The 124,755-nt window shown below is 43.3% G+C and overlaps 2 protein-coding genes, 1 long non-coding RNA gene, 3 other non-coding genes and 4 pseudogenes across 9 annotated transcripts; 6 read left to right on the top strand and 4 right to left on the bottom strand.

Annotated features, from left to right (window-relative positions):
* The first annotated feature begins 17,931 nt into the window (after positions 1 to 17,931).
* Positions 17,932 to 51,473, top strand: LOC109866858 (lissencephaly-1 homolog B). Of its 2 annotated transcripts, XM_020455733.2 has the most exons (12): positions 17,932 to 18,499; positions 33,088 to 33,149; positions 34,592 to 34,709; positions 38,110 to 38,194; positions 38,322 to 38,396; positions 40,258 to 40,464; positions 41,981 to 42,149; positions 42,405 to 42,507; positions 43,426 to 43,654; positions 43,767 to 43,868; positions 44,128 to 44,284; positions 50,221 to 51,465. In XM_020455733.2, exons 3-12 carry the CDS (start codon positions 34,678 to 34,680, stop codon positions 50,292 to 50,294), a joined length of 1,233 nt encoding a protein of 410 aa, XP_020311322.1. In that variant the 5' UTR covers positions 17,932 to 18,499; positions 33,088 to 33,149; positions 34,592 to 34,677; the 3' UTR covers positions 50,295 to 51,465. The 2 variants fall into 2 exon arrangements, with proteins under 2 accessions (XP_020311322.1, XP_020311321.1); XM_020455732.2 differs by lacking the exon at positions 33,088 to 33,149 and having other exon boundaries at positions 18,305 to 18,499; positions 50,221 to 51,473.
* Positions 51,474 to 51,698: 225 nt separating this feature from the next.
* LOC116356378 (uncharacterized) lies at positions 51,699 to 54,258 on the top strand. Its single transcript, XR_004204896.1, has 2 exons — positions 51,699 to 52,150; positions 54,010 to 54,258. It is a non-coding gene; the product is annotated as an uncharacterized LOC116356378 (long non-coding RNA).
* Positions 54,259 to 62,143: 7,885 nt separating this feature from the next.
* On the top strand, positions 62,144 to 68,387 carry LOC109867246 (60S ribosomal protein L28). 3 transcript variants are annotated; one of them, XM_020456302.2, is made up of 5 exons: positions 63,405 to 63,580; positions 64,424 to 64,514; positions 65,123 to 65,246; positions 65,486 to 65,604; positions 68,196 to 68,347. In XM_020456302.2, the coding sequence occupies exons 2-5, from the start codon at positions 64,434 to 64,436 to the stop codon at positions 68,283 to 68,285; spliced, it is 414 nt and encodes a 137-aa protein (XP_020311891.1). In that variant the 5' UTR covers positions 63,405 to 63,580; positions 64,424 to 64,433; the 3' UTR covers positions 68,286 to 68,347. The 3 variants fall into 3 exon arrangements, with proteins under 3 accessions (XP_020311890.2, XP_020311891.1, XP_020311892.1); XM_020456301.2 differs by having other exon boundaries at positions 62,144 to 64,514; XM_020456303.2 differs by lacking the exon at positions 63,405 to 63,580 and having other exon boundaries at positions 64,383 to 64,514; positions 68,216 to 68,387.
* A 3,914-nt stretch (positions 68,388 to 72,301) lies between these two features.
* LOC116356406 (uncharacterized) lies at positions 72,302 to 72,479 on the top strand (annotated as a pseudogene).
* A 2,401-nt stretch (positions 72,480 to 74,880) lies between these two features.
* LOC116356416 (U5 spliceosomal RNA) lies at positions 74,881 to 74,998 on the bottom strand. Its single transcript, XR_004204912.1, has one exon. It is a non-coding gene; the product is annotated as a U5 spliceosomal RNA (small nuclear RNA).
* A 344-nt stretch (positions 74,999 to 75,342) lies between these two features.
* On the bottom strand, positions 75,343 to 75,493 carry LOC116356407 (uncharacterized; annotated as a pseudogene).
* An 8,392-nt stretch (positions 75,494 to 83,885) lies between these two features.
* On the bottom strand, positions 83,886 to 84,002 carry LOC116356414 (U5 spliceosomal RNA). The gene has a single exon (XR_004204910.1). It is a non-coding gene; the product is annotated as a U5 spliceosomal RNA (small nuclear RNA).
* Positions 84,003 to 84,336: 334 nt separating this feature from the next.
* LOC116356410 (uncharacterized) lies at positions 84,337 to 84,477 on the bottom strand (annotated as a pseudogene).
* An 8,757-nt stretch (positions 84,478 to 93,234) lies between these two features.
* On the top strand, positions 93,235 to 93,409 carry LOC116356405 (uncharacterized; annotated as a pseudogene).
* A 326-nt stretch (positions 93,410 to 93,735) lies between these two features.
* On the top strand, positions 93,736 to 93,852 carry LOC116356415 (U5 spliceosomal RNA). The gene has a single exon (XR_004204911.1). It is a non-coding gene; the product is annotated as a U5 spliceosomal RNA (small nuclear RNA).
* The last annotated feature ends 30,903 nt before the right edge of the window (positions 93,853 to 124,755 follow it).

Genomic DNA, 124,755 nt, shown 5'->3' with positions numbered 1-124,755 from the left:
CTGGAAGGAGGAGAGATGCCTAGAAACGATTCGGTTGACCGTTTTGTGTGGATTAGTAGTCCCCAAATTGTATTTTTTTATTTCACCTTTATTTAAATTAACCAGGTAAGCTAATTGAACAAGTTCTCATTTACAACTGCGACCTGGCCAAGATAAAACAAAGCAGTGCAACACAACAGTTACACATGGAATAAACAAGTGTACAGTCAACACAATACAAGAAAATAGTCTATATACAGGGTGTGCAAATGGTGTGAGGAGGTAGGCAATAAATAAATAGGCCATAGTAGCGAAGTAATTACAATTTAGCAGATTAACACTGGAGGGATAGATGTGCAGAAAAGTAAATAAAAACAATATGAGGTAAGTAGATTGGGCGGGCTATGTGCAGCTGCAGCGATTGGTTAGCTGCTCAGATAGCTGATGTTTAAAGTTAGTGAGGGAAATGTAAGGCTTCAGATATTTAAATGTTTCATTGAATTGATTTTTTTTCTGATGACTAGTTCATTGCTTCTGCTGTGGAGCCCAGTTTCATAACCATATTTCCCAGCTGCTTGCCGTTATTGTGGAAAAACAGGCCTTATTTTAATGCCTTTTTCACCCTGCCAGCTCACATTAGTTCTACTGCCGACCAACTCGCCTTCCGAACGTTCTATTCCCAGCTTATTGTTCAACGTTACAATGCTTGCTTCACTATTAGAAAGAAGAGGAAGGGAAGCGCTGCTAAAGTACACAATAGTACATTTTGTTAGACAGAAGGTGCTCTTGGGTAAAATGGCTATATTGGTCCTCAAAAAGAAAGGAGGACCAAGGCACTCTTCATATAATTAATTAAAATGCCTTTATTTGTATGGCATGTTCAATAGAAACAAAGCGTTGGATTTTTAAACTTTCTATTGTACATGCCATACAAATAAAGGCATTTAAATTAATTATATGAAGAGTGCCTTGGTCCTCCCTTTTTTTGATGGCCTGCTTCACTATTGTTTGCAAAAAAAACTCACGTTGTGTTATATTTCAAATGTAAACAACAAATAATATTGCACTCTGGTCCTATGTTTCCTATGGTGGAAATCTAAGCATTTGTCTTTTGCCAAATATCTCACAATGTGTAGTTTCTTTATTTTATTTTTAAGTCTGGTGTGAAATGGCTGGCTAGTTGGTGGGGTGCCTCTAATTGCGTTTCAATTGGTGACGTCATTTACTCAAACCTTGATGTTTTGTTCCCCTTGCTCTGCAAGGGCTGCTGCTTTTGTGGAGTGATGGGTAATGCTTCATGGGTGACTGTCTGTGGGCAGAGGGTCCCTAGTTCGAACCCAGGTAGGGGCAAGGAGAGGGACAGAAGCTTAACTGTTATACGGGCACCATTTTAACCAGGAGAATCTCCTCTTTGTAATTATGTAAGTCTTGGCAGCGACCCCATTTGTCATCGATAGCTAGACCAGAAAGTGTCTTATTTTTTCATTACGCAGACATAAGCACAGTTGACACCATCGAGGTGCTGATGCCTACTTTGTACACAGATTGTACTGGTAAAATAAAGGGATACATTTTTAACCTCTTACAGCTACCCCCCCCTACTTTTTTCAATTTCAGCCTGAAGACATACCCAAATCTAACAGCCTGTATGTAATGGTTTTCTAGGTGTGAAGGAGAGTCGGACCAAAATGCAGCGTGTAGATTGCGATCCATGTTTAATGAACAAACGTAACACGAATCTAAATACAAAACCTACAAAACGTAACGAAAACCGAAACAGCCTAATACTGGTGCACATACACACAGAACAAGGAACAAAGACACTAAGGACAATCACCCACAAAACCCAACACAAAACAGGCTACCTAAATATGGTTCCCAATCAGAGACAATGACTAACACCTGCCTCTGATTGAGAACCATATCAGGCCAAACATAGAAAAAGACAAACCAGACACACAACATAGAATGCGCACCCAGCTCACGTCCTGACCAACACTAAAACAAGGAAAACACATACAAACGATGGTCAGACCGTGACCCTGTAGCTCAGGTACAGAACCAAGGATATGCATATTCTTGGTACCATTTGAAAGAAAACACTCTGAAGTTTGTGTACATGTGAATTGAATGTAGGAGAATAACACAATTGATCTGGTTTAGATAAAACAATGAAAAAAACATTATTTTTAGATTTTAGATTTTTGTATCATCATATTTAAAATGAACAAGATAAAACAAACATTCAGATAGGATGATGGGGATAATTTCAGGGAAAAATATATGAGGGCAACAGTAAAGTTTCAGAATGATAACTTCCAAAATGAGTGTGCTACATGACATTTATCATAAAGTCACCCAGGTGTCCCACACAAGTAGCCCAAATGTAACCAAGTGGCCAAATTGGTGAAGTTATACATTTTGAATGGAATAACTATATACAAAATACCAAAACAGTATTCTAAAGAAATACATGAGAAAAAAATTAATAAATAATAATAATACATTTACAAAATAACACTTTCAATATTTGGAAGACCCTCAGTCCTCTACACAATATTGTGCTGCTGATGCCAGGTGCCATAGCAGTCTCTTTCTGCTGCTGGGCAGAGGGTCACCAAGCATGTGGTGCAGGTGATGGTGGACTTCATTTAGCAAAGAACACAGCGACGCCTACATGCTGTGCCCTTTTGGCCCTGAGACACATCCATGCCTGCAGAAATACATTTGGGCAGATGAACACCACTTGTGGCAGGAGCAGAAGGGACAGAGGTAGAGGGGCCAGAACGTGGTGCTGTAGCAGGCAAGCTCCTTGATGAGCAGCTCTCTGAAGGCTCGCTGTGAGATAGGGGGCTTTCCACAGCTCTTAGTGTAGGATTGTGTAGGATGAACGCATTCACCACAGCAATGTCGATGAAATGATAGAAGGTCTTGTACCATTTCATCATTATGGGGAACATTGTAATAGCCTATCAGCGGATCTGACAGGCCCACACCTCCCATGCTCTTGTTGTAGTCCTTTATTGCAGTTGGAATGGGAATTTTTTTTGCGGTCCATGCCCCAGTAGCGCTGAGACAACAGGTGTCTGGCTGGATGAACCAGCTTCAGTGGGGGATGAACACCTTGGCACTGGAGGCTCCCATTCAGAGTCAGTGTCACTATGAAAGAAAATGTTCAGTTAGAATAGTTTCACATATGAGCCCTATATCAACAGGTATAATAAACATATACACTGCTCAAAAAAATAAAGGGAACACTTAAACAACACAATGTAACTCCAAGTAAATCACACTTCTGTGAAATCAAACTGTCCACTTAGGAAGCAACACTGATTGACAAATGTCACAAGCTGTTGTGCAAATGGAATAGACAACAGGTCGAAATTATAGGCAATTAGCAAGACACCCCCAATAAAGAAGTGGTTCTGCAGGTGGGGACCACAGACCACTTCTCTGTTCCTATGCTTCCTGGCTGATATTTTGGTCACTTTTGAATGCTGGTGGTGCTTTCACTCTAGTGGTAGCATAAGAGTCTACAACCCACACAAGTGGCTCAGGTAGTGCAGCTCATCCAGGATGGAACATCAATGCGAGCTATAGCAAGAAGGTTTGCTGTGTCTGTCAGCGTAGTGTCCAGAGCATGGAGGCGCTACCAGGAGACAGGCCAGTACATCAGGAGACGTGGAAAAGGCTGTAGGAGGGCAACAACCCAGCAGCAGGACCGCTACCTCCGCCTTTGTGCAAGGAGGAGCACTGCCAGAGCCCTGCAAAATGATCTCCAGCAGGCCACAAATGTGCATGTGTATGCTCAAACGGTCAGAAACAGACTCCATGAGGGTGGTATGAGGGCCCGACGTCCACAGGTGGGGGTTGTGCTTACAGCCCAACACCGTGCAGGACGTTTGGCATTTGCCGGAGAACACCAAGATTGGCAAATTCGCCACTGGCGCCCTGTGCTCTTCACAGATGAAAGCAGGTTCACACTGAGCACGTGACAGAGTCTGGAGACGCTGTGGAGAACGTTCTGCTGCCTGCAATATGACCGGTTTGGCGGTGGGTCAGTCATGGCGGTGGCATTTCTTTGGGGGGCCGCACAGCCCTCCATGTGCTCGCCAGAGGTAGCCTGACTGCCATTAGGTACCGAGATGAGATCCTCAGACCCCTTGTGAGACCATATGCTGATGCGGTTGGCCCTGGGTTCCTCCTAATGCAAGACAATGCTAGACCTCATGTGGCTGAGGTCCCTCAGGAGACCATCCGCCACCTCATCAGGAGCATGCCCAGGCGCTGTAGGGAGGTCATACAGGCACGTGGAGGCCACACACACTACTGAGCCTAATTTTGACTTGTTTTAAGGACATTACATCAAAGTTGGATCAGCCTGTAGTGTGGTTTTCCACTTGCTAGATCTACTGTCTCATTTGTATTATGACATTTCAGCTAGATCTACTGTCTATTATATTATGACAGACCAGCTAGATCTACTGTCTTTATTATATTACAACAGACCAGCTGTATCTACTGTCTCCATTTCACTTTGGCCATTGTTGTGGGCCTGCCCTCCCCTCAACAGCCTCAAATAGGCTATTTCATGTGGGGGTGGAGCGGCAGACACGCATCTCGGCCATGCTCCCTCTAATCCACAATATGTGTATATTTACACATAGTCTATGGGTCATACACATACATACAAACACCCCCACCCACAATGTATAGCCAACGTGTACTTTACACGTTTCATTACATTTTTATATATTGCTACTAAAATTTTCTAAAATCACACATTTTATATTAATTTCTAACAACGGCATTAGCATGAGAAGAACTTACCAGTCCAAACGATGTCCTCTCTGTAATACCTACATGGTTCAAGCAGACCACCATAGTCCCTGTGCCCAAATATTCCTCCATTTTGTAATCAAAGCTTAGCTAGCTAAATGAATCGTCCAACAATTTCTGTCTCACTTTCCCGATCAATTTATTCTAACATTTTGTGTACATCTGTATATCTAGACTTAGATTTAGCTTTCCCTGACTTAGTCGCCATACTGATTGACATATAAACAGCTGAAGATGCGCTTTACCAAATAGTGCTGTGCGTAACATGCGCTCCTTCCAGTATGAATCTTCAATGGCGAATGACCTTCTTTACGCTGGAGTTTACTTCTTGGGTTGGTCTTCCAACACAACCATTACATATTGCCATTTACCTCAGCTCATTGGCTATCTACCCAGCTAGATTTCAAGATGATCAGTGGTCATTGGGTTAAAATACTGTCAATCAACGAAACAGCGGGCAAATCGGTGCACAATGTTTTATTTTTATTTTTTAAAATGTATTTTACCTTTATTTAACCAGGTAGGCAAGTTGAGAACAAGTTCTTATTTACAATTGCGACCTGGCCAAGATAAAGCAAAGCAGTTCGACAGATACAACGACAGAGAGTTACACATGGAGTAAAACAAACATACAGTCAATAATACAGTATAAACAAGTCTATATACAATGTGAGCAAATGAGGTGAGAAGGGAGGTAAAGGCAAAAAAGGCCATGGTGGCAAAGTAAATACAATATAGCAAGTAAAACACTGGAATGGTAGTTTTGCAATGGAAGAATGTGCAAAGTAGAAATAAAAATAATGGTGCAGTAATCTGTGAGCTGCTCTGACAGTTGGTGCTTAAAGCTAGTGAGGGAGATAAGTGTTTCCAGTTTCAGAGATTTTTGTAGTTCGTTCCAGTCATTGGCAGCAGAGAACTGGAAGGAGAGGCGGCCAAAGAAATAATTGGTTTTGGGGGTGACTAGAGAGATATACCTGCTGGAGCGTGTGCTACAGGTGGGAGATGCTATGGTGACCAGCGAGCTGAGATAAGGGGGGACTTTACCTAGCAGGGTCTTGTAGATGACATTGAGCCAGTGGGTTTGGCGACGAGTATGAAGCGAGGGCCAGCCAACGAGAGCGTACAGGTCGCAATGGTGGGTAGTATATGGGGCTTTGGTGACAAAACGGATTGCACTGTGATAGACTGCATCCAATTTGTTGAGTAGGGTATTGGAGGCTATTTTGTAAATGACATCGCCAAAGTCGAGGATTGGTAGGATGGTCAGTTTTACAAGGGTATGTTTGGCAGCATGAGTGAAGGATGCTTTGTTGCGAAATAGGAAGCCAATTCTAGATTTAACTTTCGATTGGAGATGTTTGATATGGGTCTGGAAGGAGAGTTTACAGTCTAACCAGACACCTAAGTATTTGTAGTTGTCCACGTATTCTAAGTCAGAGCCGTCCAGAGTAGTGATGTTGGACAGGCGGATAGGTGCAGGTAGCGATCGGTTGAAGAGCATGCATTTAGTTTTACTTGTATTTAAGAGCAATTGGAGGCCACGGAAGGAGAGTTGAATGGCATTGAAGCTTGCCTGGAGGGTTGTTAACACAGTGTCCAAAGAAGGGCCGGAAGTATACAGAATGGTGTCGTCTGCGTAGAGGTGGATCAGAGACTCACCAGCAGCAAGAGCGACCTCATTGATGTATACAGAGAAGAGAGTCGGTCCAAGAATTGAACCCTGTGGCACCCCCATAGAGACTGCCAGAGGTCCGGACAGCAGACCCTCCGATTTGACACACTGAACCCTATCAGAGAAGTAGTTGGTGAACCAGGCGAGGCAATCATTTGAGAAACCAAGGCTGTCGAGTCTGCCGATGAGGATGTGGTGATTGACAGAGTCGAAAGCCTTGGCCAGATCAATGAATACGGCTGCGCAGTAATGTTTCTTATCGATGGCGGTTAAGATATCGTTTAGGACCTTGAGCGTGGCTGAGGTGCACCCATGACCAGCTCTGAAACCAGATTGCATAGCAGAGAAGGTATGGTGAGATTCGAAATGGTCGGTAATCTGTTTGTTGACTTGGCTTTCGAAGACCTTAGAAAGGCATGGTAGGATAGATATAGGTCTGTAGCTGTTTGGGTCAAGAGTGTCCCCCCCTTTGAAGAGGGGGATGACCGCAGCTGCTTTCCAATCTTTGGGAATCTCAGATGACACGAAAGAGAGGTTGAACAGGCTAGTAATAGGGGTGGCAACAATTTCGGCAGATAATTTTAGAAAGAAAGGGTCCAGATTGTCTAGCCCGGCTGATTTGTAGGGGGTCCAGATTTTGCAGCTCTTTCAGAACATCAGCTGAATGGATTTGGGAGAAGGAGAAATGGGGAAGGCTTGGGCGAGTTGCTGTTGACCGGGGTAGGAGTAGCCAGGTGGAAAGCATGGCCAGCCGTAGAAAAATGCTTATTGAAATTCTCAATTATGGTGGATTTATCAGTGGTGACAGTGTTTCCTATCTTCAGTGCAGTGGGCAGCTGGGAGGAGGTGTTCTTGTTCTCCATGGACTTTACAGTGTCCCAGAACTTTTTTGAGTTAGTGTTGCAGGAAGCAAATTTCTGCTTGAAAAAGCTAGCCTTGGCTTTTCTAACTGCCTGTGTATAATGGTTTCTAGCTTCCCTGAACAGCTGCATATCACGGGGGCTGTTCGATGCTAATGCAGAACGCCATAGGATGTTTTTGTGTTGGTTAAGGGCAGTCAGGTCTGGGGAGAACCAGGGGCTATATCTGTTCCTGGTTCTAAATTTCTTGAATGGGGCATGTTTATTTAAGATGGTTAGGAAGGCATTTAAAAAAAATATCCAGGCATCCTCTACTGACGGGATGAGATCGATATCCTTCCAGGATACCCCGGCCAGGTCGATTAGAAAGGCCTGCTCGCTGAAGTGTTTCAGGGAGCGTTTGACAGTGATGAGTGGAGGTCGTTTGACCGCTGACCCATTACGGATGCAGGCAATGAGGCAGTGATCACTGAGATCTTGGTTGAAGACAGCAGAGGTGTATTTAGAGGGGAAGTTGGTTAGGATGATATCTATGAGGGTGCCCGTGTTTAAGGCTTTGGGGAGGTACCTGGTAGGTTCATTGATCATTTGTGTGAGATTGAGGGCATCAAGTTTAGATTGTAGGATGGCTGGGGTGTTAAGCATGTTCCAGTTTAGGTCGCCTAGCAGCACGAGCTCTGAAGATAGATGGGGGGCAATCAGTTCACATATGGTGTCCAGAGCACAGCTGGGGGCAGAGGGTGGTCAATAGCAGGCGGCAACGGTGAGAGACTTGTTTTTAGAGAGGTGGTTTTTTAAAAGTAGAAGTTCAAATTGTTTGGGTACAGACCTGGATAGTAGGACAGAACTCTGCAGGCTATCTTTGCAGTAGATTGCAACACCGCCCCCTTTGGCAGTTCTATCTTGTCTGAAAATGTTGTAGTTTGGAATTAAAATTTAAGAATTTTTGGTGGTCTTCCTAAGCCAGGATTCAGACACAGCTAGAACATCTGGGTTGGCAGAGTGTGCTAAAGCAGTGAATAGAACAAACTTAGGGAGGAGGCTTCTAATGTTAACATGCATGAAACCAAGGCTATTACGGTTACAGAAGTCGTCAAAAGTTGTTGACAATGTCATTACTTGTTGTATTCAAATCAGTTTCTTTCAGTCAATACGTCCCGCGAAATGACCCATCATGTTTGGTTGTGTTACAAACAAACCAGTTGATTGCAATGAAACCAAACATGACTGAAAAAGTCACGTTTAGTGTGTTTTTACATCGAATGTGTAGTCAAATTGAATGAGACGGAATTCACGACAAGCGGTTCACAAAATGTTTCGTGTTAGGCTATAAAAATGTATTTTATCAAACAAAAGACCATTCATTGTGTAACAATGAGCATTGGGATTGCAAACAGAGGAAGATTGTCAAAGGTAAACGCTTTATTTTATTGCAATTTGATTTTGTTACGCCTGTGCTGGTTGAAATAGTTTTTTTATGGGGCTCTATCCTCAGATAATCGCATTGTATTTCGCAGTAAATCCTTAAAAAAATCTGACAACGCAGTTGGATTAGCAAGATTCTAGGCTTTCGAATCATGTGAGACACTTGTATTTTCATGAATGTTTAATATGACTATGTAGCGATCACCGTATGTAGTCAATTTTAATCCTGCTAACGGGTTCGGTGTGCAGAGGTTAATGTAATTCTAAGCGTCACTCCAGTCAAAACAGGCTCTGCGAACGTTCAATTCCATTAATTTGCTATGGGCTCACGCTATTGTTCCAGTGTAGCCAATGTTAAGCTGTTTTTCAGCCTTGGGTGACTCGTTCTATTTTCCAGCCTATAGATAGCTAGAGCGAATTTACGAAACCACCCAAATGTTCATTGAGAAAGCACAATGACTATACCATTTAGCTAACCTAAGAATGACGAGAATAATCAAGTCAATAAACATTGGGTAGTTTGATAGCCTATAGTTAATATACTGGCAAGTTTGATGTATAACTACTAACGTTAGGTAGCTAGCTAACATACCGGTACATACTGCTGTAATGATATGCTATGTGGTTCATAAGGACAGAGTAGCTAACATTGTCAGCCAACATAACGTAAGGTAACTTATTTGAAAAGTCATTACTTTATTACATAGAGTAGCAAGCTAACCCTTGGTCGTTAGGGCAAATCTGGTCTAATCGGTGTGAGAAAAAAAAACACCTAACGTTAGCACGGCTATTAGACTATTCTTTCGTAAAGGTTGAATAGTCTATTGTTCAGCTGTTGCCATCTCATTATTTTCCCTTTTCCACGCATCATTCTGCTCCTGAGTGGCTCACTTGTGGGCGTGCTGGCAGGATATGGCAGCATCTTCAGTTGTCAAGAATTCTGCATACAGTAGCACATTTGTATGAAGGTGTGGTTATTTACAAGTAAATTGTTATATGCTATGGAGCTACATTTGTGTATTTGTCACAAGCAACTTTTTTTTATTTCCAATCAAAAATGATTGTTCTGAAACCAACTTTTTTCCAACCCAAAGGAATTCAAAGCGGACACATACGAAGATGGCATCTCAGGTAAGCAGCACTGGGCTGTATTGACGTATCCTGAAAATGACTTCTGCTGCTTCACATTTACTTTTGCGTACGGTCATATCTTGGTTATCTTCATATCTATAAAAAAAGCTGTTCTCTTTCAGAGAGCGAGCTGATCAAGGGGTCAAATGTAGATATTGCCAGATGTTCACTGTCCAAGGAACAGGCCGTGGAAGCTTTATTACTGGCAAGTGTCCATAACAGGGGTAATTAAACTGTTCTGTTTTTCTCCATCTCTGCCGGTCTTGTTGTACATGGAACCTGTCTCCCATGCATTCATTAAAAAAACCTGAATGTCAGCTGCTAATTTTCAGACTTGCACCACACAAACACAGTCCAGTCCAGTGAAAATGGCTATCTGTTGCTGCCAAGTTATGACTTCCCTGCGGGTTAGCCTTGCAATAACCAAGTGGTGAGACACATAGCCCTCTATATTTAAATGTTTCAGGTACACTCCAATAGGTGTCTGCGTCACATAGTATCTTCTGTTGTTTGTCCTCGTGTCTGTTTTTCAGTATAAAGTACTCTGTAGCCACTTAGTGTAGATACCAGGTGAGACCACACACAATAACAGCCTCTCTTCATAGGTGAGATGTCACTTGGTTGGGTCAACAGGAAGAATTATTAAAGATACTTTACATTGAAATACAGACAGATGTAGTAGTCCCAGAGTTAATGATCCAAGGTCAGTTTTGCATTTCACCTCCTGATTTAAGATGACTGGCCGTGTTAGAATAAAACAAACCGGGTTTAATCATGCCCTCTCTCTCTATCCATCTGTCTCTCTTCTGCAGGTATGTTTTGATGTGAGGAAGCCAGTCCCGTCATTGTCACCTCACCCGCTCTTAAGATAACCTTGGGCCCCTAGTTGGCCCGACGGTTGGTTAGGAGACACCGCAATTGTGATGAACTGAGAGAATATTAGGGTAGCACTGTAATTCATTAAACATATGCTGTCTGCCGCTGTTCTTACCTCTCCCCACCGCGTCTTCCTCGGTTTATAACGCACACCATATGTGCATTGAAGTACATATTGAACTTGCAAAATAATTGTAATATTATAAATACATGTATTTAGTAACACCTGGATAATGACCTTTCAATAAAGTGTTTCACATTCTCCACTGGTTGAAATTAAGTGTCTCATTGAAATACTATCCTGTGTCCTCAGATTAATGCAGATGAACGGAGTTAGATATGAATTACAAATCAAACTATACATATATACAGAAAACGATAATGTTTCTAGTCTATTGCATAGTTACAATATGTAATCATTGTCCCAGGAGCAGCAAACACTGAAGTGTATAATTGTAATGCAGACACAGTATCATTCAAATAATGGAATTTGATATGACTGAAAAAATGTCTCAGATTCATACCTGAATAACTTTTATTTGCCAAGGAAGAGTACACGAGCAGTGAATATATTCAATGTACAGGCTACGATGTGGGAATCTCATGCGTGGTAATAACTACAGTACATGTATATAGGACTTGCATCCTTGGCACAAAGTTATTATATTATACTCTAGGCCTATCCATAGGCCTCAATGCCATTCATACTTGAAGTTGATACAACTATGATAGCTGAGGTTTAGGTTCTGAACTAATAGTCATACCAATCTAATGTTTTTACAGTCCATACACAGATCAGCTACTGTAGCTAGCTACACATCCATAGGCAGTTATTTTTTATCCTCCACTACACAATAAGCAAGTAAATAGTTGACTACCTTACTTCAGCTGCATTGCAAGGCAAGCTTATAAATTGTACATTCAATGCTTTAGCTAGCTAGATTTTTTACATCCACTGTTTCACAAGACAGCCTGGTTTGCTGGTTTTTGTGTCCCTAAAACTAACACGAATTACAAATCAATTCTAACACTAGCTAGTCAGGTAACTTGCTAAATGGAGGTTTTCATGAACTATGACAATATGCACAAACATCTCTACATTAAACATTCCTCTCAATTGTACTTTTTTTGCTTGACTCGACTTCATAAAAATGTACATTTAGTTCCACCGTAATGTTTTGTCAGCCATCTTTGAACGCCGCAAGGGTGGCTCGCATCAAAATTCGTCATTGGAACCACTGTTCATAAAAAACCTTAACACTTGTGCATTTGGGTCCCAACTCCCCCTTGTGGTGGTCTGGAGCAATGAAGCTGGGTACCTCAAGTCCCGCGGTGCATGCTCGCAACTTTTAAAGGAGGATCACTAAGTGCTGTTAATGTGAAGTAGAAACGTCTAGGCGTAACAATGGCTCAACTGCGAAGTGATAGGCCACACAAGCTCACAGAACGGGAGTGCTGAAGCGCATAAAAATCATCTGTCCTCTGTTGCAACATTCACTACCTAGTTCCAAACTGCCTCTGGACGCAACATCAGCACAAGAACTATTCGTCGGGAACCGAGCAGCCGCACAAGCCTAAGATCACCATGCGCAATGCCAAGTGTTGGCTGCAGTGGTGTTAAGCTCGCAGCCATTGGACTCTGGAGCAGTGCAAACGGGTTTGGCAGATGCCAGGAGAATGCTACCTACCCGAATGCATAGTGCCAACTCTATAGTTTGGTGGAGGAAAAATGGTCTGGGGCTGTTTTTCATGGTCCGAGCTAGGCCCCTTAGTTCCAGTGAAGGGAAACCTTAACACTGCAGCATACGCAATTTTGTGCTTCCAACTTTGTGGCAACAATTTGAGGAAGGCCCTTTCCTGTTTCAGCATGACAATGCCCCCATGCATAAAGCGAGGTCCATACAAAAATGTGTAGAGATAGGTGTGGAAGAACTTGACTGGCCTGTACAAAGCCCTGACAACTCCATTGAAGCAAAGGGGGACCAACTCCATATAAATGCCCATGATTTTGGAATGAGGTGTTCAACGAGCAGGTGTCCACATACTCTTAGTCATGTAGCGTAGCTAGACACACACACCTCTCCAGCAAAACCAGAATACTGGACACCAGAACGTGTCAGTCTGTGTACACGTACGAACAATGCTACAGCATACAATGACATTCTAGACATTTCTGTGCTCCCAATTTTATGGCAACAGTTTGGGAAAGTCCCTTTCCTGTTTCAGCATGACAATGCCCCTGTGCACAAAGCAAGGTCCATACAGAAATGGTTTGTTGAGATGAGTGTGGAAGAACTGGCCTGCACAGAACCCTGACCTCAACCCCATCGAACACCTTTGGGATGAATTAGAACTCCGACTGCGAGCCAGGCCTAATCGCCCAACCTCATTAATGCTCTTGTGCCTGAATGGAAGCAAGTCCCCGCAGCAATGTTCCAACATCCTAGTGGAAGGCCTTCCCAGAAGAGTGGAGGCTGTTATAGCAGCAATGTTCCAACATCCTAGTGGAAGGCCTTCCCAGAAGAGTGGAGGCTGTTATAGCAGCAATGTTCCAACATCCTAGTGGAAGGCCTTCCCAGAAGAGTGGAGGCTGTTATAGCAGCAATGTTCCAACATCCTAGTGGAAGGCCTTCCCAGAAGAGTGGAGGCTGTTATAGCAGCAATGTTTCAACATCCTAGTGGAAGGCCTTCCCAGAAGAGTGGAGGCTGTTATTACAGCAAAGGGGGGACCAACTCCATAATAATGCCCATGATTTTGAAATGTGATGTTTGATGAGCAGGTGTCCATATACAGTGCCTTGTGAAAGTATTCGGCCCCCTTGAACTTTGCGACCTTTTGCCACATTTCAGGCTTCAAACATAAAGATATAAAACTGTATTTTTTGTGAAGAATCAACAACAAGTGGGACACAATCATTAAGTGGAACGACATTTATTGGATATTTCAAACTTTTTTAACAAATCAAAAACTGAAAAATTGGGCGTGCAAAATTATTCAGCCCCCTTAAGTTAATACTTTGTAGCGCCACCTTTTGCTGCGATTACAGCTGTAAGTCGCTTGGGGTATGTCTCTATCAGTTTTGCACATCGAGAGACTGAAATGTTTTCCCATTCCTCCTTGCAAAACAGCTCGAGCTCAGTGAGGTTGGATGGAGAGCATTTGTGAACAGCAGTTTTCAGTTCTTTCCACAGATTCTCGATTGGATTCAGGTCTGGACTTTGACTTGGCCATTCTAACACCTGGATATGTTTATTTTTGAACCATTCCATTGTAGATTTTGCTTTATGTTTTGGATCATTGTCTTGTTGGAAGACAAATCTCCATCCCAGTCTCAGGTCTTTTGCAGACTCCATCAGGTTTTCTTCCAGAATGGTCCTGTATTTGGCTCCATCCATCTTCCCATCAATTTTAACCATCTTCCCTGTCCCTGCTGAAGAAAAGCAGGTCCAAACCATGATGCTGCCACCACCATGTTTGACAGTGGGGATAGTGTGTTCAGGGTGATGAGCTGTGTTGCTTTTACGCCAAACAGAACGTTTTCCATTGTTGCCAAAAAGTTTAATTTTGGTTTCATCTGACCAGAGCACCTTCTTCCACATGTTTGGTGTGTCTCCCAGGTGGCTTGTGGCAAACTTTAAACGACACTTTTTATGGATATCTTTAAGAAATGGCTTTCTTCTTGCCACTCTTCCATAAAGGCCAGATTTGTGCAATATACGACTGATTGTTGTCCTATGGACAGAGTCTCCCACCTCAGCTGTAGATCTCTGCAGTTCATCCAGAGTGATCATGGGCCTCTTGGCTGCATCTCTGATCAGTCTTCTCCTTGTATGAGCTGAAAGTTTAGAGGGACGGCCAGGTCTTGGTAGATTTTCAGTGGTCTGATACTCCTTCCATTTCAATATTATCGCTTGCACAGTGCTCCTTGGGATGTTTAAAGCTTGGGAAATCTTTTTGTATCCAAATCCGGCTTTAAACTTCTTCACAACAGTATCTCGGACCTGCCTGGTGTGTTCCTTGTTCTTCATGATGCTCTCTGCGCTTTTAACGGACCTCTGAGACTATCACAGTGCAGGTGCATTTATACGGAGACATGATTACACACAGGTGGATTGTATTTATCATCATTAGTCATTTAGGTCAACATTGGATCATTCAGAGATCCTCACTGAACTTCTGGAGAGAGTTTGCTGCACTGAAAGTAAAGGGGCTGAATAATTTTGCACGCCCAATTTTTCAGTTTTTGATTTGTTAAAAAAGTTTGAAATATCCAATAAATGTCGTTCCACTTCATGATTGTGTCCCACTTGTTGTTGATTCTTCACAAAAAAATACAGTTTTACATCTTTATGTTTGAAGCCTGAAATGTGGCAAAAGGTCGCAAAGTTCAAGGGGGCCGAATACTTTCGCAAGGCACTGTACATTTAGTCGTGTAGTGTATGTTATGAATTGCAATTCATACAATATGTTACGAGTTCGCAAACCTTATTTGACTAATTCCAATTTGTTTTGGCTAACGTTAGCTAGGTATAGTCTAAAACGAAAATGCCCGATGGGATTGTGCAAAGGTAATTCTCTTTGCACACCCAACAGCATCCAGGTCTTCACCGAATATGGATGGGAGTCACAGCTGTTGACTGAGGTAAACAATGCAATTGTATAAACCATTGTTGCATATACTGTAGTCTTTCAAATTTGTGATTGACTTGGAGTTGTTTGTCTTACTATTTTAGTATAACGTACTTTCAGATCACTGAAACCCCACCTGATGTGGGAATTGTTGAACTACACTACCAGTCAAAAGTTTGGACACCTACTAATTCCAGGGTTTTTCTTTAATTTTACTATTTTCTACATTGTAGAATAATAGTGAGACTTCAAAACAATGAAATAACACACATTGACACATGTAGTAACCAAAAAGTGTTAAACAAATCAAAATATATTTGAGACTCAAATATAGATTTGTTTAACACTATTTTTGGTTACTACATGTGTCAATGTGTGTTTTTGTCTTCACTATAATTCTACAATGTAGAAAATAGTACAAATAAAGAAAAACTCTGGAATTAGTAGGTGTCCAAACTTTTGACTGGTAGTGTATATATGTATGGGGGATACAACCATCCCAGCTCTGCAGATTTTAATGCGAAGAGACAGAATCATTAGATCATTTGTTTTGCTACAGTCCATACAGTAAGTAGCTTGTTTTTGGTCGCAGGTTTAGGAATGGCTGAAGAATTGCAAAATTTACCTGGAGCTAACTCTGCAAATAGCACTGCTGGTGATTTGAAAAGTCAGTCAATCGATCAATAATATACTAATACTTTTAGCAAAAATATGTATCTTTTAATTTACAATCTGTAAAAACTGAGAATAGAAAAGTTTAGAAACTTATTTTTAAACAGCACAGTTGAAATATACATGGCAAATAGAAATCAATTGGAAATGACGCAGACAATTACATTGATGAAAGCCACAATCTACATGCAATATTAAAGCAGATTTTTCTTCACTGCCTCAGCATACGACATCTTCTGCACAACTCTGACCTTGGACACCTCCGATCCCCAGCAACATGGACACCCCTATAGTTGACACACACCATTTTCCCCCACAGAAACTACACATTCCTCTGTCCCATGTCCTCCTGCACACACTTCCCTCATCTTGGATTCTTTTACCTTTGTCAGATAAAAACTCTTAATCAAAGCAACAAAAAAAAATATTCTGTCACCACTCTCCCCACCGGGTCTGCGTCGCACCAAATGGCAGGCATCACCAACACCAGTAATATTCAACTTAAATTGCTCCACCTCCACACTTAACGCTACCCCAGAAATGACTCCCTTCAATGGTGCCTTAAGCGCAAAGCAAGATACAGGTCTATCCTTAAATTGCATCACACAGAGCGCTTGATCCCTCTGATCTGAAGAAACACAAAAGTCCACTTCGGGTTACCTTTCACTGACTCAACAGCACCCACCAACTTTTCCAACAAACCTGAAACCACCCATGGATCAGCCAAAAGCAGTGGTGGAAAAAGTACAAAAATCTCATACTTGAGTAAAAGTAAAAAATACTGTCATAGAAAATGAGTCAAGTGAAAGTCACCCAGTAAAATAGTACTTCAGTAAAAGTCTAAAAGTAGTTTGTTTTAAATATGCTTGAATATTAAAAGTAAATGTAGCTGCTGAAATATACTTAAGTATTAAAAGTATGAAAAATAAAAATTATATTATAATGCAAACAAGACGGCACACTTTTTCTTTTTTTTCTTCTTCTCGTATTTACGGAGAGCCAGGGTCAACACTCAGAGATAATTTAAAAACAAAGCATTTGTGTTTAGTGAGTCCGCCAGATCAGATGTAGTAGGGATGACCAGGGATGTTCTCTTGATACGTGTACGAATTGGACTATTTTCTGTCCTGCTAAGCATTCAAAAATGTAACAAGTACTTTTGGGTGTCAAGGAAAATGTATAGAGTAAAAAGTACATCATTTTCTTTAGGAATGTAGTGAAGTAGTGAAATGTAGTGAAGTAGTGAAATGTAGTGAAATATAAATAGTAAAGTACAGATACCACAAACTACTTAAGTAGTACTTTACACCACTGGCCAAAAGGCCTGGTTCCACCCTCTTCAAAAATATCACTCACACTGGACCAAACGTATCTATCATAACCATGTCCTTAAACCAAATACCCGACTCAATATTAAACTTCTCCAAGCAAAAATATCATTTTAGCCCCCTCCAGGGACATGCTAAACCCAGTAGTCCCTCCACCTCAAACACCCATTAGTTCAACACTCAAAGACTCCAGTGCTGTGGTCACTAGTTACCACAGAATTGGCCTTATCGTAAAAATGTATGATTTAAAAAAAGAGGTCTTAATTTAAGGTTTGGCATACGATTAGCAGTGTGCTCACGGTTAGGTTTAAAATCAGATTTTAAGATCAATTGTAGAAATCGGCATGGTTTATTCCTTTGTGGCTGCGGTAACTAAATTACGACCCTGTGCTGTGGGAAGGAACGGCCTGATATTTGATTGATGGAAAAATTCAGCCAATGGTTGCAGCAATAGGCGGCTGTGTCAGGGAATTTATTGGTCAGGAGTAAAACGTCCTGCACCCAGAGCCATCGTGTATTTGCTAATGCAGACAGATTACAAGCAAAAGCATGCGTTACAGCTGTGCAAACCCCGGATTTACAACTACAAACCATTTTGAAACAAATTAGACGTTAAATTTGTCAACTCCGAGTTTCCAGATTCGGCATGTGCAAATATGTTTTATTCACAGAAGATTCACAATTCGAAGTTTTCTAAATGAGTTGAATGCTTTGCAAATGTGAAATTACATATTTCACACATGATACAAGGTTGCGAAATTATATTACACATTTGCGAATTATGATACAAACTTGCAAAATGAACTAACACATTTGTTTATCGGATCTCAATGTGCGACCAGGAAATTCAACATGTGCGTACTTTTAGTATCCGGTGTCCCAAACCTTCCTCGAGGACAGTTGGACTGCGCGTGCGCGCCGTACTGTCAGCCCACGCGCGGTCCGGAGGCGGTAGTGACGCCTGACTGAAATACAGCAGCAGAAAACAAGATGTCACCCAGCAGGGTCTGAGCAAAAACAAAACATTTGATCGCCTTTTTTTAATTATCGCAGAACAAGGACTATGAGACAGATCATTCATAGAAGGGTGAGTTGATCTTGTTTTGCCATAAAACGAAGCGGCAATGATGACGATGTGGCTGCAGATTTATTTGTGTGCGCCTCCCGTCTGTTTCAAAATGGCGAAGAGGCTGTTACAGTAACATAAGGTTGGGAAACTGATTCTTGTAGCTAGATAATGTCATGATCTTGCTCTGATACATTTCTTATGTTGCCTCACAGTGAATGTTTTGGCATTTGCATCGAGTTTGTTTACATGGCACGTTAGCTGGATGGATTTTAAACATGGCAAATTTATATAGCAATTAACCACGGTTCAATTGGTTCACTTTAATGGTCGGGAGGTGATTGATTAACTAACGTTATATATTTATGTACGTTAAGTTGAGACGACAATGTCATGTTTGACAAGAGGACTTTGGTAGTAAAATGGTAACGAATCAGCTGCATTTCTTTAGCCATCCCGTTAGGTGGCTAGTTAGTTGGCTGGAAGGGCGTGTTAATTGTCCATCGCTGCAACCTTGTCCCAGCTGGCTAGCTAACGTTAGCTGTTAACATTCCTTCGATGTTAGCTATATCATACACTGGTAAATTGGCTAAACCACATATTTTAGTCTCACCTTTGCAGTAATGCAAATGTTTAATATTGCTAAGGAGTTGCCGACGTATGTAACGTTAACCACTAACGTTAGCTACCTAGCTGGCCTTTTGGAAAGTTAGCTAGTCAGCAAACTGTTCATTTCAGAAGGTTCGCTAGCTATCTAAATGGTTTCCTTTTAACGTTAACTAAATTAGTAACACTTTCTTGCTTTGGCGGTGGTTCATCATAAATAAGTTACACAGAACGTGGTCCTGTGGTTGGCTGGCGGCCACCTTCCAGAGGAAGAGAGGTTCTGCCGAGATGGACCGATCTCCCTCCAGCAGGTGGCGTTTCGCCCACCAAGCAAGGCGTTTTGGTATGGAGGGCAATGGGTGTCAAATTTGGTAAACAACAAAAAATGTATGGCTTGTTTGCTATGGGATTTTTATTTGCTCAAATAGACATTTCCTAATGTTTAAGTTGTTAGCAGTGTACTGATATAAGTAGGACGCAACATGGCGTCAACTGTGGGAAAAAAACACTATCAGAGTTGTCTTGAGATTCAAGGAATGAGGCTTGATTTGATTTATTAGGATCCCGATTAGCTGACCCCAATGGCGACAGCTAGTCTTGAAAAAGGGATTACATACAGGACTTTACAATTTACATACATTTTAAAATCATTTAGTGTGTGTGTGCATCTATCAGTTACACATACATGTCAGTATATAAACAGAAGTATGTCACATGGGGGAGAGGCGTTGTGCCGTGAGGTGTTGCTTTATTTCTTTCTTGAAACCAGGTTTGCTGTTCACTTGTACTATATAAGATGGGAGTTCCATGCACTCATGGCTCTGTATAGTACCGTACATTTCCTTGAATTTGTTCTGGACCCGGGGACGGTGAAAAGACCCCTTGTGGCATGTCTGGTGAGGTAAGTGTAAGTTGAATATTCAATCAATTTTGGAATTTGTAACATTAATGTTTCTTATAAAAACAAGAAGTGTCACAAGACATGCAGTTCTGTTCTCTGCCAGCTGCAGCACTTGCCCATATGACTGGACAATAATCAAGATGAGCTAAAACTAGAGCCGGCAGGACTTGCTTTTTGGAGTGTGGTGTCAAAAAAACATAGCATCTCTATATTATGGACAGACCTCCCCATCTTTACAGCCATTGAATCAATATGTTCTGACCATGACAGTTTTACAATCTGTCTAATGTCATATCTAGGGTGTTCCTAATTTGTGGTGTGTTGCTTAGGGCACTATCCCAAGTTGATAACTACATAAGTCTACAGCTGAAAGGCACCAGCTGAAACCCAGTCTACAGGGATGACCTATTGACCTCGGAGTAAATTTTCAACTTTACTAAGGCTGGTATTTTGTTCGTACCCTTAAGTGATCCGAGCATAAATCCTCAGTAAATATTCCATTGTACGTGTGCGTTTATGTTTACATAAGCGCACATGCCAAGGGAAAGAACCAAGTATCCTGATGGACTCATTCTGAACAGGTTGCAACCTGACTTCATCAGATCATTTCCATGTCAATGGAGGTCAGTAAGAGTTTACGTCAACCTCAACACATATGTTAAGGTGTCCGGTAGTAGATTTACTGCACGTTAATGTGTCTTACACCATTATAGACTCCTTCATACCTATCACCACTATCTCATAGCTATTTTATCCACTGAGGAGCTAACCTCATGACGGAAGTACTCTATAAGCACTGAACCAGTCGTACGCGTTGTGATCATGGTTCATGACTCCTGAATGGAGGGTTCTATTAGATTCTATTCCACGTGTTGCAATCTGAGTGACTAACTCATCTGTCGCTATTATCAATAGCAATTTGACTTGTGCGGTCTCTAATCCTCTTACTGGTTGTTGCTGGACTGACTGGTAGCATTTTTTATTTATTTTTTCACTTTTATTTAACCAGGTAAGCTAGTTGAGAACAAGTTCTCATTTACAACTGCGACCTGGCCAAGATAAAGCAAAGCGACAGAAACAACAACACAGAGTTACACATGGAATAAACAAGCGTACAGTCAACACAATAGAAAAAAAAGAAAGTCTATATACAGTGTGTGCAAATGGCATGAGGAGGTAAGGCAATAAATAGGCCATAGTAGCAACGTAATTACAATTTAGCAGACTAACATTGGAGTGATAGATGAGCAGAGGATGGTGTGTAAGTAGTGATACCGGTGTGCAAAAGAGCAGAAAAGTCCATAAAAACTGTGGATGAGGTATGTAGATTGGTTGGGCTATTTACAGATGGACTATGTACATCTGCAGCGATCGGTTAGCTGCTCAGATAGCTGATGTTTAAAGTTAGTGAGGGAAATATAAGTCTCCAGCTTCAGTGATTTTTGCAGTTCGTTCCAGGAAGGAAGGAAAGGCAGCCAAAGAAGGTGTTGGCTTTGGTGATGACCAGTGAGATATACCTGCTGGAGCGCGTGCTACGGGTGGTTGTTATCGTGACCAGTGCGCTGAGATAAGGCGGGGCTTTACCTAGCATAGATTTATAGATGACCTGGAGCCAGTGGGTCTAGCGACGAATATGTAGCGAGGGCCAGCCAACTAGAGCATACAGGTCTCAGTGGTGGGTGGCATAAGGTGCTTTGGTAACACAACGGATGGCACTGTGATAGGCTACATCCAATTTGCTGAGTAGAGTGTTGGAAGCTATTTTGTAGATGACATCGCCATGGTCAAGGATCAGTAGGATAGTCAGTTTTACTAGGGTAAGTTTGGCGGCTTGAGTGAAGGAGGCTTTGTTGCGAAATAGAAAGCCAATTCTAGATTTGAATTCATTTTGAATTGGAGATGTTTGATATGAGTCTTGAAGGAGAGTTTACAGTCTAGCCAGACACCTAGGTATTTGTAGTTGTCCACGTACTCTAGATCAGAACCGTCCAGAGTAGTGATGCTAGTCTGGTGGGCAGGTGTGGGCAGCGAACGGTTGAAAAGCATGCATTTGGTTTTGCTGGCGTTTTAAGAGCAGTTGGAAGCCACGGAAGGAGACTTGTATGGAATTGAAGCTCGTTTGGAGGTTGGTTAACACAGTGCCCAAAGAAGGTCCAGATGTATACAGAATGGTGTTGTCTGCGTAGAGGTGGATCAGGGAATCACTCGCAGCAAGAGCAACGTTGTTGATATATACAAAGAAAAGAGTCGTCCCGGGAATTGAACCCTGTGCTACCCCCATAGAATACCAGACGTCCGGACAACAGGCCCTCCGGTTTGACACACTGAACTGTCTGCGAAGTAGTTTGTGAACCAGGCGAGGCAGTTATTTGAGAAACTAAGGCTATTGAGTCTGCCGATAAGAATGTGGTAATTGAAAGCCTTGGCCAGGTCGATGAAGACTGCTGCACAGTATGGTCTTTTATCGATGGCGGTTATGATATCGTTTAGCATTGGTACTCAAGGGGACCAGTTGTCCTACCGATTTTATTCAGAAATGTTATCCTACCGGAACACTTGATATGGAGCATTTTACTCGTTTTATTGTAGTTGAATCTACACATGGCAAGGCATGACTATTTTTGCCATTTGTTTTGGAGGTGGAAGTCCACCGGACTTCTTTTACAGCCAGTGTGGGACACTTCAGTAATATCTTAGATTTGTTCTAAGATTACCCCTGTCTAGGGGCCTGTCTGCTCCTCACTGTTCTCATAGGGGAGTTTACAACTAGATTTGTTTTCTGCTCTGGCGGCCTCGTACGGTGATGCATGTAGTCTCGACCACCACCACCAGCGGTTGGTATCACAACCAAAAAGGTTGGACCCTATGTACAAAATGTCAGCGGCCGCATAATGAGAATGACTGTAACCTTTCAACCAAATCATCTGGTGTTTGTGCTTCAAAATGCTCAGTGGCTGTTTCAGATTTCAAACGCCGTTCCTCTGCAATGTTTTCATTTCCTGCTTTTGTCAATAGTTGCTTGGTTCTCTTCATGTCAGCCATGTCTTGCACGTGCTTCAGCTGTGCACTGCGGTATTGAGATCAATCCTTTTTGGGGTGGAGGTTCACTAATATGGCAACCAGCACATTCATGAGCTTTCAATACGACTTTCCTCAGTACAAAATCCTCGATGACCCACTGTGCTGTCAGACTCGGCATGCTCATGGGGCTGATATCGCTGGTCCAATTGTCAGTCGTGACGCTACTACTGTGTAACTCCGGTAGGACAACATCTGAAAAATAGTTTACTTGGTAGTGTACCGGTGCTTGACCAGTCGGCGAAAGCCAACATCACCCACGACAGAGAACAGTTGATTGTTAAGGAAAGCAAGAGCAAAGAAAGAATTCGGCAGACAGGGTGGGAGGTGTAGCGCAACATTTTACGTGGTGTCATTACGTCATGTACCTATGTTATAGGTATGCATGTCTGCTTTGACATTAGTTTTGCACATTGCCGTTAAACTAGACATCGGGGTCGATGTTGGCAGTTTTGGCTAATATCGGATGATTCCGATATGTTCACCTACTACGCATCCCCAATTATTACTACAAGGTAGGATACAAAGTCTGAAAATTAGGCTTTTCAGTTAACCAGATTTCATAGCTTTTGGCAATGGCTCACAGAACTTGTTTTTGTTCTAACATCTATCCCCCTGTGTTTATGACTAAGTCGGAAGTTTAATGAAACAATATCAAACAATTTTTTTTGTCCATTGAGTGATAAGTGTAGAATTTTACAATCCTATTAAATATAGAATTTAACCTTCTGAACCACCCATACCGGATCCGGTATAACTCATCAGCAATGCTGAATAGCATAGCGCCACAGTCAAATAATATTACTCGAAAATATTCTTGAAATCACAAGTGCAATATTGCAAAACACAGTTTAGCCTTTTGTTAATCCACCTGTCGTCTCAGATTTTGAAATGATGCTTTACAGCGAAAGCAATACAAGCGTTTGTACGTTTATCGATCGTTCGAAAAAACAATAAGTACACTTAGCATCAGGTAACTTGATCACAAATCAGAAAAGCAATCATATTAATCGTTTACCTTTGATCTTCGGATGTTTTCACTTTTGAGACTCCCAGTTAGACAACAGATGTTCCTTTTGTTCCATAAACATTTTTTTTATATCCAAATACCTCCGTTAGTTTGGTGCGTTATGCCCAGGAATCCACCGGAAAGAGCGGTCATGACAACGCAGACAAAAATTCCAAATTATATCCATAATGTCCACAGAAAAATGTCAAATGTTTTTTTATAATCAATCCTCAGGGTGTTTTTCAAATATCTATTTGATAATATATCAACCGGGACAGTTGGCGTTTCACTAGGACCGGGAGTCGCAATGGCCGCTTTTCTCTTTTGTGTTCAACTCACTCTGAGAGCCCCCACCTATCCACCTACGCAATGTGGTCGTTCACGCTCTTTCTTCACAATAAAAGCCTGAAACTATGTCTAAAGGCTGTTGACACCTTAGGGAAGCCATAGAAAAAGGAATCTGGTTGAGATCCCTTTAAATGGGCAATGGGGATGCATAACAAGAGGTTTCAAAAACAGGGGCACTTCCTGATTGGATTTTCCTCAGGTTTTATTTAGCCTGCAATATCAGTTCGGTTTAACTCAGACAAAATTGACAGTTTTGGAAACTTTAGTGTTTTCTATCCTAATCTGTCAATTATATGCATATTTTAGCATCTGGTTCTGAGAAATAGGCTGTTTACTTTGGGAACCTTATTTTTCCAAACATAAAAATAGTGCCCCCTAGCTTCAAGAGGTTTTAACACTGCTATCTGAGTGGCTACTCCTGGCAAACGTCTCTGTCCCGAAACAAGCACCAGTTAGCCTGGACCTAACCTCGTGCTAGGCCCATCTCCCGGCTAGCTGAAGATGTCCATCAGCCACTCCAATTGGCCTGGACCCCTTTCACTGCCGACACGGAGCCTTGCCGATCCATCACGACTGGTATACCGACGTAATCCGCCTGAGGGGAATTCAACAGGCTCCTCTGTCGCAACGTCCCCTGAAGGCCCATCCGCTAGCCTGCTAGCCGCGGCCTGCTAGCTGTATAGAGCTTATCAGACTGTTAGCTGGAGAGGTCCATCAGCAAATTTCTTGGGCTACAATACCTATTTTGCCAAGTGGCCTGGACCCTTTTACTTCCAACACGGAGCCCTTCCAATCCATAACGACTGGTCTGCCGACGTAACTGTCTGAGGGGGCTACATCAGACTCTTCCGTCGCAACGTCCCCCTAAGGCCCTTCTGCTTGCCCTGGCCCGCTAGCTGTCTGAAGCGCCGTGTCTCCAGCTCGCCTAGCTACTCACTGGTCCCTATTATCACTCGGCTACGCATGCCTCTCCCTAATGTCAATATGCCTTGTCCATTGCTGTTTTGTTAGTGATTACTGTCTTATTTCATTGTAGGGCCTCCAGCCCTGCTCGATATGCCTTAGCTAGCCCTTTTGTTCCACCTCCCACACATGCGGTGACCTCATCTGATTTTTAAATGGTCTCTGTAGAGACACAACCTCTCATCGTCACTCAATGCCTAGGTTTACCTCCACTGTATTCACACCCTACCATACCCTTGTCTGTACATTATGCCTTGAATCTATTCTTCCGCGCCCAGAAACCTGCTCTTTTTACTCTCTGTTCCGAACACACTATATGACCAGTTCTTATAGGCTTTAGCTATACCCTTATCCTACTCCTCCTCTGTTCCTCTGGTGATGTTGAGGTTAATCCAGGCCATGCAGCTCCACTCCCATTCCCCAGGCACTCTCATTCGTTGACTTCTGTAACCGTAAAAGCCTTGGGTTCATGCATGTTAAACCTGCTGTGATGGCAAGTCCTGTTGCAGCCTCTGACCACCAGGGTGAGCTTTTTCAGCCACTCGTTGAGTTTGATTCTCAGTCTTCCCACTGTGATTTTTCAGCCTTTATTTCAATGGTGTAGTGTCCCTGGTAGATGGCAACCAAAATGTTTCAATCAAGATCTTAGCGGACACTGGAGCTTTAGATTATTTCTCTAGAGAGTCTAATACTGGCAGTTGTGTAATGGTATGTGGTATGGGTTTAGTTCCATTCTCTTGTCCTTTACATGAAGTTACCCTAAAATGTGGTCTGGTAGAGGGTGATGTAGATGTTGGGGTTATACCCCAGATGCCAGTAGAGAGAGTCCACATGATTTTGGAGAATGACTTGGCAGGTAGTAAGGTGTGGGCAAATGGCAAACTAAACATCTGTAAGAAGCAACCTTCAGTGTCACCTGCAAGGGAATCGCCAGATCAAAACTGTATGTCTCCTGAGGTATTTCCAGTTTGTGCGGTTACCTGCGCAGCCTCTCGTACCTCTCGTAAGGAGATTGAGAGTTAGCCAGAAAGTCTTGAGTTCCCAGTCAAACTCCAGACAGAACAGTTGACTAGTTCTAGAGATTCATTGATGGCTGAGCAAAAGGCCGATACTAACTTGGCTGATCTGTTTGATAAAGTTGTTCTTGATTCAGTGGTGAGGAATAGTGCTCAGTGTTTTCTTCTTGATGGGCTGATGGTCAGGAAATGGGTTCCACACTATGATCAGGGTCTAGGAGAACAATTCTTTCAAATAGTTGTACCTACTACTTTGCAAAATAAAGTGTTGCAAACTTCACATGGTGATGTGGCAGGTCATATGGGTGTTCGTAAAACTTATGATCGCATACTTCGTTATTTTTTTCTGGCCACGTTTAAAGTGGGATGTATCTCAGTTTATTATTAACTTGCGATATGTGTCAGTGCACAAGCAAGTCAAACCAGGTTGTAAAGCCAGCACCTTTGTATCCAATACCAGCCATAGTGCCACCTTTTTGAGCATCTTATTATCGATTGTGTTGGGCCTTTACCAAGTCAGGTCATAGCTACTAATGAACTGTTATGTGTCAAGCAACCAGATATCCGGCAGCTTTTTCCTTGCGTACCATATCAAAATCAGTAGTTAAAGCGTTAACTCAATTTATTGCAACATTTGGGATTCTAAAAATCCTCCAGTCAGATCTGGGGTCTAACTTCCATTTATTTGCTCAGGTTCTCAAACAGCTTAAAGTTAAACACAACAAGTCTACTGCATTCCATGCCCAGAGCCAGGGAGCTTTGGAACGTTTTCATCAAACTTTAGAATCCTTGCTTCATGCATACTGTACAGAACTGTCTGCAGATTGGGAGGAGGGGTTACCTTGGCTGTTACTAGCTGCTCGTGAAGTAGTGCAAGAAAGCACAGGGTTTTAGCCCAAATGACTTAGTGTTTGGTCATAAGGTGCGTGGGCCTTTAGCAGTGTTGCAGGATGGTTGTTTGTCTGAGGAACCACCTCAGAACCTTATTGACTATGTAAATGGTTTTAGGTTGAAGTTGTATAGGGCTGGCGAACTGGCGAAAGAAACAAATCTTCTCAGCGGAAAATGAAACTGAAATATGACGGACAGGCTGCGCTGCGTGAGTTTAGTCCCGGTGATCACGTACTTGCTCTTTTGCCTCTTCAGGCAAAATATTGTGGTCCTTTCAATGTGTTGCGTAAAGTGTCCGATTTTGAATTATCTTATTGAAACCCCTAGTCATAGGAAGTCCTCTAAGTTATGCCACTCCCGTGATCTAAGCAAAGTTGAAGGCACTCCAGTGGTGAGGTCAGCGTTGACTGCTGCTCCAGTCACTATCTTGTGGCTTTAATTTGGTGGCGGGGGGAGAAGAGGAGGACGTTAGGGTTTCAGATGAGGTCTTACAAGGTCGGTTGAGAAAACTCAGACTTTGCAAAACCTTGGTTTTGGTAGATCATTTAACTCGTGAGAAACGTGATGAATTGGTAGCTCTTATTAGCAAGGTTGACTATTAATTTGGTAAAATGTGAGTTTGCCAAAGCTACAGTCACATACCCAGGCAAGGTTGTTGGTCAGGGTTTTGTCTGTCCCGTGGAAAACAAGGTCCAGGCTGTGAAGCAGTTCCCACCGCCCTCCACAAAGAAAGAACTGATGCGCTTCCTGGAAATGGCAGGGTACTACATGTCAGCTGGTCCTTTTGTGGGAGGGCTGAAATGCAGTGGAAATGTTTTTTTGGGATTCAGTTCATTTGCATGACAGAGGGACTTTGCTATTAATTGTAATTCATCTAATCACTCTTAATAACCTCTTCGATATAGGGGGCGCTATTTTAATTTTTGGATGAAAAACGTTCCCATTTTAAACTAGATATTTTGTCATGAAAAGATGCTCGACTATGCATATAATTGACAGCTTTGGAAAGAAAACACTCTGACGTTTCCAAAACTGCAAAGATATGGTCTGTGAGTGCTACAGAACTGATGTTACAGGCGAAACCCAGATAAAAATCCAACCAGGAAGTGCCGCATTTTTTGAAATCATGCCAATGACTCCTTATATGGCTGTGAATGAGCTACGAATGAGCTTACGTTTTCCACGCATTCCCCAAGGTGTCTACAGCATTGTGACGTCTTTTTAAGCATTGCCATTGGAGAATGGCTGTAAGGGACCATATATAGCGAGTGGTCACATGGTGTCTCCCGGAGAAAATCTTGCGTAAAATACTGAGGTAGCCATTTTTCCAATCGTTTCTTTGAGAAACCAACTGCCTCGACGGATATATTATCGAATACACATGTTAAAAACACCTTGAGGATGGATCCTAAACAACGTTTGCCGTGTTACTGTCGATATTATGGAGCAAATTTAGAAAAAGATTCGGCATTATAGTTGAAGTATTTTTCGGTCGATTTCTCAGCCAAGCAGGATGAACAAACGGGAGCTTTTTCGCCTACAAAAATATTCTTTTTGGAAAAAAGGAACATTTGCTATCTAACTGGGAGTCTACTGAGTGAAAGCATCTGAAGTTCTTCAAAGGTAAATTATTTAATTTGGTTGCTTTTCTTATTTTCGTGAAAATGTTGCTTGCTGCCAGCAGAGCCTAGCATAGCATTATGCCATGATAAACTTACACAAATGCTTGTCTAGCGTTGGCTGTAACGCATATTTTGAACATCTGACATGACAGTGTTGTTAACAAAAGGCTAAGCTTGTGTTGGAATATATTTAATTTCATTTGCGATTTTCATGAATATGAAAAGTTGCGTTATGGTAATTCACTTGAGGCTATGATTACGCTCCCGGATACGGGATTGCTAGTCGCAAGAATTAAGATTCTGAAGTTTATGCAAATTGCCATCATACAAACTGAGGCAGCAGACTTCGTGAAAATTTATATTTGTGACTTTCTCAACTTTTGGCCATGATAGCACATTTGCATTGATGTCAGTGATTTTAAAGGCACAAATAGAGTGCTGTGTACCAGGCAGTTAGCAAGTTTGGTAGGTTACTCATGACCAGCAGAAGCATCAGAGTTTGGATAAGCCTTATTACTCTGACTAAACGGTCATGTGGAATTTGACTGCCTTCGTGACTCGTGACTGCCTGTGTGGCGGTAATATGGTCACCACAACAGCCCTATCCCCAACAGCCCTATCCCCAACAGTAAAAGCTATGATAAAATGTACTGTCTTCACAATCCTTAATGGGAACAGGAGCTAGGTGAACTGTTGAAACATGGGAAGATATGTTGTACCTATTTGTGGCGAACATGGTTTGATCGAATGCAAAATCCATAACACAGGACTATACTCAGGCGTTTTAAAATCTATCCTGATGTCGTCCCTGTTTTGCGACAGGTGTCAGCAAGCTCCTGCTTCAATAATACATGTTTTGGTCCAGCTTTTCTCAATGTAACTATTGGTCTGCCATCTTTGATACCATATCTAAAAGTATTACAAATGCCATTTGATCCTACTGCCATAACATTGTTTAGGGTAATACCTGATGCCTTAACTTCTTGCGTCGAGCAATCCCGTATCCGGGAGTGTAATCATAGCCTCAAGCTCATTACCATAATGCAACGTTAACTATTCATGAAAATCGCAAATGAAATGAAAGAAATATATTCACTCACAAGCTTTTGTTAACAGCACTGTCATCCCAGATTTTCAAAATGTGCTTTTCAACCATAGCTACACAAGCATTTGTGTAAGAGTATTGATAGCTAGCATAGCATTAAGCCTAGCATTCAGCAGGCAACATTTTCACAAAAACAAGAAAAGCATTCAAATAAAAAATAATTTACCTTTGAAGAAATTCGGATGTTTTCAATGAGGAGACTCTCAGTTAGATAGCAAATGTTCCGTTTTTCCAAAAAGATGATTTGTGTAGGAGAAATCGCTCCGTTTTGTTCATCACGTTTGGCTAAGAAAAAACCCTGAAAATTCAGTCATTACAACGCCAAACTTTTTCCCAAATTAACTCCATAATATCGACAGAAACATGGCAAACGTTGTTTAGAATCAATCCTCAAGGTGTTTTTCACATATCTATTCGATGATAAATCATTCGTGGCAGTTTGGTTTCTCCTCTGAAGCAAATGGAAAAATACACGCAGCTGGAGATTACGCAATAATTTCTACGGAGGACACCAAGCGAGCACCTGGTAAATGTAGTCTCTTATGGTCAATCTTCCAATGATATGCCTACAAATACGTCACAATGCTGCAGACACCTTGGGGAAATGACAAAGTGTAAGCTCATTCCTGGCACATTCATAGCCATATAAGGAGACATTGGAACACAGCGCCTTCAAAATCTGGGGCATTTCCTGTTTGAAATTTCATCTTGGTTTCGCCTGTAGCATCAGTTCTGTGGCACTCACAGATAATATCTTTGGAGTTTTGGAAACGTCAGTGTTTTCTTTCCAAAGCTGTCAGTTATATGCGTAGTCGAGCATCTTTTCGTGACAAAATATCTTGTTTAAAACGGGAATGTTTTTTTTATCCAAAAATTAAAAGGGCGCCCCCTATATCGAAGAAGTTAACATTACCAAAATACACATCTGACTTTGTAGCCTTTGAGTGTGTTGGCAAGAAGGTTGATTTTACTTCTGTGGCAATCACCCTCCTCGCTCTCATTTTGTGTGGATTAAAGATGTTTTCCACTTTAGTAAATTGGAGAAGATAAAATATACCCTATGGGGATCTTCTGACAAATTCTACCGAAATATGGCCACCTTTCTTTACTTATTTTGATTTAAATAGGCAAGTCCGTGATGAATACATTCTTATTTACAATGATGGCCAACCCCAGCCAAACCCTTATCCGGACGACGCTGGGCCAATTGTGCACCACCCTATGGGACTCCCAATCATGGCTGGTTGAGATTTTATTTATCGGACATTTGAGAAATTTACTGGTCATCCATATGCAATGGGTGCGTTCCCCAACTAGGGGGCCGCGTACCAAATCTGGTTTGCGGTAGATTTTATTTGGCACCAAGTTGTCTGAGCAAAACAAATGTTTTATTATATATTTTATTGGACATAATACTATAAAAGAACCAACAAATAAGCTCCAAGTGATTTTAATTTTGGAAATGTGTTCCAAAGTATTCCCACACGTGGTGTATTAGGTACACCAGTCTAATACCAGGTCGGACCTCCCTTTGCGTCCAGAACAGACTGAATTGTCGGGGCATTGACACGTTGCTCAATTGGTATCAAGGGACCCAATGTGTGGCAGGATAACATTCCCTACACCACATATGTGAACAAAATATGTAGTCAAAAAACAATTGCATTTTGTCATAAGTTAACAAGCAATATGTGAAAACTGTTGTGGAAATCTGCGGAGCTCATGTCGACTACAAAACTCAAAATGCAATGCTCTCTAGAAAGTTTGGCTGGCTAGCTAGCTAGAACACGTAGCTACACACAATACCAAAGTCAATATCAGCATGTGAAGTAGTTAGCGAGTTGTAAAAAAAATGAGGGGTTACAATCTCACCATATATGATCCATCTTCATAATCAACAGTAGCCTAGGTGCCTGTCGCGCGCTCTCTCAGCAGCAGGTGAGGCATGCCTGTAAGGCAGCGTTCAAGGAGTGAGAGTGGTTCTGAATCCCTGAACATTTGTCTGGCTACAATTTTATTTATCGACTTTTCATTTATTTGATTGGCCAAAAGCCGGCAATTACCGGTTAACGGAAACCCTGTGTGTTTTAAAATCAACCAATAACTCTCTGTCCACATATCACTCACTTTATACAAGATGTCACCCTCATTCGCATCTCACATAGTTTCCTAGCTCTCTCAACATGCAGGTGCCGGTCTTTTAACATACACACACAAGATGCAGTGTACACACTGACTAGATCCTATTGTACACTGACTCACCCTAGTTTTGCTATGTCTGGATTCGCCTCATGACCCATTATGGCTTCTCGTAGCTTTTTAACCTGAGAGAAGAGGGATTTGGTTTGGGAAATGTGTGACAAGACAGTGCTGTCTCTGCAGTTTTAAAGGCTGTTACTGTCTGATAGACTACCTGACCGGGGGCTTTAAGTGAATGGAGCCTGGTGGTGGGCCAAACATTCAAATAATCAAATCTTGATGATGAGTTGGCTATTTGAATCAGCTGTGTAGTGCTAGGACAAAAACCTGGCTAGGTACACAGACACAATCAGATGGACAGAAGACAAACAACTGGCCAAGTCCTACTTTGAAATGATATGTCAACTTTTGTTGCACTGAAAGTTTGACTGGAAGGGATTGGACTGCAGTGAAAGTTATTCACACGTGTACACAGATTTACTTCCAGTGTGATAATGGTAGTGCATGGGACCTTGAACTCCATAGTATTTTGATTGACTCAACATTGAAAGAGTGATTTGTTTTATTGAAGGGTATTGATCATGAAAGTCATGCCTGTTTCTCAAAATCATTGCATTTGTTGACGTTATATTTAAACTTTCTTGTCCACAAAATGCGCGTGAGTACACACACACACACACACAGACACCAGTTGGCAGAGCTGAGTTGGCTCTTGCAGGTGTCAGAGCTGGCATAGGCTTGGTGACAATGTCATATGTGAGAGGTCAGGCTAATTTGGTTAGCGGCCTATTTATGAGCTGGACAGTCAGTGCTGCCCGGAGCCTTCCTGCCTGCCTTCTCACCTTTCCCTTGTCCCCTCCTTTCTCCACAGTCCCCTCTTCTAACATGTCCTGTGAGACTGATGATTAACAAGCCAGCCCACGATGGCTTTTGGTAGGTAGCCTATACAGTTTGTTTCACAGAATGAATGACTTGATGGCATAGTTTATTCTCGTTGTTCGGTGTCTCAACATGAGACAACAGACAAACAAACCGAATTCCACCTGTGAATCCTTGTGGCCTTTGCTGGTGTGTTGTGGTCTTTACTTAAACCCTGTCTCATTCTTTTTGTGGATCTGTCAGCTGGGAGAATGGACTGTCATTTCTCTTTGCTTATTTGAGCTGATTTTGCCATAATATGGGCTTAGTCCAATTTGGTAAAATACCATTTTCTGTATACCACCCCTACCCTGTCACAACATAACTGATTGGTTCAAATGGATTAAGAAGGAAATAAATTCCACAAATTCACTTTTAATGAGTCACACCTGTTAATTGAAATGCATTCCAGGTGACTACCTACATGAAGCTGGTTGAGAGAATGCCAAGTGTGTGCAAAGCTGTCAAGACAAAGGCTACTTGAAGAATCTCTAATATTTTGATTTGTTGAACACTTTCTTAGTTACTACATGATTCCATGTGTTTATAGTTTTGATGTCTTCACTATTATTCTACAATTTAGAAAATATAGAACATTTTAAGAACCTTTTTGAATGAGTAGGTGTGTCTGAACTTTTGACTGGTACTGTACATTTATTTACACCTGTCTGGAATTTGCCTTCGTGAGAAAGGTGCCCGTCAGCATTAAACCAACAGAATACAGACAAGTTCACAGACCTCATACAGAATATACAAAATCGGAACAGTAAACTTAAAACATAACTCTGGCATCATTGTTTGGAACATCAAATTGCATTAGAATTGCAGTATCACATTGCAATAGAATTGTGATACATATCGTATTGGCACATACTGTAAGTATTGTGAGGTCTGGCAATTCCCAGCGATACTCCTCAGTCCTGCACTGTCAGCTGTCTGGACGACTAGTCTCTGGCACACACACACACACACACACGGATCCCACACATACAAACATTTCTACAAAGAGGATGGCACCCCCACATAAACACTTGTAAGCATGTGTGTACACACACAGACCGACTCTTTGTGGTCTAGCCAATAAGCAGCTTAAAGCCACTGCCACTGTTACTAGCAGTCTTATGGCTCAGGAAGTACATGCTTTGCTGCAGAACCACAAATGGCTGTGTTGGTTTTGTTTCTGTTTATTCGTAGATTAGGCTACCCTATCAATATGCCGTACTATTAGCCTAAATATGTTCCACACCTGTCAGAGGCCAGAAGGAGAGAAGTGAGCCTTGCCATTAGGCAGAATGGCAGATATCATTGTGTTTGTACCGCGTTGATTAGTAATCAAATTTTTCTGTCAATAACCGTGCACTAATTAAATTTTTCCTTCTTGCTCTCCCTCCACCTCTTTGTTTTGCTCTCTCCCCTTATTCTCGCCCTTGTATCCGCCCCTCTGTTTGGAGTACCAGTTGTAGTCTCTGAGGCCTGAGCAGCTGACCTGAGGACCCCCCCCCCTACACCCTCACCCCTAGTCCAGAGGGCAAGAGCAGCCACCATGGTGCTGTCACAGAGACAACGAGATGAACTGTGAGTACACACACACACACGACAGGGTTTGTACGGTCATAAATCCTGGATAAGTTATGGAAATTGACTTGTTTTCCAGGCCTGTTGGATTCTAAACTTTGAACATTGAGATATTGAAGACATGATAGATCAGACGCATAGTATATAAAGGAGTGAGATCTGTAGAAAGACAGTGTGGCTGTGGAATGTGCTGGGTGGAAGGGAGGAGATCACAGGATTGCTATAGGGGAAACAGATGTAGATCTGTGGATTAGGTGGAGGGGTTGAGGTCAGGTCAGATCCCCTGATGGGAGTAATAAGGGTTTAGTATCCTGTTACCCTCTTCCTGTGGAACCTTAAGATGTAAGGATTGTCCAGAAGTGTCCAAAGTGGGGGATATATATATAAATGTGCAAAATGTGGAACGAGTCAAGGGGTCTGAATACTTTCAGAATGCGCTGTTTTTGACAGTTTCTTAAAACCTCTTGGAACTACTGCTCCCGGATCCGGGAGAATTGTCATCACCTGACAATAATTATCATAACGCGACGGACCAAAAATATTACTCAAATATTCATATTTTTTGTTAATCACCCTGTCATCTCAGATTTTGAAATGATGCTTTACAGCCAAAGCAAGACAAGCATTTGTGTAAGTTTATCGATAGCCCAAAGTATAGTATAGCATTATGCCTAGCTAGCAGCAGGCAGCTTGGTCACAAATCAGAAAAGCAATCAAATTAAATCGTTTACCTTTGAGCTTCGGATGTTTTCACTCACGAGACTCCCAGATAGCAAATGTTCCTTTTTTCCATAAAGATGATTTTTGTAGCCGAAATAGCTCCGTTTTGTTCTTCACGTTTGGCTGTGAAATCAACCGGAAATTGCGGACACGACAACGGCGAAAAATATTCCAAATTAGATCCATAATATCGACAGAAACATGGCAACCGTTTTTTATAATCAATCCTCAAGGTTTTTTTCAAATATCTTTTCGATAATATATCAACCGGGTCAGTTGGCTTCTTAGTAGGAGCGAGAGAAACAATGGCCGCATTTGTCTATTACGCACATACCACTGAGCCACCAGCTGATCACTGACGCAATGTTGTCGCTCGCGCTTCAAAATAAAAGCCTGAAACTATGTCTTGTGACACTAGACACATTAGGGAAGCCATAGAAAAATGAATCTGGTTGATATCCCTTTCATTGCTCAATAGGGACGCATAGGAACGCAGAGGTTTCTAAATAAGATTCACTTCCTGATTGGATTTTACTCAGGCTTTCGCCTGCATAATCAGTTCTGTTATACTCACAGACAATATTTTTTACAGTTTTAGAAACTTTAGTGTTTTCTATCCTAAGCTGTCAATTATATGCGTTTTCTATTATCTGGTCCTGAAAATAAATAGTTATTTTTCCAAAAATGAAAATAGTGCCCTCTAGTTTCAAGAGGGTAAACATGCTCATTCTGATACTATAAAAAAATCAAACTGTTACTTGCATGTGACTCTGATGGAGGATTTTATAAAGTGATGCTCCTTTTCCTGTCTGTCAATTACAAGATGTGCTTACAAGATCTCTTCTTGTCCAATTTGACAATTGAAAGGACTGGCACTCATCAGACAGGCAAGACTAAATTGACAATCGGCTAACTCTTATGTGTGAAATTCGTTTTTGAAGAGTTTAGGTGTAGTATTGCTGGGCTGTGCAGGCTGACTGGCATCGTTTTGTTTCCCCTTGGTCATCAACTTGGATAAAGTCAAGGATATGTTTTGCATTACTCTAAAGGCTTACTGCAACACGTAGCATGTTTTCCTTTCCCTTACAATAAATGTAATTTATTCATAGCATTATAGTAAACAAAACAGCCCCGTATCAACTTATTTTTACAAAGTAAAGCGTAACAGAGAATGCATCAACCCCCAAGTCGGTTGATATTAAGATGAGCACCAACGATGATAAATCCGCATCATTACACGGTTGTTCTAAATTATATCAACCTCTTCACCCTCTACAATTCAGTTAGGCCTCATAAATTAAATTTGATTGTGAAGTAACGTGTACATTTATCGCCCATTCGTCATCCATTTAGTGGGCTGGCATTGTTTGCTTTCCTTTGCTCAGATAGAGTCAAGGATAAGTTTTGCATTATTCTAAAAGCCTACTGAAACACCTATCATGTGTTCGTTTCCCTTTACAACCAATTTGATTAGCAATAACGTTATAGTAAGTAAAAGTCCCGTCAGTTTCATTTTACAAAGTAAAATGTATATTAAAATTATATCAACCCACAAGGCGTACGGTCAAATTATTTGCTATAAACATGAGTGACAAAGCTGATGAATATGTGAATCATTGCAGTATAGTATTTCTGAATTAAGTCAACCTCATATCAGTTAGGCCTAATTTTAAATTAAATTGTAAATTAAGTGCACAATTTCCACCTATTCATCCATGTGTCTATTCAGTGAGGTGAGGGCGAGGGAGACTCATTAGCGCCGGGCTGTGTACCAACGTCCTACAGCACGTTGTCTTGGCGGGTTAAGTTGGCAATAGGTCTGAGGTGAAGAAAAACGGTAAAGTTCTATGTTCTTTTCTGTTTGTGATTTCAAAATTCTGACATGAGCAATGTAAAATATTTTTTTAGATTTTACAAAATCAAATGTCAGTGGCCGTTGGCCTTTGGCGGGTCTAGTGTTAAAGAAAGATTTTTAAGCCTTGAGACAATTGAGACATGGATTGTGTATGTGTGCCATTCAGAGGGTGGATGGGCAATACTACAGATTTAAGTGCCTTTGAACGGGGTATGGTTGTAAGATCCAGGCGCTTCTTGGTTTTAGTCGTGTGTCTCTGTAGTGTAGTACAGTCCAGTAGCTCTGCAGACAGGACACAGCCTGTAGAAACACACTGCTCTCTGATGGCACACTGGGCCAAAGGTTGACCTCATAGACACACACCACATTCTCTCTGAAAGTGTGCCCAGCCGCACACGTACTTGAACACACTCACTCACACAGGTTACACTGATCCAGCAGCCACTTGAGGAGTGCTGATGTCCTGCTGCTCATAAAACATTTAGCCCACATCAGAGAACGGAACCATGCTGCCACTTTATGCTTCTTCTGAGTGTTCCATCCCTCCAGCAGTCGTCATGTTTCCATGACCACCAGAAACACTGGCTGTGATTCATTCTTTGGTTTCCTAGAGGAAACATTTCACTGGACACACACACTTTTCTGATACAGTATTGAAGGAGGTATGGGAGCTACCTGCAGTCAGAACACTGACTGAATGAAACATGCTGGGTTAAAACTGGATTTTGAGATTGTCACATACCCAGCATGATTATGAAGACAACCTTGGAATATAATGTGCATATTGACGGTTGTGTTTTCTGCTCTTTATTCTCTCTTTCTCAGAAACCGAGCGATAGGAGACTACCTCCGCTCCAACGGCTATGAAGAAGCCTATTCCACCTTCAAGAAAGAGGCAGAGTTAGATATGGTAAGCAAACGCACGCACACTAACTTGCCCAAACTGCCACACTAACCTATTCTTTGATTTCCTTGCAAAAATTTGAAACCTAGAAATCACACTCAAATGTTTCAATTTCTGTCTCCTACTCCCACAGAATGAGGAGTTAGATAAGAAGTACGCTGGTCTTTTGGAGAAGAAATGGACCTCTGTCATCAGATTACAGAAGAAGGTGAGTTGACGTCACTTTTATGGTGTTATGGTATTTTGTGTGTGTGTTTTGATTTTCCATCCCATATTGGAATTGCAGATGGTTTTTAAGCTCTGATGCACTTTGCACCATTTTAACAGTTTAAAAGAAAGAAGTTATTTTGTGTCATGTATTTACTATATATACACTGCTCAAAAAAATAAAGGGAACACTTAAACAACACAATGTAACTCCAAGTCAATCACACTTCTGTGAAATCAAACTGTCCACTTAGGAAGCAACACTGATTGACAATACATTTCACATGCTGTTGTGCAAATGGAATAGACAACAGGTTATAGGCAATTAGCAAGACACCCCCAATAAAGGAGTGGTTCTACAGGTGGGGACCACAGACCACTTCTCAGTTCCTATGCTTCCTGGCTGGTGTTTTGGTCACTTTTGAATGCTGGCGGTGCTTTCACTCCAGTGGTATCATGAGACGGAGTCTACAACCCACACAAGTGGCTCAGGTAGTGCAGCTCATCCAAGATTGAACATCAATGCGAGCTGTGGCAAGAAGGTTTGCTGTGTCTGTCAGCGTAGTGTCCAGAGCATGGAGGTGCTTCCAGGAGACAGGCCAGTACATCAGGAGATGTGGAGGAGGCCGTAGGAGGGCAACAACCCAGCAGCAGGACCGCTACCTCCACCTTTGTGCAAGGAGGAGCAGGATGAGCACTGCCAGAGCCCTGCTAAATGACCTCCAGCAGGCCACAAATGTGCATGTGTCTGCTCAAACGGTCAGAAACATACTCCATGAGGGTGGTATGAGGGCCCGACGTCCACAAGTGGGGGTTGTGCTTTACAGCCCAACACCGTGCAGGACGTTTTTCATTTGCCAGAGAACACCAAGATTGGCAAATTCGCCACTGGCGCCCTGTGCTCTTCACAAATGAAAGCAGGTTCACACTGAGCACATGTGACAGTCTGGAGACGCCGTGGAGAACGTTCTGCTGCCTGCAACATCCTCCAGCATGACCGGTTTGGCGCTGGGTAAGTCATGGTGTGGGGTAGCATTTCTTTGCGGGGCCGCAAAGCCCTCCATGTGCTCGCCAGAGGTAGCCTGACTGCCATTAGGTATCGAGATGAGATCCTCAGACCCCTTGTGAGACCGTATGCTGGTGCGGTTGGCCCTGGGTTCCTCCTACTGCTAGACCTCATGTGGCTGGAGTGTGTCAGCAGTTCCTGCAAGAGGAAGGCATTGATGCTAAGGACTGGCCCGCCCGTTCCCCAGACCTGAATCCAATTGAGCACATCTGGGACATCATGTCTCGCTCCATCCACCAACGCTCCATCCACCGATGCTGTAGTCCAGGTCTGGGAGGAGATCCCTCAGGAGACCATCCGCCACCTCATCAGGAGCATGCCCAGGCGTTGTAGGGAGGTCATACAGGCACGTGGAGGCCACACACACTACTGAGCCTCATTTTGACTTGTTTTAAGGACATTACATCAAAGTTGGTTCAGCCTGTAGTGTGGTTTTCTACTTTAATTTTGAGTGTGACTCCAAATCCAGACCTCATGGGTTGATAAATTTGATTTCCATTGATATTCATTGAATTCATTCAGATCTAGGATGTGTTATTTTAGTGTTCCCTTTATTTTTTTTGAGCAGTGTAGGATGCTTTCTTGGTCAGGGCTCACTTGTACAATAGATGTAATTCTCAGTGCGACCTCTGGTTAAATAATCAATAAAAACGTGTGTGGAGTATGAGAGAAATAACTCTGTTGGAGAACCATAAACAACCAACTGAACTGAACTATCTAGTCTACTACTCTCTCGTCATCTTTTCCACACCTTTATCTTCACTCCCCTACCTTCTCCCATCCTTCTCTCCCCCAGGTGATGGAGCTGGAGTCTAAGCTGAACGAGGCCAAGGAGGAGATGACTCTAGGGGGTCCTGTGGCCCAGAAGAGGGATCCTAAGGAGTGGATCCCCCGTCCCCCAGAGAGATACGCCCTAAGCGGCCACCGCTCCCCCGTCACACGGGTCATCTTCCACCCGGTCTTCTCTGTCATGGTCACTGCTTCTGAGGACGCCACCATCAAGGTCTGTATGTGTCAATCATTTTCTAAGAGCTTGGTGTACCAGGGAGCCATAGCTCTATGTAAGATACAAATATTATTTTATCTAGCACATATATATACAGTTGCGGCCAAATATATTGCCACCCTTGCATTTTTCTTCAGTAATTCCCTATTTCTTCTAAAATAAGTTGTAATTTGCTCTCCACACCTTGTTGGGTTTTCAACATTGCAGAACCAAATAGAATGTTGGAAAGGTAAGTTTACAAATTTAATTTAGAAAATAAAGTCGGGCACCCTAAATCTGGGGGAAATGTTCCGTGACCCAATAAAACAACATGTTAGCTCTTAGGTAGTACAGCACTGTGTTTACTGACGACTAAATGAATCATTCAATGAAAAGAACGCCCTCCTACAATCAAACATGGAGGTTTGATAATGCTGTGGGGCTGCTTTTGCCACCTCTCATACTGGAGGCCTTGAACGTGCACAGGGCATCATAAAACGAGGAGATTATCAGATCTTTTGGAGTCCAATATTCAACCCAGTGTCCAAAAACTGGGTCTCTATTGGAGGTTGTGGGTGTTCCAGCAGGACAACGACCCCAAACACACATCAAAAATCACCCAAGAATGGTTTAAGAAGAAACACTGGATTGTTCTGGAGTGGCCAACCAAGAGTCCAGCTCTGAATCACATCCAAAAAACTAATGCGAGATCGGAAAACAGCAGTTGGTGGAGGGCACCCCTCAAACAGTGAAGAATTAGTGCAGTATGCTGCTGAAGAGTGGGCCAAATTGCCAGTAGAATTAGAATTGTGCAGCAAGCTCATTGAAGGCTACAAGAAGTGTTTGCCTGCACTTATCTTGCCCAAAGGCTGTGAAACCAGGTACTAGCTCTGGGGTGCCAATAACCTTGTTCAAGCCATTTGTGTTCATTAAAAAAATTAAATTAGCAAACTTACGTTTTATAAAACATTGATTTGTTCTACAATATTGAAAATCCATAACAAGGTGTGGAGACCATTTAATTTTTTTTCAGTTTCAACTTATTTGTTGAGAATCGTCTAAGGAAAGTGCAAGGGTGGCAATATATTTGTCCGCAACTGTATGTCAGTGACTGTCACATTAGATATCTCTGCAGCTGCTATAGCTGCTATTCCTCCCCTTAATCTTCTTGATATCCTCTCTTCTACTCTTTCTCTCCTCTTCCTCTCTCCTTTTCACTCGCTCCCTTCTTCCCCCCCGCTCTTGTTCTTCTCATGCTCTCTCTCTCCTTATCTTTCCTCTATCACTGTCGAGATGGGGTGATGCTCTGGTAACCGGGACAACGCTGGCAGAGCATGGAGCACTGCACCCTGGGATGCATGTGAATCTCATCCTGCTCTCTCAACTTCTTCCTCTCTTTGCTTTGTGCTCTCTTCTTTCTCTTTTATTTCTCTTGTAACACTCACTCTTATGCATTGACCCAGAAGAAGTTCATTGCCCTGTCATGTTGAAAAATGTTTCAACTGACTATGCGTTTGTGTGTCTCTCGCTCTAGGTGTGGGACTATGAGGCAGGGGACTTTGAGCGGACACTGAAGGGTCATACAGACTCTGTCCAGGACATCTCCTTTGACCAGACGGGCAAGCTGCTGGCCTCCTGCTCTGCAGACATGACCATCAAGCTGTGGGACTTCCAGGGCTTTGAGTGCATCCGCACCATGCACGGTGAGGGTCTGGGTGGGTGTCTGTTGTGTTCCTCCAAGTGGTACAACGGCAAACAAGCACTATTACCCAATGTGCACCTACCGACACTGTTGGTGTACTTACGTGGTTACTTCAACAGTGTACTTATGTGATAGAATGATTCTATCTTTGGTTACTACAATGTAATTACTGTGGTTTACTAGGTATTGTAAAGTCATATTTTTTTGTATTAGCCTTACTGATGTCACTTTCCTGTTTCCTGTCTGTCTGTTTCAGGTCATGACCACAACGTGTCTTCTGTAGCCATCATGCCCAATGGAGACCACATAGTCTCTGCCTCCAGAGACAAGACCATCAAGATGTGGGAGGTGGCCACTGGGTGAGACACACACACTTATCAGGTGCTGAAATACTGTATCTCTTGTTATATTAGTCCAGTGAAGAGATGTTCCAACGCATACACAGACTGACTCATTCTGGTTTCCAGTATTACGGTTTTGCTGGAGAGGTGTGTGTTTGTCTAGCTATGCTACATATCCAAAAGTATGTGGACACTTGTTGAAAATCTCATTCCAAAATAATGGGCATTTAAATGGAGTTGGTCCCCCCCTTTGCTTCAATGATTGTCAGGGCTTTATCCAGGCCAATCAAGTTCTTCCACACTGATCTCTACAAAAATTTCTGTATGGACCTCGCTTTATGCACGGGGGCATTGTCATGCTGAAACAGGAAAGGGTCTTCCTCAAATTGTTGCCACAAAGTTGGAAGCACAGAATTGCGTATGCTGTAAAGGTTTCCCTTCACTGGAACTAAGGGGCCTAGCCCGAACCATGAAAAACAGCCCCAGACCATTATTCCTCCTCCACCAAACTTTACAGTTGGCACTATGCATTGGGCCAGGTAGTGTTTTTCTGGCATCTGCCAAACCCAGATTCGACTGCCAGATGGTGAAGCATGATTCATCACTCCAGAGAACTTGTTCCCAATGCTCCAGAGTCCATTGGCGACGAGCTTTGCACCACTCCAGCCGACACTTGTCATTGCACATGGTGATCTTACAGTAGGTTTGTGTGCGTGCGGCTGCTCGGCCATGGAAACCAATTTCATGATGCTCCGACGTTGCTTTCAGCAGCAGTTTGGAACTCTGTAGTAAGTGTTACAACTGAGGACGGACGATTTTCCTCGATTTACACACCTCTCAGCAACGGGTGTGGCTGAAATAATAGCCGAATCCACTAATTGAAGTATGTCCACATACCTTTGTGTGTAACTTGGTTGAGTCGGTTTCTTTCTCTAGGTATTGTGTGAAGACATTCACAGGCCACAGAGAATGGGTGAGGATGGTCCGGCCCAACCAGGATGGTTCTCTTATCGCCAGCTGTTCCAACGACCAGACGGTGCGTGTGTGGGTGGCCACCTCCAAGGAGTGTAAGGCTGAGCTGCGGGAGCACGAACACGTGGTGGAGTGTATTGCCTGGGCCCCCGATACCGCTCACCCCACTATCCTGGAGGCTACTGGCTCAGAGGTGAGGAGAACCTCTATACTATGTGAGGTATTTTGAAATGATGACACGTGTTTTGGCAATACAACTTGTTTTTTGTTCATGCTTATAAGCATCTTTTCTTTACTCTCTGTAGAGTAAGAAGAGTGGGAAGCCCGGCCCATTCCTTCTCTCTGGCTCTAGAGATAAGACCATCAAGATGTGGGACGTCAGCACTGGCATGTGCCTTATGACTCTGGTGAGTGTGTGTGTGCACCTTTTACTATACGTGAGCACCAGAAGTCCTCAAGAATAGTAAACCAACACAGTTAGAGAAGTGAGGACATTTTGCTGGTCCTAATTTGTAAAAAGGCTATTTTGGGGTTAAAGTTAGGGGAAATAGGATTTTGTTCGTTACCTTCCCCTCAGGCAGCACGATTGGTCATGATAACTGGCTATGTGAGGATGTCCAAAGCGGGTTTTGTTTCTCAGGTTGGTTGTGTGTGTTCTCCCTCTAGGTGGGTCATGATAACTGGGTGCGTGGTGTGTTGGTGCACCCTGGAGGCAGGTTCATAGTGAGCTGTGCTGATGATAAGACTCTGAGGATCTGGGACTACAAGAACAAGCGCTGCATGAAGACCCTGTGTGCCCACGAACACTTTGTTACCTCTCTGGGTAAGACTGTCTGTGTGTGCATTCCCTTAAATATTGTAGTACTAGTCAAAACCACCTGTTTGTGTGTGCGTAATCTCCAACACTTCTGCCAGTTCCACAGTTCTACCTCCACCCAGTCCATCATCAGGGTTCGTACGGTCATAAAAATTCTGGGAAAGTCATGGAATTTTATGGTTTCCAGGCTTAGAAAAGTTGGGGAAAATTATAAAAACTTAAAACGTTTTGGAAAAGTAATTAACATACATAAATACATTTTCACGTCATTTATTTAGACAGTTTAAATCTATATTTTATCAATCAAATAAAAATCAACATATCAGCGAGGATCAGAATGACACTTTACCACATCTGTGTTTGCGCGCGTCACCTGCATGTGTGAGAGACGAGTTGCTCATGTGAATCAAAATAATAATTTGTGAATTGCGAATCATAGTTTCTGGAAAAAACTATTAGTGTCGCCTTCTGGATTCTGTGGCTTCAAAACTTGTTTTGTACATACTTCCAGTTGATTTGGGCATCCAATGAATGGGACATGGCCCCGCTTTACCGTTTGCAGGTTGTTAAAGCCTGAATTCAAAATTCATTACATTGAGATTTTGTCACTGATCTACACCCAATACCCGTAATGTCAAAGTGGAATTTTGTTTGTGGAACATTTTAGAAATTAATAAAAAATGTAAATCTGAAATGTTTTGAGTCAATAAGTATTCAACCCCTTTGTTATGGCAAGCCTAAAGTTCAGGTGTAAAATGTGCCTAACAAATTGCATAATAAGTTGCATGGACTCATTCCGTGTTCAATAATAGTGGTTAACATGATTTTTGAATGACTGCCCCATCTCTGTACCCCATATGTACAATTATCTGTAAGGTCCCTCAATCTAGTAGTGAATTTCAAGCACAGATTCAACCACGAAGACCAGGGAGGTTTTGCAATGCCTTGTGAAGAAGGGCACTGATTTGTAGATGTGTAAAAATACAATAAAGCAGATGCTGAATATCCCTCTGAGCATGGTGAAGTTATTCATTAATTTCACCTTGAGGCCAATGGTGATTTTTAAAACAGTTAAGAGTTTAATGGTTGTGATAGGACAACTGAGGTTGGATCAACAACATTGTAGTTACTCCACAATACTAGACTAAATCAGAGTGACAAGGAAGCCTGTACCGAATAAAAATCAATATTCCTCATGTATGCAACAAGGCACTTTGACGTGTACGATCACATATTTGTGATCATTGTTGAGTAGTCACTGCCATTCTGAAAAGCATCTAAACAATGTTTTGTACTGATTGGAAATAAAGGTCTTTACAGCAAAACACAAATGAGCGAGCTTATAGCTCGACTTGTTTACAATGTAACACATCTCTGGTGAGCACAAGGGAGAAATGTAATATTGTTTAGAAAAGAGATGCGTGTCAGCTAAGCTAACAGCCGATAACATGGCTGCCATCATAAAGAATTTAAGTTTGACAAGCAAAAACTCCATTCACTATAAAATGCAAATAAGTCAAAAATGGCTGTGCCCATTGCCTTAAAAATATGAACTTAGTTTGGCCACTTTTCAGCATATTCCAAATCTTCGATGTACATGTTAGTGTATACAAGAACCGGAACACATGAATTGACGAGTCGTTTACCATTTTTGACAAATCACAAAACAAATCAAATGTTATGGCCTCGCAGATCATCATGCTAAATACAAGCCTACTGCCTAGCCTAACCGTAGCGTGAAAGCTAAACCGGGATAAAACCTTTTGGGGGGTGGGGGGTTCATTTAAATTGTGGGGGGTTTTCAATTCCATGGGGGGTGGAAATGGGGAAGGTATGATTAAGGCAATATATCAATAAATGGTGGACAAACAGGAAGTGTATATGCTAAATTAAAGTAAAACCCCTGGTATGTGGGGTCTGATCTGGCATAGTTAAAATCTCATGCCACATTCAAAGGAACTGGGAAATTTCCGACTTCAGTGCGTCCAAGACAACTGGGAACTCAGAAAAAAACGAGACTGGGAAAATCGTTATGAATGGTCATCCAACTCGGAATTCCACCTTGAGCTCAGAACTTTTTCTACAGCTCCGACTTGAAGTTCACTGACATCATGATTTGACTTTGTTTATTTCCGAATTCCCAGTTGTCTTGAAAGCACCATAAGTCGGTCGCGTGAACAATCCCTTGTTGTAACATCTTTGGTCTGATAGACACTTACGTGACAACCAAAATGTATTGTATGATGTCAACAAACATGACGCCCCACATAGCTGGCAAATAGCTTAGCATTTGCTCATCATAATCAATAGAACCTTCAAAAGTATTTTACATATGTGTCCATTACAATCTATGCAAGAATTGGAATGCATGACTTGTCACCAGTACTTGAAAATGTGAATAAAACTGTAAATCCATTATGCTCCATACATATGGTATGCTACAGTAGAAACAACAAATTGATATACAGAAAATAAGCAACTTCCTTTTTGATAAACGCACACATTTGTAAGGAAAACAACAATGAAGACCATGCGGGCGCCAGCCATAAAATGTGCTGGGGGAAAAGTTTGCACGGCCTGTTTTGACTAGAGATGCGCAATGTCTTCATACATGATCTGGGGAAACACTAGGGAAGTGCTTTGGCTCTCATTGAAGAAAGAAGTTTGTCCGGCTCAGTAAAGCCTCAAACATAAATTGTCCGCAACAGTGAAATGCTACTCATGTGAATTAATGGGGTGGAACACACCTCAATTCAAACTGTTAGAAAATTATTTTAAATTGACAAATTGAACAGCCTAAAGAGAATTAGCAGGCAATGTGCCTTGGTTTGAGGGCAACGCGGGTTATAACTGTCCTGGCACCATCCCTACGGTGAAGCATGGTGGTGGAAGCATCATGTTGTGGGGATGTCTTTCAGCTGCAGGGACTGGGAGACTCGTCAGGATCGAGGGAAAGATGAGTAAAGTACAGAGATCCTTGATGAAAACCTGCTCCAGAGCGTTCAGGACCTCAGACTGAGGCGAAGGTTCACCTTTCAACAGGACAACGATCCTGAGCACATAGCCAATACACTGCAGGAGTGGCTTCGGGACAAGTCTCTGAATGTCCTTGAGTGGCCCAGCCAGAGCACGGACCCGATTGAACATCTCTGGAGAGACCTGAATATAGCTGTGCAGCGACGCTCCCCACCAACCTGACAGAGCTTGAGAGGACTTGCAGAGAAGAATGGGAGAAATTCCCCAAATACAGGTGTGCCAAGCTTGTAGCGTCATACCCAAGAAGACTTGAGGCTGTAATCGCTGCCAAAGGTGCTTCAACAAAGTACTGAGTTAAAAGGTCTGAATACTTATGTAAATGTTATGTTTTATTTAATAGTTTTTTTTGACTAAATGTCTAAATGTTTTCACTTTGTCATTACGGGGTATTGTGTGTAGATAGGTGAAGGAAAAAAAAAATATATATATATATAACTAAAATATGTACGCAACATGGAACAATTTTACCAAGGTACAGTTCATATAAAGAAATCACTCAATTGAAATACACTGCTCAAATAAATAAAGGGAACACTAAAATAACACATCCTAGTTCTGAATGAATGAAATATTTGTATTAACTACTTTTTTCTTTACATAGCTGAATGTGCTGACAACAAAATCACACACAAATTATCAATGGAAATCAAATGTATCAACCCATGGAGGTCTGTATTTGGAGTCACACTCAAAATTAAAGTGGAAAACCACACTACAGGTTGATCCAACTTTGATGTAATGTCCTTAAAACAAGTCAAAAAGAGGCTCAGTAGTGTGTGTGGCCTCCACGTGCCTGTATGACCTCCCTACAATGCCTGGGCATGCTCCTGATGAGGTGGCGGATGGTCTCCTGAGGGATCTCCTTCCAGACCTGGGCTAAAGCATCCGCCAACTCCTGGACAGTGTGGTGCAACGTGGCGTTGGTGGATGGAGCGAGACATGATGTCCCAGATGTGCTCAATTGGATTCAGGTCTGGGGAACGGGCGGGCCAGTCCATAGCATCAATGCCTTCCTCTTGGTATCTGCTGACACACTCCAGCCACATGAGGTCTAGCATTGTCTTGAATTAGGAGGAACCCAGGGCCAACCGCACCAGCATATGGTCTCAAGGGGTCTGAGGATCTCATCTCGATACCTAATGGCAGTCAGGCTACCTCTGGCGAGCACACGGAGGGCTGTGCGGCCCCCCAAAGAAATGCCACCCCATACCGTGACTGACCCAGCGCCAAACCGGTCATGCTGGAGGTTGTTGCAGGCAGCAGAATGTTCTCCACGGCGTCACCAGTCTGTCACGTGCTCAGTGTCAACCTGCTTTCATCTGTGAAGAGCACAGTGGTGAATTTTCCAATCTTGGAATGAAAAACATCCTGCACGGTGATGGGCTGTAAGCACAACCCCCACCTGTGGACGTTGGGCCCTCATACCACCCTCATGGAGTCTGTTTCTGACCGTTTGAGCAGACACATGCACATTTGTGGCCTGCTGGAGGTCATTTTGCAGGGCTCTGGCAGTGCTCCTCCTTGCACAAAGGCGGAGGTAGCGGTCCTGCTGCTGGGTTGTTGCCCTTCTACCGCCTCCTCCACGTCTCCTGATGTACTGGCCTGTCTCCTGGTAGCGCCTCCATGCTCTGGACACTACGCTGACAGACACAGCAAACCTTCTTGCCACAGCTCGCATTGATGTGCCATCCTGGATGAGCTGCACTACCTGAGCCACTTGTGTGGGTTGTAGACTCAGTCTCATGCTACCACTAGAGTGAAAGCACCGCCAGCATTCAAAAGTGACCAAAACATCAGCCAGGAAGCATAGGAACTGAGAAGTGGTCTGTGGTCCCCACCTGCAGAACCACTCCTTTATTGGGGGGTGTCTTGCTAAATGCCTATAATTTCCACCTTTTGTCTATTCCATTTGCACAACAGCATGTGAAATGTATTGTCAATCAGTGTTGCTTCCTAAGTGGACAGTTTGATTTCACAGAAGTGTGATTGACTTGGAGTTACTTTGTGTTTAAGTGTTCCCTTAATTTTTTTGAGCAGTGTACATTCATTAGGCCCTAATTTATGAATTTCACATGACTGGGCCAGGGTGCAGCCATGGTTAGGCCTGGGAGTGGGTAGGCCCACCCACTTGGGAGCCAGGCCCAGCCAATCAGAATGTGTTTTTCCCCACAAAAGGGCTTCATTACAGACCGAAGTACTCCTCAGTTTCATCAGCTGTCTGGTTGACTGGTCTCAGATGATCCACCAGGTGAAGAAGCAGGATGTGGAGGTCCTGGACTGGTGTGGTTGCACGTGGTCTGCAGTTCTGTGGCCAGTTGGACGTACTACCAAATTCTCTAAAACAATGTTGGAGGTGCCTGATGGTAGAGAAATTAACATTAAATGCTCTGGCAACAGTTCTGGTCGATATTCCTGCAGTCAGCATTCCAATTGCACACTCCCTCAAAATTGAGACATCTGTGGTATTGTGACACAACTGCACATTAAAGTGGCCTTTTGTCCCCAGCATAAGGTGCACCTGTGTAATGATCATGCTGTTTAATCAGCTTCTTGATATGCCACACCTGTCAGGTGGATGGATTATCTTGGAAAAGGAGAAATGCTCACTAAGGATGTGCACTAATTTGTTTACAAAATTTGAGAAATAAGCTTTTTGTCTGTGAACATTTCTGGCATCTTTTATTTTAGCTCCGGAAACATGGGACCAGGACTTTACATGTTTATTTTTGTTCAGTATGCTTTATTCATATTTATTTCAGGTTATTCCACATTTTGCTGTGTTACAAGTCTAGGGTTAGGAATATTTTCTGAAGGCACTGTATACATCAAGTCTGGTCAACCATCTTTCTGGAGAGCAAATAGGTGCAAGCTTTTATTCCAGTCTGTATTTGTATTTCTTTCTCTAGATATGCACCGGACTGCTCCCTACGTGGTGACAGGCAGCGTTGATCAGACAGTCAAAGTGTGGGAGTGTCGCTGAGTCTGCCTGCAACCTCCCTCTCATCTTCCTCTCTACCCTCCAACCACAGCCTTATACACCCCCCCCAACCTCCTGCTCTTCTCTTCCAGAAGGAGCATTAGTGCTCCCCTAAATAGCAGCCTCTCCTCCCCTACCCACCACCTCTATCCTCCAACCACAACCCTATACCCCCTCCTACCCACAATCCGACACTTTCTCTCTGACACTCACCTAAGCCCAACCTCTCGCACTCTATACCATTGTTATCCAGGCTTTGCCCCTCATCTCCCGGCCCTGTTTTAAAATAAATATTGATTGTCCTTTTTATGTAAATTATTCTGGATGTAGAGTATGCTTAATAAATATTACACACACACACACACACACACACATTCTCTCGCACACACACACTAAAAGAAAAAATCAGTATTCCTTGGCTGGTGATTTCCCCCAAAAACGTGCATACTGTAAATTTGCCATGACGTGGGGGTCAAAGGGTAAATGGTTCCTGTGTCCTTCCCCAGTGCATGCTGGGTAATTGTGACTGCACATAAACCAATCACATCTGTTCTATAAGGGTTTGGTTTGGGTTTTATTTTGTTTCTTCCTGCCACTTATTCTGACGCTACCTAGGAGAGAGAGAAGAGTGTGAAAGGAAGAGAATTGTGGCAGAGGAGTAGAATAAGAGATGACTGGTAGTGTCTGTGTGTACTTTGTGTAGTCTGTGTGTATGGCGATAGAGAATAGAGGTTGTGTGTGTGGAGTCGAGGCTTTCTGTCCCTCTGTTTATACTCCCTCTCAGTTACTGGTATCTGACTGGGTTCTAGTAGATACTCACAAGGATCTTAAAGATCCCTATGCTGTAAAGAACATACACAAATTAAGACTTTCTCGCTCCGTCATACACACTTCAAGGAAGATGCAGAGATGAGCAGATATTTGTGTTACACACACACACCACATACACAATCTTCTGCTGCCATGTGTCCCAAAAGCACCCCATGCCCACTCATTCTCTGTTGTCTCTGCCTTGTTAACCCTCTTGAGGTCTCCCTCACCAAGGGATTTCCTTCTGCTTTCTGTACTCTTACTGCTCTATTTGTCACATACACTCACACAGATGCACATAAGCACAGTGAACTTGTGTTCCAATATATCTGTATGTGATTGTTTGCAACATAAAAATATCTGTAAATATAACATTGGCCTTGTCATGTGTGCTTTTATTTGTTATTATAAAGAGGTATGCACATTTTGCACAGCCTGGGGACACCAAACTACGCAAGTGGTGAAGGTGGAGTTTGCTGTAATCGAGTACTGTAGAGCTCAGAGGCTGAGCCTGTCTCCACTAACTAAAACAAAAGATAAGGAAAAAGTGTCAGATCAATAATGAAAAATAATTATTTCTCAGACAGCGCCATAAACTTCCATTTGCCTCATGCAAATTGCTGTGGAAATGTTATAATGTAGTTCTCTAAGCACTTTATATCGCAATATCTACTAAGCTAACATGGAGTTATTTCAAGATGGTCATAATGTATCATATAGCCAATAGATGTTTTATTTTAGGACCTCTGAAGGTAATAAAAACAGAATTGAATAGCACAGTTTTACATGGCAAAACAGACTGTCGTAGAGATTTAGTGATGTCAGAGCAAAACCCGACACTCGTGTTCGTGAGTCATCTTTCAATGGCGGTGCTTTATTCGTTTGTAGCTCAAAATATTGTGATTTATTTTTTTTACCGACTTTTGGTGAGTATGTTCGTGTCTGGTTCCTCTTGTGTAGAAAAAGACATTTCACAAGCCACATGTTATGAAATAGGCGCGAGCTTTATATCGTCAGAGTGAATTGAGCTGCAGCCACTACACGAAACGGTAAGTAGCATAAACACGGGGAGCTATTCTTAAAAAAACATTTTTTTAACATTTTTTATAACAAATCAATACATAAAGCACATGAAGGAACACAAGCATACATAGATTACAAACAATAGACAATCGAGCTAGGGGGTACAATATCACATTACAATTACACAAGGACCTTATTAAGGGACATGCGTATACTTACAATTCTATCAGCTTTTTTGTTAGTAGAGCATTTAACTGTCTTAAAATACAGTTCAATTTCATTTTGTAGGGTACGAAAATGTGGTTTTCTGTTTGTAAATTTACATTTGTGTATATGAAATTTGGCCAAAAGAATAATGAAATTAATTACATAAAAATTATTCCGCTTGTATGTAAAGAATCCAAACAGTACATCTCTCCACAATAGTGTAAAATCTTCATAAATGTGTTCAATTATAAACCTACTGATGTCTTGCCACAGTTTTCTTACATGCATACTGTAGTGTCTTAACACTTAGTACTTATTTATGTAATAAGAAAGACTCTGTATACAAGCAATTGAACTGGAGCTTCACATTTACTCAAACTAGTTAGTACCAGAATAACATAGAACAATACAGCGCATGACCAAGGGTGCTCCATCCTTAAAGGGGACATCAGTAATTAACAGAACATAACACATACAATGCCAAAAAAGATGCAAAACTGTTTCTGGGTGGTCATTACAAAAGGAGCCATTTGAGTTGATGTTTTCCTTAAACTTCTTCATATAGTGGTTGGCAGGATAATATTTATGAATAATTTTAAAGGAAACTTCCTTAATTTTGTTAACAAGTAGGTATGTGTGTGGCGACATCCAAACTGTTTTCCAACAGATATTATCAATAAATCCATTCCAATAAGGCATGACATAAAGTATAGATACAACATCCTGCACACGGGGAGCTATTCAAAATGTTACTGTGATGCTAGACAACTTCAATGGCCAGAAGGTAGCTTGTCTCTACCACCATAGTAGAAGTAGGGGTGCTGTAACACCCCCTGAAAAGTCTGAATTGTTTTTTCTTTACAAAAGCAGTGCACTGGGCCCTTACTAGTCCTGTATTAGCGGACCGATTATTGCCAGTCTTGCTCAAGCAAAACAAATATGTAACCCCGATTTTCTGCCTGACTGTGGTGCTCAACCTGTTTTGTTAGAATTTGTGATCACAACAAAACTACATATTTTACTCAAGTAGAGAGAATTAAATTGTGTTTTCTTTGAAAAGATGGGCCTGGCTGAGAATATAACATTAATTTTTTTTGCCTGAGTGTGGCGCTGTTAACCACAATTTTTCGGGATTATCTTGTGACCAGAACAAAACGACAGTTTACTCATAGTTATTCGGCTGTCCCCATAGAATAACCCTTTTTGATTTCAGGTAGAACTATTTTGGGTTCCATGAAGAATCCTCTGTGGAAATTATTCTTCAAAGAGTTCTCCTGTGGGGACAGCAGATAACACCTTTTTCCCCCCTAAGAGTGTAGAGATTTAAATAAATTGTGTTTATTTGATAAGATGGGCCTGGCATAAAAAATACAATAAAGGGAAAGGCTCAAGAAATAGGCTGATTATCTTTTTTGCATATCTCTATTTCCAATGCTGGCTGCCATGGTTAACACAATGCAGGACCATGAATTCTACCTGAACTGACTCAGAAATGTAACATAAGTAGACCTACAGTATCACAGCGAGGTCAAACAGTTGTGTTTTAGTCAGATTTATCCAGTGCACACAGCAGAACTATTGATTATTCTCCACATCCAGTGCATGTGGTGTACTATGCTCTTAGTCATGCTCTCACTAACTCCCAACTTTTTCTGTCTCCCCTTCTCGATGGCCTGAGGCTCTATGACGACAACTGAGGACACCCTGGCCTTACCTGGATGTGCCTGGTCCAATCCCACCTGGCCCCCATCTAACTGCTACCTGCCTGTTGCTGCCTCCGCTGGTTCTTTCTTCCCAACAAGTCACTGAAACCTGAGCCTGATTTAGCTTTGAGCCTCTTTGCAGATGTCTTCAATACATAAAACGTATATATGTTATGGCTTTACATCCCCTGCTATATTGTGGATAAAGAGTTACCTGTCTAACAGAACACAGAGTGCGTTCTTTAATGGAAGCCTCTCCATCATAATCCAGGTAGAATCAGGACATGCCACTGGCTTCGAGTAAAGCCAGAGTGTCTATGTATGCGGATGACTCAACACTATATACGTCAGCTACTACAGCAACTGAAATGACTGCAACGCTTAACAAAGAGCTGCAGTTGGTTTCAGAGTGGGTGGCCAGGAATAAATTAGTGAATTAAATATTTCTAAAACTAAGAGCATTGTATTTGGGACAAATCATTCACTAAACCTCAACTAAGTCTTGTAATAAGTAATGCGGAATTTGAGCAAGTTGAGGTGACTAAACTGCTTGGAGTAACCCTGGATTGTAAACTAATGGTCAAAACATATTGATACAACCTGTGTTGAGCAGCGGTCTAAGGCAGGTGTCACTACAGACCCTGGTTCGATCCTGGGCTGTATCACAACCGGCCGTGATCGGGAGTCCCATAGGGCGGCGCACAATTGGCCCAGCGTCGTCTTGGGTAGGCTGTCATTGTAAATAAGAATTTGTTCTTAACTGACTTGCCTAGTTAAATCAAGGTAAAAAAAAAAAGAACTGGTGTAAAGCTTTAACACATACGTTTTTTCAGCAGCAGACTTATGATCGATAATGTCAAAAGACGCACTGAAGTCTAAAAAAAACTATATTTTTATCACCAATTTTCCTCAGCCAATCATCAGTCATTTAGTAGCTAAGATGGGGAGAAGTCTGTCCATAATAAAGTGCTACTCTACCTTCTTAACAGCATTATCAACAAGGCAGGAACTACAGGCTCTAGTTTTGTCGCACCTGGTCAGTCGTGGGGTCAGGTGCCGCAACAAGGGACTTAGGAAAATTGCAATTGGCTCAGAACAGCACGGCTGGCCCTTGAATGTACACAGAGAGCTAATATTAATCTCTCCCTAGCTCAAAGTGGAGGAGAGATTGACTTCATCACTATGAGAGGTATTGACATGTTGAATGCACCGTGCTGTCTGTTTAAACAACTAGAACACAGCTCGGACACCCATGCATACCCCACAAGACATGCCACCAGAGGTCTCTTCACAGACCCCAAGTTCAGAACAGACTATGGGAGGCGGACAGTACTACATAGAGCTGTGACTACATGGAACTCTATTCCACATCAAGTAACTGATGCAAGCAGTAAAATTATATTTAAAGAACAGATTAAAAAAACACCTTATGGACTGTGAAGCAACACAGACACATACACACATAAACATGGATTTAGAACTGTAGATATGTGGTGTAGTGGGGGCCTGAGGGCACACTGTGTTGTAAAATCTGTGAATGTATTGTAATTTTTTTTTAATTTTATAAACTGCCTACATTTTGCTGGACTCCAGCAATAGTAGCTGTTTCCTTGGAAGATCTTTTCCCATTCGGATGTTTCCCACACAGATTTTTTTCCCAATCGGTCAAACAAATAATGCCTTATTACCATCGCTAAATTGTAAAGACATCAATGCCGGTGTGTGTACTTGTTTGCAGACTCTTTTTTTTAATACAACTTTGACAGTACTGCTGATCATAGCACTTGGCTTGCACTTGCAAATTCAGCACACACAACATTCTATAATAGAATTGTGTTATTTGAAGCATCAAATAGTGTTATTTGTGGTGTATCTTTTTTGACACGCAAAGACCCAAACGGCGATCCGTACGCAAAGATCCAAACGGCATTCCGTACGCAAAGACCCAAACGGCGTTCCGTACGCAAAGACCCAAACGGCGTTCCGTACGCAAAGACCCAAACGGCGTTCCGTACGCAAAGACCCAAACGGCGTTCCGTACGCAAAGACCCAAATGACGTTCCGTACGCAAAGACCCAAACGGCGTTCCGTACGCAAAGACCCAAACGGCGTTCCGTACGCAAAGACCCAAACGACGTTCCGTACGCAAAGACCCAAACAGCGTTCCATACTTTAGTCTCTCCTCTGTGGTTTCCAAGCTGGTCTCCAGAAGAGGAAAGAACTGATCCCAGCCATGAAAGCTACCAGAGCGCGTGGGGACATTGCTTACATCCGCTATGACAGGCTCATTGTTCACCCTCCCTCCTAGAAGCCTGGAAGGGATGAGAGAGCCAAGCCTGGGTTCGTAGCCTCAACCCTGCAGCACACACACACCAAGTGATTAATGGACTGCTGAATTATTTTATTTTATGTTGCTTTGTCTGCTCTTTTCAATAGTATGTCTATCTCTGATAAGCTACCCAGGAAAGGCATGGAAATAAGCCTTAGCCTTAGAAATAAGGTTCATGAAATCAATAACTTGATAACATCAGATAACACTCTTATATTAGCCATTTCTGAGACTCACTTAGATAACTCATTTGATGATACAGCAGTAGCAATACAAGGATATAACATTTATAGAAGAGACAGAAATGCTTATGGGGTGGAGTTGCTGTATATATTCAGAACCATAGCCCTGTAATGCTTAGAGAAGACCTTATGTCAAGTGTTATTAAAGTGTTGTAGTTGCAGGTTCCCTTGGCACATCTAAAGCTTTTTCTTTTGGGGTGTTGCTATAGGCCACCAAGTGCTAACAGTCAGTATCTAAATAATATGTGTGAAATGCTTGATAGTGTATGTGATGTAAACAAAGAGGTCTACTTTCTTGGGGACCTGAATACTTACTGGTTTTCATCAAGCTGTCCGCTCAAGGGGAAGCTTCTTAAAAACACCAGTCTCAAAGTCAACAGTGAAGACGCGACTCCGGGATGCTGGCCTTCTAGGCAGAGTTGCAAAGAAAAAGCCATATCTCTGACCAGTTTCTGTGTTCTTTTGCCCATCTTAATCTTTTATTTTTATTGGCCAGTCTGGGAGATGGCTTTTCTTTGCAACTCTGCCTAGAAGGCCAGCATCCTGGAGTCGCCTCTTCACTGTTGACATGGATACTATTGTTTTGCGGGTACTATTTAATGAAGCTGCAAGTTGAGGAATTGTGAGGCGTCTGTTTCTCAAACTAGACACTCTACTGTACTTGTCCTTTTGCTCAGTTGTGCGCCGGGGCCTCCCACTCCTCTTTCTATTCTGGTTAGAGCCCGTTTGCGCTCTTCTGTGAAGGGAGAAGTACAGTCGTGGCCAAAAGTTTTCAGAATGACACAAATATGAATTTTCATGAAGTCTGCTGCCTCAGTTTGTATGATGGCAATTTGCATATATTCCAGAATCTTATGAAGAGTGATCAGATGAATTGCAATTATTTGCAAAGTCCCTCTTTGCCATTCAAAAGAAATGAATCCCCCAAAAAACATTTCCACTGCATTTCAGCCCTCCCACAAAAGGACCAGCTGACATCATGTCAGTGATTCTCTTGTTAACACAGGTGTGAGTGTTGACAAGGACAAGGCTGGAGATCACTCTGTCATGCTGATTGAGTTCAAATAACAGACTGGAAGCTTCAAAAGGAGGGTGGTGCTTGGAATCATTGTTCTTCCTCTGTCAACCATGGTTACCTGCAAGGAAACACGTGCCGTCATCATTGCTTTGCACAAAAAGGGCTTCACAGGCAAGGAATATTGCTGCCAGTAAGATTGCACCTAAATAAACAATTTATCGGATCATAAATAACTTCAAGGAGAGCGGTTCAATTCTTGTGAAGAAGGCTTCAGGGAGCCCAAGAAAGTCCAGCAAGCGCCAGGACCGTCTCCTAAAGTTGATTCAGCTGCAGGATCAGGGCACCACCAGTACAGAGCTTGCTCAGGAATGGCAGCAGGCAGAGGGCAGGAGGCGTAGACTTTTGGAGGATGGCCTGGTGGGCAGCAAAGAAGCCACTTCTCTCCAGGAAAAACAGGAAAAAGCACCTTGCCATAAGGCAAAAGTGATAACTAAGTGGCTCGGGAAACAAAACATCGATATTTTGGGTCCATGGACAGAAAACTCGCCAGACCTTAATCCCATTGAGAAGTTGTGGTCAATCCTCAAGAGGCGGGTAGACAAACAAAACCCCACAAATTCTGACAAGCTCCAAGCATTGATTATGCAGGAATGGGCTGCCATAAGTCAGGATGTGGCCCAGAAGTTAATTAACAGCATGCCAGGGCAGATTGCAGAGGTCTTGAAAAAGAAGGGTCAACAAATATTGCTTCTTTACATCAACTTAATGTAATTGTCAATAAAAGCCTTTGACACTTATGAAATGCTTGTAATTATACTTCAGTATTCCATAGTAACATCTGACAAAAATATCTAAAGACACTGAAGCAGCAAACTTTGTGGAAATTAATATTTGTGTCATTCTCAACTTTTGGCCACGACTGTACAAAGCGTTGTACAAGATCTTCAGTTTCGTGGCAATTTCACGAATGGAATAGCCTTCATTTCTCAGAACAAGAATAGACTGACGAGTTTCAGAAGAAAGTTCTTTGTTTCTGGCCATTTTGAGCCTGTAATCGAACCCACAAATGATGATGCTCCAGATACTCAACTAATCTTAAGGCCAATTTTATTGCTGCTTTAACCAGAACAGTTTTCAGCTGTCCTAACATAATTAAAAAAGGGTTTTCTAATGATAAATTAGCCTTTTAAAATTATTAACTTGTTTTAGTTTACAATGGAGCCCCTAGTTCCACTCTTCATACCCCTGATACCTCCTTTGTCCCACCTCCCACACATGCGGTGACCTCACCCATTACAACCAGCATGTCCAGTGATACAACCTCTCTCATCATCACCCAGTGCCTGGGCTTACCTCCGCTGTACCCGCACCCCACCATACCCCTGTCTGCGCATTATGCCCTGAATATATTCTACCATGCCCAGAAATCTGCTCCTTTTATTCTCTGTCCCCAACGCTCTAGGCGACCAGTTTTGATAGCCTTTAGCCGCACCCTCATTCTACTCCTCCTCTGTTCCGCGGGTGATGTGGAGGTAAACCCAGGCCCTGCATGTCCCCAGGCACCCTCATTTGTTGACTTCTGTGATCGAAGAAGCCTTGGTTTCATGCATGTCAACATCAGAAGCCTCCTCCCTAACTTTGTTTTACTCACTGCTTTAGCACACTCTGCTAACCCTGATGTCCTTGCCGTGTCTGAATCCTGGCTCAGGAAGGCCACCAAAAATTCTGAGATTTCCATACCCAACTACAACATTTTCCGTCAAGATAGAACTGCGAAAGGGGGAGGAGTTGCAGTCTACTGCAGAGAGAGCCTGCAAAGTAATGTCATACTTTCCAGGTCCATACCTAAACAGTTCGAACTACTAATTTTGAAAATTACTCTTTCCAGAAATAAGTCTCTCACTGTTGCCGCCTGCTACCGACCCCCCTCAGCTCCCAGCTGTGCCCTGGACACCATTTGTGAATTGATTGCCCCCCATCTAGCTTCAGAGTTTGTTCTGTTAGGTGACCTAAAATGGGATATGCTTAACACCCCGGCAGTCCTACAATCTAAGCTAGATGCCCTCAATCTCACACAAATCATCAAGGAACCCACCAGGTACAACCCTAAATCTGTAAACAAGGGCACCCTCATAGACGTCATCCTGACCAACTGGCCCTCCAAATACACCTCCGCTGTCTTCAACCAGGATCTCAGCGATCACTGCCTCATTGCCTGTATCCGCTACGGAGCTACAGTCAAACGACCACCCCTCATCACTGTCAAACGCTCCCTAAAACACTTCTGTGAGCAGGCCTTTCTAATCGACCTGCCCGGGTATCCTGGAAGGACATTGACCTCATCCAGTCAGTTGAGGATGCCTGGTCATTCTTTATAAGTAACTTCCTCACCATTTTAGATAAGCATGCTCCGTTCAAAAAATGCAGAACTAAGAACAGATATAGCCCTTGGTTCACTCCAGACCTGACTGCCCTCGACCAGCACAAAAACATCCTGTGGCGGACTGCAATAGCATCGAATAGTCCCCGCGATATGCAACTGTTCAGGGAAGTCAGGAACCAATACACGCAGTCAGTCAGGAAAGCTAAGGCCAGCTTCTTCAGGCAGAAATTTGCATCCTGTAGCTCCAACTCCAAAAAGTTCTGGGACACTGAAGTCCATGGAGAACAAGAGCACCTCCTCCCAGTTGCCCACTGCACTGAGGCTAGGTAACACGGTCACCACCAATAAATCCATGATTATCGAAAACTTCAACAAGCATTTCTCAACGGCTGGCCATGCCTTCCGCCTGGCTACTCCAACCTCGGCCAACAGCTCCGCCCCCCCGCAACTATTCGCCCAAGCCTCTCCAGGTTGTCCTTTACCCAAATCCAGATAGCAGATGTTCTGAAAGAGCTGCAAAACCTGGACCCGTACAAATCAGCTGGGCTTGACAATCTGGACCCTCTATTTCTGAAACTATCCGCCGCCATTGTCGCAACCCCTATTACCAGCCTGTTCAACCTCTCTTTCATATCGTCTGAGATCCCCAAGGATTGGAAAGCTGCCGCAGTCATCCCCCTCTTCAAAGGGGGAGACACCCTGGACCCAAACTGTTACAGACCTATATCCATCCTGCCCTGCCTATCTAAGGTCTTCGAAAGCCAAGTCAACAAACAGGTCACTGACCATCTCGAGTCCCACCGTACCTTCTCCGCTGTGAAATCTGGTTTCCGAGCCGGTCACGGGTGCACCTCAGCCACGCTCAAGGTACTAAACTATATCATAACCGCCATCGATAAAAGACAGTACTGTGCAGCCGTCTTCATCGACCTTGCCAAGGCTTTCGACTCTGTCAATCACCATATTCCTATCGGCAGACTCAGTAGCCTCGGTTTTTCGGATGACTGCCTTGCCTGGTTCACCAATTACTTTGCAGACAGAGTTCAGTGTGTCAAATCGGAGGGCATGCTGTCCGGTCCTCTGGCAGTCTCTATGGGGATGCCACAGTGTTCAATCCTCGGGCCGACTCTTTTCTCTGTATATATCAATGATGTTGCTCTTGCTGCGGGCGATTCCCTGATCCACCTCTACGCAGACGACACCATTCTATATACTTCCGGCCCGTCCTTGGACACTGTGCTATCTAACCTCCAAACGAGCTTCAATGCCATACAACACTCCTTCCGTGGCCTCCAACTGCTCTTAAACACTAGTAAAACCAAATGCATGCTTTTCAACCGTTCGCTGCCTGCACCCGCATACCTGACCAGCATCACCACCCTGGATGGTTCCGACCTTGAATATGTGGACATCTATAAGTACCTAGGTGTCTGGCTAGACTGTAAACTCTCCTTCCAGACTCATATCAAACATCTCCAATCGAAAATCAAATCTAGAGTCGGCTTTCTATTCCCCAACAAAGCCTCCTTCACTCACACCGCCAAACTTACCCTAGTAAAACTGACTATCCTACTGATCCTCGACTTCGGCGATGTCATCTACAAAATTGCTTCCAACACTCTACTCAGCAAACTGGATGCAGTTTATCACAGTGCCATCCGTTTTGTCACTAAAGCACCTTATACCACCCACCACTGCGACCTGTATGCTCTAGTCGGCTGGCCCTCGCTACATATTCGTCGCCAGACCCACTGGCTCCAGGTCATCTACAAGTCCATGCTAGGTAAAGCTCCGCCTTATCTCAGTTCACTGGTCACGATGGCAACACCCATCCGTAGCACGCGCTCCAGCAGGTCTATCTCACTGATCATCCCTAAAGCCAACACCTCATTTGGCCGCCTTTCGTTCCAGTTCTCTGCTCCCTGTGACTGGAACGAATTGCAAAAATCGCTGAAGTTGGAGACTTTTATCTCCCTCACCAACTTCAAACATCTGCTATCTGAGCAGCTAACCGATCGCTGCAGCTGTACATAGTATATCGGTAAATAACCCACCCATTTTTACCTACCTCATCCCCATACTGTTTTTATTTATTTACTTTTCTGCTCTTTTGCACACCAATATCTCTACCTGTACATGACCATCTGATCATTTATCACTCCAGTGTTAATCTGCAAAATTGTAATTATTCGCCTACCTCCTCAAACTTTTGAACGGTAGTATATGTTATGGTTAGTTTTCCTTATCTTCACTGTGGAATGTCCATATTGATCCTCTTGGTTGTGTTGGTCCTCTTGATCCATCCACCTGTCTTCTTTGTTAGTGAGGCCTGATCCCTTCATCCCATAGTTTTTTTTCTGTAATCTAATTTAATATGACTGAAGATCCAGCATTTTATGCCAGGCCCCTTCCAATAGGGTATTACAGACTCGTTAGAACTTTGACCACACGCTCTCTAGACGGACTACATGCCCTCTATCAAATCAAAACTGGAATTGTTACTCAAAACAAAAGTTTAGACATTTATACAATAAATCATACCTAGTTTGATGTTTCTGTGACAGTGAATTAGTTATTGATTTATACAGTTTACAATGGCATTTGATTATGTATTTCTATAGTCAACTGTAATGTTTACTCAAAACAAAGGTTGTAAAAGTATGCTCGAAATGTATATAATAAATCATACCTAGTTTTGATTTTTCTGTGACAAATGTAACATTAGTTATTGATTTATACAGATTTAAATAGCATTTTAAAGATTGTATTTATTTCCATCAAATCAAAACTGGAATTTTAATTCAAAACAAAGGTAAAAGTATGCTAAGACATTTATAGAATAACTATATATATTATGTTTCTGTGACAATCAATTAATTAGTTATTGATTTTTACCATTTTAATTGGCCTTTGGCTTATGTTGAATGTGTGAATATAAAATCGGTTTAGGGTAGGGGCGTCCAACGGATCCCTGATTTTTTGTCTATTTAACTAGGCGAGTCAGTTAAGAACAAATTCTTATGTACAATGACGGGCTACCAAAAGACAAAAGGCCTCCTGCGGGGACGAGGGCTGGGATAAAAAAATATATCTAAATATAGGACAAAACACACATCACAAGTGAGACAGCACTACATAAAGAGAGACCTGATAGCAACGACTCTGGTTAGAAAGCAAGGTCATGGCTAGAAGGAATCCTGCTTTTATCAGAATGTACTTTTCGTAGCAGATTGGGATAATTAGGCTTAGAAAAGGCTACTACTTTTAATGAAAGCTCGACCCATGTAGACATAGCCGATCAACAGAGGCGCACAGTGATGACGTAAGAGACAAACTACAACGTTCTGTTAGTGTCCCTCCGACATACATTTAAATAAAAAAGTACATTGTAAAATTATTCAAACAAAAATGATTTTATAAGCACATTTTTTGAAAATATTGCCGTTTGTCTGACTTCTTATTCATCTTCTGATTTTCTCTCGGGGAAAAAAAATGATTTCAACGTGCATTGATCTATCAAATACTCAATGTAATGCGGTTTCCGCCCTTTTCTGTCCTCTTTTTCCGCTGGAAGGTAACGTGGTTGTTTGGTGTTCTTGTAGTCGTATTAAAAATGTCGAACAATTTGACCTGTGCTATGTTTAGATTGCTAATTGTTTAATAACAGCATACGTTTTTATTACATAGGTGTGATATTGATTGTAGCGATACTTTTTATAGACATTTCTAATCGAACTGTTTCAAATCGGTCAGCCTGCTGCTAGGCCCTAAATCAGTCTGCCATACTACGAGGTAAAGTTAGCTGGCGTGGTTGTTTGTCCTATACAGAGCACCGGGCTTCGACGTGCGCCCTCATTTGTAATCTGGTGTAGCTAATGCTTGTCAACTATATATATTTTGCATATTTTAAATCCCTTTAATCTGAAACAGTTGAAGGGTTTAACACGCGATATTCACAGTCCCACTCAACTGGACCATATTCATGCGATTTAGGTACCTAACTTCCTATCCTAGCTATTTAGCTAATTTAATTAGTTTGAGGTAGCCAATTACTAGTTGGGTACATTTTTGCCTACTATAGGAAGGTGACAAAACGATCCTGCCAAGTTGCTCTGTTTTATAGCCTGGCTTTTAGCTAACGTTAGCCAAACAAACAATGAACTTGTTCTATTAACGTTCGTTTTCTGCAAAATGTGCCTTTGATTCCCGTGTTACTTGACTACCTTGTATTAAATGATCTCATTGCCAAAATCTATTTATCGACTTCACCAGAGTCCGATAAACTCGTGGGTATCATTTGTCTGTCCAGTATGGAGGAAGTGCGCTAGTTTCGCGAGCCAATTTTAACTAGCCTTGGCGCAATGACTGGAAGTCTATGGGTATCTGCTATCCCTTTAACGCTTATTGTCTGTCCCAGGTTCGTCAACATGTCTTCTCATCTGCAGTGGATGGTCATTAGGAACTGCTCCAGCTTCCTCATCAAGAGGAATGGACAGACTTACAGCACCGTGAGTACAACTAACAGATGGCCAAGAATCAGTGGTCCTAGTAAATGTACCCCACATACCTGGTGGATCATGAACTAGGTCATGCTTGCAGTCAGATGTTCTTTGAGTTTGTTGAAATGTTGAGAATTAGTCTGTGGTCTGTCAATTCTTTATTCACATAACAAAGATGAATGTACACTGAACAAAAGGAGAAATTAACATTCAATTCTTGCAACAGCTCTGGTGGACATTCCTGTAGTCAGCATGCCAATTGCATGCTCCCTCAACTAGAGACATCTGTGGTGTTGACCAAATAGCACATTTTAGTGGCCTTATTGTTCCCAGCACAAAGTGCACTCGTGTAATAATCATGCTGTTTAATCAACTTCTTGATATGCCACATCTGTCAGGTGGATGGATTATCTTGGCAAATGAGAAATGCTCACAGGGATGTAAACAAATGTGTGAATCTATTTCAGGTCATGTTGCGTTAATATTTTTGTTCAGTATTCACATGGATTGACCATGCAGGGTCGTGCTACAGGATTTGTCAATGCTGCAGATTGAGGATTTAAGAAACAAGTTTAATGGGATTTGTTAGTCAAATGTAATTTACTTTTGTTTAACAGGAGCCCAACAACCTGAAGTCCAAGAACTCCTTCCGTTTCAACGGGCTGGTGCACAGGAAGACTGTTGGTGTTCAGCCTGCAGCTGATGGAAAGGGTGTCGTTGTCGTGCTGAAGAAGCGTGCAGGTAAACATGGTTCTCCATAAAACCAATCAGGAAATGAAGTACAGTTCCACCACATACCTGTTTATGTTGATTCTTCAATACTTGTCATAATCCACCTCTTGTGAATCACCTTAATTGTCTTGCTGTAAAGATATTGGTAGCTGTTGTACCTGTGAACCTGACTGACATGTCATTAATTTAGGTCAAAGCGTACTCTAAGAATGTGAATTGAGGGAGTTTCGGCTTGTTTTATTACTCAGGCCAGCGCAAGCCTGCCACTTCATATGAGAAGATCACCATCAACAAGAACTCGCGTGCCACTCTCAGCAGCCTGAGGCACATCATCCGCAAGAGCAACTACAGAAAGGACCTGCGCATGGTGAGCACACTACTAAACCACTTGTTTTTCTACTGGTCTTCAATATTTGTGCAAGGGACCAACCAGGCTTTTGACAAGTCTGTAAACCCTGTTGGATTCAGGACTAGGATTGAAGACTTCTGTAGTCCCACGCAAGTTTGCATCATAGACGATGATGGGCCGATTTTCCCTGACATTGATAAAGGGCGAGATTCTATCAAATGTGTGCTAGCTGACATCCACATAGAGGTTGTTTTTGCAGTGTAGGAAGTGGACCTGTGTTTGTGGTCAAATCCACAAGCGGCTCCTTGCGTTCCCTTATTGCGGACACTGCCACTCTATTTTCCGTGAAACCACACCCAACTTTATCTGACAACCCATGCAGATGTCTTACAAGTTCAAACACTCAAATGTGTGGTGATCAATCGTATACACCTTGATTACACTGATTATACCCCATTCAAATAAACATGCATTAGAATACACTTTCTTTCTTTGTTTTGAACTTCTAACACGTTAGGGATAATACGGTAGTGGTTTGTGACACAAGCAGCTGCTCACACCACAGACACCGCCAAAATATCCCCTATGCGGATTAGAGGTCGACCGATTATGATTTTTCAGCGCCGATACCGATTAATCGGCCAATTTTTTTGTTGTTGTAATAATGGCAATTACAACAATACTGAATGAACACTTATTTTAGCTTAATATAATACATCAATAAAATCAATTTAGCCTCAAGTAAATAATGAAACATGTTCAATTTGGTTTAAATAATGAAAAACAAAGTGTTGGAGAAGAAAGTAAAAGTGCAATATGTGCTTTGTAAGAAAGCTATTATGTCAGTTCCTTGCTCAGAGCATGAGAACATATGAAAGCTGGTGGTTCCTTTTAACATGAGTCTTTAATATTCCCAGGTAAGAAGTTTTAGGTTGTAGTTATTATAGGACTATTTCCCCCTATACCATTTGTATTTCATTAACCTTTGACTATTGGATGTTCTTATAGGCACTTTAGTATTGCCAGTGTAACAGTAGAGCTTCCATCCCTCTAGTTAGCGCACGCTAACTAGCTAGCCATTTCACTTCGGTTACACCAGCCTCATCTCGGGAGTTGATAGGCTTGAAGTCATAAACAGCGCAGTGCTTGACGAAAGTGCTGTTTGAATGACTGTTTACGAGCCTGCTTCTGCCTACCACCGCTCAGTCAGATTATATGCAACGCAGGACAGGCTAGATAATATCTAGTAATATCATCAACCATGTGTAGTTAACTAGTGATTATGATTGATTGTTTTTTATAAGATAAGTTTAATGCTAGCTAGCAACTTACCTTGGCTTACTGCATTCGCGTAACAGGCAGTCTCCTTGTGGAGTGCAACGAGAGAGAGGCAGGTCGTAATTGCGTTGGACTAGTTAACTGTAAGGTTGCAAGATTGGATCCCCCGAGCTGACAAGGTGAAAATCTGTCGTTCTGCCCCTGAACAAGGCAGTTAACCCACTGTACCTATGCCGCAATTGAAAATAAGAATGTATTCTTAACTGACTTGCCTAGTTAAATAAAAATAAAAATGGTGTATAGATATAAAAATGTGGAAAATCGGCGCCCAAAAATACAGATTTCCGATTGTTATGAAATTTTGAAATCGGCCATTTACGATTAATCGGTCGACCTCTAATGCAGATGTCTGCCAACGCGGGTTAAGCTCAATCTGATTTAATTGAGGCCCGAGTCTTTGGAAGTCAATGGAAGTTCTCCATTGAAAGTGTTTTTTTTTTGTCCAGCTCCAGCTTACACGGAACCCAAACTGGTTGCGCGTGTGCCATCGTGGGTAAATGTATTTTGGCCGCCCACACCAAACGCGATCACGACACGCAGGTTAAAATATCAAAATAAACTCTGAACCAATTACATTAATTTGGGGCCAGGTCGAAAAGCATCAAACATATATGGCAATTTAGCTAGCCAACTTGCTAGCTAATTTGTCCCATTTAGCTTGCTGTTGCTAGCAAATTTGTCCTGGGATATAAACATTGAGTTATTAATTTACCTAAAATGCACAAGGTCCTCTACTCCGACAATTAATCCACACATAAAACAGTCAACCCGAATCGTTTCTAGTCACCTCTCCTCCTTCCAGGCGTTTTCTTCTCTGGACTTTATATTGCGATTGGCAACTTTCAGAAATTTAGTGCATTACCGCCACCGACCTCGTTCGTCTTTCAGTCACCCACCTGGGTATAACCAATGAGATGGCACGTAGGTACCTGCTTCTATAAATCAATGAGATGAGAGAGGCAGGACTTGCAGCGCAATCTGCGTCACAAATAGATCTGACTTCCATCTTAGCCCATGGAAATGCAGATCCTCGTTGACGCGCGCGAGCAGTATGGGTGCAATAATTTAATAATATAGATTTCTAAATGTATTTTGCGATGTGAGCCGTGTAGTCAGGGTATTAGTGTACAGAAATCCGACCCTTGCAGTGTACATGAATAAACCCATAGGGCTTAAAGTTGTGTAATGGGTTTATGGTCAGACTTGTAGCAAGTAAAAGATGGATCCAAGTATAATATCTTAAAGTTGAAAGATGTCTTATGTTTTCCCAGGCTGCTCTGCGTCGTGCCAGCGCCATCCTGATGAGCCAGAAGCGTGTGGTGGTGGTGAAGAGGCGTTCCAAGGCTGCCAAGACTGCATAAAGTTGCCGAGTTATGACAAATAAAAATAAAAAATGGGTTTGAGAAACACTACCCTCTAAGTCTTCAATCTTTGGGTCGTAAGAATAAAGAGCAATGCCTCAAGTTGGCGTAAGTGGCTATAACACCACTGTATCATGTGTTTGATGGTTCCTAGGAGCACTTATTTTCCTTTTTGATGGTGTAATTTTGTTTTTGGCAGGCCTAATTTAAATGGTGCTATGCAACATCCCCTGTTTCTGATTCATTCAATCTGGTTATTTAAACCCACAGCCCATTTCCTGGTTTCCCGATAGCGATGGAACTTACGAGTGTTTTAATGATGCATCTTTCCTACAATGGCCGAATGTCACATGCGTTTCCCCAAATGCCATGCATAGAGAATGGTCGCTTAGTGTGTCGATATCAGGGGTTGGAATACATTTCTAGAGAAACTGGAACGAAAGTGAACAGCAGTTATTTTAAAAGCATGGGAATCGGTTGATAACTTTGTTCCGGGCAATAATTTCTTTTGTCCAACAATGCATATGCCAAAGCCCTCACTCTCACAAACTACCAGCTAAAAGTATTTGCCTGTGTGTGCTGGTAGGTAATGTGCCCTTCCCCCTCTGAAGTTTAGACATTAGAGAATGGATTATATTTTCAATGATAGTTATGGATACTATAGTTTCACATAGGATTTATTAACTACAAAAGGAAATATGTGTTTTTAATTCTGGTGCCACTCTCCGCACACATTAAAAGTTCCTCCATAGAAGCTGCTCCTCCGTAGGTATGAACCGCTTAGCCTAATTTGAAGGGTAATTCTCAACCCCATTTTCAGCCTTTGCCCATCCCCTTAAAAAATGCATTCAGCTGAGAAGTTGTGGTTCGAGGGAATTGCTCATAAATGTAGTTCTGAGGCCAGCACTTTTCTCACATCCACTGGCACACTGATAATTGTCGCCTCTATTAGGTTTTGATTGGACAATGTATCTTAAGTAATTTTTTTATTTTTTATTTCTACCCCTCAGTATTCCTGAGTGAAATTTGCCAACTCAGCTGAGAACGCCATTGCCTAAATGGTCACCAGATGGCGTCGCGATCAGTTTCACTAGTTAGCTTGCTAAATGTTTTTTTTTTATATCACATAGGCGCTTATTAAAATGACCAAGAAATTCCACAAAGTTGTCAACACTTGAATCACAGAGAAAGATTCATTATGACCACTTCCTTCCGTTTGTATATCGAGAAAGGTGTTGATTTGATTAAAACAATGAGGGAAAGCTGACAAAATGGGGCTAATATAACATTTCTGTTGGAAGGAGAAAATGGAAGAAAGACAAATAGAACTAAAGATCATACAGTCAAAGTGAAAATGTAGCATGTCATCATTGGGTGTGGTGAGTGATTCTGCCCTAAATGTAGCCTAATGAAGCTACTGATACCTCACCAAGTCACCTTATGTTTTACCAGTTTCATGAATTAACGTGGACTGTCTTTAGGATTTGGTTGGTGGATCGTACTGGTGTGTACCTACTGTACTGGTTACCTACATTCAATTCTTGATACGGTAATAAAAATTGGGAAAAAGGAAAATTGCCCTCTAAAAAACAACACCCCATTGGGCTTGGGCAGTATGATGGCAATTGCGTCATCTGGACCTATTGGGGCGGTAAGCAAATTGGAGTGGGTGGAGGTGATATGGTCCTAGACTTGTCTCTCAAAGCACTTCATGATGAAGAAAGTGAGTGCTTCAGGGCGGTAGACATTTAGCTCCGTTACCTTAGCTCTCTTGGGAACAGGAACGGGGGAGGTGGGGGGCTTAGGGGAGGGGGCAGGCAAGCGAGCGATGGGGGGGGGGAAGACAGATGTGCGCCCCCTGTGTTTGCACGACTCATCTGTCCCTGTGCCCCTAGAGGATATTGACAGTACGATCTCCACTCTGTCTATGGCCCTGGGGGAAGAGGGGCTGCAGCGGTTCTCTTTGAAACCGCAAGCCTGCGTCCCAAACCCAATCCCGCCATCATGGGCAGAGGACCTGGGGGAAGGGGAAAACAGAGAGCCTAGTGGGTGGCGAGCAGGTGGCCTTTTCTGAAGAGGACCTGTATTCGTCGAACGAGGGGAGCATCTTTGCATCCCTGTCGGAGGAGATGGAGCAGGGGAGCATCGGGTGAGCCTCCTGTTTTGTTTTTGGGGAGTTTGGAGAATAATATTTTTGTTTTCCTTATGGATACGATCACTTTTGTTAGTGTAAATGTAAGGGGGTTGAGGGATAGGGTAAAAAGAAGGGCGGTTTTTCGTTATTTAGAGGGTGTGGGGTTTGACTTGTTTTTTTTACAGGAGGTTCACCTAAGGGATAGAGGGAATGTTGTGAGGTTTGAGAGGGAGTGGGATCAGGGGGAATCAGTTTGGGGTATAGGGGGGGTTCACTCTTTTCGGGGGTAGGGATTTTGTGTGGGCATAGGGAGGTTGAGGATACTTTTGTTGTTATGCAAGGGAGGGTTTTGGGGGTGGATATCACTTTTAGGGATAGTAGTTATAGGTTAGTGGTGGTGTATGGGCCACAGGTGGCAAGGGAGATGGTGGACTGTCTGACACCCCTGTGTGCCACAAATAGGCAGTTGGTGATAGGAGGGGATTTTAATATAGATTTAGGGGTAGGAGGGGATAGCAGTGCAGGCTCCATCACCGGGCTAATGGCTTGCCATGGACAATGGCTGGTCCCACTGGGAGTTAAGCAGAGGCTTGACTATATTTCTCTATCTAGGTCTTTGGGTTAGTTGTCTGGTCGGCTGTTGCCTGTCTTCTTTTCAGATCACGACGGGCTGCTCCTGCAGGTGAGTTCTCGAGTCTGCCTCTTCGGTAGGGGGTACTGGAAATTAGATTGGGATGTGCTGGATGAGCAAACTTTCGTTAATGCCTTTATTGGTGTGTTTCGGGGGCTTGAAGGCCTCCGGTCCATGTGCGAGGGGGTGTTAGAGTGGTGGGACTTAGTCAAGGTAAGGATTAGGGTCTTTATTATAGGATATTGTAAGAGGAGAAAAGGGAGGAAAGGAGGGAGGTGGATCATATCCAAAGGTTGCTCTAGCTCGAGTACGAGGCAGGCAACCTCGGCGGGTCGGCCGACTGGGAGAGATCCACTTCCCTGAAGGAGCAACTCAGGGAGCTGCAGGAGCGGAAGGCTCGAGCTTTCCTGGAGCGTGCGCAGAGTGTCTTTTTAGGGCATAACGAGACTTGTTCCGCTATGTTCTTTAAAGATGCATTTGCGACTTTAAAAAAAACCCACCTGCGTGTCGCCGGGGAAACGTTGGGTGGGGAGGAGCCGGCTTTTGCCAACCCGCTGAGGTCTGCCGAGACCCCCGGGTGCAGGGTTCCAATTTGTGGGTTATCGCTTCTCGGCCTTTTGGCTCAGATCAAGCTTGGTACCGTAGTGCCCCAAAGCCCGTTGAGTCAAAAGGTCGAAGGAAGGCAGGAGGGAGGAAGGTTTATTGTTTTGTTTTGTATTCCTTTTCTACCAGAGGCTTCTTTTTTTGAAGAGAGCTTGATGCCTGAGAAAATGAAGTTTCAGGGCCCTTGTGGGCTCCCTCTCTTTCTTCTTTGTTTACACCCCTGACTGAGCTTGATCTCCCAGGCATGGCCCAGGGTTGGGTGATGGAGGGAGGATCAAGCTTCCTCTTTGGGGACGTGGGGTCCCCAGTCCAGAGTCCGGGGGAGGGCAGGGTGGTAGACCTGAGCGTGGAGAACATGACACAGGCACAGTGTGTGTGCCGGGTGGGGGGATGCGGGCTGACGGGGGGGGGGGGTGTCAGGAGGGGAGATGGCGTCCCTGTTAGTCGGGATGGAGATAGGGAAGTTAAGGTGAGATTTTGTTGTTGTTTCTTTTGGTGGGTTTATATGTAGTTGGTAGGTGGGAAGGGGAGGGAAGATGCTCCCATGACTTTTGGTTTTGATTATTGTTTACTAGTTTTGAAATGACATTTTTTGTGTTTGAGATGATTGAATTATGGAAGATTATTGTTTGAGTTTGAAAGTAATAAATATATTTTATAAAAAAAAAAAAACTCTGTTCTTATCAGTTTAATATCTGATATGTCCCCAATCGGGGGACTACATATTAAATAGATTTTTTGAACAGGGAGTCGGAAATGGGGCTTGCTCCGTCCGCTCCATGCATCGACCCAGTATTGCAGTATCTCCGGGAACGGTGCAACACTTATCTCCTGTTGTCAAGGAAAAATACAAAGTCACCAAGCTATGTAAACAGCTAGCTAGCAGAAGAAGAGAAGGAAAGAAAAAAGAAGAAACATCCAAACTGAAAGAAGGGCGGAGCGCCCTTCAATGGGGTCTCCCGTTTCCCTCCTAAACCTATCGACATCCCCTCCACCCCTCAGGTGAACCTCCTGTAAAAAACAAACATCAAAACCCAACCCCTCTAAAAAACTAAAAACCGCCCTCCTCTTAACAAAATCTCTCAAACCCCTTACATTTAAACTAAACAAATTCCAGAAATATTCATTAATAATTAACAACAAAAACCCTCAACAAATAAACCCAAACCAACAAAAAACAGGAGACTCACCCGATGCTCCCCTGCTCCATCTCCACCAGCGGGGACGTCCTCTCCTCTCCTGACGCCTCCCAGTCCTCCTCCATCTCTCTAACCCAGGATGCAGGCAGTGTGTTAGGCCTCTGAGTGCCCTGCATCCTGGGTTCCTCACCACCACCCTCCAACCCTCCCTCCTTGTAGGCCTCGGGACTGAGTGTAGGGGAGCCCATCTCCCCAAACAGGAGTTGAGAACCCCCCCCAGACAAACAGCCCCCCCCAATTGCTCGCTTAGCCCCCACCTCCCCCTCCACACCCCCCTCCCTCTCACTGCCTGTCGAGCTCCCCCTCCTCTTCCCTTTTTTGGTGTAGGGGGGAGACCCCACCCCCCTTCCCCGCTAGCTCCTCCACCATTTCCTTCATTTCTTCCCCGAGGAAGCTCGACAGGCTATCCCCCCACTCCTTCACTCCATCTTCCTTTTCCACTCCTTCTTCTGTTCCCGTCACCGTTCCCTCCTCTACTCCTTCTCGCACCACTGTCCCCTTCCTCTTCTCTGCTCCTTCACCTTCTTCCGCCTCCTTCTCGCCTTCTGTTCTGGCCTTTTCTTCTCCTCGCCTCTCTCTTCTCACATCTTCCTTCTTGCCATGCTTTCTTCTCCCCGTGCCATTAATGTCATCCACACCCTTCCGTTCTCTTCTCCCCCCATCCCCCGCTCTCCCTCCAGCTGCAGACGCGTACGACCTTTGACGAGCCGGGTAATCACGCCACAGGTGTACTGACGAGCCACACCCGTGGCAAACCTTGGGCTCGTCACAATCCTTGGCCTCGTATTCTCCCGACCCACAGAACCTGCACTTTCTGGTGTTGCACGAGGCCAGGATATGGCCGTAGTCCATACAACGCCTACAGAACGGAGGCTGACTGGCATAAAATAATGTCCCCCTGTCAGCCCCCAGGGAGAACATCGCCGGAGGATGGAGGTAGCCATCCAAACCCTTCGGGTCCCCCATTGAGAAGCACCTGGAACCCTCTCCTCCCGTTCCAGAATCCCAGAGAGTCCCTGAGGTGCCTCGCTGAGGAGATGTTGTCCACATATCTCCCCAGAAAGGCCCTCACTTCCTTGTCCTTCACATGCGGATTGTACATACTTTCCCACTTCCCCTATTGTCAAGAGTCCGACCAAAGGTGGCTTTGTTCATTGCCAGGCCGGTCACCTCGTAATGGCACAGGGGTCTCGCTTTCCCAACCTCTTTCACCTTCCTCAATACTTCTGCATGCTTCTCCTCCTTATGCAGCGTCACGTCGTAGGCTCCCTCCATGGGATTCGCTTGGAGGCACAGCACGTCCCTCGCTTCAAGCTTCAGGGTTCCCATGAGAATAGTCCTCCCGAAGGTCTCTCTCCCGAACTGCTCCGTATCCTTATCCCTCCAAGAGAACCGCACCGTGTTGGCTATGCCAATTCCTGGCATCCCCTTGTTGGAAGGTATTTGTGCCATTTCCGTCCAGGACAATGGCACTTCTCTCAAAACAAACCAACAAAAGCTCTCTTCTCAAAGAAGCTCAAAAAAATGAAACCTGGATAATTAAAATACAACTCCCACCAGAACAAAAACATTTCCTCCCTCCTGCCTTCCTACTTCGACCTTCTGACTCAGCGAGCTCTGGGGCACCTCGGTACCAAGCATGATCTGAGCCAAAAGGCAGAGAAGCGATAACCCACAAATGGAACCCTGCACCCGCCGGGCACCCGGGGGTCTCGGCAGACCTCAGCGGTTTGGCAAAAGCTGTCTCCTCCCCACCCAACGTTTCCCTGGCGACAGGCAGGTGTTTTTTTTTTAAAGTCGCCAATGCGTCTTTAAGTCACTAGCTCTTCGCGCCTAGTGCCACTATTTGTTCAAAGCCCTACAAATATGCCAGTTGTCCGTCCGTCCGTCATTGGGCTTGAACTCAATTGCCCGAGCGACTACTTTGAGTGGAAAAATACACCGGTCAGCCGGATTGAAGTCAAAAGTCCGAGCAAAAGTCTCGGCGCCGTCGTCATCTCTGTCAATTTCTCTTGAAACAAGATACCGGGCTCTGCAAGAAGCAAAGCCCCTCCAAAAATATGTTGAACTCGTAAGTGTTCCTCACCACGGAAGTCTTTAATAAAAGGTGAAAGGCTTGTGCGTAAATTAAGAGAAACCAGAGTCGTATGGAAGTCAGAGGTCGGGGCCCGAGACACACTCTGTGCACTCTAGGCCGGGTTCCTGCGGGTGGTCCCGGAACCCACTCTTCCAAGTTTTCGAAGGGCTGTGGGTAAAGAGTCACAGACAGACAGAGACAGAGAGAGAGACACACACACACACACACACACACTCTATCCAGGCCAATTTATTTATTTTTTAAGTAAAATGGAGGGAAACGGGGGACCCCATTGAAGGGCGCTTCGCCCTTCTTTCAGTTTGGATGTTTCTTTTTTCTTTCCTTCTATTCTTCTGCTAGCTAGCTGTTTACATAGCTTTGTGAATTTGTATTTTTCCTTGACAACGGGAGAAAAGTGTTTCACCGTTCCCAGAGGTACTGCAATACCGGGTCGATGCGCGGAGAGGACGGAGCAAGCCCCATTTCCGACTCCCTGTTCGAAAAATCCATTTAATATGTATCAGATATTAAACTGACAAGAACAGATTTAAAAAAAAAATATATATATATATATATATATATATATTTATTACCATCAATAACATTCATTCACACTCAAATAATGTTATTTTAATTTAATAAACAAACAAAAACCCATAAACAAAAACTCAGGGGAGCATCATCCCTCCCCGTCATACCTAACCAATAACTTTCCCTTTCTCCCCGTCCCTAATCTATCCCCTTACAAATCTAAATCACACCCAGCCCTAAACCCCCCTTCCACCTCTCCTGGGCAGCATGCTGCCCCCACTTCCTCTCCTCCCTCTTCATCCTCCCCCTCACGTTTTCTTCCACCCTCCTCACTATCCCTTCCACCCCCCAATCTCTCCCCGTCTTAACCATGTTCTGCCTGGCTTCCCACAGCCCCCGTTTAAAGAGACTCATGAGAAGCCAGAGCAGAAACCTGTCCCTATCCGTCCCTCTCGCTCTCCCTACACCTCTCTCTAACCTGGCCCACGTCAATACAAAATCTCCTCTTACCAAACCTAACAACACCCGTGCCCTAGCCCATACTACTCCGGCAAAGGCACAGTCCCAAAAGGCATGGCACACAGTCTCCTCCCTGCCACAAGAGGATCTTGGTCAGGTGGGGGATCGCGCCAAACTATGCCGGTATGATGGAACGTACCGGCAAGCACTTGTGGAGGCTCAACTAATTCAGGTCCTTGAGCCTGTTGTCCAGGCCCTGCGCCAGCACTCCCTCCCAGACCACTGCCGAGATGCCCACTACAGGCGGCGGACTCCCTACCTGTCTGACCTCCTCGTACAGGTACCTGTGATCTAAACCTACTCGGACAACTTCAACCTCAGGGTGCGCACGCAGCCACTTGGCCGCATGGCCAAAGTGCCATGGCAGCTGTTCAGAACACACCATTACGCTTCTCGCCTGGTACGAGAAGAACACCCGCAGGGGGTAACCGGACGGGTGTATAACCAGATGAGCAAGCTCTGTCGACCGAAAATAAACTTAAATTGCTTCCAGCTTGAGGGGGAGATGTGGTACCCCCTACCTCCCTCCCCGATGGGACAGAGCATGCGTGTCCTGGCGACACACTCGTACGTGGCACCCCACATGAACTGAAACACAAGCCTCACTAGAGGCCTCCACAGACAAGCCGACAATGGGTAGATGTACGCCAAATACAAAAGAGACGGCAATACATCCACCTTGAGAACCAGGACCTTGCCTATAAAAGACAAAGACCTAGCTTTGCAGGTCGCTAGCTTCCTCAGTACCACTGCGATACCCATGTTCCAGTTCAGCGTCGCTGAACCAGAGGTCTCAAAATGGACCCCGGGAATCCTCAGGGCCTCCTCACAGAGAGATAATCCCCCGGGCACATCCGTCCTACCACGCCATCTTCCGAAAAACTTAACGGAAGACTTTGCATGGTTCAGAACAGCTCCCGACGTTCGGGTGAAATCCCCAATGATGGCAAGGGACCTTGTCAGGCACGAGACCTCTGTGCCTCTATCCAGGCCAATTTACTCTAACACCCCCTCGCACATGGACCGGAGGCCGTCAAGCCTCCGAAAGAAACAAAAAAAAGGTGTCAACGAAAGCCTGCTCCTTCAGTACATCCCGATCGAACTTCCAGTACCCCCTACCGAAGAGACAGACTGTTGACCCTACCTGCAGGAACAACCCGTCGTGGTCCGAAAAGAACACAGGCAACAGTCGCCCAGACAACTGACCCAAAGACCTGGATACAAAAATGTAGTCGAGCCTCAACCCCCCTGGAGTTGCGCCATGTAGGACCGGCCATTGTCGGAGTAATGTGCAGGCCACCATCAACCAGACCATGGCTAGCCATTAGTCCGGTGATAGCGCCTGCACTACTATCCCCTCCTACTCCCAAATCTATGTTAAAATCACCTCCTATAACCAAGTGCCTATTTGTAACACAGAGGGGCGTCAGCCAGTCCACCATCTCCCTCCTGTCTGCCGCCACCTGCGGCCCATACGCCACCACTAACCTATACCTACTATCCCTAAATGTGACATCCACCCCAAAAAACCCTCCCCTGCATTACAACAAAAGTGCCCTCTACCTTCACCTCCCTATTCCCAAACAAAATCCCGACTCCTGTCAAGTGCACCCCTCCTATATTCCAAAATGACTCTCCCTTGTCCCACTCCCTCCTAAATCTATTTACATCCCCTCCATCCCTCAGGTGAACCTCCTGTAAAAAACAAACATACAAAACACAACCCCTCTAAAAAACTAAAAACCACCCTCCTCTTAACAAAGTCCCCAAATTTACAGAAATATTCATTAATAAATAAAAACAAACCCTCTACAAATAAACCCAAACCAACAAAAAACAGGAGACTCACCCGGTGCTCCCCTGCTCCATCTCATCCGGCAGGGATGTCCTCTCCTGACGCCCCCCCGTCCTCCTCCATCTCTCTAACCCAGGATGCAGGCAGTGTGTTAGGCCTCTGAGTGCCCTGCATCCTGGGTTCTACGCCAACACTTGGGACTTGCATCCCAAGATGGCGTAGCAGTAGGTCGTCCTGTCCTGTCATGTCCCTGTATATATCGTTTATTTTTAGTTTTTTACATATTTTCTCCACATATCTCTTTGAAAACATTTTGCTAAACCCTAAGCTTCCAAATACTCTCCTGCAACCCGACTCACCCAATGTAGCTATTTTTTCCAAAGTATTTATATTTACTTCGGGACCCCTCAACTGAAGCTAGCCAGCTAACCAGCGGGTATGCTAGCGGTCTCCAGCTAACCGGTCATCAGCTAACCTGTAGTTCGGAAAGCTCTCGCCTGTTCGTACAACGCGACTTTAACCAGAGCACAACGGACCTATTTATTTTTCATCCCCGGATTCCCACCGCAAACGGAACATCTTTCAGCTGGATTTTTCAGCAAATAGCTATCTAGCTAAACCGCAACCTCGGATTACTCCTGGCTAGCGTTTCCACCCACTTAGCTTGAAGCTAGCCCGGCCGTAGCACCTGTGCTACTCCTGAGCTACAATACCCGGGCCCACGACCGGTCTACCGATGTCATCGCATGAAGAGGAATAAACAGACTCACCCCATCGCGACGTCCCCCAAAGGCTAACTCTCTAGCCCTCGCTATCTCCCTGCTTGCTAATTCGGCCTGCTAACTGCTAGCTTGTCCAGCTCCGGCCCGCTAACTGCTACCTTGTCTAGCCCGGGCCTACAAACTGTTAGCTTGTTAGCACAGGCCTGCTAACCGCCTGAATCGCCGCGTCTCAAACGCTCACCGGACCCATATTTACTTTCTATCTCTTTTGACTTTTCATTTGTTTATACCTTCCGGAAACCTGCCTCACCCAATGTGATACGGAATCGCTATTATTTTTTATTTATTTTTAGAACACACTCAAGAACCTCCAGAAGCTAACCAGCTAACTAGCTACAAGCTATTTAGTCATTGTTAGTTTTTTTAAAACCTGGATAACACTCGCCAGGCCAGCTTCCCTGCCCCATCCACCGCTGCCCCCTGGACACTGATCTCTTGGCTACATAGCTGATGCACGCTGGACTGTCCATTAATCACGGTACTCCATTCTGCTTGTTTGTTCTATCTGTTGGCCCCGTTGCCTAGTCTACGCCATTTTACCTGCTGTTGTTGTGCTAGCTGATTAGCTGTTGTCTCACCTACTGTTTTAGCTAGCTTTCCCAATTCAACACCTGTGATTACTGTATGCCTCGCTGTATGTCTCTCTCAAATGTCAATATGCCTTGTATACTGTTGTTCAGGTTAGTTATCATTGTTTTAGTTCACAATGGAGCCCCTAGTTCCACTCTTCACGCCCCTGATAACTCCTTTGTCCCACCTCCCACACATGCGGTGACCTCACCCATTACTACCAGCATGTCCAGAGATACAACCTCTCTCATCATCACCCAGTGCCTGGGCTTACCTCCGCTGTACCCGCACCCCACCATACCCCTGTCTGCGCATTATGCCCTGAATATATTCTACCATGCCCAGAAACCTGCTCCTCTTATTCTCTGTCCCCAACGCTCTAGGCGACCAGTTTTGATAGCCTTTAGCCGCACCCTCATACTACTCCTTCTCTGTTCCGCGGGTGATGTGGAGGTAAACCCAGGCCCTGCATGTCCCCAGGCACCCTCATTTGTTGACTTCTGTGATCGAAAAAGCCTTGGTTTCATGCATGTCAACATCAGAAGCCTCCTCCCTAAGTTTGTTTTACTCACTGCTTTAGCACACTCTGCTAACCCTGATGTCCTTGCTGTGTCTGAATCCTGGCTCAGGAAGGCCACCAAAAATTCAGAGATTTCCATACCCAACTATAACATCTTCCGTCAAGATAGAACTGCCAAAGGGGGCGGAGTTGCAGTTTACTGCAGAGATAGCCTGCAAAGTAATGTCATACTTTCCAGGTCCATACCCAAACAGTTCGAACTACTAATTTTGAAAATTACTCTCTCCAGAAATAAGTCTCTCACGGTTGCCGCCTGCTACCGACCCCCCTCAGCTCCCAGCTGTGCCCTGGACACCATTTGTGAATTGATCGCCCCCCATCTAGCTTCAGAGTTTGTTCTGTTAGGTGACCTAAACTGGGATATGCTTAACACCTCGCCAGTCCTACAATCTAAGCTAGATGCCCTCAATCTCACACAAATCATCAAGGAACCCACCAGGTACAACCCTAACTCTGTAAACAAGGGCACCCTCATAGACGTCATCCTGACCAACTGGCCCTCCAAATACACCTCCGCTGTCTTCAACCAGGATCTCAGCGATCACTGCCTCATTGCCTGTATCCGCTACGGAGCCGCAGTCAAACGACCACCCCTCATCACTGTCAAACGCTCCCTAAAACACTTCTGTGAGCAGGCCTTTCTAATCGACCTGGCCCGGGTATCCTGGAAGGACATCGACCTCATCCCGTCAGTTGAGGATGCCTGGTCATTCTTTAAAAGTAACTTCCTCACCATTTTAGATAAGCATGCTCCGTTCAAAAAATGCAGAACTAAGAACAGATACAGCCCTTGGTTCACCCCAGACCTGACTGCCCTCGACCAGCACAAGAACATCCTGTGGCGGACTGCAATAGCATCGAATAGTCCCCGTGATATGCAACTGTTCAAGGAAGTCCGGAACCAATACACGCAGTCAGTCAGGAAAGCTAAGGCCAGCTTCTTCAGGCAGAAGTTTGCATCCTGTAGCTCCAACTCCAAAAAGTTCTGGGACACCGTGAAGTCCATGGAGAACAAGAGCACCTCCTCCCAGCTGCCCACTGCACTGAGGCTAGGTAACACGGTCACCACTGATAAATCCATGATTATCGAAAACTTCAATAAGCATTTCTCAACGGCTGGCCATGCCTTCCGCCTGGCTACTTCAACCTCGGCCAACAGCTCCGCCCCCCCCCGCAGCTCCTCGCCCAAGCCTCTCCAGGTTCTCCTTTAACCAAATCCAGATAGCAGATGTTCTGAAAGAGCTGCAAAACCTGGACCCGTACAAATCAGCTGGGCTTGACAATCTGGACCCTCTATTTCTGAAACTATCTGCCACCATTGTCGCAACCCCTATTACCAGCCTGTTCAACCTCTCTTTCATATCGTCTGAGATCCCCAAGGATTGGAAAGCTGCCGCAGTCATCCCCCTCTTCAAAGGGGGAGACACCCTGGACCCAAACTGTTACAGACCTATATCCATCCTGCCCTGCCTATCTAAGGTCTTCGAAAGCCAAGTCAACAAACAGGTCACTGACCATCTCGAATCCCACCGCACCTTCTCCGCTGTGCAATCTGGTTTCCGAGCCGGTCATGGGTGCACCTCAGCCACACTCAAGGTACTCAACGATATCATAACCGCCATCGATAAAAGACAGTACTGTGCAGCCGTCTTCATCGACCTTGCCAAGGCTTTCGACTCTGTCAATCACCATATTCTTATCGGCAGACTCAGGAGCCTCGGTTTTTCGGATGACTGCCTTGCCTGGTTCACCAATTACTTTGCAGACAGAGTTCAGTGCGTCAAATCGGAGGGCATGCTGTCTGGTCCTCTGGCAGTCTCTATGGGGGTGCCACAGGGTTCAATTCTCGGGCCGACTCTTTTCTCTGTGTATATCAATGATGTTGCTCTTGCTGCGGGCGATTCCCTGATCCACCTCTACGCAGACGACACCATTCTATATACCTTCGGCCCGTCTTTGGACACTGTGCTATCTAACCTCCAAACAAGCTTCAATGCCATACAACACTCCTTCCGTGGCCTCCAACTGCTCTTAAACGCTAGTAAAACCAAATGCATGCTTTTCAACCGGTCGCTGCCTGCACCCGCATGCCCGACTAGCATCACCACCCTGGATGGTTCCGACCTAGAATATGTGGACGTCTATAAGTACCTAGGTGTCTGGCTAGACTGCAAACTCTCCTTCCAGACTCATATCAAACATCTCCAATCGAAAATCAAATCAAGAGTCGGCTTTCTATTCCGCAACAAAGCCTCCTTCACTCACACCGCCAAGCTTACCCTAGTAAAACTGACTATCCTACCGATCCTCGACTTCGGCGATGTCATCTACAAAATGGCTTCCAACACTCTACTCAGCAAACTGGATGCAGTCTATCACAGTGCCATCCGTTTCGTCACTAAAGCACCTTATACCACCCACCACTGCGACTTGTATGCTCTAGTCGGCTGGCCCTCGCTACATATTCGTCGCCAGACCCACTGGCTCCAGGTCATCTACAAGTCCATGCTAGGTAAAGCTCCGCCTTATCTAAGCTCACTGGTCACGATGGCAACACCCATCCGTAGCACGCGCTCCAGCAGGTGTATCTCACTGATCATCCCTAAAGCCAACACCTCATTTGGCCGCCTTTCGTTCCAGTACTCTGCTGCCTGTGACTGGAACGAATTGCAAAAATCGCTGAAGTTGGAGACTTTTTCTCCCTCACCAACTTCAAACATCAGCTATCTGAGCGGCTAACCGATCGCTGCAGCTGTACATAGTCTATTGGTAAATAGCCCACCCTTTCTCACCTACCTCATCCCCATACTGTTTTTATTTATTTACTTTTCTGCTCTTTTGCACACCAATATCTCTACCTGTACATGACCATCTGATCATTCATCACTCCAGTGTTAATCTGCAAAATTGTAATTATTTGCCTACCTCCTCATGCCTTTTGCACACATTGTATATAGACTCCCCCTTTGGTTTCTACTGTGTTATTGACTTGTTAATTGTTTACTCCATGTGTAACTCTTTGTTGTCTGCTCACACTGCTATGCTTTATCTTGGCCAGGTCGCAGTTGCAAATGAGAACTTGTTCTCAACTAGCCTACCTGGTTAAATAAAGGTAAAATAAAAAAAAATCCTCCCTCCCTGTAGGCCTCTGGGCTGAGAGTAGGAGACCCCAACTCCCCAAACAGGAGTTGAGATCCCCCCAGACAAACAGCCCCCAGCCTCATCCTGCAAGTCACCCTCCACCAAATGATGAGGGGCTGAGGAAAACAGTGAGGTCAAAGACACTCTTCCCTCCCCCATCACTCGCTTGGCCTCCCCCTCATCCCCTTCCCTCCTTCCGTCCATTAAGCTCACCCTCCTCTTCACTCTCCTCTTCGGAAATGGCGGCAAAGGGGTGACATCGTCCCCCATCCCCACCAGCCCCTATGCCATCTCCCTCATCTCTTCCACCAGTGCGCTTGACGTCCTGCTTTTCCCCCACTCGTTCCTTCAGTCTCCCCTCTCTGCTACGTCCTTCGTTCCCTTCACCGTTCCCTCCTCCACCGCCTCTCTCGCCACTGTCCCCGCCTCCTTATCCTCCGATCCTTCCCTCCTCTCTCAGCCTCCTTCCTCCCATCCTCTTCCCGCGCATTCTTTTCCCCTGTGCCGCCATCACCGTCGTCCGCTCCCTTTGAATTGGAAAAAGTAAATAAATCTGATTACTAGTGAAAAAAAACTCTCCCTCCTGCCTTCCTTTGACCTTCTGACTCAGCGGGCTTTGGGGCACCTCGGTACCAAGCTTGATCTGAGCCAAAAGGCCGAGAAGCGATAACCCACAAATGGAGCCCTGCACCCGCCGGGCACCCGGGGGTCTCGGCAGACCTCAGCAGGTTGGCAAAAGCTGGCTCCTCCCTCCCTCCCCACCCAAAGTTTCCCTGGCGATACGCAGGTGTTTTTTTTTAAAGTCGCTAATGCATCTTTAAGTCATTAGCTCTTCACGCCTTGTGCCACTATTTGTTCAAAGCCCTGCAAATACGCCAGCCAGTCGTCCGTCATCGGGCTTGAACTCAATTGCCCGAGCGACGACTTACTTCTAGTGGAAAAATACGCCGGTCAGCCGGCTTGAAGTCACACGCCTGAGCAAAAAGTCTCGGGGGTGGCGTCGTCATCTCTGTCCATTTCTCTTGAAACAAGATACCGGGCTCTGCAAGAAGCAAAGCCCCTCCAAAAATATGTTGAACTCGTAAGTGTTCCTCTCCACGGAAGTCTTTAGTAAAAGGCGAAAGGCTGGTGCGTAATGAAGAGAAACCAGAGTCTTATGGAAGTCAGAGGTCGGGGCCTGAGACACACTCTGTGCACTCTAGGCCGGGTTCCCGCGGGTGGTCCCGGAACCCACTCTTCCAAGTTTGAGGGCTGTGGGTAAAAAGTCAGTCAGAGACACACACACATACTATCCTGGCCAATTGTTTTTTTACATTATTTAATTTTTTATTTTTTAAAAGTAAAATGGAGGGAAACGGGGGACCCCATTGAAGGGCGCTTCGCCCTTCCATCAGTTTGGATGTTTCTTTCCTTCTCTTTTTCTGCAAGCTAGCTAGCTAGCTGTTTACATAGCTTTGTGAATTTGTATTTTTCCTTGACAACGGGAGAAAAGTGTTGCACCGTTCCCGGAGGTACTGCAATACCGGGTCGATGCTGTTCGAAAAATCAATTTAATATGTAGTATCAGATATTAAACTGATAAGAACAGATGATTAAAATTGTTATTCTTTCTTTCATACATCCAAGCTGTGATCAATTCACACATTTATAACAATCCCATACAGAACGTTTTCAAAACGTTGTACCACCCCATCATAACATACACCACAATCTATTTCACAGTTGAAAAATCATCACGTCAATTACATTTTCTAACCGACTGACATTTCCCCCATCTCAATTCATGGTACATGGAAACATAAACACAGGGTATTGGTGTTCAATACACCAATGCGCCTGACCCCTTTTCTTTTGCAGGGGACCGCAGTGAGCAAAAACCACAATACATCAATAAACATAAGACTTCAAATCCCACAACAGTCTACCAAACCTACCTTCTAGGAAATACCTAACTGACCAGCCCTAGCCCCCCTTTCCACCACTCTAGGGCGGCATGGTGGCCCCACTTCCTCTCTTCCCCTCCTCCTCTCATCCCTCTCAAATCTCCCTTCCATCTCCCTGGCACCGTCTCTGCCCCGTATACCCCTATAACCCTTAGTCTATAATCCCCTATTGCTATGTCTACCCCCAAAACCCCCCCTGCATCACTACGTGTGTTCCCTCCACCTTCACCTCCCTTGTGCCAAACAAAATCCCAACCCCTGCTGAGTGGACTCCCCCTACACTCCACACTAACTTCCTTTTAAGACAGGGAGAGATTGGGCAGTGGAATGGATAGTGTTGGATCCTGTATTTTACATTATAGCCATTACCATATATATGATTGAATATTATCTGCTGTTGGCTTGTGTGGATGTATGTATGTGTTATGCAACATAGCTGACTTGAAACATTGTTAAAAGTATCAGGGCCATGGGACTTTCTCATGATGAAAAAATACAGAGAATCTTGAAGACAGGAACTGTTCAAATTATTTGGGAGGGGGGCACATTCAGAGCGGGGTGTTGCGAGAACAAGCGGTCTTTTGTTAGATAACAGGAGCCAGGTGCGAGATAACGGTATGGAGCATGAGAGCCTGGATGTTCTTCACAAGCAACATTTACATCTATCAACAGAAGCGCCAAGAGGCGGGGACCCGCCTGAGCGTCTGCAATAGGCTGCGCAAGTTTAAACCACGCCCAGTCTCTACTGTGATAGGCCAACAGACGGGTTGGAACTGTCTAATCACAGTATAAAGAATACTGTTTTACATACGTCTTATCAGTTCCCTGTTCTGCCCTGCGTGGTATTACAGTGAGCCCGTATATACGAAAGTTGCATTTGCCATTTATTACTTAGCTAATAAAAAATACATAGTATACAATCGGTGACTCATTGTTATATTTATCCTGATACCAGATTTGAATTTACGCAACTCTAACAATTTGGTGACCACCGACGTGATCTGGTAGAAGGACGACGCTGGAAATTGTCCGGCCGATTGGCCAGTACTGTCGTCGGACGGTGTGTCTCACAAATCCTGACGGGTCAACTAAAAGAGGTAAGCAGACACCTGTTGTGAAAAACTAAAGTTCTGCACATTGGAGTTATCCAAATTTAGCTTTGTAAGACACCTGTTTGATGTAAGTTACTAAATTTAAACTATTGTGACATGTGATATTGGAATATAGTTGAGAAAGTAATATCTCCATTGGCAACTGCAATTTTATTATTGATCAACAATACTTAATGGTGCATTGTGTATGGGATGTACTAGTATGCCTGGCTGGTAGCTGGTAACAGAGAACACTTACTACATGTATGAATGGTGGGTAACGGGTGACCACCAAAGCTTGAATGGATAGTCTGGGACTACATGTATGATTCATTCTAGCTGATTAAAAAAGTGTGACTGGATAGTCTGGGACTACATGTATGAGTGGTGGGTAACGAGTGACCACCAAAGTGCGAATGGAAAGCCATATGATGCGAATGTGATGTACTAGGCAGGGCCACGTGTGAATGACGGATATTTAAATTGATTACTCGGACTTGAGACCGATTTAGCCTTTGGGAAAGGGCCTCTCTAAGGTCCTAACAAAGCATAGGTGTGTGTGAAGTACATCGGGGAGTAAAGTCGTCGCACTGACTACCAAGTTTGAATGAGACATTAAGTTGTACTAGAAACGTGATCCGGTTGACACGTTAGTCATATGGAGTGATTGTATTTTTTATTTTGTACATTTGGTATTGAAGTAAAGGTGATAATCCGGGGGACACTAGACTACTTAATACCCTAGGGGACCCACAGTGCATAATTGAGTTCTTACTTTAGACCTAATTGGGGGCCGATTTAGCCATAGGGAAAGGGTACCACTTGGGTTTTAGTAAAGGCATAGGTTGTTGACAGTATTGTAGTGTACATAAAATGTCGTTGAATATAGAAAAGGTGTTAAATGCTGAAGTCCACTCTAGAATTGACTGAAGGCAGAGAGGGTAAGGAGTGGAAGAGACGGGGTGAGAAGCTGTACAGAGAATGGACAGAAGGCGGGGCCATTGCGTCTCCCACTGGTCTGCTTGCTGGGGTGAATGAAGATTTGTGTGTGTGTATGGTGTAGATTGAAGCTTACTGGCGTAAATGAAGATTTGTGAGACTCAAATCGTGTGCATGAAATACGCTTGATATTCAGTCGAGGACTAATATCGGTATGAATGAGGTCGGGGACCAAGCGAGTGTGGTACATTAGGTATTTCAGTTGGAGCTGGTACCGTTGTTGAAAAAGTCGCAGGCTTCCTGATGAGAGTTATATCATAGAATATTGAGGGGGTGTGCATGACTGTTGGAAAAGTGTTAAACTCTATTAACGTAAAATTCTGTGTGTAGATTTATATTATGAGGTTTGAACTATACTAATATTGTAGAATTACATAATCAACATCTGAACATACTTACGTTAAACATTAATTGAGCCACTGAACAATAGATAAGATATACACTAGGTACGGGGCGACGGGTGTGGTCGATGTAAGATGGGAGTGGTGTTCTAACCAAGTGCTGAGAAATAAGGTAGATTTATTTTGTTCTTTTAATTAATTTACATTATTGGTTTTGGTTTGATTGTTCAGATAACACCATTGAAATTAAACAGGAGGTTAAGGTATACTAACATTAGAATCTGTTTTCATTATGGGGAACAATGAAAGGCCCGCAGAGTGGATTGCAGGCTGAGGTTTTTATGTTAAAGGGACAGTACACATTTATCACAGTTGTGTGTCTAATGGCTGGGTATTTAAGAAGTAGTTTGGGGAGACAATTTGGAGAAACACGAATAAGACATGAAACATCGAGACAAATTATTTGAGTTTGAGGGGATTATCATAATTATTAGGTTTTGTTTTTGTAGTAAATGTTTGGGTTAAGGGGATTTCCATGTTCCCAGAGACATGATATTTTAAAGAGGCACGCTCACATATGGAACCTTATGAGTTTTTTATTTTCTGAGTTTTAATTACACAAGTGATTTTATTTTATTTTAAGGATAAAGGGTTCTTTAATATGTCTAATATGGTATGAAACACGAATGTAGGGGGATGGTGTAACCTTTGACCTGCTTTCATGGCTCTCTCGGGTGGTCTGATCAGCCACAAGGGGGTGCCATTTGAATAATGAATTTGTGGTCATGGGTAATACTGTTTTTTTTTTAAATAAGTTTTTTAAATTTAATTTATTTTTTAAGGTAACTTAATTATAGTGGAGTTTAATTAACCTATATAAAGACTTTAGAAATTGCCACCATAGACATGTTTAAAAAAAAAAAAATCCATGAGTTTAGATAAAGCCAAACAGTGAGACATTTAGTTAAAATGTGGAAACATGGGAAAAGGCAGACAGAAGAGCCCTCCCCCGCACTGCAGAGACCTTGAAGGTTGGAGAGCAGAGAGGAGAAGTTTTAGAAGGGAGCCAGGACAAGCAAAGATAACAGAATGTGTAGATAACAGTTACTGAGTGGAGACAAAAGGAAGAATTGGACATGTGGAAAATGAAAGGGGCGCTCCTACATGATAATGTCAGAACAGAAGGATAATATACTAATCTTACCTAAGTCATTATTTAGAGTAGGTAAGGTTGTTACCTGGGCAGAGCCAGGTATCAAAAGGGGGATGGGTAAATTGTGGTCTAGGATAGGATGGGGCCTATTGGATAAGAAACTAATAATTTTTAAAAATATAGCTAACAAATGGGCATAGAAGTTAAAGATATAATCAGACAAAACATATGAGAAACTGTTTGTTAACCAAGCCTGTATGTCCAGGATTTTATGCATTACAGGTGAACTACAGGTGAAGTCACTCAATCCAGTCCCAGAGGCTTGTTGGGGGACCATACCAAGGACTCCTGGTGACAGCTAGCTGAAAGAGCTACCCCGATTCATATCGCACGGCGGGAGGGTAAGACACACTGACACTGTCGAACAATAAACAGTGTTCGAGAGGAGAACTGGAATTAACAGAATTCCGGGGGCCATCTCTCGAATGAAGTAACCCTCCCTGTCCTGTCACCCCTGTTTTTGTTCATAGAAGTGAAGATGTGTCTGGCTCTTGCTAAGTGATGTGTTCTCGGGGAAAGGGTGGGGCTTCACATGGAAGCTGTTCGTCTGAGCTGTCTTATCGTGGGTGACATATTCCTGATACAGCATGTCCTACTTGAGTATGCGGAGAGTGGTAATTTGACCCATGGTTTAGACAATGAGGATTTTGTTCCAAAATAAGCATAGGAGATCCCTAGATCTGGGTAGACAGGAAGTTAGAGTAGAGGTTGGGAAGGATCTCTCAATGGAGTTTTATGTAGACCAAAATGGAGTCTCGCCCAACTACATGGCAGTCTAGGACACAGAGCCATTATGGCATATATCGGTGCAGGTTCCCATATTAATCGTGGACACAGGTCATAGCTCATTTGGAGAGAGAGGGCTATATGAATCCACTCACCCAGTATGGAAGGACAAAGTATACATTGATAACATTGGGGTTCCACGGACGTGGACTGGATTAATTATATTTATTATAATCAACAGCGCTTTAACAATTATACCAGAGATGCTATTAAAGGTTTTGCAGATCAGACTGAAGCAACCAGCCTGATGGCTTGGCAGAATAGAATTGCATTAGATATGTTATTGGCTGAAAAGGGAGAAGTATGCGTGATTATCGGGACCATGTTTGTGCTTACATCCCAAATAACACAGCTCCGGACGAATCAGTGCCCGAAGCCTCAGCTGGTTTGACCACCCTGGCTCACGGTTTGGCAGAAACCTCTGGGGTGGATACTTCTCTGACTAATTGTTTTGATAAGTATGTTCGGGAAAATGGGAAAAAATATTATGATCACTGTATTATGGGCTACATTCACCTTTGTGACTGTTTTAGTTTTATGGGGCTGTTGTCTAATTCCCTGTGTATGAGACCTTATTTCCAGGACTCTAGAGAAATTGATGGAAATAGATGGTGAGGTACCAGCGCATTCCAGGTTCTGACCCGTGGAGTGCTGAATGTATGTCTACAGAACAAGTGGATGAAAATTATAAATTAAATGATATTAAATTGTGAGGGTGTCCGTATGGGGATTACATGATAACCAACTTGGGACAGTTCTAGGATTGGAGAAGAGGTTATCCGTATAGCATAGGGGATCCCACAAAGGTGGATAGGTTTTCCATGACATGGGGAAAACCTGGGAGCACTGTTGAACTTTGTAAAGGTGATGAAATCCTACTAACCATCGAAACTATTAAGCTCTCTGATGCAGGCACTTACACCCTCGGACTACAAAGGACCGGGAAAGACACGATGGGTGTGTTTTCTATTAAGGTGCTGCCAAAACCAGAGGTCCCAGACGAACCAGGGCCAGACACACTCCTCTACCACCCCTGGACCGAACCTGCCACCACTGTGTTAAAAACCCATTCAGGTAATTAATGTTAGACTATTCAGCTATTGATCAATTAGGCACTGAGACTGGTTTTGATGGTAGGGACAATTAGGCACTGAGACTGGTTTTGATGGTAGGGACAATTAGGCACTGAGACTGGTTTTGATGGTAGGGACAATTAGGCACTGAGACTGGTTTTGATGGTAGGGACAATTAGGCACTGATACTGGTTTTGATGGTAGGGACAATTAGGCACTGAGACTGGTTTTGATGGTAGGGACCATTAGGCACTGAGACTGGTTTTGATGGTAGGGACAATTAGGCACTGAGACTGGTTTTGATGGTAGGGACAATTAGGCACTGAGACTGGTTTTGATGGTAGGGACAATTAGGCACTGAGACTGGTTTTGATGGTAGGGACAATTAGGCACTGAGACTGGTTTTGATGGTAGGGACAATTAGGCACTGAGACTGGTTTTGATGGTAGGGACAATTTGTGGCTGTCTTATATGAGGTATACAGCTAAGACCCTGAAAAGAAAGGACTGCATGAGTTACATGAAACATTGGTCATGCTAGACCTGTTCTGGCTACACACCCATTTGCTATAGGAGAGGGGTGGTTGTGTATTCTAAGAGGTTTTTACCAGGTTCAGCCCAATTCAACTCTCTGTTCCTCTTTGAGCCTTGTGTTTCCTACAGTACCTCCTCATCGGGCCCCTTGGGGTGTTAAGGCATATGGGGGCAATTACAGTCGCATCACGGGTACAGGTAATGGCATTGATTATGGGAGATTGCCTGAAGCTGATTGCAGTAGTAACATAACCATTAATTCCACTTGGCCAGTTACAGGCCTAAACCAAACTAGTGGTCTGGCTGATGTGTGGTGGATCTGTGGACCCAAAAGAGTGCTGAGACCCATTCTTAGAGGAGACTGGCATGGTACGTGTGCTCTGACCAGTTTGATAATTCCACTGACCATTGTTGATGTTACTGCTGAGCAGCTGTTGGGTTCTGTATCCAGGGGACCTGAAAACATTCCATCCCATGGGAGACATAGACGTAGTGCTCCATGGACAGAGGATGTAGTTGACATATACACTAACCTGTTGGGGGTGCCAGTGGGGGTTCCTCATGAGTTTCAGGCCCTGGGTAGGAATGATGGACTCTGGCACTTACTACCTATTATAGGTCCAGCCATAGTGGATGCTAGACAGACTGCATGGATTAATTATATCTACTATAATCAACAGCGTTTTGTGAATTACTCCCGTGATTCACTCACTGGTATGTCTGAACAGCTTGAGGCCACATCTAGCGTTGCCAGACAGAGTAGACTTGCTTTGGATATGCTTCTTGCCAGTCAGGGGGGCGTCTGCAAGATGTTTGGTGAACAATGTTGCACGTATATCCCTAATAACACCAGTCCAGATGGTAGTATATCTAAGGCCCTTAGTGGGCTTGATGCACTATCTGCTGAGATGAGGACCATGGCGGGGGTGGAGGAGTCTGGACTGTTCTCTTGGTTGGGAGCCTGGTTTGGTAAGTACACTGGTATGGTGGCTACTGGATTTCTGACCCTAATTCTTGTATTTTTGTTATTGCTTATGTGTTGTGCTGCTTGCATCATACCGTGTTTTAAGGAGTCTGTTACAGATGTGGTGAAGACTTCAGGCATGATGCCTTTGCTTGATGCTCCAGTTGGAGATGCTGATACTGAATCATGCTTTCAGGGGAGGATGGGACTGACTGAGGATGACCCATGGTATGCTGTGGGTGAGGTAGTAGAATACATTTTACACCACCACAGTTCCTTGTTATACATTTTTTATGATAGGTTTTCTTTCCAGTATGTTTGTTCTCCCTGTTGTGAAGGTTTCGAGTCCTGGGTGGCATGGTGCCCACCTGGTACAGGATAGGAGTAGCTGAGAGGAACAGATGGTTTATAATAATGCTTTGCTCTGCTTTACTCTGTTTTCCATGACCAAAGTTTTATCCTACGTCTTACATGTCAATAAACAATAAAGTCTTATCCTGTTTTTGTCAACAGGGGGATTGTTGGATCCTGTATTTTACATTATAGCCATTACCATATATATGATTGAATATTATCTGCTGTTGGCTTGTGTGGATGTATGTATGTGTTATGCAACATAGCTGACTTGAAACATTGTTAAAAGTATCAGGGCCATGGGACTTTCTCATGATGGAAAAATACAGAGAAGCATGAAGACAGGAACTGTTCAAATTATTTGGGAGGGGGGCACATTCAGAGCGGGGTGTTGCGAGAACAAGCGGTCTTTTGTTAGATAACAGGAGCCAGGTGCGAGATAACGGTATGGAGCATGAGAGCCTGGATGTTCTTCACAAGCAACATTTACATCTATCAACAGAAGCGCCAAGAGGCGGGGACCCGCCTGAGCGCCTGCAATAGGCTGAGCAAGTTTAAACCACGCCCAGTCTCTACTGTGATAGGCCAACAGACGGTTTGGAACTGTCTATCACAGTATAAAGAATACTGTTTTACATACGTCTTCTCAGTTCCCTGTTCTGCCCTGCGTGTTATTACAGTGAGCCCGTATATACGAAAGTTGCATTTGCCATTTATTACTTAGCTAATAAAAAATACATAGTATACAATCGGTGACTCATTGTTATATTTATCCTGATACCAGATTTGAATTTACGCAACTCTAACAATAGTGAGGAGGGTGGAAGGAGACTTGAGGGGGAGGATGAAGAGGGAGGAAGTGGGGGCAGCATGCTGCCCGGGAGAGGTGGTAGGGGGGTTTAGGGCTGGGTTTCATTTAGATGGTTTAAGGGGATAGTATGGGGACGGGGAGATAGGGAAAGGTAGTGGTTAGGTATGATGGGGAGGCAAGATGCTCCCCTGAGGGTTTTTGTTTGTTGTGCTCTTTTGTTATTAATTTTAAAATGCCTTGATTTGAGTTTGAATGGGATTATGATTTTGTAAAGAGTGAATGGCATTGAATGTAATAAAAATCTGTTCTTATCAGTTTAATATCTGATACGTCCCCCATTGGGGGACTATATATTAAATTGATTTTTCGAACAGGGAGTCAGAAATGTGGCTTGCTCCATTCGCTCCACGCATCGACCCGGTATTGTAGTACCTCCGGGAACAGTGCAACACTTTTCTCCCGTTGTCAAGGAAAAATACAAATTCACAAAGCTATGTAAACAGCTAGCTAGCAGAAGAGAAGGAAAGAACATCCAAACTGAAAGAAGGGCGAAGCGCCCTTCAATGGGATCCCCCGTTTCCCTCCATTTTACTTAATATTTTTTATTTGTTATAAATCAATTGGCCTGGATAGAGTGTGTGTGTGTCTCTCTGTCTCTCTCTGTTTGTGACTTTTTACCCACAGCCCTCAAACTTGGAAGAGTGGGTTCCGGGACCACCTGCGGGAACCCGGCCTAGAGTGCACAGAGCGTCTCTCGGGCCCCGACCTCTTACTTCCATATGACTCTGGTTTCTCTTCATTACGCACAAGCCTTTCGCCTTTTATTAAAGACTTCTGTGGAGAGGAACACTTACGAGTTCAACATATTTTTGGAGGGGCTTTGCTTCTTGCAGAGCCCGGTATCTTGTTTCAAGAGAAATTGACAGAGATGATGACGCTGCCGAGACTTTTTGCTCAGGTGTTTGACTTCAATCCGGCTGACCGGTGTATTTTTCCACTCAAAGTAGTCGCTCGGGCAATTGAGTTCAAGTCCGACGACGGACGGACTAGGCGTGAAGAGCTAGTGACTTAAAGACGCATTGGTGACTTAAAAAAAAAAACACCTGCCTGTCGCCAGGGAAACGTTGGGTGGGGAGGAGACAGCTTTTGCCAAACCGCTGAGGTCTGCCCTTACCCCCAGGTGCCCGGCGGATGCAGGGTTCCATTTGTGGGTTATCGCTTCTCTGCCTTTTGGCTAAGATCAGGTTGGGTACAGAGGTGCCATAACACTCTTAGTTAAAAGCCGATGGCCGGAGGGCAGGATCGACAGTCAGCCAGAGGGGCTGGACTGTGCAATACGTTGCAATTCGGTTGGAAGAACAAGGGCCAGCAAAATTGGGAACAGAGAATGGTTCATCAGGATGGTGATCATTGAAGGGTTAAGGGTGGACCCAGGGAACGTTTACTGCTTGCAGCGGAACATGGAGGCGGAGGGCTATGACCTGTCCCTAAACAGTGAGGCCTTGTACAGGAGATGTATGGACACCTGCAAAGAGAAGGCAGCCAGTGAGCCGTTCTCAAACTTTCCGGTTTACCCCTTGTGCCAGTTGGATTTAAAGGTCATCACCGTACACATTTACAACCCCTATGTGGGGGATGACAGCATCGGGGCTTTCCTAGGCCGGTTTGGAAAAGTGAGTCCCGGGGTGAGGTACCTACAGGACGGGTATGGCATCTGGTCAGGGAGGAGACAGTTCCGTATCACACTGAACACGGATCCGGAAGGAGCTGATAAGTTGGTTCACCCACTAGCCTTTTTCTCCATTGGAGCGGACCGGGGGTACCTGTTTTATTCAGGCCAACCAAGCTTTTGTAGACACTGCCGTAGCTTCGATCATTTGGCCACGGGGTGCAACGTGCTGAAGTGCAGAAACTGTGGGAAACCAGGTCACAGTGCAGCCAACTGCAGGGAGGCTCGAGTCTGCAATGGCTGTGGGAAGCAGGGCCATTTGTATAGACAATGGACAATGGACCTATGCTGAGGCAGCCGGCGATGGCCCTGAGGAAGGCGCGGCGGGATCTCCCCTATGGCCAATAGAGGAGGTTCTTGAGGAAATTCGAGCGGCGGCAGCGGAGGTGGCAAAAGCCCCGGGGGAAAGTGCAGTAAAGGAGGTCTGTACGAAGGGGACTGAGGCCTGTTTTGTTCCTGAGCTTCCTGGGACCTTGGAGATGGACACCAATCCTGAGGAGGGTTCAATGGACTGTGCACAGGTACTGTCCAGGGAAGACCACTCTTCCAGTCCTGGGGAAACATCACAGGTCTGTGGACAGGTATTAACCTGTGTGGACTTTTCCAGCCCTGAACGCTCTTTCATGGCACCAGGCACGCCGAACAGTGACCTATACTTGGAAGGGGTGAGTGGCTTCGGGATGGGGGAGGCTCCTATCTGACAGACTGTATAGAGATGCTGGGTGGTCTTGTTTAGTTTCTTCTTCATTGGTATGTTTTTTTTTACAGTTGTAACAGTGAATGTAAGGCGATTAAGGGATAGGGGGAAGAGAGGAGGGGTGTTTCAGTACCTTTCCTGTGTCTCCTTCCAGGTTTGTTTTTTACAAGAGGTTCATTTAAGGGACATGGGGGATGTTTCTGTGTTTACAAGGGGGTGGGCGAAAGGAGAGTCCAGATGGGGGATAGGGGGGTGCACTCCTCTGGGGTGGGGATTATGTTTGGGGATAGGGACTTGTGTGGTGGGTTCTTTTTCTGTCATACAGGGGAGGGTTTTAGTGGTTGATGCAGACTGGAGAGGGGCGAAGTTTCGTTTTATTAACATTTATGCTCCTGCTGAACCTCGAGGTAGAAAATATCATTTTTTGGCTCTGCCAGATGTGTGTGTTACTAATCGAACTGTGGTTTTGGGCGGGGATTTCAATGTCTCTTTTGAAGGCACTGGGGACTTTAGCCTACCCTATTTGGTTTCTGTGGTTAAAGAATTTTCTTTATAGGACTCTTTGAGAGTCTGCGACCCCATTGGGGAGGGTATGACATGGGCAAACTCAATGGGTTCCCGTAGTCGTACAGATATTTTTTTACCTATATCTGTGCTAATCTCGCAAGTCACTGTCTCTCCGGTTTGGTTTTCTGACCATTGCCAAGTTCAGGTAGTGTTCTCGGTAGACGTGCCGATATTTGGTTTTTCGAAATTAAACTCCAAAATTTTGGCGGATCTTTCTTTTAGGGAGGCTTTTAAATCCCATTATGAGATATGGGGGGGGATCTCAAGCCTTTTTTTGGTTCCCTAGTTGAATGGTGGGAGTGCGTAAAGCGCAATGTGTGCACCCTGGCCATTTCGCACTGTGGCGCTAAGGCCCAAGCAGATAGGAAGGTTTTTCACTGGCTTCAGGGAGAGCTGACTGCCTTGGTGTCAGCTGAGAATAAGGGTGTGTGGAGAGGATGGAGGGTTTAAAAAGGAAGTTGGGGCTGTATTTTCAGGGGAAGGTCAGGGACTTTCTCTTCAGGTGTCAAAGAGACACGTTTGAGTTTGGTGAGGCTAGCAGCTCATATATTTTTTAACAGATTAAAGCTGCCCGTGCCAAATCAGTTATTGCTCAGTTGCGAACAGAAGGGGGGGGGGGGTTTCTGACCCAAAGGGGATGGTGGAAGCAGAGTCCACTTTCTACCAAGAATCCTTTAGGGAGAAGGACATAGATGGTTCGAAAGAACGTGTCTTTTTGGGGTTTTTAAGGAAAAACGTTCCCCCGGAGGCAGCCTCTGATCTCGATCGCCCTTTCAAGCTTGCGGAAGTTGAGGCTGCTTTGCGGGGTTTACCCACCAATAAGGTGCCAGGTTACGATGGGCTTCCACAGGAGTTTTATGTCACCTTCTGGGAGATTTTGGGGAGAGATTTTCTTTCGGTAATTAACCTCTGCGCACGGAACCCGCCAGCGGGCTGAAATTCCACAACATAAGGTGATCGCTACATAAATAGTCATATTAAACATTCATAAAAATACAAGTGTCTCACATGGTTAGAAAGCCTAGAATCTTGCTAATCCAACTGCGTTGTCAGATTTAAAAAAGGATTTACTGCGAAATAATACGATGCGATTATCTGAGCATAGAGCCCCATAAATAAAAGTTTTTAACTAGCACAGGCGTAACATAATCCAAACTGCATTAAAATAAACGATCTTCGTCTGTTCACAATTCCAATGCTCATTGTTACACAATGAATGATCTTTTGTTTGATAAAATCCGTTTTTATAGCCTAACACGAAACATTTTGTGAACCGCTTGTGTCATGAATTCCGTCTCATTCCATTTTCGACGACACATTCCAGGTAAATAATCCACACAGAACGTGACTTTTCCAGTCATGTTTGGTTTCACTGCAATCAACTGGTTTGTTTGTAACACAATCAAACCTGATGGGCCATTTCACGGGACGTATTGACTGAAAGAAAACGATTTGAAGACAAGTCATGACATCATTGTGCACCAATGATTTGCCCGCTGTTTCGTTGATGGACTGTCTTTTAACCCAATGACCACTGATCTTCTTGAAATCTAGCTGGGTAGATAGCCAATGAGCTGAGCTAAACTGCAATATGCCATGTTTATGTGTTGCAAGACCAACCCATGTAGTAAGCTTCAGTGTAAAGTGAGTCATTCGCTATAGAAGTTTCATACCGGAAGGAGAAGTGCATATTACGCACTGAATTGTTTGGTGAACGCGCAGATTCAGCTGTATATCAATCATTATGGTGACTAAGTCAGGGAAAGCTAAATCTAAGTCTAGATATACAGATGTACACACAATTTTAGAATACATTTATTGGGAAGGTGAGACAGAGATTGTTGTAGGAATATTTTTTGAATGGGAGAGGACATCGTTTTGGACTGGTAAGTTCTTATCATGCTAATGCCCTTAATAATATGAAATATTATTTGTGATTTTTTTATATTTTAGATGCAATATATAAACATGTAATGTCATGAAATGTGAGATGCGCGTGTCAGCCGCCCCACCTCAACCCACATGAAATAGCCTATTTGAGGCTGTTGAGGAGAGGGCAGGACCACATCAATGGCCAAAGTGAAATGGAGACAGACACAACTGGTCTGTTGTAATATAATAAAGACAGTAGATCTAGTTGGTCTGTCATAATATAAGAGACAGTAGATCTAGCTGAAATGTCAAAATGTAAAAGAGACAGTAGATCTAGCAGGTAATATAATAATATATTCAACCTAATATATTCAACCTTCAACTCTCTACATTATACATTACATTATTATTATACCTGTTGATACAGGGCTCATATGTGAAACTATTCTAACTGAACATTTTCTTTCACAGTGACACTGACTCCGAATGGGAATCTTATCCGGTGTCCTGTGTGAATTTAAGTATGCTCTCTCTAATTCTTTCTTTCTCTCTCGGAGGAGGACCTGAGCCCTAGGACCATGCGTCAGGACTACCTGGCATGATGACTCCTTGCTGTCCCCAGTCCACCTGGCCTTGCCGCTGTTCCAGTTTCAACTGTTCTGCCTGCGGCTATGGAACCCTAAACTGTTCATTTTTACTCTTGAGGTGCTGTCCTGTTGCACCCTCTACAACCACTGTGATCTCCACCCGGCACAGCCAGAAGAGGACTGGCCACCCCTCATAGCCTGGTTCCTCCCTAGGTTTCTTCCTAGGTTTTTGCCTTTCTAGGGAGTTTTTCCTAGCCACCGTGCTTCTACACCTGCATTGCTTGCTGTTTGGCGTTTTAGGCTGGGGCTATAAATATATTTGATTTGATAGAGGACTGAGGGTCTTCCAAATTGTGTGTAAATAGTTACCCATGTTATTTTGTAAATGTGTATATATATTTTTTTCATATATTTTTTAATCAATAATGATTTGTTTCATTTTTTTTCTCAATTTGTTTGGGGGGGTGTGTTAGAATACCATTTTGGTATTTTGTATATAGTTATTTGTTTCAAAATGTATACCTTCACCAATTTGGCCACTTGGGTACATTTGGGCTACTTGTGTGGGACACCTGGGTGACATCATGATAAATGTCATGTAGTACACTAATTTTGGAAGTTATCATTCTGAAAATTTGCACATGTACTGTTTCGTTCTTATATTTTTCACTGAAACTGTCCCCATCATCCTATCTGAATGTTTGTTTCAATTCACATGTACACAAACTTCAGTGTTTTCTTTCAAATGGTACCAAGAATATGCATATCCTTGGTTCTGTGCCTGAGCTACAGGCTGTTAGATTTGGGTATGTCTTCAGGTGGAAATTGCACAAAGTTGGCAGGGAGCTGTAAGAGGTTTTAAACGAGGATGTGTGTTTATGGTGGGAGGAAGTTAAAGTAAAAAACAGGAGTATTAGGTACTCTAAAAATCGTAACCGTGTAGATAAGCAGAAGGAAAAATGTGTAGAAATAGGATGATACATGAACTTGAAAAGGCTGATGCTGATCCAGACTATGATGTTGTGAACTATTTGAAAATCCATGCAGAGCTAGGGTTTTATGAAGAAAAAAAGTAATGTTTAGGTGCTATTGTTAGGAGTAAGGCACAGTACGCCTTGGAGGGAGAGAAATGTACTTCCTTTTTTCTGGGGCTTGAAAAATGAAAGCAATTTAAGAGTTATATTGTAGAATTGGAAAATGAAAAAGGTGTAAACATAAATGATTTTGTTGACATCATAGATTCAGTTGAATCCTTTTACAGAAATCTTTATAAAAAGAATGATGTGGATAAAGTGTGTGTTGAAAAAGTGTTGGAGAAAATCAGTGCCAAAGTATCTCAGGCAGATAGAATGATGTGGGATGAAGAGATTTCAATTATGGAAATCAAGGAAGCAATTGAGAACACTCAAGGAAATAAAAGTCCAGGTTTGGATGGTTTATCAAATGAATTCTATAAAGCTTTTGTGGATATTTTGTCACCCATTTTATTGAATGTTTTTCAGTATATGGAAGAGAATAAGGAAATTCCTGAGTCTATGTCAATTGGAATGTTTATTTAAAAATAGAGGCAGTAGGTTAAAGTTAGAAAATTATAGGCCTATTAGTCTTCTAAATTCAGATTATAAAATACTGACTAAAGTTTTAGCTAATAGGATGAAAAAGGTGATTGGAAGTATTATTACATCAACACAAGCCTACGGAATACCTGGAAGAGATGTTGCCGATGTAATTTGTACAATTAGAGATGTTGTTAATCAAATGAAAAATGAAGGTGGTATAGTTTTAAGTTAAGATTTTAAGAAAGCTTTTGATAAAGTGGGACATAGTTTTCTGCTACAGACTTTGGAGAGGTTTGGTTTTGGACCAAAATTTGTATCTTGGATTAACTTGTTGTATAGCGGAGCAACAAGTTGTGTTAAATGTAACGGAGTGTTAACAGATACTTTCCCTATAGAGAGGTCAGTAAGGCAGGGTTGTCCTTTGTCAGCTCTATTGTACAGTGTTTCTACGGAACCTTTAGCTGTTTTAATACTTGGAGACAAAGAGGTGAGGGGTGTTGGAATCCCAGATGGTGGTGTCAGTGTTATACATCAGTACGCTGATGACACTACTTGTACTGTGAAGGATGTAGGTAGCATTGAAAGCATGATGAAAATCATAGATATCTATTGTAAGCCATCGGGGGCTGAAGTTAATATAGAGAAGACGGAAATTATATTTTTTGGGGATATCAATGCAAATAAGTGTGAGATTCCATTTAAGGTAGCTAAGGATTTTATGAAGGTGCTGGGAGTAAATATTGGTGTAGAGGAGAAAGAGGCAAGGGATATAACTTGGACGGGAATCCTCAATAAAATCAAGCTAACTTTGAATTTCTGGAAAAATTGAAAATTAAAGTTCAACGGTCAAGTAATTGTAGTAAATGTTTTGGGAGTTGGGCTCCCAGAGTGGGCTCTAAATGAATTGAATAATGTGGTGTCTAATTTTATATGGGATGGTAAAGGTGTTAGAATTGCGCAGAAAACATTGATAGCAGACTATGATGATGGAGGTTTAAAACTTGTAGATTTTGATTTTGAAAAGCTAAGAGATTTTGAAAAGCTAAGAGGATAAAAACAGTAAAGAAATATTTGTATGACAGCTTAGATTATGGCTGTAAACATTTTTTCAAAGTCTATTTGGATGAGAGTGGTGGATGTGAAGATAATGGTTTGTTGATGGGTCTTAAAAGAAAAATGTGTGAAAAGGTACCAGATTTGTATAAAGAAGTGCTAAATGCAAGGGCAGAGTTGTTGCCTAATGTGTATTATGAGTGTGGGCATATTGACCTAATTATGAATCATCCTGTTTTTCTGAATGAGAAAATTAAGTACAAAGAAAGGGTGTTAAATATAGTGAAGTATTCATGAGTGCAGGTGTTAGACAGATAAAAGATTACACATATGAGGTAATTCCAGGTTTTCTTCCTGAAGAAGCTATTTTTGACTCATTTATCTAGTATCCCGGTGAAAAGATTCTATAAAATAATGTTAGAGAAAAATGTGAAAAGGCCAGCTGCGGAGAAAGTTTGGAAAGGAATTTTTCCAACTTTGGACATAAAAAAAGATATGGAAAACTTTAATTGTAAAATATAATAGTATGGAATGTGAAAGTAACGATTTTAAAATAAGGCATAATCGTATATATACAAAGGTGGTTTTACATCAAATCAATAGGGAAATAAAAAGAGAATGTGACTTATGTCATGTACTGCATTTGTTTGTGGAATGTGAGGTGTTAAAATATTTATTTTGTAAGGTAAAGGGAATGATACATAGAAACTGGAGGGGTGATATTTTGAAAAAATATGTGTGGAATGAATTGGTGTTATTTGGCGTGGCTGGTAAATGTGAGGGTGTTAATGTTGTTTTGTTGAATGTTGCTTTGAGTTTTGTGAGGTATGCTATTTTTTGTAGGAGGAATTATGTTTCTTTTGAGGGGAAGAGGGTAAGGGTGTGGGATATTTATGTAGTATTGTTTAAGAAGCATATAGATATGTTTCATTGTTATGGAAGGGAATGTTTTGATGAAGCTTTTGTGGAGGGGAGTGGGTTGATTTGAAGGGTGGATGGTGGAAGAATTAGTTATAATTTTTTAAAGTATTGGTATGTTAATTTCCTTTTGGTTTTATAGTTGTTCGGGAGTTGATTTCAACATGCCTGCTTTGTGAGATTAGAATTTGTTATGTTGTTATTAGTTTTTGTTGTATTTTATTTATTTGAGTTCTTTGATTTGATAGGAGGTGAATTGTTCACCTGCCTATGTTAGTCTTGGTTTTTGTGTATTGTACATTTGATAAAATATTGTAATTGAAACTTTTTTATAATATATATATATATTTTTAAAGTACGCCTGATCTCGTCAGATCTCGGGAACTACGCAGGGTCGGGCCTGGTTAGTACTTGAATGGGAGACCGCCTGGGAATACCAGGTGCTGTAAGCTTTTTGTCCACGAGGGAGTGCTCTTGCATCATTTCATCAGCATCACTGACTTGTGGAATTTAACATCTAGTGACACACCATCCCGGGTCCGGGAGCGTAATCATCGACTGACACTAATTAGCATAACGCAACTGACATAAATATTCCTAGAAAATATTCCTATTCATGAAAATCACAAGTGAAATATATTGAGACACAGCTTAGCCTTTTGTTAATCACCCTGTCATCTCAGATTTTCAAAATATGCTTTACAGCCAAAGCAAGACAAGCATTTGTGTAAGTTTATCAATGGCCTAGCATAGCATTATGTCCAGCTAGCAGCAGGTAACTTGGTCACGAAAATCAGAAAAGAAATCAAATTAAATCGTTTACCTTTGATGAGCTTCGGATGTTTTCACTCACGAGACTCCCAGTTAGATAGCCAATGTTCCTTTTTTCCCAAAATATTATTTTTGTAGGTGAAATAGCTCCGTTTGTTCTTCACGTTTGGCTGAGAAATCGACCGGAAATAGCGGTCACGACAACGTAGAAAAATATTCGAAATTAGCTCCATAATATCGACAGAAACATGGCAAACGTTGTTTATAATCAATCTTCAAGGTGTTTTTCAAACATCTATTCGATAATATATCCACCGGGACAATTGGTTTTTCAGTAGGACCGATTGGAGAAATGGCTACCTCTGTATTTTACACGAGAATCACTCTGAGAGCCATCAGGTGACCACTTACACAATGTAGCCGCTTACGGGTATTCTTCAACATGAAGGCATAAAACTACGTCAATGCTGTAGACACCTTGGGGAATACGTAGAAAAAGTAATCTGGTTGATAGCCCATTCACTATTGGGCACTTCCGGATTGGATTCTTCTCAGGCTTTCGCCTGCAATACCAGTTCTGTTATACTCACAGACAATATTTTTACAGTTTTGGAAACTTTAGGGTGTTTTCTATCCTAAGCTGTCAATTATATGCATATTCTAGCATCTTGTCCTGACAACATATCCCGTTTACTTTGGGAATGTTATTTTTCCAAAAATGAAAATACTGCCCCCTAGTCACAAGATTAAACTCTTTGTCCGTTTTTTCCCACAAGGCCCTCGCTTTGAAATAAGTAAGCAAGGTTAGTTTGTATTTCATCCAACGATCTGTGCTACAAAGTGATGGCTACAGTATATGCAATTTCTTCCACTTTTTGAGTGACAAAAAGATACTTATCTAAATGGTGAAAATGCAACATCAGACTCACTTTGATTTTATATAGTGCACCAAGAAAAAATGTCTCCCTTACGACCATACCGGCCTGAGTACGCACCCGTTGTTGGGTAGGTGTGAGTGATTGAGCTGAGGTTGAGTGTTTGCTCCAGAGAGTTTGAGTTTTGAGCTTTTTGAAGTACAATCTCTTTTTTGTGAATTGATTAAGTTTGGGGTTGTTCCCCAGCAGCATATTGCTGTTTGGTGGACTTTCGTTTTTTTGGGATGGAAACAATGGCTTTGACCCATGCTGGCAAAAAGATGACGAACAAAGGAAACATGGATAATGGCGCTACAACAAGACAGACGCAAAAGTATGAAAATAATTTAACAGTGGCTGTGGAAATTATGGGAGAGGAGAAAATTACAATGATGGAGTTATTGAGAGGGATTAAAGAAGTTTGTGGACTGGTCTGCGGATGTCGGGTTAAAGATGAAAAACGATATGAAGTGACGCTGTCAAGTGCGAGAGGGAAGGAAAAACTGATGGATGGATTTAAAATCCGGAGCTGTCGAATCATGGCAAAGGACCTATCGCTTGATGAGATGGTTGTATCCTTCTTAAGCCTCCCAGTATACATTACAGACGAGGCCATCACAGAACGGCTAAGAGCATGGGGTGTGTCTGCTATATCACTGGTGAAAAGGGTCTACTGGCCGGGAACGGACATTGCAGATGGGACGCGCTTCTGCAAAGTAAAGTTCACAGACACTGTGCGCTCGCTGCCATATTCGGCCAAATTTGAAACGATGGAAGGGGCTGAGTATTTCAGAGTGATACACAATCGTCAGGTCAAGGTCTGTAGGCTGTGTATCCAGCCAGGGCACGTGTTACGTGAGTGCCCTGATTTCGCATGTCATAAGTGTGGTGAGCAGGGGCATTATGCACGAGAGTGCATTGGGAGAAGAGAGCGCGGTTGTGTTGGTTGCGCAGTGCTCCTGTTCCCATGGTGAAGGTGCTTATGACTTGGCATCACAGGTCTTCAGCGGAAATAGTGTCGTGGAGGAGAGCGAGGTGGAGGGAACTGGGGAGGAGATCGGCATGAGCGAGCAGTCCCAGGGAGAGATGGAGGGCGAAGAAGACCAGAGGCAGTCGGAGGATGAAGTAGAGACGGGGCCTTGTCCTGTAGGAAAGGAGGCATCCAAGGATGGAGAGAAAAGTTTAAGCCTAGACGATGTGGAGGTGGAGGGCGTTCCTTGTGGAGAGGAGGGGGGGTAGAGTGGTTTGAAGAAGAAGCACATGGAGAGGCATTGGCTACGGATTCTGGGGGTGAACTGGAGATCCCGACTGTGTCTGAAGTCCAGGGAGGCTCCTCTAGGGTGGTAGATCCTGCAAGGGATGACTCTTAGAAACGTACAGGGTCTGAAGAAGAGCTGACGGAGGAAGAGATGGAGTACATACAATCTCTGCGGAGGGATAGTAAAAGGAACATGATAATCAAGAAGAAAAAGGTAAAAGATCAATCATGATGGACTGTATTCATCCTCTCCTCTTTATATTCATAATGGTGAGAGTTGTATCTATCAATACCAATGGACTTCGTAGCAAAGAAAAGCTAGCGCTCATGTTGGAAGCCTTCTCTGCGGACATATTATGTCTACAGGAGACTCATTGGACTGAGCCGTATATGGATAATGTAAGGCAGAGATGGAATGGACAAATGTATGTGAGTAATGGGACTGCGGGCATGTGGGGTAGCTATTTTGGTGAAACATAATGTTGTCTAATTTAAGTTTATGTGCTGACACTGTGGATCGAATGGTGAGAGTAAGTTTCACTTTTCAGAGCCAAAATGTGCGCTACTTGAGGCATCAAGCCTATCCATCCATATATTAAAATCCCCAACAAGCCGACAGTTCTTCCCACATAATCCCCCCATAGACATAAACATAACCCTTCTCTCAATTTCATTATTAGGAGCATACACATTGTACGAGTACTCTACGTCTGCTTGTTGGGGATTTTAATGTATGGATGGATAGGCTTGATGCCTCAAGTAGCGCACATTTTGGCTCTGACTCATCTTGGGGTGCGCTATTAAGGATAATGCGGAATGAGGATGTGGTGGATATATGGAGGGAGAGGAATCCAGATAAGCGGGTGTTCTCTCGAAGACAAGTGGTGAGGGGTGAGCTCAAGCAGTCACGTATAGATTTGTGTCTCGCTCATAGAGAGGTTGCGCACTTGGTTGCGGGGGTAGAGTATTCACACACATTTTTTAGTGACCATGATGCTCTGCTTTTCCGGCTGGGTGTATCAGGGGAGGGGAGGGGGGGTGGTTTGTGGTGTCTTAATGCCAGTCTGCTGAAGGATGAGGGGTTTAAGGCAGCAGTGAAAGAGTGTGAATGACGTCGTGTCAGATCCTCTATTTGAGTCTGATGTGAGTGTGTGGTGGGAAGGATTAAAAGGGTAGTTCAAGCGGCTGGCAATATCTAGTGCAAGACAGGCAAATGTGTTAAGGAGGAGGGAGGAGGGGATTCTTAAATCCTGCCTGTTATTGGAGTTAGAAAAGGTAGAAAACTGTCCAGGCTATGATGCTAGAGTACCTGAGGGTGAGGGAGGCACAGGTGTATGGGGGCAGTGGTGAGGAGTAGAGCACAGTATGTGGTGGAGGGGGAGAGGAATACTGCTTTTTTTCTGGGGTTAGAAAGGCGGAAGCAGGAAAATAGTTTTCTAACTGAGCTGTTAAATGAGAGGGGGGAGAGGGTGACAGATCTGAAAGGTATTTTGAATACAGTGCATTCTTTTTATAAAGGCTTATCTACGTCGGGCGGGGTAGTGTGTATGAGAAGAGTGCTAGACGCAGTGGAGGCTAGGGTGTCGACTGAGAATGTAGAGATGTGTGATGCTGATTTTACATTGGCAGAGGTTAAAGCTGCTATCTTGGGCCTGAACTTGAATAAGAGCCCGGGTTCAGATGGTCTTACTGCAGAGTTTTACCGTGAGTTTAGTGACATACTGGCCCCACTGATGCTGCGTGTGTATGTGTGTATGGAGGAGAAGAGGGTAGTCCCTGAATCTTTAGCTATGGGTGTGTTGACTGTGTTATACAAAGGGAAGGGGAGCAGACTGAAATGAGAGAACTACAGACCAATAACTCTTTTGAACTCAGACAATAAGGTGCTTGCTAAGATAATGGCCAATAGGTTGAATAAGGTGATGGGAAGCATCACAGCACCTACTCAGGCCTATGGAGTTCCGGGGGCGGGATGTAGTGGACACCCTCTGCACTATCCGGGATGTATTGAAGCAGATGGGGGGAAGTGGGTGGGGCGGTGCTCTGTCTAGATCTGAATAAAGCCTTTGATCGGGTGGAGCATCGGTTCCTGTTAGAGGCCTTGGCAAGATTTGTGTTCGGGCCTCGTCTTAAAGAATGGGTGAAGCTTTTGTATGGGTCAGCTTGCAGTGTAGTTAAATGTAATGCTGTGCTAACTGATCCCTTTCCCCTGGGCAGGTCTGTTAGGCAGGGTTGTCCATTGTCTGCATTGCTATACAGCATCTCAGTAGAGCGTTTAGAGGTGTTTGTAAAGCGTGATGGAGGAGTGCATGGAGTGGACCTCCCGGGGGGAAGCGTCAGTGTACTGCATCATTATGCTGATGATACCACCTGTACTGTGTGGGATGGAGGGAGTGTGAATTGTCTGAAGTGTTTTGATGTGTATGGGAGAGCTTCTGGGGCTAAGGTGAATGTAGAAAAGTCTCAAATGTTATGTGCTGATGATACTGTTATGTCTACATGCAACATTCCTTTTAAGACTGTTAAGGGGCATGTGAGAATTTTGGGTGTGAATATTGGGGTAGATGAGCGGGAGGCGAGGGACTTAACTTGGACAGGGGTGATTAATAAAATAAAGACGACTTTGAATTACTGGAAACAAAGGAAATTAAAATTGAGGGGGAAAGTGGTGGTGGTGAATGCATTGTTGATGTCAAAATGTGTGTATACCTTAGGGGTTATGGACATGCCTGTATGGATTCTGAAGGGAATTAATAATTTAGTGTTTAATTTCCTGTGGGGTGGGAAGGGGGTGAAGATTGCTCATGATGTGATGATAGCAGATTATGATAGGGGTGGGTTGAGATTAATAGATCTGGAGGTGAAGTTAAAAGCCAGGGTTAAGAGAGTGCAACGGTTTTTGTATGGGGAGGAGGGTCAGGGGTGGAAGGAGTTTTTCAGCATTGGTTGCATAGGAGTGGAGGTTGTGGAGATTATGGGTTGTTAATGTGTTTTAAGCCTTGCATATATGCAGAGGTGCCTTAGTTTTACCAGGAGGTGTTCAGAGCCTGGGCGGTGAGTTTGACTCTATTGGGGTGATTTTGAATATACAGGTTTTTCTGAACACAGTGCTGAAATCTGAGGGAGAGATGCTGGAGAGTAAGGTGATAATGAAGGCGGGTATGATAAGACTGAGGGACTTTAGGTATGAGGTGGTGCCAGGGTTCCTGCCTGATCAGGCGATCTTAGTTACTGTCTGGGGTGTCGATGAGGATGTCAGGAAAGGGACGGTGTTGAGAATGTATGAGAGGATAAAGGAGTGTGTTCCAGGGGAGTGGGTGAGGCTGCTGGACAATCATTTGAGTAATGGAGTCTTAGAGACCTTGCCTGAGATGCAGGTGAAATGTGGGGAGTCTATGCAAGCCTTATCCTCTACCCAGGTGAGGGCCTTATACTGGGCTCTTATTACCAGGAAGGTCAGGGCGCCTGCTTCGGAGAAAGTGTGGGGGGCAAGTTTTGCCAGGGATGGAAGTTGAGCGGTTGTGGGAAAACATGGTAGTGAGGCTCAACAGTCTTGAATGTACCCATTTTGAATTTATGTTGAGGCACAACCGTGTTTTTACCAAGGTGGTGTTAAATCAGGTAGACGGGTCAGTGTCTCGTGTGTGTGATGTATGTAGAGATAAGGATGAAAATCTGATGCACATGATGTTTGAATGTGTTGATGTAGCTGGGTTCTATGTGAGGTTGAGGGATATGTTAGAAAGGTACTGGGGAGAAGAGTTAATAGGTGGGGTTGATTGGAGTGGGTCAGCATGTGAGGGGGGTGAATATTGTATTATTGAATTTTATGCGGTCACATGCAAGGTATGCGGTATATTCAAGGAGGAACTTGGCAAGGTTTGAAGGAAAGAGGGTGACAGTGTGGAAGGTGTTTGAGGGTTTGGTAAGGAAGGATGTAGGATTGATGTATAGGTCTAAGCAGGAGGATCTTGAGAGGGTGTTTATGAAGGATTGTGGATTTATTACTGTGGGGGGAGGATGGTGGTTTGGTGTATGGGTTTTGATGTGTGAAGTTTGAGATATCAGTAAACATTTTGAAAGAATTGTTTTAAGAATGTCTTAGTTTTTATTTGATAAGGAGGTGCTTTTAAACTCTGTACTTTGGTGGAAATTGTTTTAACAAAGTCTTGTATGCAATGGTTGTATAATTTTGGTTTTTGTATTTTAATTTCTTAGGGGGTGAATTGTTTGCCTGCCAATGTTTAATATTGTGTTGATTTAAAAGGGTTTTTGCATATTGAATTTGTATATAATGTAAAAAAAAAATTATTAAAAAAATATTTAAAAAAAAGTTTGCCTGATCTTGACAGATCTCGGAAGCTTAGCAGGGTCGGGCCTGGTTAGTACTTGGATGGGAGACTGCCTGGAAATACCAGATGCTGTAAGCTTTTTGTCCACCAGGGGGTGCTATTGCATCATTTCATCAGCATCACCGCCTTGTGGAATTTAAACTCTTTGTCCGTTTTTTCCCACAAGGCCCTCACTTTGAAATAAGTAAGCAAGGTTAGTTTGTATTTCAACCAACGATCTGTGCTACAAAGTGATGGCTACAGTATATGCAATTTCTTCCACTTTTTGAGTGACAAAAAGATGCTTATCTAAATGGTGAAAATGCAACATCTATTAAACATGATTTAGACCTTGTTTATGGAAAAGTGGTTATTTCTGTATTTCAAATGTAGCAACTTGCTGAAAATTGTCCACAGTGTTTATATCATCTCGAATAAACATATATATATTTTTTTACATCCAGAGTGCATCAAACATGATTTCGACCTTGTTTATGGAAAAGTGCTTATTTCTGTATTTCAATGTTGCAACTTGCTGAAAATTGTCCACAGTGGTCATAACATCTGAAATAAACAGTACTGGAAAAAAATTACATTCAGAGTGCATCAAACATGATTTAAACCTTGTTTATGGAAAAGTGGTTATTTCTGTATTTCGACTTGCTGAAAATTGCCCACAGTGTTTATATCATCTCGAATAAACAGAACCAATTGTTTTTTACATCCAGAGTGCATCAAACATGATTTAGACCTTGTTTATATAAGCATGTCCTTAAATCTCAAAATCAAAAAAGGTGCCCATCGTTACCCACAGACATATCTTTCCAAAGCTCAGTGAGAAGGAATGGTGATGCTCATCCGTGAAGCGTCAGCAACACATGGCCACAGCTGTAGACTTCTGTTATTTGCCATTTAAATACAAGCTTAGTGGTAAAACACCATGTGTATTATATGAATTCAATATTATTTGCAGTTTTGCATACAACAGTACGTTAGGATGCAACATTGTAACTACATCGTAAAAAACGAAACAAAAAAATGTTTTTAAATGTTTTTTTTTTTTTACACTTTTCTACTATGACATGGGGGCCTTTTATTTTGAAATGCTAAAATGTGTTACCCGGAAGTGACTTGTTAGTGTTGCTATCAATACACTGAGCTAGCTACTTTTCAATCTCACCTATGATGTTCAAATTCGCAACAATCCATAACCATCCTTGTCTTTCTAGCCTATAAAATTGCATTACTTGTGAGTTGTCATGATTTGAGCATGTACGTGTTGTTACTTAGTTAAATTTTACTTTTATCGGAGATAGAAATAATTAATCGACTGTATGTTCAGATTAGCCGGAGGGAAGAAGTGGGAGGGAGAAAGGGAGAGACGACCTTGGAAAGATGTGTTAAGATATTGTTTTCTTCCGATATGATAATAATAATACTTGCACTTGAGCCTTTTACTTTCGGATTTTGTCCACCAGCTTCAAACAGCTGTTAAAATGCTATTTTCTGTTATTGAGAAGATAGTTAGATGGCATATTGATTCCCTGCACTATTCAGTTCTTGTTTTCACACATACATTTAAATTGAGCGAACAGTGTAGGAATTTTGCAACCAGGAAATGACAGAGCGATATCCACTAGATAACACGGCCACAAAGTCAGAACAGCTTTCCCATTTTGACAACCGGTGACGCTCTGGCGGGTGAAACCAATAGGCAAATATCTCAGTCATCACAACACTGGCGGGTAAGTAATGCTGTGAAACACTATCATTCCACTATTACTGCAGATATATTATGGATATTTTCTGAAATGGACAATGCAAAAATCCTAAATAAATCCTGTGTGTAGCACCTTTAGAAAGTGACAAATGTAATGGCTGGCGTTAGGCTATATAACAATGTGCATACATTAGATATTATCAACTTAAGTCCTTTTTTTGCTAGTACTTGATAATAATTTAAGGTGAGTACTCAGTGAAATAATAATAAATGCCCTAGGAAGCATCTTACATGCCCAGGGACCATTTGCATAACTGTAAATGATAGACAACAGTGACAACAGTCAATTATTTGACATTGACCATTGTTTTCAGTATAGTCTAGCAAGGCTACTACCAGTATACTGTGACTGTCCCTCGTCTGCCCATACAAATGAATCCTGTTTTATATCAATGCAGCTCCCTATCAAGCAGTGGATTCAATCTATTTTTGATTTCCAGCAAGGGAAAACATTTTTTTTTCTTCTCATTAATCCACGGGGGGGCCAGGGGGGACATGTTTACTGTATCATTTTATGAGGATGATATGTTTACTGTTGCCTCCTGAACTTGAAATATTGTTAATTATCAGGTATCCTATGGAAATGAGGAGGGCCGTAATCTGGTTTCTACACCATAAGCTAACGGTTTTCTGTAGGAGGAATGTATATGGTGGAGGCAATTAAGCTTGGAATGTACTGAGTAACAGAAAGGCAATCACATGGTTGCAGTCACTGATAAGGGGGTAGAGATTTGGATTAGTGAGGAATGGGGGCCGAGGTCAGGGCAGGTCACATTATGGGAGAAGGAACAGTTTATTGCCCACACCACTTAACTTCCTGCATAGCAATAAAGACACAATGTTTAGAGGGAAGGAGGATACTTCACCCAAATTGGGGTATATATATACACTTGTGCTGGTGGAAACTTGTCCGTTGAGCTGTCTGACCCTTTGGGTGAATAAACTTGGTGTTTATTTAAACTGTGTTTATTTTCAAACTTAACATGTGTAAATATTTGCATGAACATAATATTCAACAATAGACATAAACTGAACAAGTTCCACAGACATGTGACTAACAGAAATGGAATAATGTGTCCCTGAACAAAGGTGGGGTTCAAAATCAAAAGTAACAGTCGGTATCTGTTGTGGCCATCAGTTGCATTAAGTTCTGCAGTGCATCTCCTCCACATGGACAGATTTGCCAGTTCTTGCTGTGAGACGTTACCCCACTCTTCAACCAAGGCACCTGCAAGTTCCCGGACATTTGTGGGGGGGGGGGGGGGGGGGGGGATGGCTCTAGCCCTCACCCTGTATTCCAACAGGTCCCAGACGTGCACAATGTTATTGAGATCCGGGCTTCACTGGCCATGGCAGAACACTGACATTCCTGTCTTGCGGGAAATCACGCAAAGAATGAGCAGTATGGCTGGTGGCATTGTAATGCTGGAGGGGCATGTCAGGATGAGCCTGCAGGAAGGTACCACGTGAGGGAGGAGGATGTCTTCCCTGTAACGCACAGCGTTGAGATAGCCTGCAATGACAACAAGCTCAATCCGATGATGCAGTGACACACCGCCCCAGACCATGGACTCAACAACTCCAAATCGATTGGAACACCTCAAAACGCGAATCTGACCATCACCCCTGGTGAGACAAAACCGCGACTCGTCAGAGAAGAGCACTTTTTGCCAGTCCTGTCTGTTCCAGCGACGGTATGTTTATGCCCTTAGGCGACATTGTTGCCAGTGATGTCTGGTGAGGACCTGCCTTACAACAGGCCTACAAGCCCTCAGTCCAGCCTCTCTCAGCATATTGCGGACAATCTGAACACTGATGGAGGGATTGTGCGTTCCTGGTGTAACTCGGGTAGTTGTTGTTGCCAGCCTTTACCTGTCCCGCAGGTGTGATGTTTGGATTTACCGACCCTGTGCAGGTGTTACACGTGGTCTGCCACTGCGAGGACGATCAGCTGTCCGTCCTGTCTCCCTGTAGCGCTGTCTTGGGCGTCTCACAGTACGGACATTGCAATTTATTGCCTTGGCCCCATCTGCAGTCCTCATGCCTCCTTGCAGCATGCATAATGCACGTTCACGCAGATGAGCAGGGACCCTGGGCATCTTTCTTTTGGTGTTTTTCAGAGTCAGTAGAAAGGCCTCTTTAGTGTCGTACGTTTTCATAACTGACCTTAATTGCCAGCCGTCTGTAAGCTGTTAGTGTCTTAACGACCGTTCCACTGGTACATGTTCATGAATTGTTTATGGTTCATTGAACAAGCATTGGAAACAGTGTTTAAACCCTTTACAATGAAGATCTGTGAAGTTATTTGGATTTTTCCGAATTAACTTTGAAAGACAGGGTCCTGAAAAAGGGACTTTACTTTTTTTGCTGAGTCAAATCAAATTGTATTGGTCACATACAAATGGTTAGCAGATGTTAGTGCGAGTGTAGTGAAATGTTTGTGCTTCTAGTTCTGACCATGCAGTAATATCTAACAAGTAATCTAACAATTTCACAACAACTACCTTATACACACACGTGTAAAGGACTGAATAAGAATATGTACATATAAATATATGGATGAGCGATGGCCGAACGGCATAGGCAAGATGCAATAGATGACAGAGTACATTATATACATATGAGATGAGTAATGTAGGGTATGTAAACATTTAATACAGTGGCATTGTTTAAAGTGACTAGTGATACATTTATTACATTCCATTTTTAATTATTAAAGTGGCTAGAGATTTGAGTCAGTCTGTTGGCAGCAGCCACTCAATGTTAGTGATGGCTGGTAAAACAGTCTGATGGCCTTGAGATAGAAGCTGTTTTTCAGTCTCTCGGTCCCATGTTTGATGCTCCTGCACTGACCTCGCCTTCTGGATGATAACAGTCAGTGGTGATCATCTTTTTGGCCTTCCTGTGACATCGGGTGGTGTAGGTATCTTGGAGGCCAGGTAGTTTGCCTTCGGTGATGCGTTGTGCAGACCTCACTACCCTTTCGAGAGCCTTGCGGTTGTGGGCGGAGCAGTTGCCGTACCAGGCGGTGATACAGCCCGACAGGATGCTCTCGATTGTGCATCTGTAAAAGTTTATTGTTTTTGGTGATTTCTTCAGCCTCCTGAGGTTGAAGAGGTGCTGTTGCGCCTTCTTCACCACGCTGTCTGTGTGGGTGGACCATTTCAGGTTGTCCGTGATGTGTACCCCGAGGAACTTAAAACTTTCCACCTTCTCCACTACTGTCCAGTCGATGTGGATAGGGGGCTTCTCCCTCTGCTGTTTCCTGAAGTCCATGATCATCTCCTTTGTTTTGTTGACGTTGAGTGTGAGGTTGTTTTCCTGACACCACACTCAGAGGGCCCTCACCTCCTCTCTGTTGGTAATCAAGTCTACCACTGTAGTGTTGTCTGCAAACTTGATGATTGAGTTGGAGGCGTGCATGGCCACGCAGTCATGGGGCCCTAGTGTTGAGGATCAGTGGGGTGGTGATGTTGTTGCCTACCCTCACCACCTGGGGGCAGCCCGTCAGAAAGTCCAGGACCCAGTTGCACAGGGCAGTGTTGAGACCTGGGGTCTCGAGCTTAATGACGAGTTTGAAGGGTACTATGGTGTGAAATGCTGAGCTGTAATCGATGAACAGCATTCTTACATAGGTATTCCTCTTGTCCAGATGTGTTAGGGCAGTGTGATTGTGTCGTCTGTGGCCCTATTGGGGCTGTAAGCAAATCGGAGTGGGTCTAGGGTGTCAGGTAGGGTGGAGGTGATATGATCCTTGACTAGTCTCTCAAAGCACTTCATGATGACGGAAGTGAGGGCTAACGGGTGATAGTCGTTTAGCTCAGTTACCTTAGCTTTCTTGGGAACAGGAACAATGTTGGCCCTCTTGAAGCATGTGGGAACAGCAGACTGGGATAGGGAGTGATTGAATATGCCCGTAAAGACGGACGTTTAGTTGTCCGTCAGTTTTTACACTGTCATTTAGAACCTAACACGTGAACCTAGGCAAGATGCAATAGATGACAGAGTACATTATATACATATGAGATGAGTAATGTAGGGTATGTAAACATTTAATACAGTGGCATTGTTTAAAGTGACTAGTGATACATTTATTACATTCCATTTTTAATTATTAAAGTGGCTAGAGATTTGAGTCAGTCTGTTGGCAGCAGCCACTCAATGTTAGTGATGGCTGGTAAAACAGTCTGATGGCCTTGAGATAGAAGCTGTTTTTCAGTCTCTCGGTCCCATGTTTGATGCTCCTGCACTGACCTCGCCTTCTGGATGATAACAGTCAGTGGTGATCATCTTTTTGGCCTTCCTGTGACATCGGGTGGTGTAGGTATCTTGGAGGCCAGGTAGTTTGCCTTCGGTGATGCGTTGTGCAGACCTCACTACCCTTTCGAGAGCCTTGCGGTTGTGGGCGGAGCAGTTGCCGTACCAGGCGGTGATACAGCCCGACAGGATGCTCTCGATTGTGCATCTGTAAAAGTTTATTGTTTTTGGTGATTTCTTCAGCCTCCTGAGGTTGAAGAGGTGCTGTTGCGCCTTCTTCACCACGCTGTCTGTGTGGGTGGACCATTTCAGGTTGTCCGTGATGTGTACCCCGAGGAACTTAAAACTTTCCACCTTCTCCACTACTGTCCAGTCGATGTGGATAGGGGGCTTCTCCCTCTGCTGTTTCCTGAAGTCCATGATCATCTCCTTTGTTTTGTTGACGTTGAGTGTGAGGTTGTTTTCCTGACACCACACTCAGAGGGCCCTCACCTCCTCTCTGTTGGTAATCAAGTCTACCACTGTAGTGTTGTCTGCAAACTTGATGATTGAGTTGGAGGCGTGCATGGCCACGCAGTCATGGGGCCCTAGTGTTGAGGATCAGTGGGGTGGTGATGTTGTTGCCTACCCTCACCACCTGGGGGCAGCCCGTCAGAAAGTCCAGGACCCAGTTGCACAGGGCAGTGTTGAGACCTGGGGTCTCGAGCTTAATGACGAGTTTGAAGGGTACTATGGTGTGAAATGCTGAGCTGTAATCGATGAACAGCATTCTTACATAGGTATTCCTCTTGTCCAGATGTGTTAGGGCAGTGTGATTGTGTCGTCTGTGGCCCTATTGGGGCTGTAAGCAAATCGGAGTGGGTCTAGGGTGTCAGGTAGGGTGGAGGTGATATGATCCTTGACTAGTCTCTCAAAGCACTTCATGATGACGGAAGTGAGGGCTAACGGGTGATAGTCGTTTAGCTCAGTTACCTTAGCTTTCTTGGGAACAGGAACAATGTTGGCCCTCTTGAAGCATGTGGGAACAGCAGACTGGGATAGGGAGTGATTGAATATGCCCGTAAAGACGGACGTTTAGTTGTCCGTCAGTTTTTACACTGTCATTTAGAACCTAACACGTGAACCTCCCTGACTTCTGTAACACTTGGCACTATTAGAAGGGGCTCTGTAGTGGCTCGCGGGAGGGTCGACAAAGGCTACACAAATTCCGGTAACACTTTATTTGACACTCAGACATGGTCATAACCATGTCATAACATCTGCCAACTTGTCATAACACTGTCATGACCAGTTGCGTTATTTTTGTGGCTTGTTATGACCCCTACATAAGAGTGTAAAAATCCACAAAACCTACCATGGTAGTTACTTTATGGTTGGTTATGACACCTGCACGTGTTAAAACCCACAACCTACCACACAAGGCAAAACAATCCATTAAATAGCATTTGTATCAACAGTATGTTTATTTTTTTATGACCATGTTAAATTATCATTGTAATTGCTCGCACATTGATGTCAGATCCCATTACTCGGTTGCTGATGACTGGGATGAATGCAGGTGCAGAATCAAGGAGGACGGATGACTGATAAGAGCATGTAGGTGATAGGCCTATCTGGCTTATATGATTATGATGGTTATAACGCTTTTTGACAGTGTCATAAAATATATTTTCTTAGTCCAAGTAAAGTGACACAGGATGGTCATAATGCATCTTGACCATGTGTTATATTCCCCACCAAAAATGTCGCTCAAACAGAAGGGGGAACTTACAAAGAGTCACTGACCAACGCTGGGGTTTTGAAAGACACTCATGGGGGTGTCCTCTGAAAGTTAGCTAGCAATAACAAGTGGAACCTAAGACACCCACATTAGTGCCCACTAAATGTGCCCAAGAAGCAAATAAAATTAAAACCCACACCAAACTTAGACAGGAAGCAAACCAGAAAGGTGAAGCAAAACAGACCAAGGATTGTTTGTTTAGAAATCAAAATAGGGTGTGCCAACTAAAGGTGTTAACCCTCCGCCTCTATCAAGACAACTGGAGCACTGGGCCAGCCACTGTTAAATAGAACCTGGGCCAGTACAGGTGAAACACCTTCCCACTAATGAGATGGCAGCCAGCACAGGTGTAACACATATTGACTAACGAGGTGACACCAGTTGTGCTCCCAAGTTATACGTGCCAAAGTCCAACCTCAAAACATCAGTTGAAAAACCAAAGCCTGTAACAATTGTCATGAAGTGTATTTTCTTAGTCTAAGTAAAGTGACACAGGAGGGTCATAATGGTTAATGACTGTCATAAAGTGTATTTTCTACAAGTTATTTAAAATATGATGAAAAATAATTAATTTGAGAATTCATTATAACAAAAACAGGATTTAAGAGACAAATTTTAACGAAAGGAAACTTCTTGGCAGGGGTAATACTAATTTCATACTCATATGTAGGTGTCTGTCACGCCTTGGTCTTAGTGTTTTGTGTTTTCGTTATATATTTTGGTCAGGCCAGGGTGTGACATGGGTTTACGTGTTGTGTTTCGTATTGGGGTTTTATAGGATTTGGGATTGCTAGGTTTAGGGGTGTGTCTAGTTAGGCTTGGCTGCCTGAGGCGGTTCTTGATCAGAGTCAGGTGCTTCTCGTTGCCTCTGATTGGGAACCGTATTTAGGTAGCCTGAGTTCGCTTTGTCTTTCGTGGGTGATTGTTCCTGTCTCTGTGTAGTTTCACCAGATAGGCTGTATTAGGTTTCACGTTCCGTTTGTTGTTTTGTATTTATTAAGTTATTTCATGTATCGTCACTTTTTCTTCATTAAAGAACATGAGTAACCAACACGCTGCATTTCGGTCCGACTCTCTTTCAACAAACGAAGAACGCCGTTACAGTGTCATAACCATCCATAAAATAACAATATATATCACACCAGGTGTACATATGGGTCATGAAAAGTTATGTCAGATGTTATGACATTGTGAATGGGCTATTATTATGTCATGACGTGTCAATGTGTTATGACACTGGGTGTCAAGTAAAGTGTTACCCAAATGTCTTACTCCTCTTTCTTTATCCCCCTCTTTCCATCTCTTTTTCTATCACTCACTCCCACTTACTGTATTTCTTTCTCCCTATATACCCCTCCATTTCTCTGTCTCTTATGACCATGTATTTATTATGCTTTCAGTCTTCTGTTACCTTTAAATTCATACCTCCAATAAACTCTTTATGGTACATCATGTTATATTACCTCTGGAAGAATCCAAAACAACTCTCTCTCTGTCTCTCCTTCTCCCTCTTTCCGCCTCGCTCTCTCCTTCTCCCTGCCTGTCTCTCTCTTTCTCTCTCCCTCGGCCAACTCAGACCGCCTCAGTGTGTCTCGCCTGCATGTCGGCATTGAGTGGTCGCCTGGGCAAGGATGGCTGGAGACAGGATTTAATTAGCTAGTCAGGCGACAAATTACCGCCGCAATTAAAAGGCAGCTCTTCTATTTGTTTATGCCCAGGGAAACTAAACAAACTCAGCGGCGTCCAGGCAGGCATGACAGTTTACTGATGCATGCACAAGAATTTATGGTGGCCAAGGGGCTTCCTAAACTGAGGTAAATAGTAAATACTGTTGCAGCCTCCCTCTGAGTAGACAAGCTCCATTTCCCCTTGTCTTAGGGAATGGCCGAGTTTATTTCCTGTTACAGAGCCTTGGCTCTGGCCCTCGCCCAACAAGCATCAACAAACACATGGCCAGCTTCAAAAGCCCACACATGGCGCACCCAGCCCCAAACCAATCCTTATGCCCTAAATCCTAGTCCCTGTTGATTCTCTCTATCATAAGAAATAAAGCTCCATAGTCGTTCTGAAAGCTAGGTGGAGTTTCCACCATTTTGCTTAGACCTATCCAGTATTTAACAATATGCAAGGGGGGTGGGGGAGCTTGCTGTACCACTGCCAAAACCCTTTGTGTTGAATGAGCTAAAGCCGCCAAGGTATCTGGGCCATATATCATATCTGTTCTGCACTTCATTCTGCAGCCAGGTGCTGTCTCCAAAATGTTTGTTTGCTGAGGATGTGCATTTTATATGGCGATATAACTTTACTGTATTTCATCAAATGTTTGACCTGGGGGGGGTGACATCACATCATTGCAAAATCCTCACACTATACAGTAGTCAAACTCCCTGATTTTCGCACGACACGTCCCAGAAAAAAACAATTGATTTATTGTTATTGAGGAATAATGAGCAGTGGAATAAATTCTCACTGAACGGGGGCTGCATGATTAGGACAAATGGCATTTAGAAAGTGTGGCCATTGTTAGACCCACCAAGGAGTGGGGATGGATGGAGGAGAGCGATGAGGGAAAATGGGCCAGCCTTTGAGAAATTAGTCGAGGTAATCCATCAGATGCCAGTCCTCATTATGGCTGTGGTTACACCATGACAAGGGTCCTTTATCCGGGCTTCCTCTTCCTATTAGCGCCACTCAGCTGAGGGATAGAGGCAGCAGCCCTCTCCTGCTGGGACACCATTTATCGCACTGCCTGTGTGTGCCAGCTACTCAGACCAGGCCTGCAAATGGGAATGGAGGTTAGGTGACTAAAGACGTGGTAGCAGCTAACTTGGTCAAACCCTTCCATGCCCTACATCTCCAGCCAACTTGACACAACTGCGGGAAGCATTGGAGTCAACATGGCCCAGCATTCATGTGGAACACTTCTGACACCTTGTAGTCCATGCCTGACAATTTGACGTTGTTCTGAGGGCAAAAGGGGATGCAACTCAATATTAGGAAAGTGTTACTACTGTTTTGGACACTGTGTATATTAATTTCAAGAGCCAAGGAGAAATGCAAACCAGCGGCACTGAAGCCCTTGCTGACTGAAATCATGCACTGCTTTTTAAATGTCATTAACCTCTCTAGGGTATGTGGGACGCTAGCGTCCAACCTGGCCCACATCCAGTGAGATTGCAGAGCGCCAAATTCAAATACAGAAATACTCATAATAAAAATTCAGAAAAGATACAACTATTTTACATAAGATTAACTTCTTGTAAATCCAACCACGTGTCAGATAAAAAAAATGCTTTATGGCGAAAGCGGACCTTACAATTATTTGAGAACATAGCCCAGCAGACAAATCATTTCAATCAGTAACCAGCCAAGTAGAAGAGTTGCACAAGTCAGACATAGAGATGAAATTAATCACTTACCTTTGATGATCTTCATATGTTTGCACTCAGAAGACATTCATTTATTCAGTAAATGTTCCTTTTGTTCGATAAAGTCTCTCTTTATGTCGGAAAACCTCTGTTTTGTTCGCGTATTTTCTTCAGTAATCCACAGGCTAAAATGTAGTCACAACAGGCAGACAAAAAAAATCCAAATTGTATCTGTAAAGTTCATAGAAACATGTCAAACGATATTTATATTCAATCCTCAGGTTGTTTTTAGCCTAAATAATCGATAATATTTCAATTGGACAATAACGTCATCAATATAAAAAGTAAACAAGAAAGGCATTCTCTCGGTCGCGCGCATGAAAAAGCTCTGTGACACGGCAGGGTTCACTCATTCAGACTGCTCTTACTCCCTTATTTTTCAGAATACAAGCCTGAAACAATTTAAATTTAAAGACTGTTGACATCTAGTGGAAGGCATAAGAACTGCAATTTGAGTCCTAAGTCAATGGATACTGTAATGGGATTGAATAGAAAACTGCAAAAGAAAAATCCTACTTCCTGAACGGATTTTTCTCAGGTTTTATCCTGCAGTTCTGTTATACTCACAGACATTAGTTTAACAGTTTTTGGAAACGTTAGAGTGTTTTCTATCCAAATCTAGTAATTATATGCATATCCTATCTTCTGGACCTGAGTAGAAGGCAGTTTAATTTGGGCATGCTTTTCATCCAAAATTCCAAATGCTGCCCCCTACCCTAGAGAAGTTAACTGCTCTGCGCACGGAACCCGCTAGCGGGCTGAAATTCCACAACATACGTGATCACTACATAAATAGTCATATTAAACATTCATGAAAATACAAGTGTCTCACATGTATCGAAAGTCTAGAACCTTGCTAATCCAACTGCGTTGTCAGATTTAAAAAGGATTTACTGCGAAATAATACGATGCGATTATCTGAGCATCGAGCCCCATAAAAAAAAACAATTTTAACCAGCACAGGCGTAACATATTCACAAACTGCATTAAAATAAATCGTTTACCTTTGACGATCTTCGTCTGTTTGCAATTCCAATGCTCATTGTTACACAATGAATTATCTTTTGTTTGATAAAATCCGTTTTTATAGCCTAACACAAAACATTTTGTGAACCGCTTGTGTCGTGAATTCCGTCTCATTCCATTTTCGACGACACATTCCAGGTAAATAACCCACACAGAACGTGACTTTTCCAGTCATGTTTGGTTTCACTGCAATCAACTGGTTTGTTTGTAACACAATCAAACCTGATGGGCCATTTCGTGGGATGTATTGACTGAAAGAAACTGATTTGAAGACAACAAGTCATGACATCATTGTGCACCAATGATTTGCCCGCTGTTTCGTTGATTGACTGTCTTTTAACCCAATGACCACTGATCGTCTTGAAATCTAGCTGGGTAGATAGCCAATGAGCTGAGCTAAACGGCAATAGGCCATGTTTATGTGTTGCAAGACCAACCCATGTAGTAAGCTCCAGCGTAAAGTGAGTAATTCGCTATTGAAGTTTCATACCGGAAGGAGAAACGTATATTACGCATTGCAATGTTTGGTAAACGCGCAGATTCAGCTGTTTATATATCAATCATTATGGAGACTAAGTCAAGGAAAAGCTAAATCTAAGTCTAGATATACAGATATACATGTACACACAATTTTAGAATAAATTGATTGGGAAGGTGAGACAGAGATTGTTGTAGGACGATTCATTTAGCAATTGTGGAGGAATATTTTTTGAATTGGAGAGGACATCGTTTTGGACTGGTAAGTTCTTATCATGCTAATGTCCTTGTTTGAAATGAATAATATAAAATATTAATTGTGATTTTTTGTAAATTTTAGAAGCAATATATAAACATGTAATGTCATGAAATGTGAGATGCGTGTGTCTGCCGCCCCACCCCTATCGACATGAAATAGCCTATTTGAGGCTCTTGAGGGGAGGGCAGGCCCACACAACAATGGCCAAAGTGAAATGGAGACAGTAGATACAGCTGGTCTGTTGTAATATAATAAAGACAATAGATCTAGCTGGTCTGTCATAATATAATAGAGACAGTAGATCTAGCTGAAATGTCATAATATAAAAGAGACAGTAGATCTAGCAGGTCATAATAATGTATTCAACCTTATGTTCCCTGTACTCTCTCTATATATATCTATTTATAATACCTGTTGATACAGGGCTCATATGTGAAACTATTCTAACTGAACATTTTCTTTCACAGTGACACTGACTCCGAATGGGAGTCTTATCCGGTGTCCTGTGTGAATTAAGTATGCTCTCTCTAATTCTTTCTTTCTCTCTCTCTCGGAGGACCTGAGCCCTAGGACCATGCATCAGGACTACCTGGCATGATGACTCCTTGCTGTCCCCAGTCCACATGGCCTTGCCGCTGTTCCAGTTTCAACTGTTCTGCCTGCGGCTATGGAACCCTAAACTGTTCATTTTTACTCTTGAGGTGCTGTCCTGTTGCACCCTCTACAACCACTGTGATCTCCACCCGGCACAGCCAAAAGAGGACTGGCCACCCCTCATAGCCTGGTTCCTCCCTAGGTTTCTTCCTAGGTTTTTGCCTTTCTAGGGAGTTTTTCCTAGCCACCGTGCTTCTACACCTGCATTGCTTGCTGTTTGGGTTTTTAGGCTAGGGCTATAGAAATAGATTTGATTTGATAGAGGGCTGAGGGTCTTCCAAATATTGAAAGTGTGTAAATAGTTACCCATGTTATTTTGTAAATGTATATATATATATATTTCATATATTTTTGAATCAATAATGAATTTTTTTCCCATTTTTCTTTTGTTCATTTATTTAAAAAAATTTTTTTGGGGGGGGGGTGTGTTAGAATACCATTTTGGTATGTTGTATGTCGTTATTTGTTTCAAAATGTATACTTTCACCAATTTGGCCACTTGGGTACATTTGGGCTACTTGTGTGGGACACCTGGGTGACTTCATGATTCATTTTGGAAGTTATCATTCTGAAACTTTGCACACGTACTGTTGCCCTCTTGTTTATTTTAAAGATGATGATACAAAAATAAAAAACATGTTTTATCTAAACCAGATCTATGGGGGGAGCTCTAAGATCAAACTAATGACAAGACTGTTTTGTCTCATAATGGTTGGATTTACAAGGGATTCTGTCAGCCTTCACCCCATCCTCTTAACTGACAAAGCTACGCTTTTTATTCTTTCTTCAGTTAAGTTATTATATGCTATAAATCAAATCAAAGTTTATTGGTTGCATACACAGATTTGCAGATCTTATCGCAGGTGCAGCGAAATGCTTGTGTTTCTAAATTCAACAGTGCAGTAACTCTTAGCAATGCAAAACAATACACACTTAATCCAAAAGCTAAAGAGTCAGTAAATATATATGCAAAAATGGTCAATACATGTTAGAATCAGCTTTGGCAGCGATTGCAGCTGTGAGTCATTCTGGGGTAAGGCTCTAAAAGCTTTGCACCCCTGGATTGTACAATATTTGCACATTATTCTTTAAAAATTCTTCAAGCTCTGTCAATTTGGTTGATGATTATTGCTAGACAGCAATTTTCAAGTCTTAGATTTTCAAGCTGATTTCAGTCAAAACTTTCGACAAAATGCCTTTTTGAAATTTGATGTTGGCTGGATTCATAACAAGTGTTGTTTTAATTTGCTCTCTTGCATGTGTGATTTAATGAAAGTTTGATTTTGATAGTAATTTATTTGAATTTGGAGCTCTGCATTTTCCCTGGCTTTTGGCAGATCGGCAGATCTGTGAGGAAATCTATGGCGTTGTAAGACCATGGTCTGTGTGGTTTAGATAGGGAGCTCATCACCCATTCCTTGTTCTTTACCGATCACCGCAATTTGGAGTACTTAAGAAGTGCTAAGAGGCTCAACCCCAGAAAGGCTTGCTGGGCACTCTTCTTCACCCACTTCAACTTCACCGTCACCTATCTTCCCGGCAAGAAAACTGTGAAGGCTGTTTCCTTATCCCATCTATTTGACTCCACTTCCTCTAACCCAGCTCCTGAGCCCATCCTGCCTGCATCTTGTGTCGTGGGACCCATACAGTGGAAATCCAATCAGCCGTCCAAGAGGCTCTAAGCCACGACTTAGCACCTCCCGACACCCCTGCAGGCAAGACCTATGTTCCGGTGTCCGTCAGACCCCAACTAATGCCATGGTGCCATACCTCGCTGAGTTCTGGCCATGCTGGAATCACCCGGACCACGGAGCTACTGATACGCAAGTTCTGGTGGTCATCCCTAACAGCAGACATCCGAGATTACTTTCTCTCCTGTCCTG

This window comes from Oncorhynchus kisutch, linkage group LG22 (genome assembly GCF_002021735.2).
Source record: "Oncorhynchus kisutch isolate 150728-3 linkage group LG22, Okis_V2, whole genome shotgun sequence".
Lineage (NCBI taxonomy): Eukaryota > Metazoa > Chordata > Actinopteri > Salmoniformes > Salmonidae > Oncorhynchus > Oncorhynchus kisutch.
This window is presented reverse-complemented; position numbering and strand designations above follow the sequence as displayed.

Excerpts from the sequence above, each read along its gene's own strand:
- LOC109866858 (XM_020455732.2), top strand. The coding sequence starts at position 34,678 with ATGGTGCTGTCACAGAGACAACGAGATGAACT. Across the intron at positions 42,150-42,404 it reads GTGCATCCGCACCATGCACG|GTCATGACCACAACGTGTCT; the intron begins GTGAGGGTCTGG and ends TGTCTGTTTCAG. Across the intron at positions 44,285-50,220 it reads ACACTTTGTTACCTCTCTGG|ATATGCACCGGACTGCTCCC; the intron begins GTAAGACTGTCT and ends TTCTTTCTCTAG.
- LOC109867246 (XM_020456301.2), top strand. The coding sequence starts at position 64,368 with ATGACTGGAAGTCTATGGGTATCTGCTATCCCTTTAACGCTTATTGTC. Across the intron at positions 64,515-65,122 it reads ATGGACAGACTTACAGCACC|GAGCCCAACAACCTGAAGTC; the intron begins GTGAGTACAACT and ends TTTGTTTAACAG. Across the intron at positions 65,247-65,485 it reads CGTGCTGAAGAAGCGTGCAG|GCCAGCGCAAGCCTGCCACT; the intron begins GTAAACATGGTT and ends TTTATTACTCAG.